This window comes from Camellia sinensis, chromosome 4 (assembly GCF_055761805.1).
Source record: "Camellia sinensis isolate YWXY chromosome 4, ASM5576180v1, whole genome shotgun sequence".
Taxonomy (NCBI): domain Eukaryota; kingdom Viridiplantae; phylum Streptophyta; class Magnoliopsida; order Ericales; family Theaceae; genus Camellia; species Camellia sinensis.
The window spans coordinates 164,419,910-164,564,088 of NC_138964.1; the positions used below are offsets into that span (position 1 = coordinate 164,419,910).

Below are 144,179 nucleotides of genomic sequence, written 5' to 3' on the forward strand. Positions count from 1 at the left end.
CATTAGTCCAATATCCAGATCTGGCAATGTGTGATCAATAAGAGTTTTTAAACTTGGAAATAAAAAAATAAAAACTAATTTTGTTAGATCTAGATCAAGCTTAACAAAAAGAGGTACAACATATTTGATTAACTAAGCTTTTGCTAAATCAAGTACAGGAAGAAGTGTGAGCCCACATTTTATTTATCTTAACAATGAAATCTAGAGCACAAGACAAGCATGCATAGAAGAACACAATTTATTAATTGATGACATATGTGCTTTAGAGTCTGGAATTAATTCTTTGGAACAAAAACACAGCTGATATAATAAATGCCAAAAAATAACATTCAATGATAGTCAATAATTTATTACACTTTTTCAATGAATATAGTGTGAATTGATAACCAAAAAAATAAAATAAAATAATAAAAAGAGTAGAACATAGCAGCAGACCTCATCAAGGATGTCATTCATATATGCAAAAGCTCGAGTAATCAGATTCCCTCAAAAATTAACAATCAAAAGCCTAAGCAGGAAAAAGGCTATACCCAAAAAAAATTCCCAATGAGTCTTCAGATCTCAAATGAATAAAAAATCTTAGATCTGAAACATGTGTTTTTGAATGAAAATCTCATATCTAAATGATATTGTTTTGAATAAAGATTTTTAATGAGGAAAGACTATATATTTTCGAATGAGAAAATTCAAATCTCAAACAAATATTTTTGAATGAGAACTTTCAAATCTTAAACATATATTTTTGAATGAGAAAATCTCAAATCTGAAACATATGTTTTTGAATAAGAAATTTCAAATCTCAAACATATTTTTGAATGAGAAATCTCAGATCTAAAACATATGTTATTAAATAAGAATTTCGATAACATGAAGACATTGGTGCTTCAAACTTCAAATCTTACCTTCTTGAGGGAAAAAAAGAGATGATCTAGTCTCAATAACTGTGGCTAGATTTAGTGTAGCGGTATAAACGATATTGCCTTCAAGGAATAAGAAGAACCCCCAAAACACAAAAATCTAGGGTTTCACCGTTCGAACTCAGATCTCACAACAATCAGAGAGAGAATTTACCGATTGAAATCGCAAGGGGCAAGTCAGGCAAGAGGAGAGTTTATCCAAACCCTAGGAAAAGAATCAACGGAAGGAAGAGCTTGAGAGAGAGAGAGAGAGAGAGAATACGAAACTAAGATTATAGACGGTGGTGCTCACCTTAGTAGATGATGTAGATGGTAGTGGTGGTGGAGAAAGAGAACTTCGAAATTGAAATCACTCTAAGATTGGACCTGAGATAAATCACGAGCTGAAGAAGGTTGAATCTTAATCTCTGAGATTGAAGGGTTTACACACACACACACACGCACACACACACAGAGTGAGTGAGTGAGTGAGTGAGTAAAAGGTTTGAGGGATCGATTTCTTTGAGCAAGTGAGCAAGGGGATCGTAATCTCAGATTCAAAATGAGGGTTTGAAGAAAGAGGGAGGTTCTGATTCTTACAGAGCTAAGAGAGAGAGAGAGAGAGAGTTAGAGTGGGATAACCACTATAACAATTTACACTTTTGGCAACCAAAATTGGCGACTAAAAAGAATTTAGTCACCAAAAGTTAACTTTTTGGCGACTAAAAAATGTATTAGTCGGTGTTTGTTTAGGCTGTATCTACTAAATTTTTTTAGTCGAGATATATTACTTATTGGTGACTAAAAAAAATTTAGTAGCTTAATATGCCACCTTTTGGCGACCAAAAAAATATTAGTCGGCGTAAGTCAAGATTTTAGGCTACTAAATGGGGTTTTAGTTGTTGTATATTAATTATTGCCGACAAAAAAAAGTTTAGTTGCCAAATAAACAGCAATATTTTTACGTTACTTTTTGGCTACCAAAAAATTAGTCGGTAAATGTCCACTTTTGGTGACAAAAACATATTTAGTCATGGTTTACTCAATTTTTTCTGACAAAAAGAAATTAGTCACCAAATTACAAGTTTTGGCGACTAATATTTTAATAGCTAAAATTGAAGAGTTGGCTACAAAATATTTAGTCATTATATATTAGTTTTCGGCTACAAATAGCTAGTTTAGTCGCTAAAGGTATAATTCATTTTAGAGGGAAATGAATTTTAATATTGTCACCATGTTCTATGTTTGGACATCTTATTCTTCTCTTTCTCACAGACAGATTCTCTGTGACCACCAAACCACACCCCACCTGACCTCAGTGCAGACCACCGTCTCTCGCTACCGCCACCACGCTGCAAATCACCACCGGCACTACTGCATTCTCACAAGTTTTCTCTCTCTCTCTCTCTCTCTCTCTCTCTTTCTCTCTCTCGGTCTATCTCTCCCTCTCTCTGTTTCTCGCTCTCTCGCCCTCGGCCTCTCTCTCTCTTTGTCCCCTTTTCTCTATTTCCCCCTTTTTGAATCTTGCTCTAGGGTTTTTATGATTTCTTTAGCTTAATTTCATGTTGATTTCGAAAAATGAGTTTGGTTGAAGTGGTTTGATTTCTAAAATTTTATGGGTTTGATGTCCTAAATGGGTTTGATTTTAGTGGTTCGATACATTTGCCCTTTTTTTTGCTTTCTCTCTCATTAGTTTTAAAGCCCTAATCCATTGTAGGGATTTTAGATTTTATCTATTTTTTAGATGCTCATGGGTTCATGGTTCAACATTTCGTCCACTGAAAACTTTGAAGCTAGCTTGATTATCAGGAAAAGAAATATTTTATTTATATGCTAGGGGGTTGAATCGAATTTCTTCGCAGAATCATTAACTGGGAATGTGTTTGCATGTATATCAAATGCTTTCAATATAGGAATTTTTGAGTCTCTGCAATTTGTATTATTTTTTATCACTTGATTGGTTTTTTCTTTGGTTCTACTCTGCCTTTTTTTGTTCAATTTTGATTTTTTATTGTTTGCTTGTTTTGGCTGTTATCTGAGATAATGTCAAAAGCCTGGTATTTTTGCTTGTTTATTGATTGGAGTCAGCGGGGGACATTTTCTTAGACTCTTGAGGCTTAAATAGTATTTCACCTCAAAGATATCTGACCAAATATGTATTTTTTATTTTCTTGAAAAAATAATTGGAAAACAAATAAATGGACCCAAGGCTGTGATTTGTGTTGTAGCTTCCCAGATTGCTAATCTTGGTGAAAGTGTGATAGGTGCTTCTCTACAAGAGAAAGAAGGATTCCGATGGGTAGGTGACCAACACAAATTATCATTTCAATTCTTTATTTTTTACCGTATGACTAAGAAGTGAAGTTAGTTCTTTATGCCATGTGGCCTAGTATAACACTGGGAAGATTGCTGTTTAGCAACTTAACTCCCTCCCTCTCTCTCTCTCTCTACTATTGTTCTGTTTGGGATTTTAATTCATCGCTGTTGACATCTATTGCTGGTTTGATTTTGCAGCTGAACAATGATGTTGTTAATGTCATCAATATATCTATCGGAAGTATTTTGGCAGTCTTGATGCAGCAAATTGTACTCTAGAACTCCATGCCTTGCTATCATGTGGCTGTTATAGCTGCACTCATCAAAGCCATACATCCTGATTGAAGTAGTGCTATGATAAGATCTACACTCATAACAACCGGTACACTTGCATGTTTTAACTTATTACATGTTATCTATTTTCTAGCTTTCAAGACATCTTTCATGTCTTAATTTTTATAGGTTTTTCTTCTTCTTTTGGCACAACCAGGCTAAATAATAACCAAATGACACTTTTCTTTCTCTCTATTAACCAAATGACACTTCTCCTTCTCTCTATGTTCATTCTAGACAAAGCTGGCCAAAGGATGCAAAAATTCTATCTCATAGTGACGTTCTACTAACCGCCTATGGAGTTTTATCTTCAGAATTTTCAACAGAGGTATCTTGAAGGGTTCTTGTTTGAATTTAATAATAAAAGTAATATGATGGATGGATAATGTTGTTGTTTATGTTAGCATTTCACGCCTAGCTTCCTCGTGAGAAATATGACCTGTTGCAACAGACAACATGTAATTAGCAGACGTAGGTTGAGAGTTAGAGCTGAAAACGCATTAAACTTAGTCAAAAAAGGCGTTCGGGGGAACGAAAATGCAAAACAGCCCCCGACCACTAAATGCATGTCATGGCAAGCTTTCTCGTGACAAACAAGACCTGTTGCAATAGACGGAATGTAATTAGCATGCGTAGGTTGGGAGCTAGAGCCTAAAACACCTTAAACTTAGTCGAAAAAGGGCATTCGGAGGGCGAAAGTGCAAAGCAACCCCCGAACCAATGTATTCATGTCACGGTAAGATTCCTCATGACAAATAAGACATGTGGCAACAGACGGAATGTAAGTAGCACGCGTAGGTTGGGAGTTAGAGTCGAAAACGCTTTAAACTTAGTTGAAAAAGGGCATTTGGAGGGCGAAAATACAAAACAGTCCCCGAACCACTGTATTTATGTCACAGAAAGCTTTCTCATGACAAATAGGACCTGTTGCAATAGATAGAATATAATTAGCAAGCATAAGTTGAGAGTTAGAGCCGAAAACATCTTAAACTTAGTCGAAAAAGGGCGATATGTGACGATTAAATTCTACAACAAATGAAAAGGTTAACGGAGTAAGTGTTAACCTTATCAGTATTGCGAGTTAAATTTTATGATGTAGTTTTGAACTTGGTATGGAATAGGCCACTCAAAATGAAATTACAAGTGTATTTTGCCCTTTATTATGTTATAAGACTCTACATTTCATGAGAAAGCTTCAACCTATTGGGGGTTAAAATAATCATAGGTTCATAGCATTTTCTTATAATTTATGTTAGCATTTTCTTGTCAGTTATGGGTTGATATATGAGCAACAGTTCATCAGATTTATGCTCTATTTTGCTATACGCAGTCCACATGACATCATCACAAATGCATATCCCCCAACAATTTTCTTTAATAGACTTTCACTATAAGTTCATGGTAAAATCTCTTTAATAGACTGAGTCTTATTTCAACTTTCAGAAATGCAAATGCACCTTGTTCATTTGGGATAAAAGGAAAATAAAATACATCAGTTATATGTTCTTGACGATACATATTCTACATGATATGGATGTTGATTATTCGTAGTTACTATTTTTCGAATCTAATTAATGCACTCTTTCACTATATGATGTAAACAAAGATAAGCATCGTAGTAGAGAGTAACATTGATTGATTGACTTGTGTTCTTTTGTGAATGGAGAATTAAATTCAAACTTCAAACAAGTGCACATTCATGATACATATATTTATAAAAAATAATAAATAAATAAAAATCTGACTTTATATATATAGATGATTTTATGTAGGTTGAACCTAACTTAATTGCATGTTAAAAACTTTTTTATATGGCTGATTGAACTGAGATTTTCTAATGGGTGCAAATTTATTTATTTATTTTATTTTTTTGGTAGATGGATTTGGTGTGGACTTGTGGATAATCCATTTTTGTATATGGAGGGCAATTTACACTTTTGTACATTCCTACTAATTTTGTCGTCTAGTACTTTTGTGTGGAGATTACTATTACTCATACAGATAAACAAAGATAAGCATCGTAGTAGAGAGTAATATTGATTGATTAACTTGTGTTCTTTTGTCAATGGAGAATTAAATTCAAACTTCAAACAAGTGCACATTCATGATACATATATTTATAAAAGATAATAAATAAATACAAATCTGACTTTATATATATATATATATATATATGATTTTATGTAGGTTGAACCTAACTTAATTGCATGTTAAAAACTTTTTTATATGGCTGATTGAACTGAGATTTTCTAATGGGTGCAAATTTATTTATTTATTTTATTTTATTAGTAGATGGATTTGGTGTGGACTTGTGGATAATCCATTTTTGTATATGGAGGGCAATTTACAGTTTTGTACATTCCTGCTAATTTTGTCGTCTAGTACTTTTGTGTGGAGATTACTATTACTCATACAGATAGCTTTTGGCATCAAACTAAAACTTACTATCATGGTATATAGATTACACTTTACCGTGGTAAAGATTACAATGGTAATTTGTACCACGCCAAATGACCATTTGGTATGGTAGTAAATATATTTTTTGAATACGGAGGGCTTAATTTTTGTATGCTTCTCTGTTTTGTATAGAATTATTATTCCAGTTTGGACTATAGTTGGTTTGTATGGAATTTGACATTTGAAGTTATTCCTTTTTGGATAGTTAGAAGTGAAATGGATGCAGCTTATGGAATGATTGATAATATACGTATTGTTTTGTTTATCTACATACTACAGATTGCACGGAATAAATACAGGTTTCATAGGTTATGGAGAAATTATAATTTTGAGAGAAAACATACAATCATGTTTTTGGCTTGATATCAATAAGGAAATACATGTTTTGGCGACTAAATAGCTAGTAGCCAAAAAAAAATACAATGAAAAAAGCTTTTGGCGAGTAAAAGTTTAGTAGCCAAAAACCAATAAGATTTTAGGCGACCAAACTGTTTAGTAGCTGATGCACAACCAAAGATTTTTGGCTACTAAAAGTTTAGTAGGGAAAAATGTTAAACTTTAGGTGACTAAAAAATTAGTAGCTAAAACCAATCAAACTTTAGGCGACCACAATATTTAGTAGCTAAAAAAGACAAGTTGGAAAACAAAAATATTTTTGGCGACTAAAAGTTTAGTAGGGAAAAAGTTGAGACTTTAGGCGACTAAAATATTAGTAGCCAAAAATTAATTAGCCTTTAGCCGACTACAATATTTAGTAGCTAAAAACATTTTTGGCTACTAACAGTTTAGTAGCCAAAAACAATTTGACTTTACGCGACTAGTAACTTTAGTAGCTAAAGAAATTAGGATGAAAAAAATATACTTTTGGCGACTAAAAATTTAGTCGCTGAAAAAGTCATTTAATTTTATGTCAATGCTTTTGCCGACTAAAAAAATAGTCTACAATTTACTACTTTTGGCAACTAAATTTGTTTTAGTCGCCAATTACCTTTCCCGACAACTCTTTAGCGACTAAGCAGCCGACCAAAAATTTTAGTCGCTAAAAATCTTCAGCGACTAAAATTTAGTCGCCAAAAGTGCAATTTCTTGTAGTGAACATTGTAAGGCGTTTAAAAACGACTTCTATTAGTAAACGGTACCGTTTTAATTAACACAAAATGCGATGTTTATAAAACGTCGTTAAATATTAGAAGAAGTGGCGTTTAAAAAAATGTCGTTAAATCTTATATTTCTTGTAGTGGTACCAAAATGGATATGAAAAATCATATATACTTTTCATACCTTTCTCATAGTAGTACATAAAGTTATCAAGTGGGTTCTTTTCTAACATTGTCATTTGTATTCATCTTTAACGAGAGGCATATAATTGGTTATTGGTTTAAAATAGACAACTTATTATTTTTAAAGCATGTTATAAATTATAATGAAGATGGGGAAGGTAGTAGTTACCCAACAATATGTGTTCATCTAATAGACAAACAAACCCTCCCTTCATGCCTTAAAAAGATTTGTTGTGAATTCAGTAACTTAAACAACAAAAAATACTCTTAAGCACCAAAATCTCCCAGGCTTGAATCTTTTTGAATTTGAATGTAAACAAACAATTACAATTTCTTGCAAAATCCAATTCAAGGCTCAAAAGGTATACCCCAAACGATAATTTACACCTCAATTCTTCATTTTGTATCCAATTTATTGTAGACAGCTGAGTTATCATTCCATCCACACAATTTGCACACCTAAAAACAGTGAATAGTTTCAAGAAACACTATTGTGTCTAGTTCAATAATCCCACAAACAAGTCCATATACAAGCATGCAAAGTCCATACATAAATCAACAAAAAAAACAAAAATAAAGTAGTAAAGTAATAGAATTGAACAACGAGGAACCAAAACCATCCCTAGTATTTATTCTTTTCACAGATAACCAAAAGATCTCATTTTCTTTCTTTCCATTTTTCATACCCCTCAATAGTTAATGCTTTCTTTTGTCCGGTAGAAACCAAGTGTTCTCTCACCTTTAAGTCAGCATCACAGCTTGAATAGTTTTAACAAATTTTGTAATAACTTTTACATGTTAATCTTGAAAATTGTCAAATTTTTACTTACTTCTCCAATATGAAGAAAACACAACGTAAGAGTATGAAATTCTTCGAGATAAAAGGCAAACATCAAATTCTCCATGAGTCATGGGTGCGTAATCAAAAACCAAAAACAACACCACCTTGCCCCAAAAAATAGGAAGAAGAAAAGGGAAACTAAATTATACCCCTCTCCTGTGTAAATGGTTGAAAAGCTAACAAATTAGCAATTGTCTCGCACATCTCCTCTCAATCATATGCGTTCTCCTAGTCATCAACTACATTAGACACCTTCTCATGCTTGCCTTCTTGCAACCCACCAATATTCGAACCACTTGCTTTTGGTTCAAAGTTTGAGACCATTTGAGTTACTATTTGTTTTCTAGGATTTACAATTTCAATACAGATGCAAATGATGAACTCGGTGAGTCTAGAACACTCCAATGGTCTAGAATGGCAATTGCAACATCTTTTTCCTTCTACGCTGATGACTCCGTCTTTACAAAATCAGGAGACCACACCTCACCACCCCATGAAATCTCCGTCAAGTTGGGCTTTTACAACAACCTTCTTCCATGGATTCCTTTTTAGAGACCCAGATGCCCCTCTGTCCTTAGCCAACCTTGTGCTTCTTGAAGTGTTAGCGCCCAATGGTGTTGTTACTGATACACCACCATTTTGAGGAACCAAAATAACCCTATAGTATACAGATCCTTGATCTAATCTTTTCATAGCGGTTGCAGCACGAGCAAGATCACTAAAAACAACCAATGCGTTCTTGTCATTTAGCCATACTAGTTCACATTCACTACCAAACCTAAGGACTAGTGCACTAATATTAGCATCCCTTGGCAAATCAAAAAGGGCAACAAGCAGCCTGGGATCCAAGTCTATCAAAGGATCAAAAATCGGTGGATGTAGTATATTTTTAGTGATGGAAACTTTAGCACCAAGCACACGAGTTAGGGGTTTAGACTTTAGGGTAACATGAACCACAATGAAATGCGTTGGCTCCAACCTAGTAGTATTAACCAAAAGCTTCTAACTCTCAGCTATCAGCCTCATAGCATCTCTCGTTTCCTTTAACAATGGACAAAATACATGAACGCGAAGACTATTGCTTTACCCCTGCCAAGGACCAAGAATTTACACCTCTCTTTCACAAACAACACCCACTTTGGATCACACCTAAATAGGTTAACTAGAACTTTAGAAATAGCAAAATTTTTACCAAAATAAAATGTATCTAAATTTGGGATAGTGACACAAAAAGCAACTGTAAAAGCCCGTTTTCGCTCCATCTTTTCATATTCATCATCACACATAAGCCTCCTCTGATCAAGTGGAATTTTCTTTCCATTTGTTTCAATAGGTTGAAATCGTACTAACAACTTCTGGATTATAGAAGCTTTAAAACTAGTATCAATGTTAAACCCAACACTGTTGCCTCAAATATCACAAGGAACAGTAGTAATTATTCGGCCACAAGAACATGTTATTGTAACAGGGAACTCACATCTTACATCAGGACATGGAAAAAAAGGATAATAATGAGCTGTACATACATGTCTGCACTCCCTCTTGGGAGTATCACACATCTGCCCAGAAGACGCCTTCAAATTAAAACTTAGTCCACAAGAAAAATCACATGGTGATAGATGACAAGTTCTAGCACATGCATGCATCCCATATTGCCTGGTCTTGCCACAGAGCTTGTTACATCTAATATTTCTTGACCCACAACCACATGTCCACTAATGCATTCTTTCACTATAGGAACTGAACGAGGTGGACATTCTCCAAAATGACAGCTCTAAGAAAATGAATGGCCACAAGGTTGTAAAACTAAGCATGGATACTGACACGAAGGGGGAAGTGTACTATAAAGATGTGGTGGGGGAATTGAATTTCTCTCACAAGAACAGGTCAAGTCGGCGAAGATAGTTTCAAGGCAAGGAGGGCAATGCCCACTGTGACAAAGAGATGGGCAAGAATACTGCCTAGACCTTAGCCCCTTCTCACAGGGCATTGATCACAAGTGTGGGTCCTAATCGCCTAAAAGAGAATTGTTGGAACTAGAAAAAGAGGAACACCTTTCACTACACCAGTGCCTCCCCTAATTCTTCTTCCGCCTACAAGGTTTATTACATGAAAATTTTTCCTCTTCCATCATTGTTTTGTAGCATTCCATAGTTCGATAACTTGATCTGCAACGACATTTTTGGGTGACAAGTACCATACAAGGCGCACAATCCCCAACATGGCATCTCTCTTTGTAGTGATGCACCCCACAAGAGAGGTATTTGCCACATACTTTAGAACATGTCGGTATAGGATCTAAATAACTTTGTCATTCCTCCTGCAAGCAAGTTTTACCACAATAGCATGACTCAATCTTTCTTGGCAACAAGTTGCACTCCCCGCATAGACCTAGATTGCAAATTTCATGGCAACCATGATTTTCACAACTAAGTTTTTTTATGGAAATTGAATTACATGAAAAACACCATCTTTTACACTAACTTTTCCATTGATAACCATCTCTCCACAAAGAACAACCTCAATTTTCTTCATGCAAAAACAACAGGCATTGACCAGAACCTGACAAGCATTATAATGACCCACATGGCAAATCTGTTCACAACGGTGGCGTCAGCACTCTAGAAGTTTCTCACAACATTGACCGCAAGTGAGAACAGATTTCTAATCAAAACATCTTGAAGTAATTATTTTCTTCCCACAGGGGCACAACCATGGTGGAGCAAAAGCTTTACAAAGAGGGCATAGACTAGGGTGGCATTGCAGAACACAAACATGAGGACAAAGATTCTCTCTATTCCTGATAGCACTAAGAATGAAGACGGGTTGCAGCCTATGGCCGAGATGATGATCGATATGCCAAATGGATCGACTTGTCAAGGAGTACGAGGCCCTTATGGCATTGACTGAGCGTTGGGCCGGCTGTTCAGATCGGCACAAGGATATCATAAGCTTGCATTTTGGGGATGCCATAAGTGATTGCTCGGTTGAGGCATTCCACATGATCTAGTGACATAATGGAGAGGAATTTGCTCTAGGCACGCATCAATACAGTTTGGCGGTTTGGCTAATACTGTTTCACAATATTGGCGCATGCATGTGTAAAGAAATGAGAGAGTAGTATAACCACGCGTCCAAGGAAGGATAACAGAGGTAGTGCGCGCACAATGTGGGACTGCATAACCAGCCTAGACAAGGGGTGCGACCATACTCTGAGAAGGGTAAACACACTTTAGCAATTCTCTCTCTCTACCGTGCTTTGTATTCCTTCTTCCCCAAGTGAACTAACTTGATCGTCGGAGAGGTTTTCTGGCAAATCACTTGCCGAGTAACTCATTATTATTTTGTTTGCAGTGAATAGGAATTCATTCGAAGTAAGACGAGCTTGGTAGCAAGGCATATGGAAGGCGACAAATATTTTTTCCCCCGTACAACATGTATATACAAGAATAAAAAAAGATAATAAAAAAGAACCTGATCAATCCTAGAAATGAGGAGGCACGATCAGCAAGAAAAGAAAAGAATAGAATTTGATAACCACTTGTTCCTTTTCTCACTGGTTTGATTTCTCTCTGTGACCCTGTGGCATTTCTTTTCTTTACATTATAGGTTTCTGCTATGCCATCTATATATGTATATTCTCTTCTCTTTTTATTTATTTATATATATTTGGTTTCTCAGAAGAGAGAGAGAAATCGAGAATGCAGAAAGAGAGAGTTCGATTTTGTAGGCTTATTAGATCGTACAGAAAGATGGACTATGAGAGAGGTTCAGTTTGAGGTGAATCAACATATAATTTTTTTTTTATTTTAAAAATTTAAGAATCAAGTTAAATTTTAAAATAGTGTAAACCAAATTGAATCAAATCGTAAAAAATATTTGGTTCAGATTAATTTCACATTTATATAATAAAAAAATTATTATTTAGATTATCAATTCAATAAAATTTCATTTTACTTGTAAAAACATTTCAAAGAATTTGCAATTATATTTTAAAATTTTAAAATATTCTTCAAACTAGTTTAAATGGAATCCACAATAATACAACAAATTCTTTATATTATACACTATTTACTATAAGAATAGGAGTAGTTTTTAATTGTATTATGGGAGATTTAGCCATAAGTCTCTTAGGCCTTTCACTTTGTGTCAAAAGGATAAAATAAATTTCAATACTTGCAAAACTCCCTCATAGCTCTCATTTTTTGTTAAAATGACAAAATTTTACTTTGATTCATAATAAAATGTGGTTGAATCAAAGTAAAATTTTACTCTGAATTAGAGTAAAATTTGTAATTTTACCTGTAAACATATAAAAAAAAAGGGAAACGAACAAAAAACAGGGATTTACAGCAGAATGAGTGAGCGAGAGGGAGAGAGAGAGAGAGAGAGAGAGAGAGAGATCGAATGAGAGAGAAGCAAAGTCAAAAAGAGAGCAAGAACGAACTATCGATTTTCAAATCTGAGGTGATAAATCTCATATTTGAGGTCATCAATCTCATATGAGATAGTGGAAACAAACAGAGATTATGAGAGTGATAAGAAGGACATTTTAAAATACTAAAGACTTTTGAAAATACTTATATAATTCTTGTCCTTTTGACAAGATAATTGCTCTCGAGGGATTTATGGCCAAATTCTCCTATAAATATTGTTCAATCAAAAACGTAGTTTAAATAAACAACAATGATTCATCCCCCCTTTTCCTCCCACCCCCTTTGACCCCCCCTCTCTCATTGGTTACATTTTCTTTTTCTTTTTCTTTTTTTTCCTGCTCCTCCAATCACCCACCGCCACGTGGCAAAGAGGGGGTGAGGGGGTGACCCCCAAAAGGGGGTCCCAAGCATTATTCTTAAATAAAATCAAATAAATAGTACATAAACATGTATATCTTTGTATAGGAGTAATTATCTTGTATTTCTAGAATTTTATGTTAACATTGTGCCCAACTAATAGTAACAAGTTAAGAATTACATAACGCTAAAAACAAAGAAAAATGGTGAAAAAAATAATATGATCTCATTAGATGGGTATATACCCATGTGATTTTTTTGACACATAGAATAATTTCTAATTTGTATAGATATAAAAGATAAAAATATCTTGTGAATAATATAAATAAAAGTTTAATCAATATCAGAAATAATTAACATTTAAAAAAATCAACTAAGAAACATTTACATACACAATAAACGCAAGTAAAAATCCTACCCACTTTAACATTAAATAATTTTAATAATTAATCCTCAAAATTTATATTTATTTTTGCTGTATTTAGTCAGAGAGTTTTGAAGGAGATTAGGAAAGGAAAACCAAAAAGATATATGAAATTAAGTGAAATATAAATATGTTTTATTTACTTACATTTTTCTTTTCATTTTTTAAATTCCTTCCTAAATACTCTAACCAAACACAATATTTGTGAATTTTCAATAATTGTACAATCTCGTTTGGCAACTTGAAATTTTAGTTAAAAAGTCAAAAAATTACTATAAGTTATCCTATCAATTTTTCTGTTTTTCTATACATCATTTTATAAAAAACTACAAAACTACTAACATAGTCTATTTTCAAACCAATGTATTCAAAAGCTATATGAATGCAAAATTTTAATATGAAGAATCCAATTCTCATTCTCATTTTCAACTAGTGAGTATTTGGGAAGTTGTTATTTTAATAGATTATTTTAGTTTTTGGCTATTTTAATAGGCTAAAATTTTTGTGTTTGGAAAAATGATTAGATTTTTTTGTAGTTAGATGTGATGTTTGTGAGAGAAAAAGTAAAATGATTATAAATTTGATATAACATTTTGTTTTATTAAATATTTTAGTCTATTTTTTTTTTTTTGAATTTTAGCCTAAATTAGGTCTCATTTGACAGCTCATTATTTTAGTTTAAAAAAAATCACAAAAAAAAAAAATCAATAACCTATACAAAAAAAATCAAAGATTTATTTTCTCTCTACTTTTTGTAAAAAATCATAAAATAATTCTACATACTAATTGTTTTAATCTCATATTTTAGTCAAAAAATTAAAAAATTATTAGAGCAATCTGCTTCTAAATGAGGCCTTCATAGTTTTTGAATGAAATTATCAACACAAAAATATCAATGAGTACCTTAAAACAATTTTCTTATCACATTGCTTAAATTGACAAAATAAAAAAATATGATTTTAATTTGTTATGATAAAGCAATTTTCCAAATCACTAATTTTAATTAGTAGTGTTGTACAAATTAATTGATATATCAATTAATATTATTATTTTAAAATTATAAATTTCATCTATTACATAAATTAGAAAACTTAAAACTTTTTAAATTATATTATATCCTCTGTTGATAAATTAATTTTAATTAGTAGTGCTGTACAAATTAATTGATATATCAATTAATATTATTATTTTAAAATTATAAATTTCATCTATTACATAAATTAGAAAACTTAAAAATTATAAATTTCATCTATTACATAAATTAGAAAACTTAAAACTTTTTAAATTATATTATATCCTCTGTTGATAAATTAATTTAACTTTATTCAACTTTAATTGTGCCAACCAAAACATTAAATTAATTTTATTAACCTTGCATTAATACATCACATATGCAGGAAGAGTTACATTACTGTAATATATTTACACACACAAACACGACCTTGCTCTTCTTTCGTCTCGGTGACCCACCTTCGATCTGTCAGAAGAATTCGCTCCATTTTCTTTCGATACAACAAAAAAAAGGTACAACGGACCGTTACAATCTTTGTGATTGTAGGGAAAGCTTCAATGGTCTCTTTCTCTTTTGGTTTCTCTCTGGATTTTTGGTGTTGATGTTGTGTGAGAGAGGCAAACGAGCAGTTAACAGATCTAATTTTATTTGTGTTGATTTATTTGTATCTCAGATCGAAATCGTCCGGATCATGGTAAATTGAGCAGACAATAGCCGGAATCTGGCCGGAAGACCGCGATTTTGACCGGAATTTCGGCCGGTACACCGGAGTTTTGGTCGCAAAAGCGTACCTCAGGTGAATCCAATTTGACTTATTTCTCATCTGTAACAGTACACAAATGCATCCTTATTTCTTTTATAGAAACCTATATTTATGTGTATATGTGGCTGATTCGGATTTTTTTTTTCTTTCCTTTTTGTCACCGAAATCTGGGGGTTTTTTTGTGTGTGTCGATTTGTAGATTTGGATATCTGGGCAATTGTTGTTCTTGGAATCGTCACTGTTTAGAAACAGGAACTAATTGAAGATTTGTATCAATTTATTTTGTATTTTGGTTTTTCATGGCCGCTCCCCGGGGACCTAGGCCGGGCAATGCCCCGCCTAATTACAACCCTAGTTCTCTTGCTGATGGCATGCAAAACCTACAAATAAATCGGCCCGTTGGACAGCCACCATCTGTGCCCAATTCCGGTGGCACTAGGCACCGTCCCCCTTATGGACAGCAACCACCACCTTTCTCTTCATTAGCTCCTGGGGCATCACCAATGACCCGTCCTGGGCCACCCCCACCTGGTGTCTTTCCAAGGTCTTCAGTTTCTGCTGGTGGTCCTCCACAAGCAACATTGTCCCCAAATGTAGTGCCTAATAGGCCCCCTGGCCCTCCTCCTGTTAATCAACCCCCTCCGCCTTTTGGAGTAAGGCCTCCGCTTCCTGGTTCCTTGCCCTCTTCCATGAGCAGTTCTAGTGTGCCTTCTTCTGGGCCACCTGGTGTTTTCCCATCTTCAGGACAAGTGGTACCGCCTAGTTCTCGACCTTTTGGATCTTATCCTTTGACAAGAGGACCAGTTATGCCGCCATCAAGCACTACTGGACCCATTAGTAACGGACCTCCTGCATTTGGATCAGGTGCATTGCAAGGTGGACCCCCTTTCCCTTCAGCTGGCAGTTCATCATCATCACCACCACCACCAGCAGCAGCAGTTGGACCTGCACCACCTGCAATGTTGTCTACTGCACCTCATCCGGCTTCAAACATGCTTTCACACCTTGGTAGTCGACCTATTGGTGCACCACCAGGTCATATGCAACCAGCTGCACCATTTTCAGCACCATCACAAGGTGTGCCACCCCCTCCAGGTTCCTCACCATTTTCAGGACCACCTCAAGGTGTGTCTCCACCTTTGGGTTCTACATATGGTGCACAGGCATGGCCAATGCAACCCCACCAGGTGAGCGTTTAAAAGCCTTAATTTTTCTCCTTTTTGAATTACTTATTTGATATGAACTGTTGTACTGAGAATTCTGCTGTGGTTAAGTTGATTGAAAGGGTTTATCCACTGAGCAGTCATTATGTTTTGGAATCAAATATATTTCTTTTGCTGTTTCTCATTCTTCTTGTTTTTATAAATGAATGAATAAAGGATATATGGCTTATTTCTATTATCAATACAGTTCCATTTTGCTGTCTTCCTAAACACATTTGAAGTTCAAATAGGATGGCTATTCCACATCAACCCCGAAAACCTTAGAGGGCCCTGCACTAGTGAGGACTGTTATCATTTTGTTGTTTGTTTTGGTTATGGAAGTTTTGAGTGGGATGATAGAGGGTTTTCAAGTTGGGCATGTGGATGGCTCCCTTTGCAAGTTTTATGTTGATGAAACTATATCATAGTTTGCGGGACAAATGTAGAGTACCTAGGCTCTGCTTGGTTGTGTTTTTGTTTTCTTTGTTTTCATTTTATTTGTGTTTTGAGAAATAAAAACAATGAAAAGTTCAAAGCACCATTGTTTCTGAAGGGATTAATGCTTTCTCTAGTGAGTGAGTTTGTTTTTTTTCTTTGAAAACCCGTAGTTATTAATCCCATATCAGCCAGTGTATTGTTTTTATCATTGGTCCGATGTGTACTAGTACCGATGCATTTTGGCATACCGTTTCAGATTTGTTGCTACACTCTAGTTTAAGCTACTCACACTTCATTTCTTGTCCTTCATACTCTCACAAGAAGAGTGTGAGACTCCAAAAGTCAAGTGTGAATATCATTACCCTAAATATTATATATTGATCTATTATTCTAAATTCACAGGCCTTTAAGAAAAAAGTTAACTCTAAATGTATTAATTATGTAATATGATTTATATACTTGATTAATTCATTCATATCATAACATGCAAGACTTCAAGCCTTTTAGTATTTTTTGTGCAAAACAATAAATTCAGTCATAACCTTTATATAAAGTAATATACAATTCTTAAATATGGTTTAACATCTGAGTAAACAAAGAGTTGTGTGAGAGAGAATCATGCCTAAAGAAACTATCCATCCAGCCTTATTAAAAAATGTCAGAATGATATGAAATTTGCTTTTGATACAATGACTAATGGAGGTGTTCAATTGAACTAATAAATAAAAAATTTCAAAGCATGTTGTACTGGTATGGCCTGGACATAATACTGTAGAATGACGAAATCAGGATGTAACAGTTGGGATTCACTGCAATAACCTGAAAATTCAAGCTAGACGAAACACAGGCTTAATAATACTGTTTTTGGCTGGAACATATACCAGCCCTTACTGTATGTAACTAATTTGATAACCATGGCTCCCTTTGTTGGGCTCTAGGAAGCACGGGTGCGGGTACGAGTGCGGGTACGCCGATACGGCAAAACCCAAAAAAAGTATGATACGGGTATGGCTGCGGTACGCCGATATTTTTTTTTTTATAATTATGGTTAAGGGATCCAACCTACAAATTAAAATTAAATATCAAAACTAAAAAGAGAATTACAAAACTAAAAGACAAATTAATATTAATATATTTCAATTCAACAGCGCCATCACCAAAGGGAAGTTAACTTAATGTTGAAACAGACAGATAACTTAACTTAACTCAAACCAATGGTTATGCATCACAAATTAATGCTCTGTTTTTCAGTTACAAAATCCTCATCACTCCCCCTCAAAATAAACAGCTACCAAAGAGAATTTAAGGTGTCAAGGGATTTTAATTTGTCATCAAGCTTTACAACCAATATCATATTGCATATATATATGACATATATCAGAAAAAAAATTGAGGACAGATCTTAGTTAAACAAATCTGGACAGATTTTAGTTCAAAAATCTGGACATATATCAGAAAATAAATAAATAAATTAGGACAGATTTTAGTTCAAAAATCTGGACATACATCAGAAAAAAAAATAAATAAATAAGGACAGATCTTAGTTCAACAAATCTGGACAGATTTTAGTTCAAAAATCTAGACATACATCAGAAAAAAAAATAAAATAAATAAGGACAGATCTTAGTTCAACAAATCTGGACAGATTTTAGTTAAAAATCTGGACAGATTTTAGTTCAAAAATCTGGACATATATCACACAAAAAAAAAAGAGAGTTCAAGAAAAATGAAGAAGAAGATGAAGGATCAAAGAAAGAGAAAACCAAAGAGAAAAGAAGAATCAATCGTTTGCAGCGAAGAAAGAGCACAAAAATCTGAAAAAAAAAATGAAAGAAAGAGGATAAAGAATCGAAGAAGAAAAGGGGAAAGAATCAAAGATGAACTTACCTCTTCAATCGCATCTTTGAATGAGAGAATCAATCAGCAGCACCTTCAATTAAACCTTTCAATCGCACCTTCGAAGTGTTCTTCAGACTCTCTTGGGAGTATTTTTGGAAGGAGATGATCGAATAGACATGGAACCCTAGCAAGCACCTTCGAAGTTCTTCAGCCTTGGAGTATTTTGGAATGAGATATGGAAGGAGCTGAGACGATCGAATGAATAAAGAACCCTAATTTTATTTGCTTTGATGTTTTATTTATGTTTTATTTATTACAAAAGAACCCCATATTTTTATAATTCTTTAAAATAGACATAAAAAATTGCTCCGGTACCCTTTAATTTATAAAAAATCTCGTTTTTTACCCCGGAGTACCCAAAACGTACCCATGGCGTACCCGTGGCGTACCCATGGCGTACCCGTGGCGTACCCAGCCGTATACCAACCGTATAAAACGTACCCAGTACGTTTTTGGCGTACCCGGTACGCGTGCAGCCGTACCGGTACGCGTACCCGCACCCGGGAAGTACCCGGTACTTGTACGGCAACATTTTTGGAGTACCCGTGCTTCATAGGTTGGGCTGTATTATTTTTGCTTGGTGATGTTGGTTTGATTAACGTTTCTTTTTTTCAGTGTGGGAGTACCAGATTCTGTAGATATTATATGTGGCCTTGTAGTTTTTCCTGTTCACTTTCATTTTGTATCTGGAATCTGAATTTGGTGATTTGTTTAGGTGGCTCCATCTCCACCTATTCCTGGTTCTGCGCAACAGACCAGAATGTTTGGGATGCCACCGCAACCTCCGAATCAATCTATGGCTACTATATCGCCTGCTATGGGTCTCATGGGAACATCAATGGCAGGCCCGTCGAAGATCGATCCCAACCAAATCCCACGCCCCATACCAAATTCCTCAGTGATTATACATGAAACTCGTCAGGGAAACCAGGCCAACCCCCCTCCGGTATTTTTTTTGACTGTTAATCTGAACTGAAAAAGAAGGAATTAATTTGTTTGAATTTGAAATCTGTTACTTTTAGTTATAACTTTGCACCTTTATCTGTTTAAATTTCCTTTTTCTTCATCATTTCCCCCCTCATTTTGTTCTACATTTCCACCATTATCTGTTTAAATTTCCTTTTTCTTCATCATTTCCTCCCTCATTTTGTTCTACATTTCCCCCCCGCAAATTAATGCAACAATGTGATGCACACCGATGATGCCATGGTGAGATATAAACTGCTACATGACTTGATAATATTTATATTCTGATGCACATCATGATGTGATAAACATTTACAATTTTACAGTAATAGATTCTTCACTGTTTTTTCTTTTCTGATTACTTGCTTTTTGATCCTTTTTTTTTATTTTTTTTTATGTTCTTTATTTTGGAAGCCCACTACAAGTGATTATATTGTCAAGGACACTGGCAATTGCAGTCCACGCTACTTGAGGTGTACTATCAATCAGGTAATAATCAAATATCTGATATCCTTGTCCTTACTCTTGTTTTTTTTTTTTTTTTTAATTAATGTGGATAAACTCTTTTCTATTTTTTTTTGGCAGATCCCATGCACTGTTGATCTTTTGACATCTTCCGGAATGCAGTTGGCTTTGATGGTCCAACCCATGGCCCTTCCTCATCCATCTGAGGAACTCATCCAAGTAATGCTTTGATTTATTTTTTGTTTGATCTTCCTATTGATGTTTTCTCATGGTAAATAGATCAATTTGTTTTGTTTATTTTTCTTCTTAGTCCGTCTTTCTTTCTTTCATGTTTGAAAGATCATTGTTTTTTCCTTTGTCAGCCAGTGAATTGTGAAATCAGAAATATTCAGCATGGATGTTCAAGTTACTGCTGCATGCTTATTGTATTTACCGTCCTATTTTGAGAGAGTTCTCTTTTTTCAAGCCTTTTGGCTCATTGGGATACAAGGATTATAAATTGTCATCTATTTGTTGTCATATTTTTGTATGTATTTGGTTCCAGAAAGCAGTACATAGTGGTATGTAGCGCCTAGGTAATAGTATAAGTTAACCTTTGCTACTGCTACAAGGAGATGAGTATAGTATAGGTTCAAGTGTCATGATTGAAGAAGTCAGAAGTTTGAATTTCTTTGTCAGAACTATGACACTGTCTTATTTAATCACATTGTATGTGGAAAATTGATTATAATTGGTTATATTTCTAATTTTCCAATTTTAGTTGGAGCCTGAAATGCAGCAAATGAAATCAAGGTGGGTATTTATTATTAATATTTACTTAGAAGTTAATATAAAATTCAAAATCCTAACAAAATTATTTATTGTTATCATCAGATCACAAATCACTAAAAACTCTAGAATCTAACACTCAAATTGAAACATGTGTCAGTTAGAATTTAGGAGTTTGCAACTGAATATCAAATAATTGAATCCTATGACCTATGAAGCATGGACACGGCAAAATCACCGTGGTGGCAATGTCGGACACGGGGACACGTACGGGACACGCCATTGGCCGTGCCCCTTTAATTTAATTGTTTTTTTTTTGTAGGGGACAAGCCCGAGACACGCGTGTCCAGATCTGGACACGACATGAGACACGGCAAGGAGAGAGAGACAAAGGAGAGAGAGTGTGAAGGAAGAGAGTGAAGAGACAAACCTGTCGTGTGACTGAAGACATCCAATTGATCAATCGAACATCCAGTCGCCGCATCGACATCCAGTCATCGACGATCTGTATCCCTTCGACTTAACGACTTCCACCGTAAGTATCTCTCTCGCTCGCGTCGTCTTCTCTCTCTCGCTTGCATCTCTCATCACTCTCGTGTCTCTCGTGCTCTCTCTCTCTCTCTTGCTCGCGTCTCTGTCTCTCTCGCCGACTCTATCCCTTTCGCCTTCTTTCTTATCTTATATATATATATGTATTAGTATATATAAGATAATATTATTTTATAAGTATAGATAACATATTATATACTATTTACACATATTAATAAAAAAACACATGTATATAAAATAAAATAAAAAATTATCAGGAACACATAATTTAAAAAATATAATAAATAAATAAAATAATTAACGTATATTAAAATAAAAATGTTTATAAAAAAAAAAATTTAGTTGTGTCCCCTGCCGTGTCCGTGTCTGTGTCCTCATTTTTTGAAAATTGTTGTGTCCCGTGTCCGTGCTTCATAGCCTGTGACTTGTTGACCACTACCCTGCTTGAGAATCATTTTTCATCCAGTAAATGTCGCTACTTTAAAAGCCATTAGTCAATAGTAATGCTGCCACTGTGGTTGCTGGGAGTGGTGGACTTGGTAAAGGTGTAATGAGGTGGCCAGCTTTGTTGATAAAAGAAGTTGAACCTGTCAGTTTGGCTCTGGGTTCCATTTGAATGAAGTGGCTGCCATTAGATATGAGCTGGTCCTCTCGTGCATGTCAGCCTCATCTTATATGTTCAAAATTCTGTTTATAATAACTGCATTTGGCGTCCATACATGTGTGCATATGTGTACACTAATTTATCATTATTTATAGATGTATGTGTATGTAGTAGTTGTCACAGCCTATGGAAAGGATTTTTTTTTTTTTTTTTCATTTCTTTCTGCATGCAACCAGCAGAAACTTCTTTTTTGGATTTATTTGTGGTGCGGGGAAGATTTCTATAGAGAGGTTTTAGTGGCTATTTTAAAAACCAAGGGTTTCTGTTTCTTTGCTTATGGTATCTTCAGGTTTTTGTTTCTTTAAATCTCCTCTTGTTAGGGAGATTTAGAGTTGTAATGCCTACTTTTTCTCCTTATGGGAATTACTGGATTTGTTGACAACATAAGGAAGAAGGATTAAGTCTTGTCTTTTCATCTGCACTTATTTCTTTGATTCTTTCATGATTTGATTGTTGTTAGGGTGTTTATTTTTAAGTTGTTCTTTTCCTTTTTCTGAGATAGTAGGATTTGAATCACACATCAGGTATTTTATGGTAATGAGAACATCACCATAGAGCCAAGAAAAATATGGGGTAAACGTGTTTCAATTGATCGTGTTCTTCACCCTTTCTCACCTCATCCCTTTGCTTTTTCTTTTGCGTGTGCTTTTTTTTTTTTTTTTGGGGGGGGGGGGGGGTTTGTATGTTGGTATTTATACTTTTTCTTACCCTTGGGAGTTTCCCTTTCTTTTATGCTGTTGGGAATTTGAGGCTGTGTAGAAAACGACATTGCATGTGTGCGCACAAACACACATGACAACTATAATGAAGTCCTATTACATTTTTTATTTTGTTTTTTAGTTCACGGTGTTAAAAGAATATGTAATTAAGAGTTTTTGTTCCTTTTTTTTTTTGGATAAGTAATCTGTAGTTAAGACATTTCTTTAGTAGTATGTTCCTCGTTGTCATAAAACCTGGTTGCAACATGGTTACTATAATCAAATCTCATGATCATACCACAGTATTGAATGCATCTGCTGGGTGGGTCAGTTCTTGTGTTCAACTTTTAGTATTGGGCAAAAAGGGGCAGGAACTGGGATTTGGTTATTTGATTGATTCTGAAAACCAGTGTTTTAAAAAGCGCGCTTAGGCGCGCGCCTAAGCTCAAGGCGAGGCAAGGCGCAACTTTGCGCCTCAGTCATGGCGAGGCGAGGCGACACAGGGGAAGCGCTGCCTAGGTGATGAGGCGAGTGCCTTATTACGAAGCGCAAGGCGAGCACCTTGTGCGCCTCGGTTTTCTTCCACTCCAACAGGTTCTGCTCTCTTCTCCTCTTCTTCTCTTCTCTGCTTCTTCTCTTCTGCTTCGTCTTCGTCTTTGTCTTCGTCTTCGTCTTCTCTTCTCTTCTCTTCCCTTCTTTCGTTGTCTTCTTCTCGCTTCTGTCTCGCTCTGTCTCTCTCGCCTTCTCTCTCGTGATCTCTCTCTCTCTCTCCTGTCTCGTTCACGATCACTCTCTCTCGCGTTCTCTCTCGCGATGACGATCATCTCTCTCTCTCTCTCTTCTGTCTCTCCCTTTATCTTCTTAATTCATATATATGTATAATATTATATAATATATAATATATAATATACGATATACTTATAATATATAAAATATAATTGATTTATATATATAATATTATACAATACCTATTATATAATATATAATATATTTATAGATAATATGTAAAATAAAATACATTAATTATTTAAAAATAAACACATGTATATAAAATAAAAATATACTTATGTAAAATAAAAATAAACACGTGTATATAAAATAAAATAAAAAAATTAATTAAAACACATTATTTAAAAAATATAATAAATAAATAAAATAATATATATATTAAAAAATTAATTATTTTTTTTCTTCTTATTAAAAAAATTAATAATATACATATTAAATATTTGTTTATGTTGAAAATTGTGCTTTATTAATATTTTGCTTAACTTCTATAACTTGCGTCTCGCTTTGGTGAGGCACGCGCCTCGCCTCGCGTCTCGGGGCTTAGGCTCCAGGTGACCTTGGCACCTCGATGCGCCTAGGGCTTTTTAAAACACTGCTGAAAATGTTATTTTTGTTGTTCTTTCTTTCTTTTTATCTCTCTTTAGTAATAGAAATGGTTGAGATTGGGCAGCGTGTTGGAAAGCATTGCAACTTAATATGAATTTCAGCATTTAAATTTGGATTATTTTTCTACATCTTTTATCTTGCTTTTCTTCTATTCATTTTTATTTTTAATACATTTTGATTTGACCTTTATTAAGCAATACATGTGAACTAAGACGTACAGACACTTCTAAGAAGGTGACGTATCCGTGTCGTGTCCGTGTTGGACAGTGACACTCTTTGGACACTCTTAGGACACGTGTCCAATATTCTTCAAAACGTGTCCTATTTTTTAAAGACCCGAACACTCGTTGGACACTTGGAGGACACACGTATCAATTGCTTAAAACACGTGTCAATCGCTTAAACACATGTCAATCGATTAGGCACATGTGAAAATTATAAGTTTGAACAAAACAACTTAAGATACAATAATAAAACAAAATCCATATAAATTTATAGAAATTAGTGTCATATTGTGTTTTTCATTATCTTTAAATGATATATTTATATACATAACATATAATAAATATATAAAATTATATATTTCATGCGTGTCCTCCACGTGTCGTGTCCTGCATTTTTTGAAAATTAGCGTGTCGGCGTGTCCATGTCGTGTCACGTATCCGTGTTCATGCTTCTTAGCATGTGAATAAAAGACCTTTTAAAGTTCAAATGAAAAATAAAATATATCATTTTGGCTCTACAATATCTCTTAAACATGGCATGTGTTACTCTATAGGTTGTGGATTTTGGCGAAAGCGGTCCTGTTCGATGTTCTCGCTGCAAAGGCTATATAAATCCATTTGTGAAGTTTATTGATCAGGGAAGACGTTTTATCTGTAACTTCTGTGGTGAGTACAAATGATACCTTCTATTTTTTAGCCTGCTTGTCCATGTGGTACTTCATTACAATTTAGTTACTCTTTCGTATACTACATTGTTTTTATTCTTCTTGAGATTCTCTTTGTTAGCGTTAATTTGGTCTGACTGGGGGAATAATAAGCTAAATTCCTTGGTCATTTTACAATGCCAAATGTGTCAGATTTTGGAATTTGATACCTATCATTGAGCAGCTGTATTTATTCTTAGGTGATAAGAATTTTAGTTGTCATTTATTCAATCATTGAAGCAAGGAGATTATGCAGTTATTCATTCCTGTTGTGGGCACTAGTCGAAATGTATTGTCAAATAAATAATATTAGTCCAAGTAACATGTGATTTTTTTTTTAAATTTATTTAATTTTTTTCCTCTGTTGCATTGTGAAATATGTACTGCAACTGTTGAGGTTCTGAATCTGCCATACATGTCATTTGTTTTTCAGGATTTACGGATGAAACTCCCCGTGACTACCACTGCAATTTAGGTCCAGATGGTAGGCGTAGAGATGCTGAGGAAAGGCCCGAGTTATGTAGAGGAACAGTTGAATTTGTTGCTACCAAGGAGTACATGGTTAGTAACATAAGGTTTGCAGGTTATGCATGCAGAGTTTGAGCTCTAATAGTGCTGTTTTGCAAGTTTTTGTCGACCCTTCTTATGAGTGTGAATATAGGTTTCAGTCTAGTTGACTATTTGTCAGACAACTTGGACTGATTCTTTTAGCTTAAATTGCCGTGATATTAGCTGCCTATTTTGTCGCAAATTCATTATATTGATTTTTTGGGAGAGCTGGTGTTACGTCTCTCCCTTTCCTTGCCTTCTTTATGGTACATGATAACTAATTCTTCACAACTTCTCTTATTACCAGGTGCGTGACCCGATGCCTGCTGTGTTTTTCTTTCTTATTGATGTATCCATGAATGCCATACAGACTGGTGCAACTGCAGCAGCTTGCAGTGCAATCAACCAAGTTATTGCGGATCTACCTGTAAGTTATATTTCTTTTGCAGTATGTGGTAACATTTTATTTGCCCACTTGCGTGAGTGCATTGGTCTAATCTCTATTAGATTCAGCTAGCATTTTATATGATCCATGCACCTATTGTGCCCAAAAAAAAAAAAATTGGGAAAGAAAAAAGGAGACCTATGCACTTATTGCCTTTAGGCCTGCAATTTTGTTCTGCTAGAGTTTTTTGAAATTGTTATACGTAGGTCTTTCCCTTTCGTTGGTAATAAAAAAAAAAGTCCTTTTTTTAATTTTTTTTTTTTATAATTAGAATAGTCTCTGATGTAGATTGTCCCAGATTTTTCTTGCCAGCACCTGTTTGCTTGGGTGAATGGTAGTTTTCTGATAAGTCTCTATCTATTACAGAGATCTTCCTTGGCGGAATCCGTCACCTTGGCATCCTTGCATTGTAGATAGGTGATGGTGGAATTTGGTGTGTTTAGATTGTAATTTTATTATATTACTGCTTAGTAAGATTCATACATGTGTCTGCTAGAGTGACTTTCTTATATGTTTTGTTCTCTATTTAATTTTCTTTCCAGTTCTGATCTTTTTTTTTTTTTTTTGTGTGTGTGGTAATTTTATTATATTACTGCTTAGTAAGATTCATACATGTGTCTGCTAGAGTTTGACTTTCTTATATGTTTCGTTCTCTATTTAATTTTCTTTCCAGTTCTGATCCTTTTTTTTTTTTTTTTTTTTTGTGGATAAATTATAATTTTATTAGACCAGAAGCATCAAGAAGATGCTAAAGAATACAAAACTGAAACCCCCCCAAAAGAGAAAACACCCAACCAATCACATCATGTATAAAATCCAAAAAAGAAAACAAATCTGGGTCCACTTGCCCAGAATCTCAGCCACACAAAACTTGAAGAAAACGATTTTCTAGCCAAGACATGGACCAAGTAACTTCCTGAAAAATACGACGATTCCTTTCTAACCAAAGCAACCATATTAAGCGCAAAGGGGCCAAAGCCCAAACCTTCTGTTGCCTCTTCCCAACCCGATTCCCTCCCCAACTCCAGAGAACCTGTGTCACCCCCTTCTGCTGCACCCACAAAACACCAAAAGTAGAAAAAACAAGCGCCCACAAACTAGAAGCCATCGGACAGTGAATAGGAAATTGATCCACCGACTCCGCATCACCACAACACATATCAATAGTAAGAATCCGACCATAAGCCGCTGTCCGCACAAAGAAAGCGACATTGGATGGAACACCTGTAACCCAAATCCAATGCAAGGGAAAACATCCTTCCCCCTCCCTCTTACATGCACCTCATATAAGAAACTCAGTAAATCAACCAACTAACCAATTTCCCAATCCTGAACCTGTCGACGTAAAACAAGATCCCAAACCATCCCACCCCCATTTCTAGTTCTGATCCATTTTTTATTCACTACCAGCACCCTACTGCTGTTATTGAAGAACATTTTACTTATGGATGTGGTGACGATTTCTTGCAGGAGGGTCCTCGGACAATGGTAGGTGTTGCTACATTTGACTCGACAATTCATTTCTACAATCTGAAACGTGCTCTACAGCAGGTCCGTATTCTTCTACAAAAGGTTCATGTGTACCAAATTTTCAGTTCTTCAGTTGGAAACTAGTTACTTTGCTTTATAGCATTTGATTCTTTATTCCTCATCTTCTTCTTTGAATTTTTATTTGCTTATTTGTTTATTTGTCACAAACAAAGATACTTCATTATGGAGAACTGAAAATCACAATGTTATTATTCTTCTATGTCTTAGCTAATCAGCTATTATGTGCATCGATGAAGATGGTTTGTTTGATAACCTCATTAACTGCTTCAATTTAAAACTGTTCATTGGAGCTTCTGTTTAGTGCATTTGATGATGCACAACCCATATGGTTATTACAAGGGTTTCAATTTAAGTTGAATATGTTCACTGTATGCTGAATATGCTCAATGGAAGGTGGTTTTAAATTTTAATTTTAATAGACAAACTTATGTTCCTAATTTGATTTTTGAAGTTCATTACTTAATTTTTCAGTGTTAATAATTCAGTGGTAAATTTTTATAGCATTTGATTTTAAGTTTTATCAGACAACTTCATACTCTTGTGCTTTCAGGAACAATTAGTACTAACACCTGCATGCTTTATTTTCCTCCCTCCCAGCTGCATCTGGGGTGATTTTTTTTTTATATGCAATTTTTGGTCTATTTGATGGTATATATGTTTGATCTTGTTGTCTGTGTGTTGAGGATACTCCTAACCTAACATCAGGTTCATAGTATCTGATGCGACGAGGCTGAGAAAATAAAGTATAAATTATAACAAAAAATTGGCTTGAAGCAAAATTTGTGTGGATGCTTTTTTTTTTTATCTTGAATCTACGTTCACAGCCATTGATGCTCATAGTTCCCGATGTACAAGATGTTTACACTCCTCTCCAAACTGATGTTATTGTTCAACTTTCTGAGGTCAGTTTATTTTCTTTCTTATTATTTTTTTTTTTTTTCTGTTTTTTCTGGTAGTAGAGCAGTTTGCAATTGCATGGAATTAATTTTGAGCAAATTATTTTATAATTGTTATTTTTACTCCTCAAAGGAACTTTTAAGTAATTTGGTTGGTTGTTTTGAGGTTTAGTGCCGTCAACATTTGGTGCTGTTGCTGGAAAATATCCCAACAATGTTCCAGAATAACAGAACTTCTGATTCAGCCTTTGGTGCAGCTGTCAAGGTTTGTTAATTTCTTTATGGTTGACAGTTATATATGACTAATTTGGTATGTGTATGTTGAAATTTGCATCTTTTTGTTACTACTTTAGGCTGCCTTCTTGGCAATGAAGAGTACTGGAGGAAAACTTCTAGTATTTCAGTCAGGCAAGTCCTTGAACTTTTTGTCATCTAACTTTTGCGGGTTTGGCGTAAACAACTATGAAATTGTTAGTCCTATCCGTTTTATGTTGCTAAGTTTTTCTCAAATCATATTTTGCTTCTTTTCTGTTTTCTCTTGTCATTATTAATTTCAAAAAACACTAACCAGGCATATAATTGCAAAGAAATCCTCTACTTTTGATTACTCTATTGATACTAGTTTTTTTTTGTGAATTTAGAAACAGGAATACATGTTTAATCATTTTTATGATGTTAAAGCTATTTGTTGCATTTATGGATTATCTCCTTTATTTTATATATAAGTACTAAAATACTTTTTCTCTACTTGTTAATCATTTTCCTAGTTATTATAATTTTATTAACCAAGCCACCCTCTCCTCACCTAAGCGTTTCCATGCCTCAGTAGGGATACCATCTGGTTTTATAGCCTTGCTTGATTTCATCTTCTTTTGTGCAACTTCTACCTCAAACTTCCTTATTCTACGAAAAAACTTGTGTTCTCTAGTTTCATCAGGGCTATCAGATTTGCTTAATCTCCTCATCCTTCACTAACACTCTAAAATCCTCACTTTTATACAATTAACCTATTAAAGTCTCTTGTTTTTCTTTCTCTAACCTTGGCAAGTTTGTATAAAAAATTTCCTTCTATCTTATTGTTTAATCTACTATAAAGATCTTCATAGGCTTTTCATTTAGCATCTCTAACTGCCCCTTATTTATGAAAATATATTTGAGGTATTTAAAAGTTACACTACAATCCAAATTTCATTTGTTGGGGTTTCTTGGAATTTAATAACCCAAATTATGTCACTAGAAATATGTGCTTTGGGCTTGACATTCATTGAGAGTATGTGTTCTTATGCTCTTAGGTTGAAGCTAGGTAATGGATAAGTTTCTTACATTGCTGATTTCTCTCTTTCTAGATACCTGTTATTGTCAATTTCCATTGTTGTGGTGCTCTTCACTTGGCATGTGAAGCTACTTATCCATTATATTGGTCATTCTCTTTTGTAGTACAATTTGGTTCGCCTATAGTCTAGTACAGATATGTTGACAGAACTGATGGGTCTGAATATGATTTTTGTTCTATGTTGTGTACAGTCTTGCCATCAGTTGGGATTGGAGCCCTTTCTGCTAGAGAGGCCGAAGGAAGAACCAATATCTCTGCCGGGGAGAAGGTTTGCTTATCTGATATATATCTGTTCCTTTCTTCTGTATGTCCTTGGGTGTTTATTGGTGCATTGTCCTTCCTTTTTCAACTTGAGGTGGATGGTGAGCTAGGTGACCACAGGCTTCTTGTGCAAACTCAAGGAGGTGGTCTCCCTTTCTATATTGGTTGAACTTCTGAAGCTCTCCATTACCTGGATATAGCTTATATTAATTAGTACTGAGTATAGGCATCAGATATCTGGGTATTTCTCGCTTTTTCCAAATTATTTCTTTCCTTCTTTTTCTGTGTCTAGAAGAGTGAAGAGAAAAAGGGTGGTAATGGTAATCAATATGGAACTGTTTCTGATTGAAAAATTGCCTCAACCACCAATCTAGGGGAGTTGTTCAACCTTGCAAATTCCAGATGTAGATAATGTAAACCCAGTTGTGTATCATGGATGGTTGCTAGTAGCAAGAATCTGTAGTTATTATGATGAGTTTTCTCTGAATTGAAGATTCGAGTTTAGTATTATGACTATTCTGCTTGCGTTACACTATTTTTGGCGAAATGCAGCTTTAGCAGTTCTTGTTTTTGGTACTTGTGCTTTCTATCAATATGGTCACCTGGCAAGGCTTTTGAGAGAATGCATCAAATCCGATGAACAATTAATCAATACCTTTTTTATTTTATTTTATAATAAATAATTTTGAAATGCGTGGTGAATTGATAGAACCTCTCTTTCCTTGAGAGCTTGTATTGTTTGTCAATAGCTTGGAAATGAGACTCTCTCTCTCTCTCTCTCTCTAAATGACCAGCCTAATTTTTCTCTTTTCTAATTTTCTTATTTTTTCCCTACTATTTTTTTGTAGTACTTGTTGATTTTCATTAATTCATGTACATCTGTATCCTTCAAGATGTAGATTGGAAAATAAAGATAAACTAGTTCAACATAGCTATGAGATTTTGGCTTTATAATATAGTGTATGCGGTATGTGTTATGCTTTTATGCTACATTTGGTTGCTTAGTCGTACCATATTAATATAAATACATGTGACTAAGGGGGAGAATCCTAATTTTTAGTATCTCACATTAGCCATACACGGTCTCTCTCTTCTCTTCCATCATTCTTTTTTTCCATCTCCTTGCTGTAAGTTTAACTATTATGTTTGTTGTTGAATTTTAGGAGGCCCATAAATTACTCCAACCAGCTGACAAAATTTTAAAGACATTGGCTGTTGAACTTGCAGAGTACCAGGTGGAGTTTGACTGATTTGTTTTTTCCTATTCGATATAGTTCTGAAATTTCCCCATGGTGTTTATTGAGACTTATGATGGATCCCTAATTTTTCTGTGATTCAATCTCACTGTTTTCAGGTCTGTGTTGATGTATTTATTACTACCCAATCTTATGTAGACATTGCTTCAATCTCTGTTATCCCGAGAACTACTGGAGGGCAGGTATTCATTATTGACTATTTATTCTTCGAGAGTTTTCATCTTAATTCTGAATTGATAGTCGCAGTTCTGTCCCAAGAATTGTTGATTTGTTGTTGAAAAGCATAATTGTTGCATTTTGATTTCTTTTAAATGATTAGTTTGCAAAGCTGTCTATGTATGCAAATATATGGCATCTAGGTATGTTTGTCTTATATGCTACTCTCATTTGAAAAGAGACTGCAAGTTGGATGTGACTTTCTTATGCGAAAATCTGCAACATACTCCTAAATAGCTTGGTGAAAGTTGCAGTAGCACAGTGTGCAGGATCCATTGATGGTGTTTTTAATTATTTTATTCAAAGTTGCATTTTGAACTGTTCTCTTCTTGACAAACTGATCTTTTAAGTAACAATTTGTTAACTTCAAATGACATCAAGCACAATGTATTAATAATAAGTTATTGGCATTAGCATTTGCCCATGCTCGTTTTAGTTTATTTTTTATATTGCTCCTGTGCTTGTACTTTTATTTTTCCAAAGTTCTGAGGTACTTTCATTAGACACTAGACAGCCACCAAATCCACAGGGTAAATCAGAAAACTTCAAATTTAAACAAAGAACCTACTGTAGGCATGCCTACCTAAAATTCACAAGTTTTCTTAGAAAGAAATGGTGAAATAAGATATTAAGGCCCCATTTGGTGTTGTGGTGAGTTTACATTAGAAGATCTTTACGGTTGCTTGAAGTGGTTCATGGTTTCTTTAGCTGTATCTGTGAAGTACGTTGACTTTTAGTGGTATTGCACAGAAAGTACTCTTCAATGAAGCAGTGATGAGATGCTTTGGCGAGAGAGGAAATCAAGCTCTTCTTGAATTGTGTAACCAAACAGCACATACTTCTTTACTGCAGCCTCTTGTCTGCATAGTTCTTAATTGAAAAGCACCTCACTAAAAGTCATAGTACCACCAACTGGGTCCAAACTCTCTTTGCTAATGATTGTGTTAACAATGTCCTCTAATCTTGTTCTGTTGGAAATCTCTGCAAGCTTGTAATCCTTCCCATGATTTTTGTTTGTCCTTTTCATTCACTCATCCTGCTGTCTAGTTCTTTCAATATGTGAGTGGTAAACTCTGTTCTAATTTTTCTAGCCACGGGAAAATCGGAATCAAGTTCTTTTTGCCTTCTGCTACCTTATTTTTACAGGGGAACATGTTTTCTTTTTTTTTTATTTTTATAAATGTCACGCATTGCAAATGCTCCTCTGGTGAACTACTGGAACCAGACTTAGTTTGACCACGAATTAAGCATCTTTTTTCCCCAAACAAGTGAAATATAATATAATCCATAAACATGATGATGAATTGAACTAGATGCTGCGACGCTAGATGGTAAATCCTCATTAAATTTTCCTTTCATGCATGAATATCTTAAGGTGTGGGTATTTTTTTTGGATAGCTTGATATACACTGTTGGGCCAATTTCGTAACAACTTAAGCCTTTGGGACAATTGGTGATTTAGCATTTTTTTTTTTTTTTTTTTTTGGGGGGGGGGGGGGTTGCATTTGGTCCCCGTTTGCATTATTTATATTTTCGTTTGCATTCTTTCTTCTCTCTTTGCAAAACGGGATTGCATGTGAAGGAGGGTGTTGGATAGCTTGATATAATTTGTTGGTTCCATTTCCTATCAACTTAAGTTTTGGGGACAACAATTGGTGATTTATTTCACCCTTTCTTCCAGGTGTATTATTATTACCCTTTCTCTGCTCTTTCTGATCCTGCAAAACTTTACAATGACCTTCGATGGAACATCACAAGGCCCCAAGGTTTTGAGGCAGTCATGCGTGTAAGATGTAGCCAGGTGAGTTTCTGATAGTACTGCTTTTTTGGCCATTGATCTGTATTATAGTTAAAGTGTACCTCTGGTATATTTTAAAAACACTGCTCTGTACTCTCTGGAAAAAAAATTATATTATTTTTCTTCTTTTTAGGGTATTCAAGTTCAAGAATACTCTGGAAACTTCTGTAAGCGCATTCCGACAGATGTTGACCTACCTGCGGTTAGTACATATTTTATGAAATGCTATCCTCCATTACTGTTTAAGTGGGTGTAAAACCATGGAAATTTTTTGATCTATGCTGAGGATGATAATTTGATTAAAATTTCAGCCATACTCTACATTTTGCTTCGAGATAGTAGTATATTATATACTCTATACAATGCTGTGAGATAGTGAAAATTGATGTGAGCTGGAATGTGAAATTCAGATAAAATGCAGCTGGTTCTTGGCATATGTAACTGCTAATAAGAAGCTGGAGAACTAGGGCCCCGTAGTTGGTTTTGTGAAACGAAGTCCCACATCCCTAAGTACTTAAAGTAATGTTGAGCATATAAGCGTGAGGCACCCTCACCTCAATAGCTAGCTTTGGGGGTTGAGTTCTACCCAAGACCGTGTAACATGGTATCAGTGCCGGAGTACTCAGGGATGGGTAGGGTGCATGTCCTTGGCCTGCACATAGGCTTGAGGGAGGGTGAGAAGTGAAGGCATATAAGCGTGAGGGCACCCTCACCTCAATAGCTAGCATTTGAGGTTGAGTTCTACCTCAATGTCTGGAGGGGTTAATCACACAATAATTGCATCATCTATCTTGACCCTGATATGACAATCCTTGAATGGAAATTTAAATAACCTCCCAGTTTCTAATGGAGACGAGATTGTGGAATGTGCATAGTGGGTTCAATCCTGACTTTAGTGTCTCTCTCCTGTGTTCAATTATCCATGTTAACTTCCTGTGTGTTACATTTAGTTACTACTATACTCTCTCTCCAAAGAATTTTGTAAATGGCTTTAATAGTGCACATCATTTAGGGTAGTGGTGGAAAAATGCATTTCAAGGTGGACAGGATGGGTACTCATTTAGAGTGGCAGTTCAAATAAGGAAAATCTATTGCAAGTATATTACTACCCATGAGGGTATGGCTTGAAGCTATTCTGTAACAATCCTAGTTGAAGTTATTGAAGTACACTGAGAACCTACTACCCTTTAAAGCTCTTTCCACATTTTCTATTTTACCAGACACTTTTCAATGGTGCTGTAAGGCCATATTTGATTCACAGATAAAGGGACGGGATAGGAGTATTTTAAGGGGGATAAAATTATCCCACTTTTGGCTCACATTTTGTGACGTGGAATAATTTATACTGGGGGTCCCTTTCTCCTGCATATGCAGGATTATTTTGAGCCAACGGAGATTGGCAAGTGACAACTTATCCCGGGACAAGACTTTCATTGCAAAAATACTAAAATACCCTCCTCAAGATAAGTTATCCCATTATTTTATCCCCAAACCAAAAAATTCCATTTATTTCTCAGTCACAATTGATGGCTCCCATAATATCCTATCCTATCCTATGTTGAATAGTTATATTTGATTGTGATTGTCTGATCCCATTTTGAAACAAAAGCTCATAATGTTGTTATGGAAGGTCTTAATACTGACCAAAAACTAGCGTGGTCTTGGCATTATTGTTGTCCAAATGTATGGCAATTTAGTCATGTGTCATTAAAAACCTTATAGGACCTAGTACCGACTGATACTTTCATGCTCTTCGGTAAATTTAAAGACTCATATAAGCAGTAATGGGCGGTGTGGATCAATTTCAATGTGGCACCCTTTTTATGAGAAAATACTGTTATCTTGTTTGGTGTCTTTCCTTGGTGTTCATCTTGCTTAAAATTAGTTGGTTTTACTGTTGCTTTTTTCATTACTTTTGTTTATTTTTTTCCTTCAATTGCTGTTGCATAATTGCTGATCCGGATTTAGTTGGTTTTGCTTTATTCACTAGTAAGGAAATTGTTCCCCTCCTAATCAGCTTTGCCCTCATACAGATTGACTCTGACAAAACTTTAATGGTTACTTTGAAACATGATGACAAACTGCAGGATGGCTCAGAATGTGCTTTTCAGGTAAAATTATTTCCATTTATTTACCTATGGCAATCTGTATCCAGCTTTCATATATTCATACCGGCTCTTTTTATTGAACTTCTTGTATTCTTTGTATTGTATGAGAAAATATCAGGTCTCAACTTTAAAATTTTTTTTTTTTTTGTGCATCCAGTGTGCTCTTCTTTACACAACTGTGTATGGTCAGCGAAGAATACGAGTTTCTACCTTATCTTTGCCATGCACAAGTCTGCTAAGTAATCTGTTCCGCTCAGCTGACTTAGACACCCAATTTGCTTGTTTCTTGAAGCAAGGTAGTTGATTATGATATTTATTGCTTCTTTGGCTTCTTTAATTGTGATAACTCTTGTTTAGTTAATGCGTCCAAATTAATTTTTTCTACCCAGACTTATTTAAAATAAGTCACTTTGTTTTCTTAGGTTTTCTGTGGCAATTCTGGGCCAACTATATTTTCTTTTTCCAGTATTAATCTTTTTTTAAGGAAAACAAATACTAATTGTGATATCTTATTTTACCAATCTGTAGTGGCAAGTGAAGTTTCTTCCAGTCCACTTCCACAAGTCAGGGAACAAGTGACAACCCTTTGCATCAACATTCTGCACTCGTATAGGAAATTTTGTGCCACAGTATCATCATCTGGACAACTCATCCTTCCAGAGGCACTGAAACTTCTCCCTTTATACACCCTTGGTATGTTACTTGATGCTTATAAATTATTTTCATCAATTCAGCTTTTGCTTGCCTTGAGTATGGAATTAGTCAAAATGCCCACCCTTTGTCGCAGATAGTTTGATAATTTGGAATATGTATTTACTTTTTTTAAACGTTCTGTTTTCAGCTTTGGTTAAAAGTACAGGTTTACGAACTGATGGGCGAATAGATGATAGATCCTTTTGGATAAGTTATGTTTCTTCTCTTTGTACTTCTATGGCAATCCCACTGGTCTACCCCAGGATGATGGTCATTCATGACCTTAACTCGAAGGTATTAATAGCATTGTATCTGTGTGTCTATGCTCTACTGTTGTTTTTATGTGATCCTAATATTCTTGGTGTTGGTACTGCCAAATTGACAGGATATCAATGAATCTCTTTTACTTCCTTCTATCCCACTTTCCAGTGATCATGTGTGTGATGATGGAGTCTATCTTCTCGAGAATGGGGAGGACTGTTTAGTATATGCTGGGAACTCTGTGGATCCTAATATCATGCAACAATTGTTTGGTATTTCGTCGCTTGATGAAGTTCCAGCTCAGGTAGTCTAATTTTTATTGTGGAGTACAGAATTTGTGTCTAATAAATAGCATCAATTCTTGGTTGGGAACAACATGCATACGAGTTTGAGACCCAATTTTTTTACACCCAAACTTGAATCAATGGTGGGTGATTATTTGTTTAGGATTTGCCACAAGTCAAACCCATATAGGATTGACAAGTAACTTGATGTCCAGAAGATGTATTTAATTTAAATTCTTGTGTTGCTATTTCATCCAAAGAACTTAAAATAGTCTACTTAAGTGTAAAATCTGGTCCCGATTGACCATCCTAATCTTATCCATATGTGTTACAAGCTAGTCATTTTATCTGTAATACCTCAAATTTAGTACCTGCTGCACTGCCAAATGTAACTACCAAAGTCTTGATGCTCACTCAGATTCATTTTTCCTTCTTCATTTCAAATATGTTGTAGTTTCTTCTGTAAATTTGTTTTGCATGGTTGCTTCGTTGATGAAAAATGGAAATTCCTTTTATTAAATTTTGCGCTAGATTTATTCATCTGCTGGGATGCCTGTGATGTTATTTGTCAATTTACAATTTTTTGTTTTTTTTGTTTTTCCCCCCCTTCAGTTTGTACTTCAGCTATATGACAATCCACTGTCAAAGAAGCTAAATGATGTTGTAAATGAGATAAGGCGCCAAAGATGCTCCTACCTGCGGTATGGCTGGTGTCATAGAAAATTGTGGTTTTGTATATTCTTTAAAATATAGTTTTGATTCGGTTTCAGATTGCATGATCTATCTTATTTGACTTAATTGTTTACTAAAATTTGCATTTTCATTTCGTTGCAGCTTAAAATTGTGCAAGAAAGGAGATTCATCAGGTCAGTGCATCAGAACAATCCTTCAAATTAATTTAAGGCTGAATCATATTGATTTCTGGACAACCACTCCCCATATTAAATAAACCATAATTTAATTGACACCAAGTGTCCACTCTACATATGAATGAATCATAACTTAATCGAAAGCAATTGAATTTTTTTTTCTTCAATACCTCTTTTTCTTTTATAAGTGTTTATTGTTTGAAGTGTTGAGGCAATATTTGCAATGATAGGTAGCGGTTTCGATGGTTGCATATCTTTTATTTTTTCCTAGTAAAAGGAGCTGTTCCCCAATGCATCCAAAGGGTTGGTTTGAAGGCAACGTGTCAGCATTGTGTCTGAAACAAAATTAGAGTTATGGAGGCTCTCAAATAATTTGTATTCTTGCTGGAATGTTATTTCTTAATTTTTTTAGTATATATCAATCCTAAGCAACTACTTTGAATTTTCAAAATGTGGTGATCCTCCTTTACATTGACTATGCGCTGCTCATAAAATCATATCAAAGCTCATTTTAATGAAAATCTCAAATACTAAAATCTACAAGCATCCTCTATCAGCTGTTATATTATGCAAATTTTTCTTTTTCTTAAAATAACTTGTTATATGTTTCTTTTTGTTATTACTGTTCTTAAAAAAATAAAAAAAAAATGTTTTTGGCAACATACTACATTTCTGTAACTAGTAATTAGGAAACATTAGATCTGTTACTTTTTCAGAGAAGCTTATTAAATACAATAATTTATTTATTTAGTAGAAGGTTAGTTTGGAGGGGGCATGATGTTTATAATTGTGAACATCTCTGTACCCCATCAAACACCTGCCCTGGCATGTTGGTTGGAACTTATCTGACATGTCAATGGCTACTCTTTAGTTGTCTTGTGCGACCTAGGTGATGCTGCAGCTGGTTTTTGTTGTCAATACCAGTTTAGTGTTTGGAATTGTGTATATTGATGGGGCATGGAAGTTTGATCATTCGAAGAGCACATGTTATACCTGCAAGCCAAAAAAAACTATTTTCACAGTAATGATTTGATTTGTACCTAAGGAGAAAAATGTCAGTGGTAAATGGGTTATTTTCGTTTGATCTGACATCCAAGTACATGTCTGCATGAAGCATTTTATTACTCAATTCAAAATGGCTGTGAAAAAATTCCTTGTAGAGTTTCTGTTTTGCATGCCTTTTACTTGGTTCATGTTTGATTTGTTTGCAGGGATGTTATTCTACTCTTATATGGTAGAAGACAAGACTCCCAATGGTCTCTCATATGTAGAGTTTTTGGTACATATACACCGGCAAATTCAAAGTAAAATGCCTTGATCGATGGTGTCTGTGTATGTGTGTTCAGTTTGATGACAGTTGTGGATAGCCTCTTTTTCTCCGGGGGGACAAACTTGGGATCAAGGCTAAGTTAGAAAATTGTGATTCTGGTATTCCCCATGAGCGGAGTGGAGCGGCCCTGTGAATCAATTTTTTGGATGAGCACAGTTTTGCAATAAGAGGTGGTTTGTTAGATTTAGTGTGCAGCTATAAACTATTTGATAATAAAAATGTAAATCATACTCCTTATATATATATATATATATGTATGTATGATGCCTTTCTAATTATTCTTCTCTTCTCCCTTTTTTGTTTCTTGTTTACCGTAAACCAGGGAAAGGAAGTGTATACACAAGTCTGTTTTTGGTCAATAAGTTTTGTATTTTTATGATGGAATTTTACTCTCTCTCTCTCTCTCTCTCTCTATATATATATATATATATATGTGTGTGTGTGTGTGTGTGTGTGAATTGAATAATTCATAATTTATGAGCAAACCTGAACTTGGATGATACCAACAAACAAATTTTGGAGCGATTCTTAATTGATAAATCTTTTATCTTGTGTTTAAATCGTAAAAATAAAGGTAACATTTTATTGATTTAATTATGTTATTTTGTAAATCTTCTTGTGTAATTGTTATACATGAGAGACTTTTATGTCAGTTTTTAATTTTAACCGTTTGGAAAATGGTTGGCATGGGTAGATTAGAGCTTGCTGATTGTATAATGACCAATTTTTTTTTTGGGAGAAATTACATATAGGAGGGAGTTGGGAAAAAAAAATAACTCACATAAAAGGTGCAAGTGATATTTATACTTCACAGTTTTTCATTTGCATCTTATTACACATTTGCACCCTCATGTGTGGGTAATTTTTTTTCCATTCTTCCACCTCCATATGGTTCTTTCAAATTTTTATTCATTTTATGGCACATTTGTTTGGACAATAAGGATTTGTTTGGAGACTAAATATTTTAGTCAAAATGTCATTATAAATTGTTACATTACAATCTATTTTCTGTATATTTTTTTATAAAAAAAAATTAACATATTATTAAAATAGTATGCTGCCAAACGTGGTCTTAAAGAGTCCTAAAAGCAAAGTGCATGGCCCAAATCAACTGTGTTGAGCTCGATTGTTTCCTTGAAAAACAACACAATTGACAAAGGCATCCTCTTCTCTCTCTAATCAATTCAATTTGAAGACGAAGATGAAGACGATTGAATCATTTGTTAGTCATTGAGAGATGAAACGATTCATTCAGGTTAAAACAATTTTCTTTCTGGAGATAGATAGAGAGTGGTGCTACTTGATACAGCTTTTCGAAGGCTATTATAACTTATTTTAATTTGAGAGTTTATATCAGACTATTTAGTGTACTTTCTATTTATAATTTATTAGGCAAAAATAGTTTAAATAAGTTTAAAAAAAATAATGCTAGGGACCTCAAATAATTTATTAAATGTTTTACCAAACCTGTGTGGGACCCACACACATGTGGGTTTGTGTGGTCCCATACCCATGTGAGAAATTTGATAAAATATTTAATAGATTATTTGGAGTTCATAGTATTTTCTTTAAAAAATTAATTATTTGAAAATTAAGAAAAGAGTTTTTTTAATTTTTACATGTTGATTATCAATTTTTAATTTGAGAAAAATTTCACCAAACCGGACAAGTATATTATATGGGTAAGAAGAATCTATTCTATTTCTATATATGAATGTTTAAAACAGAACAAAATTGTATATATTTTTTAATTTATTCCTTTCTGTTAATTTCTATGACAACTAATGCAGCAGTTTGACATTCACATTGCCTTTTTTTTTTTTTTATTGAGTAATATTAAGGATATTAAATTTTTTATTAAATAAATAATTAAATGTTTCATATGAGTGTGAGATTCACAAAAAAAAAAAAAAAAATAGACCCCACACTCATATGAAATATTTGATCATTTGTTTGATAGAAAATTTAAGACCTATATTATTTTCCTTTTTTCCATGTTTCTTTTTGTTAAAAATCAATTTTTTTTCTTCTATTACAACAGTTGATTTAATATTTTCAATTTTTGAAATCACTAAAATTCATAAAATTCCTGCAAAAATACACAGAAGAGGTTATGTATGATGGGAAAGGCTATAATATACACCTCTTAAAAGTATATATCATATACGCGTTATAATTATAGGGAGAAAAAAAAAATATAATTCTATATTTTTTGAGTCATAATTAAAAAAAAATTAAAAACAAAAATATCATAACTAAATACCTTAAATAATGTCATAATTAAAGAAAATAATTAATCATAATTAAAAAAAAATAACATTACTAAAAATATATAATATGAATATGTATAATAAAAGAATAATGATATATGTATTAATTAATATACTAATAGATGATGTGACATAATTTTAAAAGTTTTGAATATTTATAATTTGTATAATAGGTGGGGTCAATAATAATGACATAATATTAATTGGTATACTAATGTATACATTAATTGGTGCATTTAGCACCAAGGATAATAAAATTTTTCTATATATATATATATATGGGTCCAGTTTGTCTCAAGTTGAGATCAATACTGGACCCGTCCAGTTCGGCCCATAGGGTTCATTTTTTAGGTCCGTTTTGATAATCCGAACCGTCAATGTGTAGAAATTGTCGAGTACTATATGCCTGTAAAAAATCACATTGATCGGATATCAATAGCTATGTGATCAAATTAGTTTTGTATAAAAAAATAGACGGTGAAACAATTAACAGTTGATAAAAAACTATTTTGTTCACATAGCTATCGATATCCGATCAACGTGATTTTTTACAGACATATAATACTCGACGAGTTCTACATATTGAACGGTTCAGATTATCAAAACGAGACCCGTAATGAGCCCTCACGAACCCAACAACACGATCCAGTCCGACCTTGGACTGAACCAAAGCCACTGCCTATATATATGTATATATATATATATATAGGTATATAACAAATGAACGTGTAATTGACGTGGCATTACATCACAATCATAGGTGTAGACAAATGTCACTGCATCACTTCCAACTGTCCAACCAAAACGCAAAGTCATGTGGTGACCCATTTCTTCTTCATCATCATCATCATCATCATCATCATCATCGATTTCATCTTTCTTTACATATTTATACTGTATATTAAGTAAAATGTGATTTTTAACCCTCAAGACTTGTGAGAGTTTTAATTTCTCAATTTAAATTTTTTGATTTTTTAATTTAAAATAATTTTTTTTAGCATTTATTAACTTCTCCCAACTCCCAAGTCTTACCCTCATAATAACACTTTAATGCATTAAGAACAAGCATAAAAAAATTCTTTAAAATCCAACATATATGAATTTCTTAAAAAGTCCCAACATATATGATTATTATCCCTCAGAATAACACTTTAATACATTAAAAACAAGCATAAAAAAAAATTTCTTAAAAAGTCCAACACATATGATTATTATCAAAATATTAAACTTTAATATAATATAATAAAAAAAAGACATTTAATTCCTTAAAAAGTCCAACACATATGATTATTATCAAAATATTAAACTTTAATATAATATAATTAAAAAAAGACATTTAATTCCTTAAAAAGTCCAACACATATGATTATTATCAAAATATTAAACTTTAATATAATATAAAAAAGGAAAAAAAGAAGACATTTATAAAAAAAAAATTTAAAAATCACAATTCATATATATACATATAATTATTATCAAAATATTAAATTTTAATATAATATAATAAAAAAAAGACATTTAATTCTTTAAAAAGTCCAACATATATGATTATTATCAAAATATTAAATTTTAATATAATATAAAAAAAAAAAGACATTTAAAAAAAAATTTAAAAATCACAATTATAGCACGGGTGATATGTTAGTATTTTATATAATATATATGGGGAATACACGTACGTATATGAAAAATATGATCAATAATGATACATCCTACTAATTTAAGAATACTAATGAACCACTAATGAAATAAAAATTCAAAAAAAAAAAAAAAAAAAAAAACTTAAAATCAAAATATCACATCAATCAGTAAGACTAATTGTTTTGAGCTCCTTTAATACTCTCAATTTAAAGCACCCAAACATCTTTCAAATATGATTGTCGGAAGCATAAGCTATCCCTGTCAATCCGGCATTCACTCTCTCCACCCAGACTATCCAACACTAACTTCTTATTATATTACTAAAAAAAAATTAGTAGTATGTGTTGAGGAATGAAATAAACAACAATGATTTATCCCATTAAAAATATCACCACTAATAACACTAATACATTAAAAAAAAATACAACTCTAACTCTAAGACCAAATTATCACATCATTAATGGCGAGAACCACCATCATTTTTCATGAAATAAATAACATTCAATCCTTTGCAACAACAAAAAAAGATTCAATCCCAGATTTGCATACATAAATATACATATATCACGATCACAATTTTGAGATCTCTATGTAATCTCTCTCTCTGTGGGAACTTGTTTTGTCCGTCCAAGACACATTGGCTCAATCGTGGGACAATTCAACTCCGTCTTTGTTGTTCTCTCTCTGTCTTTCTCTCGTATACATTTTAACTCCAACCCAATTCAATCGGCGAATCTGTGTTTCTTTGTTATCTAATCTATGGATTTTCAACTGAGTCCTAGCTCCGTCTCTCCTCAACTCAAGGTAATTTCTTGCTTCTTTTTCAGTGCTCTAATCAAATATTTACATTTCTACCATCATCTCAACTCTTTCTTTTTCTTTCCGTTTTTCTTTTTTGGAATTAGTAATATGTTAACTTGAGCTCAAATGCACCTTTTTTGGGTCAGTATTACATTTGTGTAATTTTATCTGACACGTATGGTTATTTGGATTTGTGCCTTCTTTTTCTGCTTATTCTTTGATTTCTTTGGTTTTTGCAGTTAGTGATTATATTTTGTGTATAGAATAGTTAGTTGCCTTGCCTTTCATTACCCAGATTTCTTTCTAAACTAATAGGATTTGCTCTGAATCAGCTCGACAGTTCTATGTTGTTTCCCCCTCGCCCAGGACCAAAACATGTACAGCCTTGGTGCAGGGGAAATTTCAGCCACAGTTGGAGACCTGCTTCAAGATGCAATACTTATAAGTACCATACTCAATAACTAATTATGTTGTACCAATAAAAGAATGGAAAGCATGGTTTTAAATAACGGTTTCGCGATATGTATTAGTATTGGTGTTGCAGTCATGTATCGGCCAATATCAAACATTATCAACCGATATATTGATGAATAATGATATCAAAAGTCCAAAATCCTGGTACCCAATGATCAATACAATACATAACAGGTGATATTTAAAACCCTGGTGGAAAGTATACAGAAGATTTAAAAAAAAAAAAATTAGAGAAAAATGTTTTCTACAAGGTTAGAAGCAAGATCTGACCTTGGGAGTTGTTAGAATAGTAGAGAGAGTAAAAAAAAAAAAAAAAAAAAAAAAAAAGAGGAAATAATATGTATTGTATTGAATAATTGTATTGAATGAATTGTCCTATACAATAAAAGACATGTATATATAGGCTGAGAAAGGGTATCCTACTAGAAATCTAACTATAAGAAAGAGTATACCTAACTATGACAATATCTAATATATTTAGGAAATCAATATCTAATATATATAGGAATATATACCATATATACGTTAACATTCCCCTCAAACTCAAGGAGGATAAACATCTTGAGTTTGGAGAGAGAAACTAAAATATAAAATAAAACTAAATAAAATAAAAGGCAAATAGATTGCAAAATCCAAACGGGAGTGCAAGGGCGCTTGAAATAGATCATAGGCCAGAACTAAAGCCGGGAGACAGTTTATGGTCGTGTCGGACCATTGTAGGAACTGGCTTAAACTAATGCCAGGACAATTTAAGGTCGTGCCAAACCGATTTAGAAACTGGCTAAAACTAATGCCGAGAGACAGTTTAAGATCATGCCAGACCATTGTAGATATTGGATGTTGAACCAGCAAACGTGGCACACACATAACTTATGACGTGGTGCTGAACGATGATGACAACAGATGACTGAGTGCGTCAGGAGGCGGCTTGGATGGTGCACCAAGGGGCGAGTTTGGTGGTGCGCCAAAGGAAACGGCTTGGATTGTGCGGCAAAAGAGGCAGCTAGGTGGGTTGCATGGTGTATAACCATGTTCACCATGATATAGGTATAATATCTCCCTCAAACTCAAATAGGTTGAAGAAAGAAACCAATTTGAGGTTGAAGCAAAGGGAAAGATAGATGGGAGAAAAAAAAAAGTATTACGAGTAAAAAACAAAAAAACAAAAAAAAAAATATGATCGAAATATTTAGGGTTCATAAACCAGCAGATAGAGGAAGCGATACTGAAAGAAAAACATGACAGCGGTATAGGTTAAGATCTGGTGGGCAGCCAAGGCAAGGCTGCCGCCCGCCGATGAAGCGAAATTACTAGGTTCTTAACCTAGCTCTGATGCCATGTTAGAATAGTAGAGAGAGAAAAAAAAGAAAATAATATTTATTAAATTGAATGATTGTATTGAATGAATTTTCCTATACAATAAAAAATCTGCATATATAGACTAAAAGGGTATCCTACTAGAAAACTAACTATAAGAAAGAGTATCATATAAGATACCTAACTATGGCAATAGCTAATATATCTAGGAAATCAATACCTAATATATGCAGGAATATATACCGTATATACATTAACAGGAGTAATGAAAATTTCCTCCCTCGCTTCCTTGCAAATAGATGTTTCATATTAATAATTTGATTTTTTTTTTTTTTTTTTTCAGACCATTGGTTAGAGGTCTTAACATAGTGAAGCTGTTTGCATTTTCTGTATTTTCAAATCCCATCACCATGATATTTTTTACTCCATTCCCGACTTGCTGATGTGCAGGAGACTTGGCAGCATACAATCCTTCTGTCATTTCAAAGCCTTGGAGTAGTTTTTGGTCGTTTGAGTATTGCTCCCTTATTTGTTTTTGCAACCATTGGCACAGAGAATATCAAATCTGTTGACAGGATACATGAGCTCTTTTCCTTTGTATTTTGGACTCTGACCATCATTCCTTTATTGAAGTATGCCTTAATAGTATTGAGGGCTGATTATGCTGGAGAGGGTAATCATATTTCCTTTTGAACTAAAATATTATATTTTTCTTTTTGCTAAGTGAGCTACAGTATTACGCTAATCAAATGGTGTCTTGAAGCATTATTATCTTTAATGAATTATTGCAGGTGGTATTTTTGCATTATACTCCTTACTTTGTAGGCATGCCAAAGTGGGTCTGCTTCCAAATGATAAAAATACCAATGACATTATGCGCTTTGAGGAGCAAACCCCTTCCAATATTGAGGTGGAATCAAGGGCTAGAAGGGCCATTGAAAAACATAAAAGTAGTCACTATTTGATGTTGGTCGTTGCTCTGTTTGGTTCTTGCATGACAGTTGGTGATGGAATTCTTACACCAGCTTTATCTGGTTTGTTGTTCTGTATCATCTGCTTTATATAGACATTGATAACTTGATTTATTTTTCTTTTTCCATTGTATTACATACTATTTTTTCCAAATTTTGCTGGATTTACTTGTTTCTCTGTCCTTTTATGCTTCAGTACTGTCGGCTTCATCAGGCCTTGGAAGATCATTGGCAGATATTTCATATCAATGTAAGCATTAGTAATAGATGTGGATAAAGAACTACTTTTCTCTCACATAATTAGTGCTATAAATTGTCACCGTAAAGTTGAAATTTTTTTTTTCTTTTTGTGTGTCTGGTTCTTATCAGATTCCTCTTCGGAAAGAACGAGGAACACCTTAGAAAAGGATTTCAAAAAATGTAAGTTCTTTACAATGAAAGTAGATGCCTATGACTAGATATCTTGTCCAGCAGTCTTATTCTTCTTTCATAATTTTAATCTACTGTATTTTTGCCAGTTTTTCCGGACCTTTGAATAACATCATGTGAATGAGTCCCAAGAAAAAATTGGGGCCTTGGTGAGGTTCAACTTTTATTCCATGCATTTTCAGTGAATTTCACTCCTACGCGAAGAATGAGAGATAGTCACAATGAAGTCGACATTTTGCATTGCATTTGGAGATTAGTGTATGAACATGCATTAAAGTCTTATACACTTTATCATCTTTTTCGTCATTAACATATCACGATAAATGATTAGTAGTTTTTTTATGGAATTTTAAAACCATATCTCTTTAAAGCTATTTTTTCCATTTCAATAAATCAAGGCAATTACCCAATATTGTGTCTTTTGGTACTCCAGTGAGTGAAAGTTTATCTATCATTTGGAATGGGCGTTCTTGTTTAAACTGGCTTGCCCCATTGCCTCTATAGTTGCAGTAACAGGAAAACTTTTGGGATTTCAAGGAATAGTGGGATTTTTTTTGTCTTTTACCATTATTTGCAGTGACATATCGACTATTTATGACTAAATTCTACAAAATTACTGTTTTCCTTTACGTACAGCAGAAAATATATTGAAATGATTTCATTTCCGTTGGATGTTAAAGCATGTGGTTCATCCATAATATAGTCGCAGTAACAGGATGAGTCTTGAGATTTCAAGGAACAGTAGGATTTCGTTTTTACCATCAATTGCAGAGACATATTGACTACGCAAGGACTAACTCTATGTTTTCGTTTGCATACAACAGAAAATGTATTGAAATGATTTCATTTCGATGGGATGTACAAGCATGCTTTCATCCATAATAAATACTCTGTTGTAAGAGAATTGAGTTCAAAATAAGGAATCTTTTTCATCTGACAGTGTTCATGCTTGCAGTGATTCAAAGCTACATCATTCAATCTTTTTATTTTTTATGCTAAATGTTTTTGGTGTGTTATCATCAACTTAGCATTCATGACTCTTTATTCTGTTCTGTCAATGGATCTCTGATCTTCAGTAAAGCAACTTTATATCAAAAAATGTGCACAGTGCCTACCCAAATCTTCTGCTCTTAAAACAGAGGACATATGTATTTAAGATGTATTCATCTGTTGGTAGTATTTTCTTATTTTCTAAAAATAGAGCTTCAGAACTGAATAACTTGAAGTTTGAACTCAGTGGATGAATTTCATTTTCTGAGTAACACGGAAGTTTTAACTTGGATTTTATTTCATCATTTTTCTTGTAGATTTTTATTTTAGATTTCTATGACTGATTTTCTATTTCTGACCTGCTCATCCCTTGGAATGCTACTTGTTTCAGATGTACCGGTTCCTGCTGCATGTGTTATATTGATTTGCCTTTTCACTCTGCAACACTATGGGAGCCATAAAATTGGCTTTATGTTTGCTCCAGTTATCATTATATGGCTCTTATTCATCAGTGGAGTGGGTCTATATAATATCTGTCATTATGACCCCCAAATCATCTATGCTATCTCTCCAACATATATGTACAGATTCATGAGAAGAATTAGCCCTGGAAGTTGGGGATTGCTAGGCAGTATTCTCCTTTGTGCAGCAGGTTGGTTAGTATGTAGTAACATTCACGTTCCTTGGTTTAGTTTCTTGTCGTCTCTGATTACGCAGATATTTTGGAAATTTCTGTTTGTTCTGACCAATTCTCATGAAAATGTAATTTTGTAGGATCAGAAGCAATGTTTGCAGATCTAGGTCATTTCTCAAGGAGATCTATCACGGTAATCAAAATGCACATTCATCACCGTCTTTCAATTTCAAGTATGAATTTTCATATGATGTCTTCGCTGCAGGTTAGTTTTGTCTGCCTAATATATCCAGCCCTTGTTTTGTGTTACGCTGGTCAAGCAGCTTTTATCTCCAAGAACTTGGGTGTTTCTAAGGATGTTTTTCATCTCAGTGAATCTGTACCCAATAGTAAGTAGTTTTCTTGCTTTATATTTTATTTTTGGGTGGGTCCCTCATCTTGATGTCATATGGTCATGGGCATGGCAAGTTCAGGATCGATTCGCCACATCTTCAGGGTGTTATCGCTATTTGCCTCAGCTGTAGGAAGCCAAGCAACAATTACTGCCAGTTTCTCCATTATAAACCAGTGCCTGGCACTTGGTTGCTTTCCTAGAGTTAAAGTTATCCATACATCAGATAAGATACATGGGCAAGTATACATTCCAGATGTCAACTGCATATTGATGCTTTTCAGCATAGCAATCACCATTGGTTTCCGTAACATTTCACTGATTGGAAATGCAACAGGTATGTTTGTGTACTGACATATTTTATTTTCATTTCTTGTTTCTTGAAGCACTGAACCACCTTTGAGATTTGACAATTATACTCCACTAGGAACATTCAGGAAGCATGTAATCTATAATATGTAATGAATAAGTTTGTGATGATAAAAGAATAAACTAGACTGAGAACAATGTTAGTGCATGACAAAAATTTAATCAAAAAGCACATTTTGTTGATGCTTCTCAAGCATGGCAAAATAGGGTTGCATGAGAGGGAGGGTATTGGATAGCTTTATATACAAGTTGGGCTCATTTCTTAACTGATTAAGCTTTGGGGATAAATGGTGATCTAACAAATCCAATTGTCAATTTGGCAAAAAAATATTGGTGGAAAGAGAAAAAAAAAAACTGTGAAGGCTGCAAGAATACCTATTTTTACATGAGATATATTAGTCAATCCTGATTATATTTATGGATGAGTTGGTAACTACAAAACCAGAAGTGATGACGTAAAGTAATTAACGGTGAAAAGCAACATTGAATGGTTATGTCTAATAAATACTTTTTGTCTTCTTTGCAGGTTTAGCTATAATTTTTGCAATGCTAGTTACAACTTGTTTCATGTCACTTGTAATTGCGCTGTACTGGGAGAAGAGCTTATTTCTATCCGCGTGCTTTCTAGCGTTCTTTGGCTCAATTGAGATCATATATCTATCAGCTTGTTTGTTAAATTTTCCCAAGGGAGCTTGGTATTTAGTTGTCCATTTGGTGATTTTCATGACAATCATGCTTGCCTGGCACTATGGCACCCTGAAGAAGTATCAATTTGATTTCGAGAACAAGTTATCATTGGATTGGCTCACAGAACTTGGCCCGGGTCTAGGAGTGACCCGGGTACCTGGAATTGGCTTCATCTACACCGACATTGTCACCGGAATCCCAGCTTTCTTCTCCCATTTTATTACGAATCTTCCAGCATTTCATCAGGTGCTGATCTTCGTCACCTTCAAGTCTTTGCCTGTCCCTTACATCCCCACATGCCAGAGGTATCTTATAGGCAGGGTTGGGCCCAAAGAATACAAGGTGTATCGTTGCATTGTAAGGTACGGGTATTGTGATCGTGTAAGGGACACAGATGATTTTGAAAAGCATATTATTTGTTCCATTGGTGAATTCATTTCCAGGGAGGAAAACGATTTTGAAGCCTCGACTTCGCCTGAAGGAAAGATGATCGTTGTTGGAAGCCAAATGGCAGATAGAAATGCTTTGATTCCTCTAGATGGGACTGTAACAAATATGGGTTCTTCTGCAAGCTTGGGAAAGAGTGAGATTCGGACTAGTCCATTGTATGACCACCCATCAGGAAGTGTTTCTATTCCAATCAGGAGGAAAAAAGTTCGATTTGTATTGCCTCCAAATAGTCCTCAAATGAGGCATTCTGTTAGGGAGGAACTCCAAGAATTAGTAGATGCCCGGGAAAGTGGGACTGCGTATTTCTTGGGACAATCACATTTGACAATGCGCCGTGGTTCAAATTTTCTAAAGAAATTCTTGATCATGACTTATGTTTTTCTTGATAAAAACTGTCGAGAGCCCCCTGTGGCATTGAACATCCCTCATGCTGCTCTTGTAGAGGTTGGTATGGTCTACATAATATAAACTATGTACTGGGACATAAATTGTCTTTCTCGCACTTTAGTATTATTGTAACATACTATAATTTTAATGATAAAAGCAAATTCCATATAATGTTGCACAAATGCACCTACTCTTCGACATTTAAAGAAGCTGTGTACCTTCTCTCAATGTTAATGAAGAAAGCCTTTGGGTGGAAGGCATTGAAATATCCCGATAAGGACTAAGGCAAGGGTTATAAACGCACTTACAATCTTTACGCCGGTGATGAATGATGTGGCGGATGACAAAATTACTCAATCTGATTATATTTGTTTCAATCTAATTTTAATTAAAAAGAAAAAGTTTGGGAGAGCATTGATAAAGTAAGTAAAGTATAGAGGTAGATAAGTTAAGACAGTCAAAGTCAGGTAAAATAAGAAATCTTATTGTTAAAATAGTTGAATTTAACGTCAAGAATTCACGTGTAAAATCCAAAAAAAATCCAACCCATTGCCATCCCTATATGGCGGCATGAATTTGATGATAGGCACAATTTTTACTAATTTTTACCCTAGTTGAGTAAATATGTGAATGATTTGATGTTCTTCATTTGAAAATGAAAGTAAATAGAATCCTTCTCTTGATTATAACAAGAAAAACGTAGGAAATTTTAAATGTTTTACCAAATATTCTACTAAATGACTCACATGAATGTAGAACTCACATGACAACTATGTAAATGATTTGATGTTCTTTATGTGAAAATGCAAATAAAAAGTATCCATTCTCTTAATTATAAAACCTAGACTAGATGTAATCCTAAAAACATTATAAAAAAAATATATATATATATATTTACATCCAAGTCAAGCAACCAAACCAAATAAAAAATAAAAAATTAAAAAATTACTGCTAATTCTTAAAAAGGAACCATATATAGAAAGAATTATCCTATTGGACCAATTCTTTCAAAATGATTGAGAACCCAAAATAAGAATTCATTCTATGTATTTTTTTCCAGCTGTGCATAATAATAACTCATAATAAATCTGTGCATAACTCTATAAACCATCACAATAAATGTACATTGATTATTTTGTTTTAAACTATTTTAAAACTTAAAAATGTAGGCAAAATGGAAGGAAAAAGAAAGAAGCCCAAAGTCAACCATTGAAAGAAAAAAGTAAAAATAAAGGGTATACTGTTGTGAGCTATAAGTAATTCAGCAACACAACCATATTGCCTTTACTATCAAAGTCAGATTAGTGCCAACTACAAAATATTGACCAACCATTGTCACTCACTGAGTAAAGATATTGACACCTAAAATTCTACATGCTAAACTATTCTGTCTCACATAGATAGGTAGTTGGGCCTACATCCCATGTGAGAAGGGGAATACTTTTGAAATTCGGATCTTCCAAAATAATTTTTCGTAGAGTAATCTTAACGTAACTTTTTAAATGTTTGCAATTTAATTATATAAAAGTTGAGGGTATAATAGTACAAAAGTAGCGTAAAATTTTATTTTACCCCTAGCATTGTTGGTCACATGAGCAAGGTTATGCCATAAAAATTATTCACTCAAAGTAACCTTCTTAAGCAAATTATTCAAGTATGAGAAAATGTTTTATACACCATTCACTCTTCGTTTTGGCTTTCTACTGTTTCACTCAACACAAGCTGTAGAGTTTGTAACCAAAATAGTTTTCAATTATACGACCGAGAACAGCCCAGTTTCTGTTCTTGTTTTTGAGCAAGAGAAAATCACATCACATTGCAATACAATTAGTTAGAAACCATGCTTTCAGTTTCATTCACAAAACCATCTCCGGTCCATTCTTTGTCAGACTGCAAACCTTTCCTGACAGCTTTCCTCTGTCGAATCGCTTCTTGTTGCCTCCTTACCAAATCTGTGTGGGTTGTGAAATATTCAAGAGAAATCCTGGGAAAAGAAAAGAATACAAATGTTAGATAAACAACAAATCCTTCATTTGGTTAATAATTTCCACATTAAAAAAGTTAATTGTTAAATAAACAAAAATACCCTCTGAAATCTTCTATTGATGAAAAATTCTGCATCTTCATGAAATCCTGCAACTCGGAGCAAAGTTTCTTAACATGACCGTACCCATGCATCATAACGCCCGTGCATACCTACAAACAAAATGACATTATATACTTGCCACATTAATATGTAAAAGATACCATTTCATGGGAACTTAAAAGGCTGCTTTTTCTTGACAAAGATGTCAAGTGTCTTGAGGTACACTATGGAAATTTCAGATATCTTTTGATTGGACTTAATTCTATCTTGATGTCACCGTTGCGGTTTTTCCCCCTCCACCTGCAATGATTACCACAGCCCACCGCAGATGGGGGGGCCTTGAATTTGCTCAGGTAACTGCCGAATTTACCCACGTATTAGTATGACTCATACCACCCACTCAGCTATATGCACAAATGGGTCCTAAATTCTTTTTAAAAATTAAAATAAAACTCTAATTGCTACATCAGACTCATTTTTCTTAACCATAACCATGAAACATGGTTATAAAAACAGAAACTCCTAACAATGTGTTACCTAACTTTTACAACGTAGGAAACAATAGAGAAGAAAGAAAACAAACAGGTGACATTCCCCAAAACCCAAAAGAAAAAAGGAAAAAGGAAAAAAGGGGAAAAAGTGCAATGTACCAGATGGAGAAAGCCTACATCTTGAACAAGAAAACTCTGTTGACCCTAATGCTCTTGGGTCAGACCAACTAAAGCAACCTATCCAACATCCCGTCATACCCAAATTCCAAAAGAGAGAGAGAGTTCTGTTCAATCCTAATCTTTTCCGGTAAAACAAAAAATTCATCAAACCCAAGCGTTGCTTCCCAAGTGAACTATTTCACATGTTCAGAATTGCTAAGACTTGTAAAATAGAACATGGCAGTTTTTGATCAACGCCATAAAACTAAAAGCATTTAACATGGGTTTTGTAAAAGAAACCATTGCAAAAAATATGATACAAGCCCCTATAGAAAGCCAACATTTACCTGCTACAGATGAATAAGATAAGAAAACAATCACAACAATTAATGGAAATGAAACAGCATCACAACTGTCCAACCTGAACTGTATTTGCTCCAAGAAGAATAAATTCAGCAGCATCACCGCCTGTCTCGACACCTCCAATACCAGAAAGGGAATAATCCTTATCTCCGAATTCCGCCTTCATCATTTGCGCAATACTCATCACTTTTGCAAGCGCAATAGGATGGACTGCCTTGCAAGAATAGCCCCCAGGAGTTGAGTATCTGAAATTAACTTTAGTATGTAAATCCTTGTGGGATGAATAAGTCAATGCAAAAAAGTCACATAGGTTGGGCAAAAATGCTAACCCCTCAACACAAGGCTCTGGACGCAAGGTATTGAGGTTGATTCCCATGACACTCATGATTGTGTTTATGGCAGATATCCCCTCGCATCCTGATCTCAGAGCCACCCTAGCTGGCTATAACAAAAGAAGCATTGATACTAGCAGAATAAGAAAAGCAACCTATACATTACTGCGTATTAGTGAGCAATGCACAATGTAAATTGCATTTATCTGAAGGAAAAAAAGAAATTGATCACGCACACACACAGATTGGAAAAAAAAAAAAAAAAAAAACTTTGCTTTACATAATTCATTGATCACCTCTGTTTTGTTTGATGCATTAGAATTAGAAATTCTGTAAGTTACCATGGCTATTGATCAGGAAGCTTCACGACACTTCACAAACCCACGTTTTGGAAAAGAGAAAATCAAACAAAAATGAAAGGAGAGGAGAAAAAGAAACTAGAACACGTAATGATTGGCATTTGGTCAACTAACACAACACATTCTGATAATTCACTCTATTTTCTTTTGGGAACAACACTTTTTAGTCTAAAAGTTGAAAAGTCATTAAAAAAGCCAAAAAGCCAACAAATTATACAAAATAGTCGAAGATTCCATTTTCTCTTTATTTTTTACACATCTTTTCGTAAAAAACTAAAAAGTCATCCCAAACCTACTAATTTTTTTTTTTACCTCATATTTTAGTCAAAAAACCAAAAAGTTACTAAAATAACATGTTCCCAAACGAGACAAATTGCCATCAAGGAATAAATAAAGTTATCAAATAACCAATGAGGAAAAGAAACAAGATAAAAAGCAAACCTGTGTAATGTCAGTAATGTTTGGAGTCATTTTTGCCCAAACAGGGACAGTGGCTTTTGCATTAATCCACCCACAAACTTCCTCTAAAAGTGCACAATCTTGCCCAACTGCAGCGCCCATTTTTCGCTCCGGCATACCATGAGGACATGAGAAATTGATTTCAATAGCATCCTAAACAACAATGTGAAAATCTTACATGAAGAAAGCCACTACGCATATTTATATATATACACACACACACTACAGGAACTTGGCTTCTGAAAAGAGTTACAGGTACTTAGGTAGTGAGAAGCATGAACTTACAATTCCAGTTTGCTCAACTCGGTCAATAAGTTCCTCCCATGCAGCTTTGTCATACTCCTCCATGATAGAAGCAATAAGTACCCTGTCAGGATACTCTTCTTTTAATTGCTTGAATTCTTTAAGCATGGTTTCAAGAGGTCGATCACTTATGAGCTCAATATTTTCCCAACCAATAATTTGTCCTTTGGCTGAGCCATTTGCTCCTGCTCTTAGCCGAGCATATCGAGGAGTAACATTTATAACTTTTGAAGCATCCAATGACACCTACCAATTATTGTTCAAGATTAAGTACTTAACTTTCAATATAGATGAATAATATGAATAATCTTCATTCATGAAATACCACTTTGCCTTCTGGTCAGGAAAACGAAAAAATGAAATGAAACGAGCAGAAGTACCCCTTTGCCTTCATTTTAGTATAGATGAGTTTCTAAACTCTCACAGAAAAACTATATGGAGATGTGAAGTAAGGTTTGCAGGCTATGCTATTTTACACCTATTATGGCAATCATGGATTCCTTAAAAAGATAGAAAAGGACCCTTATCAGTTTCCTTCCATCCAAAAAACTTGTTTTCCAACTCTCCTTAGGAGAACTACAACTAACAAATAATGGGTAGTCAACTTTATCTCAATGGGACACTTACCAATCAGTCCTATTAACTAAACTTATTTACCTACAGGTCCTGATTAATAAATTTATTATTGTAAATTCATTCATAAAAACAAGAGAGACTAATAAATTTATCAATAGGACTTAATGGGTAATAAGTCCTAAAAGTAGGACCTATTGGTAATTTACCATATTATATCAATTACGTACATTTTAAAATATATATATATATATATATATATATATATAACTTTTTTTATTGGCTATATATATATGAAAATTAAAAACCAATATGGCATACAATGGCTGTCCTACCTTGGCCCGACGCGGGCAATGGCCCCGATTCAACTTTTGGCAAAGGAATGTAACGCAAATATTATTTTGCCTATTAAAAATTCGGCAATTCAAGGATAAGTTGCTCCCACTGAATACGTTGGTGCCCCAAGTGGACCTTTTTACCCCTATGGTTATTAGGTTATGGTTTTAAGTTTTAACACTACTTGTGCCCTCCAAGTTTCACTTTTTTCCCATTTCTTTGATATCTATGAAGCACGTATACTTTTAAATGAGAGTTGTATCCGTATCTTACCAATATTAGATACTAATTCTCCTCGGATACATACCCAATACTTCTTAAACATGTCCAATACTTAATATTAATTTTCTAAAATTTTGAGAAGTATCAGATACTTTTCAGACACTCTAGGTCACATATTGTAATCATTTTTGTATAGTATTAGAATATAACTTTGGCCTAATAACCTTGAGATTATGGGTTCAAGTATTGGAACAACTACTTTGTGTACTATGCCAAAGGTTAGGTGTGTACTCAATCTTTTTCCTCCCAAATACACATTAATGTGTACTATTTGAGCATTGCTTTTTATTAGAATATAATGGTTACTATGACTACAAGAATCATTTTTCATTGTATTAGCTAATCTGCACACACACAGTTTACTTAGCAAAATCTAGTTTACAAAAAAATAAAATAAAATAAGAACTCAACAAATGTAAAGCTACATTACCAAGTCAAAATTAAACCAACTACAATAAAATATCTTTTAAACATTACTCTTTTCACTTTTTTAACTGCAAAATTACTAATTAAGCTTGTATACTCTAATTTATCTACCCTTCCTTCTCCCAAGAACATTCATATACAAACCTTCTTTCTTTTTTTCAATGGTTCTTTTTCTTCTTTTTTTTTTTTTTGATAATTTTTTTTTTTTCAATGGTTCTTATTTTAATCTCTAATAATATAATGGACTAAGATAATAGGGAACCCTATTTTGATCCCAATTTTAGGGGCCTAAGGAAGAGGCCTTTCTTGGCCTTGAGCTTGCATACATGTGTGTCATGTTCATATTCATACTTTGTAGAAAGTAAAGATAAAAATATATAATGATTACTAAAATTGAATTTCAACAATTAAATAAGTAAACTTGCATACAATACTTTTTGATATAACACATTAGTGTGAAAGGAAAAGACACACGGAAAAGGGCATAACTTTTTCTACAGGAGGAATTTTAATGCAAGGTTTGCGCCATTGGAAAGCTAACTTCTGGGGCTTCATCCTAGGAAGTGGCCGGCCGGCCACCTGCAGCCAAAATGTCAGGCCGGCCTGTGGCATACGCAATGCAATATGGCTAGAATGATATGCAAACATGCTAATGAAATTTCAGCACTGAAATGTGGGGGAAAACAGCCCCGAAATGAGGCGAAAACACACCCGATGCGTGGAATAGTCCCGAAACACGAATTTTGAGGGCCAATCTAAATAGTTTAGACTTAATATTGAAACGAATTTTGATAAGACTCACTGAAAAACAAAAGGGAAAATTACAAACACCCCCCTTGAGGTTTGGTGAAAATACAGATTCCTCCCTGAGATTTGAGAAATTACATCTTGCCCCCTGAGGTTTATATTTCCATAACAAATTGCCCCATGAGGTTTTTATTTTCATACAGATTCCCCCCTAATTTGTTATGCAAATTTGACCTTCAGGGGGCAATTTGTAATTTCTCAAACCTTAGGGGGGAATCTGTATTTTCACCAAACCTCGAGGGGGGTATTTGTAATTTGCCCAAAACAAAAGTAAACTAACTACTATCTCTTAAACTAATATATAATACAATATTATAGGTTATAATTTTTTTTTTCCCAATGTATCCTGACCTACTCAAATCTTATTTTTAATTTTTGTCGTATGATCGCATTGGACACTAGCTTTTAAACTAACAACTAATTCCTAAGAATAGTTTCTCACCATTTTTGGAACTCATATATAATAAACCAAACCATATTAAGCCTTATGTTCCAATCAAGTAGAGTTGGCTACACGAATTCTTTTTCACCATTGATTCTACTATATCAAGAGCTATATGTTCAGTTAAATAAATAAATTCATATCCTTTTCACTACCGCATATCCAATGTTAGCTTAGGTCTTCCCATCCCCGAACAACTCCATTTATAGTGATCATATCACTCTTCTTTAACATTAACACTCCTTTTGGATTGAGAGGGAGGTGAGAAAAGAAATAATTATGGTTTCTCACCTAGGTGAGAAAAGAAAAGAAAAAAGGATTAGATTTCTCACCATTATGTTTAGATGAATCAAAGAGAAGAGAATGTGATTTTTCACTTATCTTGTATGGATAGAATAAGTAAGAGGAAGGAAAAGGACTTGCTTTGTTTGTATCTCGAGATATAATTTTTGAGAAAAATTTTCAAAATTTTGTTTGGTTCAAATTTTTTGAAAAGATTTTTCGAAATCACTCTCTTTCCTACATGTCAATCAATCACTTTTTCTCTGTCCCCTCTCCTCAATCACTTTTTCTCTCGCACACATTTACTCAATTACAACAAAATATCAAATTATTTCAAACTTCCAAACTCCAAAACTATTTTCAAAATATACAACCAAACAAATCAAAAAAAAAAAATCTAAACTCTCTCCCCAAAATTTTCTTTTTTAAAATTTATCTCAAAACACAAACCTAACACAGTATTTTATTTCATTTTACCAAAATAATATTCTATATTAATAAGCTATGTTTTTCACATTTTAAATAAAGTTCATTAAACTCAATTCTTTTCTCATCAAATCTCACCACTTTTGGTGAGAAACAAAATATAAGTTTAGTGAGAGTCCATTTCTCACAAATTTTCATCATTTCTCACATTACTTAACCATCCAAACAAACAAGTGAAGGGTTCCCAATTTTCACCATTTCTTTTATTTTCTCACCAAACCCCGCCATCCAAACAGATTGTAATTTATTTTGGATATACATAGTGCCTGTTTGGTGCAGCTTAAAAGCTGCTTATTTCAACTTTCAGCTTAATTTAAGCTATTTTGATATGCTTGGTTTAACTTAACAATGCAGCTTATAATTTTTTGTAAGTCAGAAATAACTTATTCTTTGAGGGGCATGAGATGCTTAATTTATAAATCAGAAATCAGCTTATGTTTATTATGTTTATAGTTAACTATAAACTGTTAAGGCATAAACTATATGCACTTTCTCACAGCCCTACCAATCAGGGCCATAATAGCATTTGTTGTATTGATCATGTAAAGATGTGACAAAAATTATGAAAAAAAAGAAAGAATGAAAAAGAGTAAAGCTAAAATGAAAAGGTAAAAAGAATGAAAAGCTCACCGTTTTGGCGATGACAGCACCCCAACCTTCATCGAAGGCCTTCTTCATAACAGTGTAATTGGTCCCGGGAGGACCCGACCCGATGACAAACGGATTCGGCATCCTCAACCCATTAACCGTGACGCTGAGATCAGGGTGAGTTGGAGACTCCGAAGCAAAAACCCTGAAACGGACTCTCTCAGCACACCGTCCAAAACCCAGTGGCCGACATTGGAGCCATGATGCATCTTTACCTCCGATCTGACTAGTAAAGCTCAGTGACGCCATGACTACTACTGACTATGATGGATGATGATGGGTGTGAAGAGAAGTGAAGAGAAGACAAGTTAGGAATGAATGAATATGTGGGGATCTTAAGCTCTGTGTGTGTTGGAGAGGAAGAAAGAAAATGGAAGGGGTGAATGAAGAAGATGATACGTATATAAGTAGACAATTAGGATGATTAGGATTGAATTTTTGGAATCTGAGCGAAATAAAGTCATAGCTTAAGATCGGATCGGATCGGATAAACAGAGAGACACAAAAGAAGAAATTAATTTTGACTCTTTTTGGTGGCCGGCTGTTGAGCATGGGCCGCCGGCCCAGATGGGCGCGGGTCGGCTGTGGTCACAAAATTTCTAATCCGTCGTCTGTTTGTCAGATTGATAGATTGGATAAAATTAATCCGCTTCCGTCTGTTAATCCGGCAGATGTGAATTGAGCAGATTAGCGGTTTAGCGGATAGATGCGAATCTATTTGGCGGTTTAAAATTTTATAAATTTTCAACATAATTCAACTTGTGCACTTTCTCAAAAAAAGAAGAAGAAAGTATTACAGTTAATGACTTAAAAAATATTACAATCACTGCATGCCTCATCTAAAGTAAGAAAATTTGAAACTTTAGAATATCACAATCACTGCATGTCTCATTCACATACTACAATCACAGCATGTCTTATCAACATAAAGTATTACAATCTATGGTTCTTAAAATATAAAAATAATTCAAACTACCAAAACCATAAATGTAGCAGTAGTAGAGATTATATGTCTCTGTATTGTTACATCTATATCTGTTTTTGAAAATAAAAACCAACTAGCATATATCATATTTTTATTTATTATTTTTAGAGATAGATTTAAAAACCAAAAAATATAGATAAATAATACGTTTATTTTTTTCAATTCAAAAAAGATTTCAAGTTGAAAACTTTTTTTAACAGAATATTTAAACTCTTTTTTAATTGAAAACACAAACAGAATATTTAAACAAACTGAAAACACAAAGTTTTATAAATTACTAGGAGTATTCGCGGTTTGGCTGTTCGGTTGCAGCCAAAGGAATCTCAAATCCGCCATCCTTCGGCCAGATTGGCGGATTGAAGAAAATCAATCTACAATCGTCCGCTCGTCATCACGCATCCGTTCAAAATGCAGCGGATCGGCTCGGTCGGTTTTGGCAAATCAGTATATCCGCTGCTCACCCCTATGGCTCGGTATTTTGCATTAGATGGCTGACTTCTCAGCTTGAGTATGTTTTTTCATAAGAAAATTACACCGCTCTTATAGTTTGGGACTTACCTCATACTGGTTTTTAATTTTTTAATTGTTACATATTTAATTGGGCTCTTTTTTTATAAATCCCATTTATAACTGTTTTGTTCCATAAAACCCAAACTATTTCTGAATATTCCATTAGGTCCATTAATTATAAAAGGACGAAATAATCATCTCCGCCTCTCCTGCATGTAACCGATTCCGCAAAACCCATTCCTATTCCAACTATTCAATCCATAAAATTTCCAAAACAAAAACTCAATCCACGAAACGATACTCACATCGCCTCTAGTAACCCTAGATTCACATCGCCTCACCAACGTCCTCTTCGTCCACCGTCGACCATCGACCCCAGATTCCTCTTCGTCTCACCACTACGAAGGTTCACATCGGAAGGAGGGTGCTTCGTTGTTCGAAGATTCCTGTCGTCCCATTGAGTTTATTTCATCCACTGAGTGTGATCCATACCCACCAACCATGACGAACAAAAGTAAGGAATACCATTCCACCTTCTGCTTTTCAATCATAATGTCATCACCGATGTATACATCCACCTTCTAGTTTTCGAATTTGAATTTGTAAACATAGATGTTTTCGGAATTGATTTTTTAAAAATAGATGATGTGAACATTCACATTAGTGTTGATTACTGGCTAAACTTACAGTAGTAGACACTGATGTGAATATTCACAGCAGTGTATAATGATGTGAACATTCACATCAGTGTATAATGATCTGAATGTTCATATTACTGTCACAGTTGATATTGTTCATTTTTGATGTCCATAGAACCCCCAAACTTCACTCAACAATGTGATGGAATGTGATGTAAATATTTACATTGTGACATCAATGTTGGACTTGTTTGTGTTGTTAGGTGTTGTTTGGTGCTGTTGGTTCCCCCTTATGATTTTTAGCAAATTATAACATAATGTGATCACCCATGTAAACATTCACATTGCCCTGTAACTGTTGTAGTTTTCGGAATTTATTTTGCACACATGGATGATGTGAACATTCACATTAGTGTTCATTACTGGGTAAACTTACAGTAGTAGACACTGATGTGAACATTCACATGATGTGAATGTTCACATTAATGTCAGAACCCCCAAACTTCACTCAACACTGTGATGCAATATGATGTAAATATTCACATTGCGACATCAATGTCCAACTTGTTTGTGTTATTGGGTGTAGTTTGGTGCTGTTGGTTCCCCCCTTTGATTTTTAGCAAATTATAACATAATGTGATCACCCATGTAAACATTCACATTGCCCAGTAACTGTTGTCGTTTTCGGAATTTATTTTACAAACATGGATGATGTGAACATTCACATTAATGTTGATTACTGGGTAAATTTACAGTAGTAGACACTGATGTGAACATTCACATCATGTGAATGTTCACATTAATGTCAGAACCCCCAAACTTCACTCAACACTGTGATGGAATATGATGTAAATATTCACATTATGACATCAATATCCAAGTTGTTTGTGTTATTGGATGTTGTTTGGCGCTGTTGGTTCCCCCCTTTGATTTTTAGCAAATTATAATATAATGTGATCACCCATGTAAACATTTACATTGCCCTATAACTGTTGTCATTTTCGGAATTTATTTTACAAACATGGATGATGTGAAAATTCACATTAATGTTGATTACTCGGTAAACTTACAGTAGTATATACTGATGTGAACATTCACATCAGTGTACAATGATGTGAATGTTCAAATTACTGTCAATGCTGGTTGTTGAATGTTGTTTGGTGCTTCTAGTTCCATCCTCTATGTTTCAGCCAATTATATGTGCTTATTTGAACACACAGGTCTTCCCCATAAAGTTGATGGCAAGCGAAAGCGAGGGGAATCCCGTGCCAAAACCAAGCCTGATCAAACAACTGTTCCTGAAGAAGTGAACATGAAAAAAGTTAACTACCAGTCAAATATAACTGGATTGGTCAAACTGTTAAAGGATACAAAATTTAGAAGTGACCAATTGAAGTGCCTTAGAAAAATACCGTTCTGGCCATTATTTGATTGCTTGATCAGTAACGAAATCGACCTCAACCACTGCATCAAATATAATGATGCCATTGTACGTATAGTACAGACATTCAAGCAATCTAGTGGGAGGTTTTACATTGGGGATAAGAACATCCAGATTTTTAGAAGCAACGTATCACTAATTTTTGGGGTGGACTGCGGCACCAAGTCGATGGGCCTCTCTTATGGTGCAAAACCAACAACCAGCATCATACACCGAATGTGCAAGGATGTTAGTCGGTTAAGTGCTGCCAAAATACGAGAAATTCTGAGCGAAGCATTGAAGGGCACAAAAAAACATGATAATGAGGAGGTCGCAAGATTAGTTTGCATGTATGCATGTGTCAAGCTATTCTTTTCTACATCCGGAGAAACAATTGGATGAGCTTTCTACTCATACATGGACCCATTAGACAAGATGATCGAGTATGATTGGGCTGAGAGCATCCGGGCAACCTTGATGGGTTCATTGGGCCAAAACTGTGGAAAACCAGGACGAGTCACCGGATGTGTGATGTTGTTAATGGTAAATCTCATAAAACTTATTCTATGTTTAATATGAACATTTACGGGCTTTGGACACTCTGATGTGAATGTTCACATTTCTCAGCATTGGTGTGGAAGTTGACAACATTGATGTAAACATTCACATTACTGTTTCAGTAATGTACAAACGCACATTAGTAGATGCTGGTGTAAACATTCACATTAACAGATGTGAACATTCACATCAGTAGTACCACTCACTTTAACAGATGTGAATATTCACAACAGTAACATCACTCACCATTAGCAAAATGTGAGCATTCACATCAGTAGTAGCACTGACATTAACAGATGTGAATATTCACATCAGTAGTATCACTCACATTAACAGATGTGAACATTCACATCAGTAACATCACTCACCATTAGCAAATGTGAACATTCACATCAGTAATAGCACTGCCATTAATAGTTGTGAACATTCACATCAGTAATATCACTCACATTAACAGATGTGAACATTCACATCAGTAGTATCACTCAACATTAGCAAATGTGAACATTCACATCAGTAACATGACTCCCCATTAGCAGATGTGAACATTCACATCAGTAACATGACTCCCCATTAGCAGATGTGAACATTCACATCAACAGATGTGAACATTCACATCAGTTTTAATTGATGTAAACATTCACATTACTGCCCCAGTGGTGTAATGTAAACATTCACATTACTGCCCAGTGGTGTAAACATTCACATCAATATTAATTGATGTGAACATTCAAATTACTGATATTTTTTATTTGTTTCAGTACTGGCTGTGTGAGCATACAACAATCTTACAACCCCGCAACTCCAATGCCATTCCGCGATGCGTAAAGTAGGACCTCACAGCCTTGCATAACAACATGAAGTCCATATCTTTGGTTAAGTTGGGTTTAAATGAGGTAGAAGTACAACCAAATATATTGTGCCTATTCACATAGTGAGACAATGAACTATCTAACTAACATACTGTCTCCAAATGCAGGTATATGGCGGCGAGCTAATGGCATCACCAACTGAAGCGAAGATGTACCATCATACAAAATTGAATGTGCAGCCCAAACCTGAGATTTTGTCAAGTGCAGTAGCAATGAAAGATGAAAGCAATGAGGATCAAAGCAAAGACAGTCAACGCAGTGATGACAGGGATGCATTTTCTGTCGATGCAGTGGACCTGAATGATGTTGGACATTATATCAACCCCAGCTGTAGCACCCCCAATGTTGAGAAAGGAATCATCATAGCACAACCAACTGAGCCCGACATTGTGGAAGCACTCACAAAAGAAAACCAAAAAGCTTTGGGCTCTTGTACGGTAATGGGAAGCGAAATACAAACAGTTGGAAGAATCATGGGAGTTGAGGGCAAGGGTGATTGCTGCCCTTGAAGCCAAACTATTTGACCAATCGGGCCTATCCAATGTGGACATGGACATGAAGACTTGTATGGAGTGGAAAGATACAGAAATTCAGCAGCTGACAAAGTTGGTCATCAACTTGGAATGTGAAAAAACAATACTTCAAGACCTTTTTGACGATCAGTCCGTCCACATCATCACTCAAGTTGAAGCACAAAAGGCACATGACAGCCTTAACAAGCATCCCACTGCAGTATTGGAACACATTATCAGCCCCCCATCAAGGGTATAGCTCATAAAGAAGAAGGTAAGGAAAGAACACAGGTTGGACGAGTTTGAATACCCCAACCTGCCTGGTCAGAAGAAAGGGAAAGAGGGAGCCGAACAGCAATCACATACAGTCCAAATAGCACAAGATTTAGACAAGCAACCACCAAAAAAGCAGCCAACAAAGTCCAAGAAGTTAACCTTGAACAACAAACTGAAGGTCTGGGCTAACATGAACAAACTCAACAAGGAAAAAGTCCAAAATTTGCACAAGAACGGTGGTGATGAGTAAGTGATCTTACATATCCCCAACTGTTTTTTTTTTTTTTTTTTTTGATCATGTTTAGTTCACATACATACTTAATAAATTAGATCATTTCATAAATGTGCAATGTTGACATTAACGTTTTCTGTAATCACAATGCACAGGTTGCTAGTGTGGCGAGGGGACTCAAAGACTAAAGATGTGTATTTTGATGACATCATGCACATCATCAAGGAAGAATCAATAACCAACAACGTATGACAACTGTAAATGTGTACAAAACACACACACACACACACACACACACACACACACACATACACACACACAGAGAGTAAAGACACTGCAAATAATGTACTGCCACCCCTCTGGTTCTGCAGGTGATAGATGCTTATGGTAAAATTCTACTTGAACTACAAGGGCTAGTCAACCCAAGTTTGGAAGATTCATCATTCATCTTTACAAACACATGTTTGGTAACCACTAGACTTTAATTTTGATTATGTTTCAATACATGTGAATGTTCTTCTCAGCATTATATGCTTATATTGTTAACTTAAATAATAGGCAGATGTGAATGTTAACAACAACATAAAATGACCTTTGAGAAGATTCACATTGACAAATGTGAACATTAACATCATTCGCATTGAAGATTATATGCTTATTATGTTATTAAACTTAAATGATACACACATGTGAACATTCACATCAGTAGTATCACTCACATTAACAGATGTGAACATTCACATCAGTAACATCACTCACCATTAGCAAATGGGAACATTCACATCAGTAATATCACTGACATTAACAGATGTGAACATTTACATCAGTAGTATCACTCAACATTAGGAAATGTGAACATTCACATCAGTAGTATCACTCACCAATACGAAATGTGAACATTCACATCAGTAGTATCACTCACTATTACGAAATGTGAACATTCACATCAGTAACATGACTCCCCATTAGCAGATGTGAACATTCACATCAGTAACATCAAACATTGATATAAATACTTGGTACATCATTATATACCCTTTGTGTGCAGAAAATCACGCAAGAGTACCCCTCCACAAGACGAATAAACTGATTGATGTACACATCAAGGAGTATCAAGGCTAGAGATTCTTAATCTTCCCAATACACGACAACTTCCACTGGACAATTGTTGTGTACGACGTGAAAGAGAATGTATGGAGGCATTATAACTCACTGCGCCCAAGAGAAAGCATACATGACCCACATATTGACAAATCACAAATACTGGTAAGTGGCTGACAAAAATAATACTTGTCGTGATGTGTAATATTTGAACTTGGACGTATGCCCTATGTTGGTTGGTGCCTAATATGAAATTTCATTGTTGGCAGAGGGACTATATCACAGCTTTAGTGCACAACATTAGACCATCATCACCATTATGGACCAACTTATCAAGCCAAAATACTTCGAAAACAATCATATCAGTGGACATCTGTCCTCAGCAAGCATCAAATTCGTAAGCCTAAAATTGATTTCTACACATGTTCAACAACCATTACCCACTTAAATTTCAAAATCTAACAAGAAGTTTGCATTTTCAGGGTGGATTGCAGGCTTGCAGTTTGTTACATCATGAGGGTGCATGTATATCGTGAAGATATTGTTGCCAGCCTAGATTGCTTTGAATGGTGTCAAATAAGAGACTCATTAGTACACCTTTTTCTGAACCACAGAAAGACAGTGCAATGTGAAAACCTATAGGTGGGGGGTCCACCTATCACTGTTACCCAAATCTGTTATCCACATTTAAGACAATTTAGTGTTAATAGATTTTTCATATTGAAGCAGACTAGTTTAATTGTAAATCAAGTCTATATCACTGCTTGTACAGATATTTTCCAGTCAATATATGTATATGCATTTTCAGGCCTATTTTGCGTTGGTCATGCACATTGAGATTGTATTTTCTTTTTTTTTTTTTTTTGATACACATGACATGATGTGAATGTTCACATCACAGAATGATCGTACACTTTCTTCTGTTTTAAACCATACTACATGGATGTGAATATTGTTTAAAGTGTTCATGTAACATAATATGACAAGTGTGAGTATGATATTTCTTAACACAAGTCAATATTCACATCTAATAATTTGATGATGTGAATATTCACTTCATAACTTCTGATTATGCGAATGGCAACAATGATGTCATGAATATTCACATCTTATGAGTTGATGATGCGAATGGTTACATTGATGTAAACATTCATGTCATCTACTTTGATGCTGTTAACAGTAACAACAATGTGAACATTCCCACCACAGAAATGTTTGAAAGTTCAACAATGTGAACATTCACATAATGTGATTATATTACACAAGTGTGAATGTTAACATCATGCATTCATCCAAAACACAACCAACATAAATGTCAGATTGGTACCTTAAAAAAGTGAAAATAAAACACAAATCAAATACTAATGCATTATTATGTTTGCCAACGCAACGTAATCTTATTGCAACCCAATGTTTGCCAACACAACACAATCTTATTTCAAAAATGAATATAAGAATCCAATGTAAAATACAATGTTGAAATGAAAAAAGGTACATCCTATATCGGCTCCGTGCATGATTTCCGATTATGGCTCCCCAACTTATCACATCTCCCGCACCTTATTTGCTTCAGTTTCTCACCCCTTGATGGGATCCTATTCTTCTTCGGCCTTCCGGGTGGTCTTTTCACAGTTGGCGGGTATATAGTGAAGTCCGTGGGATCAAAAGGCAGCTTCTCCACCGATGGTGTAGGGAACATGGCTCCCAAATAGGCTGCATGATATGTCTCTACATGAAAGTAATGTTCTACACAATCATTGAGATTGTAGCGGCTCTTCTGAATGGCAATAACAGCATGGTCACATGGGAATCCGTTGATTTGCCATTTGAAGCAAGAACATGTACGCCTCGCAACATCAACTGTAACAGATGGTATCGAATGAACTTCAAACACATCCTCGTTGGCTTTGCTAACTTGCCAAGACCTGCTGTCATTGAACGAATCTATAAGCCTTGTTTCGAATGTCGAACAAATAATCTCATTCCATTTGTTTGCTTGGTCACGCCGTGCAGACATTTGCCGCATCAACTGAGTACGAATTGTGTCCACCATTTGAGTGATAGGAAGATTACGTGCTTCTTTAATCCAGTTATTAAATGACTCTGCCGCATTGGATGTCATCTCCCCATAACGCATGCCCCTGCACAATATCACAAACATTGTACAATACGGAATTTAACAGGTCTGATCATTCACGTTGACAGATGTGAACATTCACAGTACTGACATTAGTATACATTGATGTGAACATTCACATCAGGGTATAATAATATGAATGTTCACATCTGCTACCAGTTTATAATAATGTGAATGTTCACATTATATGTTTATTATGTTGTCAACTTAAATGATAGACAGATGTGAATGTTAACAACAACAACAAAATATGACACGTGTCAACATTCAAATCTGTAATACATTGCATGACTATTTGACAAATTAACAAATGTGAACATTCACATCAGTCATCATTAGCAGATGTGAACATTCACATCATTTACATTGAACATGAAACACAATTCGAAGATTGTCATCATTCTAAACTGAAAATTCACATCGCTACCATTCTAAACTTCACAAATGGAACACCTTAGGAAACTATTATTACCTGAAGTATGAATTTGCCCAGTGCTCAGGTGCCAAGTCCTTGAAAAAATTATGAGCTCGTTGTTTACCCTCCTCTTTTAATTTTGCAAACTTTTCATGGAACCCTACCACAGTTGGCTCGTAGGCACAGTCACCCAAACTACTTACTAGGTGATCCCTGAATCCATTATCAATTCCTTTCACCCGGTCTCTTAAATTGCTCTTCAAGTGTTGTAAGCAATAACCGTGATGAGCCGATGGGAACACCTTTGGCAGAGCTTCTAACAGACCAAGATTACGATCCGAAATAAAAGTAATATGGCGCTTCCCATCAACAACCTTCCTAAGTTCATGCAAGAACCACGACCAATTGGCTGTGGTCTCTGAATCAACAATCGCAAATGCAACAGGAAACAGACCTACAACACAACACCAATACACAACTATTTATAATATTCCAAAGTGAATAGAAAACAGTATAAACGAAACAGGTCATGCGAATGTTCATATCTACATTGCCCTATTTACTATTGTTATTTTTGGATTCAGGTTCGTAAACATCAACGATGTGAACATTCACATTAACGACCATTAATAATTCATTGTTGATTGTTGAGTCACTGACAATGTTAACATTCATAGTACTGTTCATTAATGGATCAACTAACATTAGTATACACTAATGTGAACATTCACATCAGTGTGTAATAATGTGAATGTTCACATTACTGTCATTAGCATACACAGATGTGAACATTCACATCAGTGCATACTAATGTTAATTTTCACATTACTTATAATTTACCAATCACTCTTTTGTCCAGACTATGCTGCTCAGAGTGAATATTGGCATGAATAGACAGCTAAAAAAAACTACTAACCATTGTTTCCGTCTTTCGCCATTGCCGCAAGTAGCTGACCTTTGTACTTTCCTTTGAGGAATGTTTCATCCAGGAATAATAAAGGCCGACAAGCATTGAACCCAAAAATACACACAGCGAATGACACAAAGAAGCGACAAAACTGTTGACTACTCACATCATAGACAATATTGACATAACCCCCGGATTGTACCGCATCACGGCATCCGAATACCACCGCAGCTGGTCAAACGATAACGAGTGATCTCCATGAATACCAGCCTTTGCTTTCTCCACACCCAACCATACGACATGGTAACTCACATCTAGCCCATAATCCCTCTTCAAAATAGTCACCACCTTACACGGCCGAGTCAACGGCTTGTCCCTCACAATTTCAGATATGGTACTCGACACCAAATCCGAACTAACTCGCGGATTCTTCGATGTTCGGACATCCGTACCACAAGTATGTACATCACTAAACCTCTTAATGTAGAAAAAATCACTTGCTCGTTGTGCTCTACAATGTATAGCCCACAAGCAGCCCCTCTCCTCCCGCATCGCACACACAGCAGTAACTCTTGTTGTCTCGTTCTTTACGTATGTAAACTTAAACCCACATTGGATGGCATACTTACACAAAACGTTACGAAATTCTTGTGCACCTCCAACAAACCGTTGTCCCACATGCGTAATACCATTTGCCCAAGGGGCTGACAACAACACCTTCTCCTTACGGTGGCAAAATCTCCGTAGTGCATCAATTTCTTCCTCAACCCCCACACGCAGCAATCCCAAACTACTTGACTGACCAATATCACTTTTCAACTCAACCACAACTTCTATATGTTGTACCCCCATTGATTTAGCAAGCAGTAACATGTTCTGAAATTCTTCCTCATTGTCCAAATCACACTTACTAATCCCAGGTAGTTTACAGAACAATAAAATAGAACCAGCAGACAACTCATCTCATTTCTCATACAAACACTCCACCAAACGAGAATAACACATTGCGCGGGCAACATTTATTACAGTTGTACTATAACCATATGTACACACCAACAGCATAAAGGTATCCATCTCCTGTAAAAACACAAAAACACAACAATGAACAGTAATCAAAATCGATATGAAAATTCACATTGTGCAAAAAATAGATGACTACGTGTATAGTTCAAGTGCTAAATCCATAATTCACAATACGAAGATGTGAACATTCACATTGATATTAAGAAGATGTCAACATTAAGCAAACATCAAAGTAAAATGAGAACATCAACAATCTTCACATAATATAAACAAGATGTCAACATTTACATTGACACATACACTCTGAATTATATCACACACACAGAGCCTCATTAAGCAAACATCAATTTAAAATGAGAACATCCACATTCTTCACATATTCCACATTAACAAAATGTGAGCATTCACATTGATATATATACTGATAATCAAATCATCCACAAAGAGCCTCATTATGCATACATCAAAGTAAAATGAGAACTACACATTCTTCACATAATATGAATGAACTCCCCTCCACAGGACCACGTAAAATGCATATAATTGAAAAAACAGAGCATCCAATCCATATAAATCCAAAAACAGAGCATCTGATCCATTATACGAATGAAACCATAAACTGAACATGTATTCATAACCAAATTGATACTAACCTTAATCATGCAATCCTACAATTGTCCAGAAAGTCGAAAAAAACTGATTTGAACTAGTTATAGTCCGAAAAATGTAACAACCGAACACCTTCCTCTTCGTCGTCTTCACGCGCAAACCATAGAACCAGACTACAACAGCAAGAATGAAACCCTAGCACAACCAATCCTTGGAACGAGCATGCAAAACATAAACGTATCTCTCGGAATTGGATTGATGATGAAAAACGTAAAATAGAAACTGCCAAACTGAATCAGCGAAGAAACAGGCACGTAATACGTATTGACACTATACATATATATATATACGGGGGAAAAATAGTCCAAGAAATTATATTAAATTAGAAAAATGGACCTTATGGAATAAAAAGAAAAGTTTATGGGACTAATCAGGTTATAATATTCCTTAGTGGACCTAATGGGTTATAACAACTCTAGAATGGATTTATCAATAAAAATCCCGATTTAATTTTGTTTTAAATAAAGATAATTAAATATACCATTAATTAATTTTAAGGGTAAAGTCGTTAATTTGATAAAATATAAATTAATTTGACAAAAATAAATGTCAAAAAGATATTTTTGAATTTTTGAAAAATATTTCTACTCACCAAAGATAAAATTATGTAAAATTGATAAATTTTTTACACATTAATTTATTTATTTCTTTTACCAAATTAATTTTTATTATATGTTTGGATGCTGATCACGTAATGGGTGGTTATTTTTATTTTCATTAAATTAGTTTTTATTTTTCTAAAAGTCAAATATGACAATAACTTTGATATCATTATTAAACCAATTCAGTAAGTCTTCGTTTGCCATTAGTTTTTTTAGCTGACTTTTTGCGTTGGGACTTTTTTAGCCTCGTTTAGTTTAGTTTTTTTTGATTTTTTTTGGCTTTTGTGAGAGAACAAATGTAATGATTATGATTTAGATGTGATATTTTGTCTTATTGGCTTATGTAACCAATTTTATCTTTTTGAAAATCTAAAAAAATTCAAAACTAAAAACATTTCATATATTAAATATATCGATTACACATTAAAAACCTAAGAACCACCCATTATATGATCATCATCTAAACACATAATAAAAATTAATTTGATAAAATAAATAAATTAATTAATGTGTAAAAGATTTATCAATTTTACATAATTTTATTTTTGGTTGGTAGAAACAATTTTTAAAAATTTAAAAATACTTTTTTGACATTTATTTTTGTCAAATTCGTTTATATTTTATCAAATTGACGATTTTGCTCTTGAAATTGGGCAATGGTATTTTTAATTGTTCTTATTTAAAACAAGATTCAAAATTTAAGGTCAAATATGTCACAATAGAAAAGTCAATGACCAAAATATAACAAGTCCCAAGCTATAGGAACCATTAGTTTAATTTGCCATTCTTTCATTTTATTAGAATAAAAAATAAAATATAGGATTGAGGATTTTTCTTTGATACAAAAATCACGATTTTCATGTATTTTGTATCTATAATTTTTATAATTATTTCTTATTTTGATTTATTATAATTTAATTATGATTGGATTATGATTTATTGGGTGTGTATTATATGTCTTACTTATAATTTTTTATTATGATTTATTATAGTATTAATTATAGGGTAACTGACCCATAAATCCTATAATGTGGAATTAGAAACTGATGAGTCCCATATTTTAATTTGAACACACAGAGGTCCTATTATGTTTTGTTTTACGTTTTCATCCTTACGAAATGGGTTTTTTGTTTTGGGAAATAATGGTTCATTAATTGGGGTAGATGTAACGTTATGAAAAAACGCACTATAGTCTTTTTGTGATTTGGGCTGACCCACATTTAGAATATGGCACACATTTATCCATAACACAGACATTTGTTTAGTTCTCCCTCCCCACATTTGCAGTTGTTGGCGTTCGAAAAACTGAAGAACTGCGAGTGCTTCTAGTAATTAGGGTTTTGAAAGGTAATGTATGAGGGCCTAATCCATCATTGCAAGAATCCACGTTTGGGGAAATTCATCAACCACGCGTAGTGGTTGCTGTGGATGCGATCGGTATTGTGACGGTGTGCGATCGTTTGAATCACGAAATCTGTGGCAGAATAGAAAGAAGGGGGTTGTGATTTGTTGTAAATCGCACAATTATCGCGATTGGATCCCAGATTTGGCGATGTAGATATGAAATTAAAGCGTGGAAGTGTACAACAACCAAATAACCCCTAATTCCAATCCAATGTGTAGCGTCAAATGTAACGCCGTAGTTCAGTAGTGAGGGTTTGGTGTAGTGGGCTACATTGATACATGTATGTGGTATTGCATTCCAGATTTGGCATTTCAAATCCGATGACGACTCCGCGCTGCAGTATGTGTCCACATTTGTCATTTCGATTTTGTGTACAATGTTAGTTTTGAATGTGTTGTCATGCAATATTTTACAGGTATAGTGTCTGATGTGTAAGTGTTGGTAGTGATGGGCTGTTAGAAATGATGATGTGTTGTTGTTTAATATTACAAGAATTTTGCGTGTGGTACTGGTGTTTTGGGTATTGGGTTTTTTCGTTGGTGGTTGTACTGTAAGTGTATGGGGTGTGGGATGTGGTAACATGGAAGGCAGTGTGTGTATGGATTGTCGTCGTGGGCTGGTGGAATTTGTTGAGAGTACAAAGTTTGAGTTTTTTGGGAGCAGGGGTTTGAAGTGGCATATGTGTTGGTGGTGTAGGAGTGTGGTGATATTGGTGTTGTTATGTTAATGCGCGTGGACGTTTCTTTGTTCATATTTATTTGTTATTGTGTGTGTATTGTTGTTTTGATGTATGTGTGAACAACGAAATGTGGTAGTTAGGTGGGTGTGCATGTACACACACGCCATGGTGTCGTGTGGGGGTGTTTCGGTTTGCACCGTATGCGTGTTGACTTTGTTGTCACTATGTAAGTTCATTCTGTGGGATGTTGTGAAGTGAGGTGCGTTACGTTTTTCTAATTTGGGTTGTAATAGTATTGTGGGGTGTCTTGGCGTGGCTGTGATTGAATGTTTGTTGGTGGCATTCGTGAATGAAGGTGGCAATGCATGTGTTGAGGCGTATGATATGTGTTTACGTAATTGTGTTTGTCAATGAAGTTAGATATCACTTCAGAATGTGTAATGTGGACTGAAATATGAATTGATTTTTGTTTGGTTTTGTAATGCAGGAGGTGTGGTCACATCGAGCCGTCGTACACGTTCAAGAGATAGAACCTGCCTCTATGTTGTTCCTGGGTCAAACGTCAAAGAAGATTGGTCCAAGGATTCAAGGGCGCATATTTTTCAAGGAAGTGAAACCAATCAGAAGTGTGCCTGCAGCCGTGGAACCTCGAAAAATGTGATTAAATTATAGGTCCAACATCGCAGGGATCGTGAAAATTGTATCCACGTCAGGATTGACAGAGGCCCACCATGTCCTCCTACGGAGGACCCCATTCTGGTTGATGTTTGAAGCCATTTTGGAGAATGATCTCAAACCGCACGACTTCAGAAAATGTGATGAGTTAGTGTTTACACTAATACAGACGTACGTGCCGGATACTGGTTGTTTTCATGTTGGAAATGGCAAGCTGATGCTGAGGGACAGCGACATCAGACTGATATTTGGCTTACAATGTGGTGGTCAGCCATTACCAATGACTCCCGGGCCTTGGCCACCATCTGACTTCATCCAACGAAGATTTGGGCCAGAGAGTCGTATCAGTTCGAAGCTTGTGAAGACTCTTTTCTGTGACGCAGTAAGAGGCACGTCTGCGAGAGACGTTGAGGATGCCATCAAGTTGATAACATTGTATGTCTGCGTGAAAGTGTTCTTCTCGACATTGGGCGAATCTGTGAGCTAGACATTAATTCGCATTATAGATAAATTGGAGACAATGAAATTGTATGATTGGACGGGTGCAATACGGAGCACGCTGCTAGGATCAGTGAAAGAGTTCCATCGTACACCTGGAAAAGTTACTGGATGCGTCGTCGTACTGCTGGTAAGTGCAACGTTTGGTCATATTTGGGTTTGGTTTTTAATGTGGGTGTAATGTGTTATGAAATGCATGGTCATATTTGTTTTTTTGTTTTTCTGATGCAGTATTTCCTATGTGAACATACGACGTTGGTGGTGGCTGTTTCCCAGATTTCTGAAGTGGAATGTTGGGACATTATTGGCGAGGTTGTGGAGTGTGACGCTAGAAGATGTTGACAAGTTTGAGGTAATCCGCCACTTTTGCGCCTTATGTATGGTGATAGTTTGCGTGGTTTTGTGAATCGTATATGCGTTTGTGTGTAATTATATGGTTGTAGAGTGTATGAGCAGGTGATACCGGGTAGACTGCAAGTGTCAAAGTACGAAAAGGACCAATTGCTGAGTGGAAATAACGTGGTGGACGGTAGTGATGGTGACTTTGTGGATAGGATTGACATGATTGATGACGTACACAGAGATGATAATACAATAGACGCAAAGAAATCCGTTATGAATGTGATTGCCTGGGGAGACCAAACTAGAATGCAGGTGAAGGCAAAGTTGGCAGATGAACTGCCAATGGGTAGATTGAAAAGGGTAGCTGAAATGAGAGAGGGTAGAGTCAGTTTTATGACAAATACTGATGGGCCATTGGTTCCAGCCACCCTTGAGGATGCACACCGAACAATTTTTGTTCCACAGTCGGAGAACAAAAGTAAGGATTTTGTTATTGCGAAGTTGGAGGAGCAGGTTTCAAAACTAACGAGTGCACTTGAGCAGAAAGCCTCGAATATGTTTGTTGGGTTCAACAGTTGTCTAAAGGTGAAAGATGATGAAATAGCATGCATGGCAGGTGTTATTAGTGATCTAAGAAGCACCATAACCGGCCTTGAAAATAAACTTGCATCCTCGGATGCAAGTCCCACTGGAGAAGGTGCACGTAGGCGTGACACCGAGGATGAGACAGACTCATTTGCCTTTGTAGATGAGAAAAAGTAGAGGAGTTGATCCATGATGTTACACAGATGGCTGTGGGTCGGGACAGTGTTGGGACTAGAAGTTGGACAGACATAGCATCGGCAAGTGAGAACGTGTTGCAGGCAGAAACGTTTGCTCCTGATAGTGGGAACCAAAAGGATTTGCAAATGGTAGGGGGGAAAACTGCTGAGGCCCCAGTAGGATCTGCTTTACAAAACTCATTTGTCAAAAAAATCAAAGAGAAGGTGAGGCAAGAAAGGAAGTTGTCGAAATTTGAGTATCCTATGCTTCGGGGGCACCTTCGTCGGGTGGATGGAAGTGAGGGGCAGCGTGTAGTTAGCGAGGGTGGTATTAACTTTAATATTGATTTATGTGAGAAAGTTGAAGTTGTTAATGAGGTTGATGAGCATGATAAGAAGAGGTCGGGGTATGGGCTGAATAACCGGTTTGCAGTATGGAAGTTAGTGAAAGACGATGTGAAACGTAAAATTAGCACAGCGTACGAGCGGGATGGAGACGAGTAAGTCGTGATTTACTATTTTCTTTGTTTTTTTATTATGTTGCTTTGTGTTTATCTCTGTCAAATATGTGTGTTCTTTTTTCAGTGCTGTCATATGGACCAGTGGCAAAAAAGATGTGTTTGTTTACTTTTCTGACATTAAAAATTTAGTCCGCCATTCTATAACTAGGGGAAATGTAAGTGTCTGACAATCACATGAATTCGCTGTGCATACGTTATTTATGTACACTGTGGGATCTTATTTCAAACGCTTGTTGTGTCGCATCTCTTAATGTTGCAGTGTAAAGGTAGTGAATATAGTGTCATTGTGATAATCCTGTTCCATAATATGCTCATTGGTCCTTAATATGAGTATGATTATGTGTTTAATATGATTTTGCGTGCCATTATGTGAAAATATGTGGTTTTGAATTTCTATCTATTCGCCGAGGAATATCTGTTTGATTATCTGTTTTGGAAATCAAATTGAAGGTCCTATCGGCCATCGGAACCGAAATTGGTCGCGCCATTGTGATTGGCATAATTTTTAGAGCCTACGGTGAAATTTAATTGAAGAATTAATTCGAACCAGATTAAATTGATTAAATTAATGAACTAAGTGCCCAAATGTTTTATATTGAAATAATTGTGATTAGTGGGACTTTATGAGAGGCACTATACCCTCAACTCTTCTCCTTTGTTACATTTTGGGCTGATTTCAACTCTAAGAAAAAAGAGAGGGGTCGGATAGAGAGAGAGGGAGAAGCAATTGGAGATTTGAGTGAGGAACTTGAGAAACTTGGAGATTCAACTAGAAATTGTGAAGAATTGAACCTCTAGGTAAGCACTTGACCTTGAATTCATAAGTTTGAAATTGTGATCTTGTAGGTTCAAGGGTTGTTTGTGGTCAAGAGCATGTATTGAGTTGGTTTTGTTGAATTGGAAGATTATATATACATGCATGTATATAATTGTCTTGAATTTGCATAATTGAGCTTGAATTACATGACTCATGTTGAATTTTGGTTGAAATCCATGTATTTGACCATCTTTTCATCATATGGGATGAGAATGAGGGTTATATGTCACATGCATGTACAATCCATGGGAGTAGAAGCTTTAAATGCATGAAGTTGTTATGTTGGTAATGAATTTGGTGGAAAATGAGCCATGCATGGATTTGATTTATGAAATTGGGCTTCAAAATGTTGTAATTTAGTGTTTGTACCATGTTAGTACATATATATATATATATATATATATATGAAGTTTGAATCAAGATCATGCATTTGGAGCCTTTGAAATTGAAGTTGAAGTTCAAGATCACATTCTGGATTTTCCAGAATTTCAATGTCTGCTCAAGCGGGGAAACCGCCGCTCGAGCGTGAAATTCGTGCTCCCAGTATATTTTTGCAAGCATGATGTCCGCTCGAGTAGGGAAGTCCACGCTTAAGCAGGGAGCTATGTAGGATGGACTTCTGCTTGAGCGTCCAAGTTCCACGCTCGAGCGTAAAAATGGCATAACCAGTACTTTTACAGATCTCATGGGTCCGCTCGAGCGGGGAAGTCCACGCTCGAACGAGGACCCTGTTTCTGAAAATTTTGTATGATTGTTCTGTGTTTCGTTTTCCGTTCTCTTTCACTTGTAAGCACTCTTAGGCATGCATTAAGCATTGTAATTGAGTTAAAGAGATAAGAATGAAGTCTAAAGAGGAATATGTGAATTAGAGAACGGATTAAATCGTTTGTGACCCATATGTGTTTTATGATGTGTAGGGTCAAGCTCCAGGGCAAATCCACAAGCCGATCACTGCGAGTAATATCGATATTTTGAAGTTTGTCAATTGTCCAATTGCTTATTTCTTTATAAGTTTGCTAATTTGAATTATGGACAACCGATTGACATGGGCCGAAGGCCGATTGACATGGATTATTGGGCCGAAGGCCGATTGACATGAATGACTGGGTCGAAGGCCGACTGACATAAATGATTGGGCCAAAGGCCGATAGATATAAATGATTGGGCCAAAGGCCGATAGATATAAATGGTTAGGCCAAAGGCCGTCTACTGTAACTGTTTCAATGATTGCTTATGTATCTTCCTCATTTGATATTATTCACTAGGCATTCGCTCACGCTCATTCATGTACATGTAGGTGAGCCAAGGGACGTCCAAAACCAGTCCCGGTGAAATTGTGAGAAACAGTCGAAGTTTTGAAGAGTCAGCCCAAACGTCTCACGCATGAGACTCGTCTTCGCCCTTTTGTTGTCTTGTGTATTTTATCATGTTGGCGAGGAATTTGTATATACCTGTATATAGTTTTGATGGGTTGACTTAGACTTATATGATCCTGTCTGTACAGAACTTATGCTACTGTACTTCTGTTGTGAGTTATTAATGTATATATGTTTGGTTGTTTGGATGTACCATGTAAGCACAGCTCTATGGACAAAGATTTGAATTGCTTCCGTTTGGCCCCTTTACTCTGATGAGTTTTGCTTTATTTGGTTTGAGGCCGTAGGTAATCTCGTGATTACTGGTCGGTTATGGCCTTAACCCATAGGGACGGGTTCGGGTCATGACAGTCATGGTAGTGAATATTTGGACTGAATGTGTAGCTGGTTGTTAACAGGTGGTTGACGTATGCGCAGAGCTTTTGGTGAGTTATAATTCTGGTATTAGCTTTTGGTGAGCTTTTGGTCGACGTATGCGCAGAACTTTTTCAGTGGTATATGCCTGGTATGTGTTTCTTTTGACACGTGAGTTATAATTCTGGTATTAGGGTATGTTGTTGTTGTTTGAAGTTGTGGACATGTCGTGGAACGCAGGATATGGTGGTGAACATGAGTGATACGTCAAGGGATCGATACTTGGAGGCCAACTTCCGCGCATGCGTTGGTTGTAGATACTTATATTTCCCTATATGCCACAAAAGACACTGGACGTTAGTGGTGTACGATACAGAAGATGGGTCGTGGAAACATTACAACCTGCTTATGTCACGCACTAGTTCGGAAGACATACATTACAACGTAGCATCAATTTTGTTATGTTTATCCTAAAACTATTATAGTAATAGCCTAATTTTCTAAATTTTCTGTAGAGTCGTGTTTGCATACGTCAATGGGGAGGCATTGTGTGCGACTTGATTCTTGGTTAATATAATAGAAACGAAATGTGCTGGATTACATTCGGCGAACATGCCTGGTAGCCGGGGACAATGCGATGTTTGTACCGAAGACGGGAACATGGTGCTAGAAGCAGTTACTGATTGTCCACAACAGCAAGCAGATGCGTAAGTAATCTGACTTTTCAAATTTTTTTCCACATTACATTGGATGCTATAGTTGATGACTTGTTTTTGACTGTGTGTTATGTCTATCCATGGCAGACCTGACTGTACAATCATCGTTTGTTACATAATGCGGCAATATGTACACAATGTCGGGATCCATAAGGCAATGGAAGGTACTACTTGCATCAGTGCACGTGTAACTATGGTGGAAGCTTTTGTGAATGACCCACAGAAAGGGCTGGAAGTCATGGGAGGCAAATAATGTGACTGCCGTTGAACCGTTATGTTTTTTTTTTTTTTGTGTTGGAACTTTTTTGTTTTGTATGGACATGGTAATTGTCCTTCAGTTTAGTAAGACAAGCTGTGATGATACATTTGCTTCATATTAAAATTGAACTAGTGGTTTTTTGGGAGTTACCGGTCCCATGTGTCTGGGTTATATGGTCAATTTGCTGTCAACAAAATGCAATTTTTTGGTGATAATGTTTATGCTTATTTGGATATGTTTCTCTTACAAAAAGCTTTGTGAGTGCTTGTTTGCTTGACTGGTTGTTAATCAGACGATGTGTTTTTTGTGATGTAAAAAATGCAGACAATACTTGCCACAGTCCCTGAACTTTATCCAGGTTGACATCCGTAACAAAGGCAGTAGTTTCCGGAGTATGTAATGCGGAATGTGTAAAGTATACTTGTAGTGGAAGTCAGAATTATGAACGCAGTTATAACCTGATTATGACTTTGTTATGAATTAATGCGGTTAGAATGTAATTGGTGTAGGCTTGTGTTTGCAGTTTTATTGATTGTTTCTCGATGCTGGACATGAATGTGGCAAACCCACAAATGCATGTGACTTGTTAACCATGTGCAAGGATACTTTTGTATTAAATCCCCGTAATGAGTCTCATGCCTCCATGTTGCATGGTCCATGTGCGTTTGAATAACATTCCCAGTGTGCTCGAACTTGTAAACATGGTTAGTAACGAAGAAGGTAAATATGAAAATTGAAAATCGCGTTCGTGCATGTCAACGTGTGGGATTATTCCAATTATGGTGGTATAGCAGAAGTCAAATTTGCAATAAGCACATAATGTATTACAAATTCATGAAAAATGTATTCCAACAGAAAACATAATTTTTTTTTTCACGTTAATTTGAAAATGAACTAACTAATATTATTGGTAACAACGGAAATTAAACGAAACCATAATATCCTTGTGGAGTAGGAAATCCAACAAAAAAAACATAACACCAACCATGAATCAAAGTAACCAAATTTAATTTTCAAACAAAATTGAAAACGAACTAACACATAATATTGATGACGACAGAAAATTAAAAAGAAAAAATAACACTTCCCAAATTAGCCAAATTTGTGTTGTACGTAAAATTGAAATAGGACAAGCACATAGGTTTTGCAATGTGGGTAATTAAAAGTGAATGTTAAAAACTAGTGGAAAGGGTTGGTAAACCAACATCAAAACACCACACGTGAAATCGGCCAATCACATTGTAATTTTCATATCAATTTTAAAACAAACTAACACCAATGTTTGTTAAGGACGGAAAGTAAAAGTAAACGTAACGGCATTGTGGTATGAGTAAGTACTAAAACATTGAAATATAACACCAACCATCAATCAAAGTAACCAAATTTATTTTTCACGCCAAATTGAAAACGAACTAACACATATTATTGACGAAACGAGTTTAAATTGAAAAGAAAAAATAACACCAACCATGAATCGAACTAACCAAATTTATTTTGCATGCCAAATTGAAAACGAACTAACAAACGAACTAAAAAGAAATAATAAAAGCCTTGTGGAATGGGTTATTTCGGTGCACAACTTGTGAACCTATAATGGTTCGGTACATGTTTTCCTGTTATGATTTCCCAAACGTTTGCAACGGCTACACTGAATCTGTTGCACTTCTTCACCTTTTGACGGTGTCCTCTTTTTCTTTGGCCTGCCGGGTGGTCGCCGCACAGTCAGAGGTAGAATACCATAATGTCCTGGAATAACCTGTGGTTTCTCAACTGTTGATATCAAAAATATAGCTTCGGAGTATGATGATTGGTAGTTGGTGACGTGGAAATAAGGGTCAACCAATGCATTCAAATCACTGCCGCTGCTGCGGATAGCGACCACTGATCTGCCATTGGAAACATGAGCATGTACGCCTACCAATGTCCACCAGAACAGATGGGTGTGAGTGGACCTCGTACATGTCACTGTTGGACTGACTGACAGTCCATGATCTTCCTTTCTTGTACGCCATCTCTAGTTTGTATTCCATTTTCAGACATATTACACCAGCCCAGGAACTTGAAGCTCCCCTACGGTCGGACATCTAATTCATAATCTGTGTCCTAATTGCGTCAACCATTCGGGTGATTGGTAAATGGCGTGCTTTCTTTATCCAATTGTTAAATGATTCAGCAGCGTTCGAACACATCTCACCATAACGGTTGCCCCTGTAAATTTGTGAGTTTGTTGTCATATGTAATGTTCGATGTAATACGGGGAATAATAAGTCATGAACATGCTGGGGGAAAAATGAAATGAAATGTTTATGCGTTCCATTACCTGAAGTACACGTTGGCCCAGTGGTACGGCTTTAGATCCTGTAAGAAATTGACAGCAATGTGCCTTCCGGACTGTATAAACACCTCTATTTTTTCATTAAAGTCAGCAACGGTTGGTGCGTATGTACATTCCCGCAATTTACTTACCAACCCAATACGGTACAATTTGTTCACATACTTTATCTTGTCCTTCAAATTCCTCTATAATTGTTGCATACAAAAAGCGTGGTGGGCAGACGGGAACACGGTGGGCAAAGATTCGATGATACCGACGTGCCGATCAAAAACAAATGTCAAGTTCCGATCCCCATCAACTACATTAGCCAAATTTTGTAAGAACCAAGCCCAATTCACTGCATTTTCAGAATCAACAATTGTAAATGCGGTGAATAGACCTGAAAAGAAGTTTTAAAAAAGAAAAAAAAAAATTTGATCAATCCCAATAGCTCCACTGTGTGTGTAACACTCCATAACCACAAAGTATGAACCCATCATGACACAACTTTTAGGAACAGCCTATAACGACATTACCATGTCATGCAAAACAAACACAGCTGTGTATAATCAAACACTGCTTTTAGGAACCCACCATAACCATGTCATGCAAAACAAGTATGAAGAACATAACCTTGGTTGCCATCTTTTCCGGTAGCCGCAAGCAGGTTGCCTTTAAATCTACCTTTTAGAAAAGTACCATCGAGAAACAATAACGGACGACAGTGGTTAAACCCATCCATGCATGCTTTGAATGATATGAACAGCCTATTAAAACGACGTGTGTTGTGTTCATCGAAGTCAAGATTAATATAACTTTCGGGGTTGTATTCCATAACGGCGTCGCTGTACCAACGCAACTGGTCAAATGACATGGAATGATCGCCATAAAGTTCTCCTCTGGCCTTTTCAACACCCAACTAAGCTACACGGTAACTAATTTGCAACCCGTATGCTTTTTTGAAATCATATTTGACATCGGTAGGGCGAGTCAATGGATTGTCATGCACACGTTCCGCAATAACATCTACAACAAGCTCGGATCCCATCCTCAGGTTCCTGTCAGTGCGCACAGCAACCCCACATGTGTGGTCGCGACACCACTTCTTCAGATAAAAAAATCCATTCGCATTCAACACCCTCGCATGGATGGACCACAAACACCCCCTTGAGTCGCTAAGCGTGCATTCCGCCTTAATACGAACCAAGTCATTCTTTCAGAACCTAAATGGAAACCCACATTCGATGGCGTATTTGTTGAGTACCTTGCGAAATTCAGCTGGCCCACCCTCGAAACATTGCCCGATATGAGTTATGCCACCTGCGCAATCCGCCGACAATAATACCTTTCCTACGTGTTGGCAAGAATTAGGTAGCAAATCAGCCTCCTCATCAATATTTGTGACCATTTCCCCACCGTCCCCACCTATGTCATCGTGCCCATGTGTTAAACTACGTCCACGTTTGACACCCTAAGATGCACCACAAACTATTATATCGACATCAATGTGATCTAGCTGAAAAGACCTAGCAAGATATAACATGTTTTGGAAGTCTGCCTCGCTCTCCATTTTGAAATTATTGTAACCTGGGATCTTGAATGACAGGGAAACCGAAGTAGGCGTCAGTCCATCGAAACGTTCGCATACATGAGTGGTGAATCTGCTAAACGTTAAATCAGCACACACCACAACAACAACGTTCTTGTTATCGTACGAACACAACAACATTATACAGCCATCCATTCCTACACGGAAACAAGGAAAAAAATAAATTAAACATGCAAATCATGTTCATGAAGTATGTATTAAACGTATAACGTTACAAAGGTTTCCGCCGGCGCGTATCCAACGAATCATTTTGCACCGTTATGTGAATGTCCCAACATGATAATCACACAACCCCACACTACAATTTCAGTAACCCCATTCCCCCACCCCCACAATCAAAAACAAAAGGAAAAAATAACAACCAACAATAAAACGAAATTGAAAAAAATAAGACAATACATTACCGTCGACGAACTCGGAAAATGCTGCACCACGGACTCCAGAACACAACGACGAGCGAATATAAAACTCAACCACACTTAGAACACCTTGTCTCCCCCTCAATAAAAATTCTGATGAACCTTGCAATCCCTACAAATCAGGCAATATATGCTCTTCCATAACGTCCATACACCAACGTAATCCAAGGGATAAATATCAAACCCTCCCAAAAACGTATTCAAATACCAAACATAAAAGGGTACAAACGTCATGCGCAACACAATTTCAAAAAAATAGGACTCCCACGTTTATTATTGTAGAAGGAGGACTTATTGACCTAAAACTTTCCCAAATGGGATTTTCCAATAATTTCCCCTTAATTATACCTTGATTATGATTCATCGTGATTTTAGTAATGACTTATCGTGGGACATGAGATTACTGTTGTGTCTCAATTTGAGGTTTATTATGGGTTTATTTTTATGATTCGAACCGTTTATTTTGTAGGATTCGTTGAATACTTCATGCCTACCAAAAATTATATTAATCAGATATCAAAAATTATGTGATCGGATTGTATATTTTTTATGTTTTTTCTCAAAAGAAAAACTTATTGTTTATTTTTTTTTATGATAAATGTAATTCGATCATATAGTTATTGATATCCAATTAATATGATTTTTAGTAAGTATGAAGTACTCAACGAACCCTACAAAAATGAACGATTTGAATCATAAAAATAAGCTTATAATAAACCTCAAATTGAAACACAACAATTACTGATTCATCATTTATTGTGATATTAATTATGATTCAAAGAAAAATTAATTATTCCTATGTTGTATGTGTTATAACTTTTTTTTAATTATGATAAAAAGTAATTTAATTATGACATTTATAATAATTAATATTATAAATATCATAATTAAAACATGCAGAAAGTTCAGAGGCTATTTTTGTAATGGGCTAGATCCCTAATTTGATTTAGGGCGAATTATACTAATGGTCCTTATAATTTAGAACTTGTATTATTTTAGTTTTTGACTTTTTAATTGTGATATATTTGACCATGAATTTTGAATCTTGTTCCAAATAAGAACAAATGAAGATACAATTGCTCAATTTCAAGGGTAAAGTCGTCAATTTGATAAAATAAATACCAATTTGAAAAAAATAAATGTCAAAAAAATATTTTAAAATTTAAAAAAATTATTTCTACTCACTATAGATAAAATTATGTAAAATTGATAATTTTTTTACACATTTATTTAAGTTTTTTTACCAAATTAATTTTTGTTATGTGTTTGGTTGATGATCATATAATATGCGGTTGTTTTTATTTTCATTAAATTAGTTTATATTTTTCCGAAAGTCAAATATAGCGACAACATTAATATTATTAAACCAATCCATTTAATAAAAAAATTCAAAATTAAAAACATTTCATATATTAAATGTATCGATTACATATTAAAAACCTAACAACCTCCTATTACATGATCATCATCCAAACACATAATAAAATTTAATTTGGTAAAATAAATAAATAAATAAATGTGTAAAAGATTTATTAATTTTACATAATTTTATCTTTGGTGGGCGGAAATAATTTTTTAAAATTTAAAAACATTTTTTTGACATTTATTTTTGTCAAATTAGTTTATATTTTATCAAATTGATGAATTTGCCTTTGAAATTGAGCAATGGTATCTTCAATTGTCCTTATTTAGATTAATATTTAAAATTTGGGATCAAATCTATCTATATATTTGATGATGCAACGTGTTTCAGATGGAACGGGTCGGATTGATCCACGCTTCCCAAATCGGTGCCCGAGGTACCAAGCCCATTGAGAGACCTGCACAAGAGTTCAATGGGAAACGGGGAGTCCCCCAGCGAACCCTCCGACGAGCAAGTTAGAAAGAGAGATGGAAAGTAGAGATAGATTAGTGATAGAAAAGCTTAACCCTTTCCTTGTCTTCGATGCCTGCTTATATCCTCTGCTAATCATTTCGTTATCCTTTCCGACCTGTCACCTTGGCCAAAAGTCTATACTATAGCTTACCTTGTTCATGGTGAGGCCGTTCTATCCTGACGGGGAAGGGTTATCGCAGTAAATGCTGCAGGAAAGCTCATTAATGGCTGATGTGTGGTGCAATAACTTTGCAGGATCTTTGTCTGCTGATGTGGGTGATTTCTCTACTTGCCAAGTGTTTAGATGTCATTGGTGTTTGGTGCAACGCTGGGTTTCACGAGTGTTGGGCTTTAGTATTTAAATCATGTATTGGACCTTAGGTGGTGGGCCATATCCTTTATGGGCTTACCTATGTCAGTAGTCCCCCATTCCCAAGTGCAGCTTTAGTCCAACGAAGGGAATAATGAAGAAAATGAGGGTTTTAAGATACTGGCGGGGCGAAGACCGACCAAGAGGTGGGCCGACGGCAAGGGGTGACCGAGTGGAGGAACCGACCATGAGGAGGGCCGACTGTGAAGGGTGACCTAGTGGAGGGACTGACCGTGAGGAGGGCCAACTGCGAAGGGTGACCGAGTGGAGGGACCGACAGTGAGGAGGGCCGACCGCGAAGGGTGACCGAGTGGAGGGACCGACCGTAAGGGGGCTGACTGCGAAGGGTGACCGAGTAGAGGGAGAGCCGACCGCGAAGGGTGACCACGTGGAGGGAGAAGTGGTGGTGCGCGGGGCTCGAGGAGTGGCAGGACACGTGGTGATTTGAAGTGGAAAAGACATGGTAAGGGAAGGGGGCAGTGGATCGTGGTCGTACACATGGCGGAATCCCGTAATGGGGGAGGTTAGGTGTTGGGCAAGAAACGAAGGGGTAGGTTAACATAGGGCGTTGAAAAAGTAGTTTTGGCAGATTTTTGAAAATTTTCAAACTGGCAAAATTTAATCGTGACCCTTGGAATACAGGCAAGCCTTGGGCTTTTGATGTTATCCGCTTTATCTATCTTTTTGCAAAAAACCAAAGCGTTCCAAAAGTAAACTCGTTTGTTTCCAGTGATACACCTCTACAACATTTTGTGAACTTTCTTGTGCCCGTGTCCGAAGCCATTCGCAGACACACAAGAGAAATGGCCCAAGAGGAAGTAGCAATTGCAAGGCTTGATTTGTTAGGCGATGACGATGAGGTGGAGTTGGCGGAATAGTACCGTACGGAGCGAAGGGAGGAGGTGTAGTTAGTCAAGCAGTGCAGGCTCGTCCTAGGACGATGATTGCGACCACGAAACCTATTAGTCAAGTGGAGCGGGACCACTGGCACACGAAGGTTGATAAATCGACATGTACAACGGAGGAGTTGGAGGAGATGTGCGAGAGGTATCAGATTCCCGCAGAGATAGAGTTGAAATTACCGACGACGAAGGAGAGGCCGTCTGACGTTTGACTGGGGGAGTTTGCCCTCTACGAAGAGGCGCTAAAGGGGGGGTTGAGGTTGCCGCTTCCTCGGATAGTAGTGGACGTGTTGAATCGACTGGAGGTGGTTCCGGGGCAACTGATGCCCAATGCGTGGAAGATTTTATTGGCCTGTGCAAACGCGTGGCCGCGGGCAAACGAGGGGGCTGCAATGACGGTGGATGAGTTTTTTGCAGTTATAAGGCTTCGTGCTAGCAAGAGACTTGGGTCACTTTACAAGCGGCGGCAGGGAAGGGTCTGGTGGCGGGGTTACCGTTGTCAGTGAAAGGGTGGAGGCCACAGTAGTTCTATGTGTCCGCCAACGGGGAAGTAGGAGTGCGCGTGGTGTGGAAGGTGCCAACCAAGTCGGTTGAGCCAAGGTTGGAGGCGGAGGTAGAGGAGAGGATGAAAAAAGTGAAGGCATGGAGAGAGCATGAGGGTGCCAAGTGGGATGACTTTGTTCAGCCCTCAGCCTTGTTTGACTCAAGGCTGGGCCCTCAGCCGACTGATGGAGATCTTGTGCCGGCAGAACTAGAGGCGAGGAGGAAAAGACAAGAGGCGGAGGACAGAACCACCTTTGCCAAGGCCGATCAGTACAAAGAGGCCAAGTTAGGCCGACCGCCCAAACTGATCGTAAGGAAACGAGTCCGACTGCGCCCCAAGCCGCTGAGGGAGAAGGACCTGAGCGATTTTGAGCCACGACTACCTCCAGTGGATCCTCTGAAGGAAAAGCGCAAAAAAGAGGTGAAGGTTGTGTTGAAGAAGAAGAAGAAAGTACAGAAAAGAGAGGAGGGGCCAGCCTTGAAGAGGATGAAGGAAGGGATGGCAGAGGGGACCCCCGAAGTGGAGTTGAAGGGAACAGTGAAGGGGATGAGAATGCCTTGGGCCCCGAAACACAAGTGGAAGGTGGGGCGACTGGCCCTAAGCAGGGGACAGAGCAACAGCCCAACGAGGGTCCTGTACCCCAAGGAAAATGAGAGAAGGCCAGGTTGAAGATTGCCATTTACCACGCTCCAGCAGTGTCTGGGCAACTGGAGGGAGAAGGAGGTGAAGCTAGGACTGCTGCAGATCGGCTCTTGGGAGTAGTGGAGGATGCGGCCGTGCATTCGATGGCAAGTTTCACAGAGGCCGAACTGCTAAGGGGGCTGTGCTCGGCCCAGATGGAAGCGACGGCCTTAACAGGAGCTTTACTGAACAAAGCGGCGCACGCAAAAGGCGAAATCAAGCCACTGGAGGCAAAGTTGGAGGAGGTGAAGGCCCAGCTTGAAAGTTTAAGGAGGGAGACCGGGGGCTGGAGGAAAGCCGCGCGGAGCGCGTGTGTTAGGGGGCCGGAGTATGCCCAGAATGCTAAGAAGATAGAGGTGTTGGCAATGGTGCAGGGCTATTCAGCAGACCGTGCTAATGCTGAGCTACTCACGACCAAGTTAGAGCTGGAGACAGAACGCCGCAGGGTGTTGTCGCTCGAGTTCCAGTTGGCTGGCAAGCAGAAGAAGCTGGAAGAGGCCCAGAAAGCCTGCACCGTCGCCAACGGAAGGTGGGATGAGGCCATGGTCTGCAATGACCATCTACGCGCTCAGTCGATCAAAGAAAAGGAAGAAGCAGATCAGAAGATCGCTGAGTTGAAGAGGGCGCTGGCGAACGAGCGGCCTAGACTGGCGGTCGAGAAGGCAGAGATGGAGAAGGCCCTGGTCAGCGAGAGGGCTAAATCAGTGGCTGAGAAAGCAGGGTTGGAGAAGACCTTGGAAGAGGAGAGGGCCAAGATGGCATCTGAGAGGGCGGCGTACCCCAACCTATGTGTTGCAGCAGTAGAGCAGTTCAAGGGGTCCGTCGATTTCCAGATGGCTATTGATGCCGCTATCGCCAACAACTTGGCGAGAGAAGGGGATAAGGGGGCTGGCCCGTTGGGAGCGACCGTTGGAAGTAGGAGTGAAGAGGAAGTGATCCAGAGCTTCCAGCGGTCGGACTTCTACAAGCATGAGATGGCTGAGTTCTGGGACAGCGGCTGGAAGACGTTTAAGCGTAAAGCAGAAGAGTTGTTCCTAGACTTGGACTTCAGCAATGTGAGAATAGATGAAGACGATGTGGCCCAGACCCCCATAGATGAAGAGGTTGACGAAGAAGACCTGGTCTCGAGCGAGGATGAATGATTGATGTAAAATTTTTGCGTTTTGCGTGTTGTTATTTGTAAATAAAATTTTTGTTTTTGTTTTGTTTTTTGTTTTTGGTCGTGTAATTTCTGTAGTGAATTTATGTGTAAGTTTGTAAATAAAATTATGAGTTGTGCTTTTTCATACTGTTGTCTGTATTACTTGTAGATCTGAAAAGAATGAGAATGGGCATTTAAATAAGGCTTGTGTATAAATCATAGCAAAAGTTGAGAAGTAGGGAGCCAGTCTAACTTGTGAGAAAACCATGACGCAAAAAATGTTAACAATAAAAACGTTGAAATGTAAAGGTCTTAAAGTGTGAAGTTTTAAATCATGTTGTAAGAGTGTTGAAAAATAAAAGATTGGGTTGGGTGACGAGGCATGTGGATTGTAACGGAATTAAAAATGAAAGATAAAAATGTAAAAAATGTTAAGAGACGTAAAAGCATGGACCTGGATTTTAACTATGGCAACTATGCTACAATCATGAAGTTGCAAGAATGGCCTTGGCCGAACTGTTCATTCGTGCTCAGTTTGGCGTGAGCCATAATTAACTAAGTCTGGCTGAGCCCTTTGTGCTCAGTCTGGCTGAGGCTTTATGTAACTCAGTCTGGATGAGCCCTTCGTGCTCAGTCTGGCTGAGGCTTTAAATAACTCAGTCTAGCTGAGCCCTTCGTACTCAGTTTGGCTGAGGCTGCAAGCAGGGGGTTATTGAAATACCACGCAGATAACTGAGATATGAGATCATTTGTCATTTAAAGCGTAGCCCATTGATCACAAATTTACACCATGTGAGAAAATGACAAAAACATCCAAGTGTGCAGACTGTCAAAAAGAACATACAACAATTGATCAATACAAAAATAGGGCTTTATTGAAAATAACGCTTCAAGTGCTCGGCGTTCCATGGATGAGGGAGATCTCGACCTTCCATGTCCTGAAGTCGGTAAGTGCCCGGACGAGGTCAGGCCTTAACAACGTAAGGTCCCTCTCACTTGGCTGCCAGCTTGCCCTCAGCCGGATTTTTGGTGGCAAGAGTTGTTTCGCGCAAAACAAGGTCCTCTACGGCGAACTCCCTCAGTCGGACTTTGCGGTTGTAGTGTGTTCTCATTTTTTGTTGATATGAGGCCCGCCTGACAACAGTGGGCTCTCGGAGCTCTTCAATTAGGTCTAAGTCTGCCCGATGCAGTTCTTCAGTTAGTTCTGGATGCAGGTGCAGAACCCCTTGTGTAAGCAGACCGATTTCCACTGGGATGACCACCTCAGCGCCATATGTTAAGCGAAAGGGGGTCTCCCCCGTGGGGATTCGGGCGATAGTGCGGTAGGCCCATAGTACGTTTGGTAATTCCTCAGCCCAGAGTCCTTTAGCAGCTTCCAACTTAGTTTTGATAATCTTCAGAAGAGGACGGTTGGTAACCTCAACTTGGCCATTGGCTTGGGATGACCTAGGGAAGAGAAACATGGCTGGATTTGAAGTTCCGCACAGAATTTCCTGAACTTGGCATTGTCGAATTGTTTACCGTTGTCGGAAACGATGACTTGAGGGATGCCAAATTGGCACACGATCGACTGCCAAATGAATCTGGTTGTGTTCTGCTCGGTAATTATGGTGAGGGGTTCCGCCTCCACCCATTTAGTGAAGTAGTCGATGGCGACGATTGCGAATTTGGTTTGGCCTTAGCCGGTGGGCAGTGGGCCAACTAAGTCGATCCCCCATTTGGCAAATGGGTAAGGACTGCAAAGTGTGATCAGTTCTGTAGGAGGAGCATGAGAGATGTTGGCACTTATCACATTTAATCACGAATTCAGTGGCATCTTGATTGGGAGTAGGCCAGAAGTAACCCGTGCGAAGTATTTTGTGGGCTAGTGACCTGGCACCCGAATGGTTACCACTAGGGCTGCAAACGAAATGAGCCAAGCCGAGCTTTGCTGAGCTCGAGCTCGGCTCGTTTACTTATTGAGCTCGTTTGTTGAGCTCGAGCTCGGCTTGGCTCGACTCATTAATTTTAATAAAACTCGAGCTCGGCTCGGCTTGATAATTTTTTTTAATATTATTTATATTATTTAAATATAAATATTTAAATAAAAATATTATTTATATTATTTAATATATAAAAAATGTATTTATATTATTATTTTTATATATATTTATATATTTTTAATATATAAATAATATATTTATTATATAATTTAAATAAAGATAAACGAGCCGAGCCTAACGAGCCGAACACATGCGAGCTCGAGCTCGGCTATTCGAGCTCAAGCTCGGCTTGTTTACTAAATGAACCGAGCCGAGCCGAGCCCTTAACGAGCTGAGCCGAGCCGAGCCGAGCTTGTTCACGAACAGCTCGGTTCATTTGCAGCCCTAGTTATCACATACACCCTCGTGGACTTCCCTCATCACGTAGGTCACTTGAGCAGGATTGAGGCATCTCAGGTATGGGCGTGAAAAGCCACGGTTGTACAAGAGGCTGCTAATAAAAATGTAGTTGGACGACCGGGCCCTGACTTTGGCGGCCTGGTGTTTGTCGGCAAGCAATTCCCCATTTGTCAAAAATAGCAGGATATCGGCTGCCCATGGAATAGGTTCATTTTGAAGGAAAGTGGACTTGCTGCTGTTGTGGGGAAATGGCAGTGTGGGCCAGGTATTCAAGGCGGACGCCATGGCTGAGGTCTGACTGGTCGGCAGAAGCTAATTGAGCCATTTTATCTGCCTTGGATTTTTCCGTCCGAGGGATGTGCTTGATGTGGAAAGTGTTGAAGAGGCGAGTAAAGGGGAGTGTCATATCCCTGTAAGCCCGCATTGTGTCTTCCTTGGCATCGAATTCCCCCGTAATTTGTTCGACAATGAGCTGGGAATCGCTGAACACCTGGATATGGCTGACACCAATGTCTCTGGCTAGGCGGAGACCTGCTATCAATGCCTCATATTCAGTCTTATTATTGCTTGCATCGAACAAGAAACAGAGAGCACACTTGAAATAATCACCCTCAAGGGCGGTGAGGATGAGACCAGCCCTACTACCTTCTTTGCGGGATGATCCGTCGACGTTGAGGGTCCAAGAGTGGGGGTCTTCTGCCTCAGTGTGGGATTGCGAGGGCGGGGGGGGGGGGCCGTGGTTGGAGTGGGATTAGTGAATTCCAGAATAAAATCGATAACAGCCTGTCCTTTGATCGCCATTCGAGGTCGGTAGGAGACGTCAAATTGGCTAAGCTCGACTGACCATTGTATAAGTCTGCCAGACAGCTCTGGTTGTTACATTATCTTCTTCAAAGGTTAGTCAGTGAGGACCACTATGGAGTGGGCTTGGAAGTAAGGACGGAGTTGTCTTGAGGCGGTGACCAAGGCCAAGGAAATTTTTTCTAGCAATGGGTAGTTCTGTTCTGCACTCTTGAGAGCCCGGCTAATGTAATAAACTGGGTGCTGTACTGAACCGTCCTCCCTAATGAGGGCCGCACTGACTACGGTGCTCGATACGGCTAAATAGAGAAAAAAATGGCTCACCCGTGAGCGCCTGGAAGAGTAAGGGAGGTTGGCCATGCACTGCTTCAATTGTTGGAAAGCCTCTTCGGATTCGGTCGTCCACTCGAAAGAACTTCGAAGAAGGAGAGGCACTTGTCCGTTGCGCGGGAAATGAAGCGGTTAAGGGCGGTGACTCTGCCAGTAAGCCTCTGAACCTCCTTAATCATTCTGGGTGACTGCATTTTTATCAAGGCCTTGATCTTTTCGGGGTTAGGCTCGATGCCCTGCTGACTGACCATGAAACCCAAGAACTTCCCAGATCCTACACCGAAGGCGCATTTCTCCGAATTGAGCTTCATTTGATACTTTCGTAGGGTGCCGAAGGTCTCTCGCAGGTCGGCCAGATGATCAGAGGAGAGTTTGCTCTTGACTAGCATGTCATCGACGTATACTTCTATGTTCCGGCCTATCTGATGATGAAAGACGACGTTGACCAGCCGTTGGTAAGTTGCTCCGACATTTTTCAACCCAAATGGCATAACACGATAATGGTAGGTTCCCCGGTCGGTGATGAAGGAGGTGTGTTCCTGGTCAGACGGGTGCATCAGAATTTGGTTGTACCTAGAGAAAGCGTCCATGAGGCTGAGCATTTGATGACCGGTCGTGGCGTTAACAAGCAAATCTAGGTGAGGAAGGGGATAGCTATCTTTGGGGCAAGCTCGATTGAGGTCGGAGTAATCGACGCAGAGTCGCCATTTACCATTGTTTTTACGGACCAAGACCACATTCGACAGCCACCTGGGTAATCCACGTTCTTGACAAACTGTGCCTCCAGTAGCTTATCTACCTCAGAGGCAATAAGAGCATTGCGTTCCATGTGGAAGATGCGCTGTTTCTGGCGAAAGGGTCGCAAATGGGGTTCGATACTCAAACGATGAGTGATGAAGGAAGGATCGATACCCAGCATGTCGGAATGGGTCTAGGCAAACACATCATTGTGTTCAGTTAGGAGGGTTGTAAGATCGGCCTTGGCTTGAGGGGATAATTGGCTGCCGATCTTGCCTGTTTTTGTTGGGTTGGTGGGATCGATGAGGACCTCGACAAACTCTTCCACTGGTTCCCCTCTGACCAGCTCGTCTTCGTCTCTGACGTCAAGTCCTTCAATGATCATAGCCTCCTTTAGTTTAACCTCTTTAAGTGAAGCAACGTAAAATTCTCTGGCCACGGTCTACTCTCCCCTCACGTGCCGACCCCAAGGTCGGTGGGGAATTTGACGGCAAGATGGAAAGTGGATGTGACAGCTTGAAAAGTATTTAAGGCGGTGCGACCGAGGATAATGTTGTAAGGGGAGGAACAGTCGACGACGAGGAAAGTGAGCAACTTTGTGGTCTGTTGCGGATATTCTCCGATTGTGATGGAAAGATCGATGGAGCCTATGGAGGTCACCCAATCTCCAGTAAAACCGACCAATGGGGTTTGGAGAGAGGACAGACTTTCTTTTCCGACCTTGAGCTGGCGAAAGGCATTTAGGAAGATGATGTCTGAGGAACTGCCATTGTCGACGAGAACCCGTCTGACTTTGTAATTGGAGAGGAGGGCAGAGATGACAAGGGGGTCGTCATGGGGGTAACGGATGCCTGTGCAGTCGGCCTCCGTAAAGGTGATGGGCTCCATCCACTGTTTGGGCTGTTTGCAAGGGCGGTCCAATGTGGCAACTTTTTTATTTGAGCCCTGCCTTATTTTTCTGAGTTCTGCCCGCTGAGCCGAGCGGGATGGTCCTATACAAGCGAGCACGCCAGCAATAACTCTGATCTCTCCAACAAGGGGGGTAGGGTTGCCTTGTGCCTGAGGTTGTTGTGGAGGCCTATCATGGCCTTGGTTAGGTTGTGTGAGCTGTCGAGGAGGGGTGCGCCGGTGGTTGTTTCGGATAGGCTCAGTCCTTTGCCTTTGCTGAGGGCGGGCTGCCGTGAACCGACTGAGACGTCCCTGACATATCAAGCCCTCGACCTGGTCTTTGAGGTTAATACACTCCTCTGTATTATGGCTGTGGTCCTAATGAAAGTGGCAGTATTTGGACTGGTCTCGCCGGTTGGAAGGAGACCGTGACGGTTAGGGCCATTTTAGGGGATAATCTCGTTGGATCTGGTTCAGGACTTGTTCCATGGGGGAATTGAGGGGTGTGTATCGTTCGAACCGGCCGAATGGTCGGGTTAGCGCCGACCGGTCGGTTTGGGTTGGTCGGTTGGTATACTGAGGTGCTTGGTGAGTGTACTGGGTGTTTCTGGTTTCGAAGTCCTTTCTCTTCTCTCTGGGGGTCGGGTCTTTGGTTGTAGGATCTTGTCGGACGGTTAGGGAATCTTCGGCGTTCATGTATTTTTGGGCTTTGGAAAGTAGGGTTGCCATGGAGGTCGGGGGGTTTTAGAGAGGGAAAAAAGGAAATCAGATGATCGTAGACCGGCCATAAAAGCTGTGAGGATGACCTTGTCGTCGTTTTCTGCTACCTGCAGCGCTTCGGTGTTGAAGCGGGTGACGAAGCTGCGCAGTGACTCCCCTTCAGTCTGACGGATGTTGAGGAGCTGGGTTGCCGGACGCCGCTGGCATTGGGCACCAATGAAATGGCTGAGAAAGGAGTCACTTAGGTGTTGGAAAGTGGAGACAGAGTCTATTGGCAGTTGACTAAACCAGAGTCGAGCCGACCCCTTGAGTGTTACAGGGAAAGCCTGATACATGATCTTGTCAGGGAATGCATGGAGGACCATGAGGGTCCTATAAGTTTCCAAATGGTCGACCGGGTTTGTTGTGCCGTCGAAAGAGTCGAGCGAGGGCATTTTGAACTTAGGAGGTAAGGGTTTGTCCTTGATGGAGGCAACGAACGGTGAGTTGACCGTGGTAGATGGTTTATTCTATATGTTCTGCATGACTCCTTAGAGCTGGAGCTTCATGGCTCGGAGTTCTGCTTCCCAGAAAGGAACGTTGTCACAACCGGAATGCAGCGGAGGCTGGACACTACTGGCCTCTCCCTCGGGGATAGGTGCCTGGATCGATGGATATGGGGCCCGGGGTGGCGGGTTCATATCTGGGAGAGGGGGTCGTAAGCCTTCTGAGTTGGGTGGGTAGGGCTGTTGGATAGGATGGCTCGAGGCTCGTTCTTGATTGAGTGGGATATCTTGAGGTGGAAGAGGAGGGACGAGAAGGTCTCTTTGAAGCAAAGCATTGATCAGGGCTTGGTTCTGCTCTGCTAAGCGGTTGATGCTGTTGGTAAGTTCTGTGAAGTACTGTGGCGGGTTTTTTGGATTGGGAGGGTCGGCTTGGTGGTTGGCAACATTGTGGTGAGAAGCAATGGATCTAGTTGTGACCATCCACATAGGTGGGTGACAGGAAGGGGTTATTGGGAAGGGGTCTCCGGCGACAATGAGCACAACTGGCGCGCGGAGCAAAAGGATTCCCATGGACGGCGCCAATTGATGATACAGGTTGTTCCAGATAGAACAGGTCAGATTGATCCACGCTTCCCAAACCGGTGCCCGAGATACCAAGCCCACAGAGAGACCTACACAAGAGTTCAACGGGGAACGGGGAGTCCCCCAGCGAACCCTCCAACGAGCAAGCTAGAAAGAGAGATGGAAAGTAGAGATAGATTAGTGATAGAAAAGCTTAACCATTGCCTTGTCTTCGATGCTTGCTTATATCCTCTGCTAATCATTTCGTTGTTCTTTCCGACCTGTTACTTTAGCCGAAAGTCTATGCTCTAACTTACCTTGTTCATGGTGAGGTCGTTTTGTCCCGATGGGGAAAGGTTATCGCAATAAATGCTGCAGGAAAGCTCATTAATGGCTGATGTGTGGTGCAATAACTTTGCAGGATCTTTGTCTACTGATGTGGGTGATTCTCTACTTGCCAAGTGTTTAGATGTCATTGGTGTTTGGTGCAACGCTGGGTTTCACGAGTGTTGGGTTTTAGTATTTGAATCATGGATTAGACCTTAGGTGGTGGGCCATATCCTTTATGAGCTTCCCCATGTCAATATTATATAAGGAAAAAAAGGTTTCTAACCTATGAGCCTTGTAGGAACTCCAATATCTCAATCTTAATTTTCTAATTTTTTGATTAAAAAAAAAAAGATCTCAACATTTATTGACTTCTCTCAACCCACAAGCCTTTTTAACTTCTCACATACTTATTGCTACACCATTTTCAACTTCTTCCATATATTATGATTAGTAATGAGATTGTTAATTTATTTTTATAAAAAATCTAAAAATAATAATTTGTATATTAAAAAAATATCTAAAGTAAATAAAAATTCTTATTAAATATATATATATATATATATATTATATAAGTAAAAGGAGGTTTCTAACCACAAGTCTTGTGGGAGTTTCAATATCTCAAATTAAAATTTCTATTTTTTTTTATTTTAAATAATTAAAAAAACCTTCTATAGCTCTCATTCAAGCATTAAATAAATAAATAAAAAAAATAAAATAAATAATATCTCTTTATTTATGACTTTCAAATGGGAACTATATCAAATATATAAAATAAAAAATAGAAAGTATGTGCTGTTTGGTAACACTTACGTTTTCAGTTTTCTGTTTATATTTACAAAAATTTTAAAAACTCAAATAAAAACTTGTTTGGTAAATTTTTGATTTATAAATCAGTGGTCTCAGTTTATAAATTTTGCCAAAAAATGTAAACTCAAAAAATGTGTTTCCGTTTTGAGTTTTGAGTTTTTTTTTTTTACCCCAACACTAGCCACCACCCGCTACCATTTTCCACCACTGTCTTCCGCAACCACCACCCATCACCCACCACCTGCCACCACCACTCACCACCCACCACCTGCCACCACCACTCACCACCCACCTGTCACCACCACCCACCTGCCATCCACCAACTACCATCCACCTGCCACCCACTCGTCATCATCACCCACCCCTCGCCACCACCACCACCACCACCCCCATCACCCACCGACCACCCACCACCCACCTGCCATCCATCCGCCACCCGCCACTACCATCCACCGCCCACCGCCCACCACCACCCGCCACCTACCTGCCACCACCACTCACCACCCACCTGCCACCACCATCCACCACCATCCACCCACCACCACCACCACCCACCTGCCACCCACCCGCCACCACTACCACTACCACTACCACCACCACCACCACCACCACCATCACCCATCACCCACCCGCCACCCACCTGCCACCACCACCACCCACTCGCTACCACCCATCACCCGTCACCGTCATCGTCACCCACCCACCCACTACCCCAGCACTCGCCACCACCCACCACCTACCTGCCACTCACCACCCACCTGCCACCACCACCCGCCACTACCACCACCACCACCACCACCACTCACCACCCACCACCCGCCACCGTCACCCACCCACCCACCATCACCATCCGCCACCACCACCCACCCGCCACCACCCGTTATCCACCACCCACCTGCCACAACCACCACCACCACCACCACCACTCACTCACTACCACCCACCACCCGCCACCATCACCCACCCACCAACCACCACCACCACCCACTCGCTACCACCAACCACCCGCCACCGTCACCCACCCACCACCACCACCCGCTACCCACCACCCTCCGTCACCAATTTCCACTGCCGTCTTCCGCCGCCACTTGCCACCACTTGCCATTTCTCACTTTTTTTTTTATATTTTTAAATTTTTTTAAACATTTTGTCAATTACCAAACACGTTTGTAGTTTATGTTTTTCTAAAAATAAACAAAAAATAAACAAAAATCAGTTTATAAAATTTTTATAAATATAAACTGAAAACATAAACGTTACCAAACAGATACTAATTCATTTCGAAATTTAAATTTGAAAGGCACTAAATATGAAAAACATTTCATTAATTTAAATTTACAATTATAATGATTTATCCAATAATATATAAGTGTTAAATAATGATCTATTCCATGATTTATTTATATATCTATATACTATTATAATTACAAAATATTATCATTTCATTAAGGTTGAAAGTTGTAATTCTTTTTTCTTATTTTTTTTTTATATTTTGTTTAATTTTTTGTTAATACATGTTAGAATATGATTGCTCTATAAATTGATTTTATATTCTTAAAATAGAATTTCAAATTTGGATTCTTACTTAAATTATGTTACTATAATTGGAATGAAATCAATATTCATTTTTTAAATTTTGCGTCCTTTATTAAATTATCAAATAAAATTTCAAATTTAAATTTTTCTTCAAATTATATTACTACAATTAGAATGAGATCAATATTCACATGTGTCATAATATTATTGGTCTAAATATAATTTGTTTTAAATGCATGTGTTTAAATTATTAATCGCTATTAATTTTTTTTCTCTTTTTGTTTTAAATTTTATTAAAAAAAAAATATATATATATATATATATATATCCTTCTAAAATATAAGGACTTGAACAATAATTTTTTATTTTGACAAAAGAACAAAACATAACTTTTTTTAGTACTTACCAAATATGGTGGATTTTGTTAGATTTTTTTATTTATTTATCTCAATTGTCAATTAAAGAAATTAAAATAAATAATAAAGATATCTTTGATTCAAATTGTTAAAAAGTTACTTTTGCTAAAATAAATTAGAAAGAAACGTTATTTTTTTTATTATTAAAAGTGATAGTTCGTTATTTTTTTTTTTATTTAAAAAAAGAAGAAGAGAGGGTTATAAGTGATAATTTATTGTTAATTTAGAATTATTTTCAAATTAAATGAAAATACCGTATTAAATTTTCTTCTTACCTTTTTTTATTCAAATATTTTTATTTTGTAAGAAATTAATTTTTAAATTAAAAAGAATTTCTAAAAAATTATATTTAAATTATTTATGCCATTATAAAGAGTAAATTTTTTTAATAGCAACTTAGTGATAGTTTGGGAAGTGCAAAATAAGTATACTTTTTTACTTTTTATGAAAATATGTACAGAAAAATAGAGATGTGATATGGCTCAAAAAAGATAATTAAATATACTTTTTTACTTTTTACGAAAAATTGTGTAAAAAAGTAGATATGTAATGTGGCCCAAAAAAGATAAAAAAAATAAAGGGCAAATTACCAACACCCCCCTCGAGGTTTGACTAAAATACGGATTCTCCCATGAGGTTTGGGAAATTGCAAATTGCTCGATAAGGTTTATATTGGCATAACAAATGAGGGGCAATTTGTTATCCAAATATAAATCTCAGGGGGCGCAATGTAATTTCTTAAACCTCATGGAGGAATCCGTAGTTTAGTCAAACCTCGAGGAAGGTGTTGGTATTTTTCCAAAAAAGAAAAAGAAAAAGAGAGCTAATATGACACTTCTCAAACAACTCTATATTCGATAATCCCTTTTCAAAATGTGTATTTTTTTAAATATTTCAAGAAAAATATTGAAAATTTTAAATGTATTGCTTTTTCTTTTATTCATTAATATTATATTTTTAATTAATTTTATTTATTATTTTAAAAAATAAGTTAGCAAATAATTTATATATTTAATTTTGTTTTAGTTGCTCAAGTTATTTGGTGTTTCTGCCTAAGTTCATTCAAATTTAATTTGAGTTTTTTAATTTCTATATATATTCTCACTTAATTAAAAACCATATTGTTCAATCTTTACAATTTTATGCCCAACTCAAGTTGTTTAGGTTGAACTTACCTAAGTTTGCAACTTTGAAAGCTACATGATTAAATTATGTGACATATCAAAAAATAATAAATAAATTGTGATAAAATTGTGGGACTTAAATTATAAATTTCAACCTACTTTATTTTCATAATTTGCATATAAAAATTTAACAATTATATTATTTTGTATAAAAATATATTATTAATTTTTTTACATGTTGTGCATAGCACGGGTTACTATTAGTGTGTTACAATTGAAAAGTTAAGAATTAAAATGACACGAGTCTTAAATTATAGAGACGATTAGTATAATTCGTCCTTTGATTTATTTTGTTTTGTTTTGGAGGGAAAAGTTTATGGGTTATTTTGAGAAGTGGATTAAAAACCACTTACCGACTTTTAACACACTTTCTTCTTTCATAAAAAATTAAAAAAATAATCAAAAAATAACTTTTAATCATCTTCATAGAACAACGCACTTATTCTGAAAATGCGTCTTTTATGCTATTTTTGAGCTGTGCCTTATTATTAGGCTTTGATGATTCCACCGATGGGCCGTCACACTATCGCTGCTGGACGGTTCATTCAGATGACGAACTTGAGGGCTTATTGGAGGTATTAGGGTCACAGAAATGACACATTCCTTTAATTTGAAAGTTCTAAAAATGTATTAATGATATAAAAATTTTTAAAAAAAATTAAGATCAAAACATCGCATCATATGAGATCCACTCTAAATCTTTTTTCTAAGGGGCCATATGATAAACAAAGAATTGGTTTAATAAGAATTAAAATGTGTTGGGTCTCACACTTCTTACAATGAAAGTTTATTTAGGATTGTGTTTGGTTTATAAATTTAAAGAGAGATTTGGAAAAAAAAAAGAAAGTGAAATTAAATAAAATGTGAGTATATTTTATTCACATTTATTATCTTTTTTCTTTTCTCTCTTTAAATCTTCTTCCAAATCCTTAAACCAAACCCAACATATTCCAACCCTCCCATGCCCTGCCTGATTTGGATGCGAATGGATTTAACATGCTCTCATTTGTATGGATTTGTGCTGAGAAACAAATTAAAATCTTTTTGTTTTTACTTTTATTTCTTTTAAAAATAAATACATGCATGAATTACACTAATAATTCCTATAATTTGGAATTTGTGTCATTTTAATTCTTAACTTTTCAATTGTGACACATTTGATTTTGAATTTTAAATTTTGTTTCAAATAAGGACAATTGAATATACCATTACTTAATTTCAATGACAAAATCATCAACTTAATAAAATATAAATTAATTTGACAAAAATAAATGTCAAAAAAATATCTTTGAATTTTTAAAAATTATTTCTACTTACTAAAGATAAAATTATGTAAATTTGATAAATCTTTTAGACACTTATTTATTTTACTAAATTAATTTTTTTATTTTCATTAAATTGTTTCTATTTTTTTAAAAGTCAAATATGACAATAAGTTTGATATAATTATTAAATCAATCCAAAATTAAAAACATTTCATATATTAAGGGTTATTTTGAAAAGTTGGTTAAAAATTAACTTTTTTGATATTTTTTTTTAAAACGTGGAAAAAAAAATAGAGAGATGATGTGACATAAAATAGGCTAAAAGCTTTTAGCCATGTTCTCAAAATAGCCCTAAATATACTGATTACACATTAAAATCCTAATAACCACTCATTATATGATCATCATCCAAACATATAATAAAAATTAATTTGACAAAAAAAAAATAGATGTCTAAAAGATTTATCAATTTTACATACTCCCTCTATCCCAAAATAATAGTCCCTTTTAGAAAATTTAACTTTTTTTGATAATACAATTATTGCACTTTAAAAAAATTAATTTTTCAAAATTACCCTTTGATAGTACATTTTTTGGAGAATATCAATTATCATAATTGTACTTTTTGTGTTGTTAATGAATTTAAAAGAAAGGCAAAATAGGAAATTTATATTATTTTAGTCATTGATTTTTGAAAATGGATTAATATTTTGAGATAATGAAAAATAGAATAATGGACTAATATTTTGGGACAGAGAGATTTTATCTTTGGTGGATAGAAATAATTTTTAAAAATTTAAAAATATTTTTTTGACATTTGTTTTTGTCAAATTAGTTTATATTTTATCAAATTGACGATTTGGCCATTGAAATTAAGTAATGGTACAAAATTCCAAATTTAAGATCAAATGTGTCATAATTGAAAAGTTAAGAATTAAAATGACAGGAGTTCCAAACTATAGGGTCTGTTAGTGTAATTCGCCCTAACTATATTTTACTCTTTTTAACACATTTTATTATTCTTAACACGTTAGGGCATCTACAACGGTATATCAATTCTTTCACTAAATTTGAGTAAAAATTTGAGAAAAAACTCTTTTTGATATCAAATGTTCCAACGGAGGGTTTTGCGGTTTTGTGATAACCCAACCCGTATTATGCTTAATTATACACGTGTTTATGTGTTTAATATGAATTTGCAAGTTAAGTATGTGAAATATGTGATTTTGGATTTTATATCTGTTGAATGTAGGAAAATTTGTTGCAATTAGAACTTTGAACTGAAAATTGAAAGTCATAGAGGCACGATAAACCAAAACTGACTTCATATCTGTGATTAGCATGATTTTTAGAGCCTTCGATGGAATTTTGTAAAATTACGATTCGTAATATTTTAATTAGCCTATATTATATTTATACTTCTCTAGTTCTTGAGTGGATGATTTTTGGTTGTGAAAGCTTTGCTAAAGAAGGAGTTAGAGAGAGAAAAAAATGAGAAGCAAGAGATTTGGTGGAGATTCAAGGGGCAAACCCTAGATTGAGCTAAGGTATGGAAATTTACTTGGAATTCTTGTATATAACTCATCTATTGCTTGAAAACATATAGAGATTTGAAGATTTGAAACCCTTTTGAGTTAGGGTTTTGGGTTATGTGTTTATTTGAGCTAAACTAAGAAATTTGAAATTGAATGTTTTGATTTTTCATGATTAGAGTTCAATCTTGTGAATAATGTATGAAACAAACCCTAGATAATTCATGAAAACAAGATTTGTTGAAAGATTGCTCATGTATCATGTATTTTGAATTTGTGTATGTAATGTATGAAATTGTGAAAAGATGAGACCATGAAATTATTCTTGATGCAAGATTGATATGTTTAATGAGGGATTACACTTGTATCATGCTTAGCTATCATGTTTTTGAGTTGTTTTTACATGAATTTGGGCTTGGAAATGAGTTTAGGAAGTTTGCATCTTTGAACTATTTTCGGACTGTTTGATTTTGCCCAAACCGCACGAGCAGAACATGAAGAAAAAAAGAGGTTTTCATTCTGCCCTTTGGGCGCTCGAGCGGCCGGTTTTTCCACTCGAGCGGATTTAGGCCGCACGAACGGTCAAAGTGGGTGCACGTGCGGCCGGCCCTGTTTCAGCTTATACCTAATAACTTCAAATAGGCATATCTCCGTTATCTGGACTCCGTTTTAGACGATTCGTGAGCCTAAATTCAAGCCCCGGAAGTCTAGTTTCCAATGGTGGTGGTCTAACATCCAAATTCTAAGTAAACAAATAGATATGCTCAAATTAGTGAAGGCTGTTCATTTTCTTTTAACTGTTTCATGCCATTTTCTACCCTAACTTAGTTCCCTTTCGCTTCTTGCTATTTTCTTGAACCTTAAATATGTAAACATGATATTTTCAATGGAAAACATATGTGATTGTTGTAGGAGACATTAAGTTAAGTCATGAACATTTATGGCCGTTTAAAATACATCTGTGGCACAAGCTTTGTACGTGAATCACATGTAGAGAAATTTAGCATTAAACACTTGAGAGGAATTAAAGAATAGGGAATGATTGAACGGATATGTAATGAATAAATCGATTGAAATTGAAAGTAATGTGTTTTGAAATGTTATGCTTGGTTATGTTTCTACAGGTTGAGTCGTTAAGGAGTGTCATTCGACCAAGCATTGTGAGTAATTTTCTTTGTAACAGTATTTTCATATGAAATACTCTAGAATTGTGAAGGTTATGCTTTGTATAACTTATGTGTCTTGACGAGCGTTTCCGAAATGATAAAATATGCTTGAAATCTTCAGAGTAATCATGCTATGGCAAGTTTTCAAAAGAATGTTTGGATAAGAATGAATGAGTCTCCTTTTGAGCGACGATTATGATAAATTGGGAAAATGTGCTTTGACCCTTAGTAACTGTTATTGGTCTATGGTCCGTTGGACGTTTTGTATAAGCTGATGATTCACTATAAACATTCAGTATGATGTCAATCTTTGACGATTGTCCTGTATGGTAATTCAGCAATTAATTAAAGCCTAAATCACGGTGAGCAATTTTTATAGTATTGTACATATATGTTCTTCGTTGTGCACTTGAGCCATGAATGGTAAATTGTGCCAATGTTGTGTTTTGTTATATGTTGGACCTGAGGCCGTTTTGATATAAGATTGGGCCCGAGGCCGTTTTGATATATGATTGGGCCCGAGGCTGTTTTGTTATATGTTGGGCCTAAGGCCGTTTTGATATATGATTGGGCCCGAGGCCGTTTTGATAAATGATTGGGCCCGAGGCCGTTTTGTTATATGTTGGGCCTGAGGCCGTTTTGATATATGATTGGACCTGAGGCCGTTTTGATACATGATTGGGCCCGAGACCGTTTTGTTATATGTTGGGCCTGAGGCCATTTTGATATATGATTGGGCCCGAGGCCGTTTTGTTATATGTTGGGCCTGATGCCGTTTTGATATATGATCGGGCCCGAGGCCGTTTTGATATATTGGACCCGAGGTCGTTTTGTTATGTGTTGGGCCTGAGGCCGTTTTGTTATAAGTTGGGCCCGAGGCCGTTCTGTAAATGTGATTAAAAGAAAAGTATGAACTTCGTTATTTCGTAAGCTATGGAAGGATCAATGAATGGTATTTGATACTATGTGCTTTCGAAACGATTTTTTAATATGCCAAAATCTTTATAGGGATTAAATGAAACATAAGGCTCATATATTTAACCCCTTATATGGAGATTACTCATTGGGCTTCCAGCTCACTCCGTTTATTTGTATGTATGTAGGTGAGCATCAGGGAGTTCCACATTAGAGACCTCATCGAAGTCAGCCTTTTATAAAGCCACCCAAGTTACACCCCTACATCGGGGCTCTAGTGGTGTTTTGGCCAAGCTTGAGAAGCTTGGGTTTTGTATAGTCTATGATGTTATAAGTTTTGCTTCTGGGTTATCTATATATAATGTATGTGAATAAGTATTATGGCATATGTCATGAAGTGTGATGTGAGATTTAATATGTATGTTTCTGATCATGGCATGTATGTACAGCTCAATGAACTCTTTCTCATTATATGCTTCCGTTATGGCCCTATTAACATAAATATTTTGTTTGTTCGGTTGAGGCCTTCGATAACCCACGGATTACTGACCGGTTATGACCCAAACTTTTAGGGGCGGGTTCGGGTCATGACAGGTTTTGTCAAACCACCGGGCAGACGTCCGACCGGTTGACCGGGCAGTGCAAAATTTTCACAATTTTTCTTCTTGAGGTGGTCATCCGGGGGGTACGACCTGGCAATCGGTCGGCCAATGTAATTTTATCACAAACTTTTGCCTTGAGGTGGTCATCTGGGAGGACACTTGGGGGGTGAAAATCCAACGACAATGAACAGTAATTTGATAAAAGACATATTGGTCTTCAGTTTGATTAAAGAAAAGTGAAATCTTAGATTTGATGTCAATTTGATGAAACTGTTGGAGCTGAAAAAGGAACCATTTTTCATCAAATTTAAATTTGATGATAAATTTTATACACGATTGGAGATGATCTTAGTGATGAGTAGTAACGGAATTTTTTTTAACATATTAGTGGTGGTGGTGGTGTGAAAATTCATTTTTTATGAGTTATATTTAGAAAGTAAAATTTTATTGTTCAATATTCAAATACAATAAAATTTAGTATGTTAACAAAATTTAGCGTTTGATTTAGTTTTAAAATTATTATTTGAGTGTAGAATTATATTTTGAGTTTGTGAGTTTTGGAATTATGATTTGAAAAGAGAAAATTTGTTTGATTATGAGATTTGAATTGAATTTTAAATTGAGTTTTGATTTTTTGAAATGAGTTTTAAAATAAGAAAAGTTGTTTGATTACGAGTTTTGAAAAGAGTTTTCAAAACTTAATTCAAAAATTTATAACTCATAACCAAACACACAACTCAAAACTCAATTAAATGTTCTATTCAAAACTCATAATCAAACTCTTTTTAAAATTCAATTCAAAAAAATAATTATTGAAAAAAATAATTTTTTATTTGAAAAATTAAAAAAAATTCTGAAAATATTTTTTTTATTTAAAACATTTAAAAATATATATTATTTTTTGTTAAAAAAAATATTCAGCTAGTACTTTAAAATTACTTTTGATTGTATATTTAGTTATATTTTTTTTAATTGTTTTGTTTATTTTTTTTTTAGAAATTATTGTGACAAATTAAATTTTTTTGGTTAATTTTAAATAAATGGCCAAATAATTTGTCTTTTTGGTCTAACAAAAATAATTTCTATATTTAAAACATATCAAAAACAAATATATATATATATATATATATATATATATATATATATATATTTCAAATAATAGGTGCCAATTGCACCAAAAAAAAAAAAAAAAAACTTTGTTCCGGTCAACTTGACGTCCGAGAGGATGTCTGGGCGGATGACCGTGTACACCCAAAAATTCAAAAAATGTCCGGAAAGATGTCTGGGCGGATGGCTGGGTAGACCAAAAATTCAAAAACTCTCTGATTTACTAAACATGTTTTCAAAATGTGTTTTGAAATGTGATTTGGAATCATATTTTGAAAATTCTAATCAAACAGAGAGTTGAAATATGATGATGGAATCATGGTTTGAGAGGCAAACCAAACATTAGTATGTTAATGTTAACATTTCATTGTTGTCATATATTTCTATTTTAAGATTTCTAATGCTAATGATAATAATGATAATGGAAATTGTAGTGATGGAATTTCGTTTTCTAAATGTTAAATCCAAAGTAAAATTTTACTTTTAATATTTTCAGTGATGATTGTAACATTAATAATGAGTGTGGTGTTGAGTGGTGATAATGGTGAAAATTTTATTTTTAAATGCTAAATTTGGACAATAAAAATTCACTATCATTAACATTAGTTTGTATAGTAAAATTTTATTATGCATTTCTTTTTTTATAATTTTATAAGCATGAATCTTATTGGATATATCTTATAATAAGAACATTTCAAAATTTTTAATTTTATTAATTTTATAAAAAATTAATAACTACATTAAAAATTATAAAATTTTAAAATTTAATAAATGAACATAAAATAATGAGTATTTGTTGTGCGTTTCGTCCTGGATGCTATAAATGAAATTTGTCGATCCTTCTAACAATAATGGAGTTGTCACCAAATTGCCCAAAAAATAAACAAAAATACTAGAAGTCCCAAATATTCTACCAAAAATTTTATCAAATGTCTCGCATGGGTGTGGAACCCACACAATAGCATTACTCAAAAATAAAAGGATTAAATATATAAATGGCCATTAAATTATGTGTAGGAAAATGATTGATTACAGAAGCCGGACCACCTCCCAAATAACTGCCATCACCCTCGTCAACCAATGTATTTATAATTATAATTAATTTATAAATGAATTCAATAAAAGAACAAAATTTATACAAAATAAACAATTTATATAAACTAAAATAACCAAAATATGAAAACAAATTTATAATTAAATTTATAACTATCATATTAAATGTTACAAATAATTATTTAAAAAAAGTTTAAAAAATTATTATAAACAAAAAAAAATATTTTTAAATTTTTAATTAGAAATTAATTTTACTGAAAAATATATATTTATATTTTTAAATATAAGTATAGACATTAGTGCTCCAATATATATATATATATATATATATTTTTTGTGTATAATTTTTAATATATTTATAAATTAATTATAATTATTTTACTTGAATTTTGATTGACTTGACAATCGAATATAATTCTTAATCCAGTCTCTTTTTCAATTAGTTCAATGATCTAAATTTTAAATCATTAATCAAAATAGCAATCACTAGTGGGGATGCTTTCAAGCGTAGCATGGCCAAACAAAAGCCAAAGACCAGGAAGCTAATAGACAAATGCATGATGTTCTCATTTGTGTCATCGGCATAATTTAGAGGGTATTATTAATGTGTAATTTAATGTTGTGTTTGTTTGAAAAATTTGATGAAAGAAATAAAAAGAATAAAGAAATGTAATTTCACTTTATGTTTGATTATAGGGTAAATTACAAACACACTTCCCGAGATTTACTTAAATTACAAACTACCCTTTGTGGTTCTAAAAATTACATTATGTCTCCTAAGGTTTCTAATTTCATAACAAATAAATCTTTTTATCAATAAATCATCAAGTTAATTAACAGTTTTTAATAATGTTAAAATTTTATTTTAATTAATAATTCAGATAATTTTATTATTATATAGGTGAACAGTTAGAAATTACATTTTTTCAATTAATTCTGTTAAATAAAAAATTCTGACAATGAGGTATTTGTAAATTTTCAAACCACAGGAGGCAATTCGTATTTTAAACAAACCTCAAGGGATGTATTTGTATTTTACCCTTGATTATAATAAAAACATAGGGGAATGGAAAGTGAGAGGGAAATGCAATCTTACATTTTGTCTGTTGGATTCACTTAGGTTATTTTTTTCTCTATTTCTCAACTCAACCAAATATATTGTGAAATTCAAATCCTATTAATTCTTTCTTATTTTCTTTTTATTTCCTTTTCTATTTTCCTCATAAAATCTTCCGATCAAATACAGTCTAAGAAGGTTGCTTTGGAGGGTTTACCATTTTTTTTGGGAATGAATAACTTCAATTGCTCAAAATTGAAATCAAGGCACCTTACAAGGGTCATAAGATGCTAGGAAACCCAATCCAACAGTAAGGAATGATGAAGACATGCTCGAGCAATTCAATTGGCGGCTCCATTAGCTACTCTAGGACATCAATTAAAAGACAAATCACATCATCGAGACATCATTTGAATGTCACCTATACTGGCACTCAACTTCCACGAAAGGGCGCCTTCAGATACACAAAGGTGAATTACATTCTTGCTATCTCATTCAATCTCCACATGAGCAAGGTTGAGAGAAAGAGCCATTGCACAAGCTTGACAAACCGCAATGGTTATGCAATGGCTTCACCTCGAGTCACCAAACTCAATATAATTCTAAAGGCCATGTGTCAGTAAAAATTATGTTGGGCCTGGATCGACAACAACCAAGCAATAACCTTAAACTAGACAATAAAACAAGAACAATCAAGCAATTGTTGAAGTGGTTCAAATGCCTCAAAAGAATGAAGACTTTTTTGGATCAATTGATGGTAACAGTTACAAAGAAAACAAAGTAAACAAAAAGTAATTCCAAGATGAAATTACTGAAGTTCACAACAGTTTACAAGGATTTGAATTGTGGAAGAAACTGCTCCTAAACTAAGAAAGCTACTCCTAGATTATGCTAAGTTTAAAACTAAGTTGCTTGTGTTGTTGATGATGTTCTCTCCCTTAGCAAATTTCTGACCTTTATACTTTTTCTTTCCCATGCCCTCATGATCTCCTTAATCTGCAACTGCTGCTGTGTAACTGCTGTAATTGCTTCCTAGCTTCTAGGCCTTCTAATCACATTAAATCTTCACTTCTATCTGTTGAGATCCTTCCTCTTTAAGTTGCCACACACCTCTCAGTCTTTTGGACCTTCCATCGATAGAGAAAGAAACTCCTACCTTGCACTTTCCTCTTTCTGCAAGTCACCCACTAAGCCCATAACTTATTCAGTAACTGCTCTATCACCAGCGTTGTTTAATGCATATTTATCAATCTCTCTCATATCGCTTACCCTCTTTCACAACTGTTGAACCCTCATTTGATTTTGCTATATGTTGTATCCCAACTGATCCATCTATCGACAGGAACCAACAAAAATGGCTGCAAACAATGCCCTCATTGTTTAAGTTGAATAAATATCAAGTGCTTTCAACTTAAACAAACCTGCTTCTTTTGGACCAAAAAAAAAAAAAAAGACTTGCTCTGCCTTTATATGAAATGTATTGGCACTTAACAACTTCCTTTGAAAGTCTCCCACATGGTCGGATAGTATCTCTTAAGATATTTCCTACTTATATTTCTCTTATGTGGCTGCCCCTCCACAGATTTCAATTCATATGCACTTCCTTTAAGGACCTTATTGTGACAACCCTCACCTCTGATTAATGCTAAACTGTAACTGAGAATGATAAGTAACTGATTTGGCTGAAATTTTGAATTAATTGCAAGAGTATATCGCTTTACTTGCATTTCTATCTGTTTGTCATTTGATTGATCTGTTCATGTTTTAAGTTTCGAACTGTAAATTGAAGGCCTTATCGGCAGCCGAATCTGAAATTGATTGATATTTTATGCTAATTAGAATTTATGTGATTTTATGATAGATTTAATTGAAATGCGATTTGCCATGATTAAATTAGATTAAATAAAGCTAAATTACATTAGTTCAAGTTTATTTCAATATTGCCATTAAGTGGGCACTTTAGGCCATTAATTGATTTTTCCTATGTCACTTTGTTGCACCATCTCACCCATTTCCTCTAGAGACCAATTCAAGAGAGAAAGAGGGAGAGTAGAAGAAAATTTAGTTCATCAAGAATTTAGCTTGGAGACTTAGAAGATTTGGAGGATAATTGCGAATTGAGCTTCCATACCTTGATATTCATGACCTAAGGTAGGAAATCATCTTCTTGATTGTGAATTCTAGTTGTATCTTGCATGGTTCATGAGTCATCAGTGATCTAAGTCAAGAATTGGTTTAAGGAGTTGATTTGAGTAGCTAATTCATGCATGCATGTACATGTTCTTAGGATTTGAGGTTGTTTTCATAAAAAGCCCCACATGCATGTCCATTTTCTAGTTGTAGTTCATGAATTCATCATGATTTTGGAGGGATTGACTCATTTGATCATGTGTTAGAAGCTTTGAACTCAATTGAATACATGCATGTTAAATGTACATCTTGTTCTTGAAGTTTATTTGAAATTTGTGTTTAATTGACTTACCTTTGGACTTTGATTTTTTAAATTGATCTTCAAGACATGTTATATTATGGGTTTTAAAGTGTTTTCCAGAAAATTGGCCCGAAAGGATCAAATTTTGAGGCTTTTAAGTTACGTTTTGTGCTTGGGGATGAATCTAGAAATTCTAAATTTTGGACCCACGCTCGAGCGTAGGACTTCACGCTCGAGCGTACACTCTGAGTCATGCACCTCCGCTCAAGCATGGAAAGTCATGCTCGAGCGTAAAATGCATATGCCCAGAAGTTCATGTGTTTTATAGTCCCTTCGAGCGAGAAAGTTCACGCTCGAGCGAGGACTTGAGTCTCACGCTCGAGCGGGGGTCGAGCGTCCGTCGAGCGTGAATTGCATGCATCCAGTACTTTTCATGAAGTTTGCAGTCCGCTTGAGCGTAGGAAGTCACGCTCGAACGGAGATCATTTGTCTGCATGTCCGCTCGAGTGTAGAAAGCCACGCTCGAGCGTGGACCCCTATTTCAGCAAATTTTGAAAAGTATTTTAAAGTGCATCCTTGCATCCTCTTTCCATCCTAGGCATTTCTAGGCCATGTTTAAGGCATCTTAATGAGGATATTGATGTAGAACCACACTGAGTCAAGATAGGGACTAAGTTGTTAATTCCCGAGTATGTAACTTAGTGTGTGTTCGTTCTGTAATTGTGTAGGGTTGGCACTCGAGGACGCCCACTAGCTGCTTATAGCCCAGAGCTCTATGAGTAACAATGTTGTAAAGATATGTTCGATTATGATTATTTTCTAAATGATCAACTGTTCTGCTTACTGAAACGTTATTGTTTAATAAATGAATGTTTGTCCTATTTGTAAACTGTATCTGTGGCATCTATAGCAATTCACTATTACTGTACTGTTACTGCTATTATCACAGAGATCTCTGTCGGTTCCCATGTTTGGAACTACTACTGTTTACTATTGTGATGGCCATCAATTGACTGTTCGGTCTGTTAAGACCTACTGTACTGTTTTGCTATGGGATGCACCATATATAACTGTTATGGTTTCTAAGTGACTGATATGACTGTTTAATTACTAAAAGGACATTCATTCTTAACCTCTTTACATAATTGTTATTCACTGGGATTTAGCTCACTGTTTATATATATATATATATATGTAGGTGTCCAGGCACCGGACCGGAGCTAGGAGCGTCGGGTTAGCTCTTGTTTTGTCAAGCCAACCTTTGTACCTCGCCTCGAGGTTCCAAGTCCGTTCAAGCTACGACTGTTTTGGGGTGTTCAGATTCACCCTTCTGTTTCTATTTTGTAATAAATGTTATAGACTCCTACTGTACAGTTATGGCATAAGGATTGAATCCCTAACTTGTATGTATGTATATCTGGTATGAAATGTGTTTTGGTTACGAATGTTACTTGTTCATAAAAGTCTTTTTGCATTCAGACTGTCACAGCTTATTGGACACCTTTTATTTACTGTTTTGACTTCCGCTAGCCCTTTTACTCTGTATTACTGTTATTACTGTTAAGCAGGCCTTTGGTAATCACGGATTACTGGCTGGTTACGATGCTAAACCCATAGGGACGGGTCTGGGTTGTGACAGAGTGGTATCAGAGTGATATCAAACCATGAGTTATACCATACACACGTGTCCAAATGAGCTATAAGATGTCCTAGAAAAGTAATTAGGGCATTGCATGAGCATGAGAAAGTATGCGTGGCCATGACATGAAGATATGTGCTAATGTGCTAATGTGTTTAAGTATGTTACTACCTATGTTTATTATTACCATATTGCCTATAGTGAAATGGACAATGCATGAAATGCTGATGAATCCGAATCATCTGAGGCAAGGATGGCAAGATTAGAAAGAACGGTTGAACTGTTGACTGAGGCCTTGAGGCTACAACAGAACTAACAGCCCCCACCTCCTCTAGTTCAATCGGAGCAAAATGTTAATGAGGATATAATTGCTTTGACACAGAAGTTCAGTAAAATGAAATCACCATCCTTTCGGGGAGGCCTAGAACTGTTAAAGGCCGAAGCATGGGTTCTAGAAGTAGAGAAATTATTTGAAGTGTTTCCGTGTTCTGAAGCACACAAGGTATTGCTGGCTACCTTTACTTTACAAGAAAAGGCCAGAAGATGGTGGATTCTTATTCGTGACACCAATACTGCTTTGACTTGGGCTCAATTTAAAGAAGCCTTCTTTGAAAAATACTTTCCTCAGTGTGTCAGGGATCGCAAGGTGACTGAGTTTGAACAGTTGAAACAAGGTACTATGTCAGTGACAAAGTATGAATCAAAGTTTATTGAACTCGCCAGATACGCGCCACACATGGTGGACACTAATTACAAAAAGGCCAGGAAGTTTGAAGGCGGCCTTAATGTAGAGATACTTGACAGAATCAATGTACTGAAGTTACTGAAATATGTGGATGTTCTTGACCGGGCGATAATAGCTGAGTCGAACATCGAGGCATTAAAACAGACCGAAACACCAGCAACTGAATGGCGTGGTAAGAGACGGGGTTTTAAGTTTAATAAAGGCTGAAGCAGTCCATTAAACAAAAAGCAAAATACAGGGTCAACAACCAGTTCTAGCTAGGGAAACAATTCCATACCACCCTGCTCTAAATGTGGGAAAAGGCATAAGGGGGTTTGCTATAAAATCTCTGGTGCTTGTTATAGGTGTGGCAAAGTGGGTCACATGGTTAAAGATTGCCCTTCCACTTCTCAAGGCAATAGTAGAGTTGCAGCTAGCGCAGCAGCATCAACTGTTGCACCGAAACCCAATCCCAAAGCTACCGGAAAGGAGCCTCTAAGGCAAGGCCGAGTGTTCTCACTTGTATCGGGAGATGTGCAGAATACTGAGACCGTTGTGGCAGGTATACTTTCAATCTGTACTCAAAATGCTTATGTTCTGATTGATTCGGGGTCTACACATTCATATGTCTCGCATGCTTTTTTGTGAAAACTAAATAGACCACTAGAACCCATGAATTATTTGTTAGCTGTATCTTCACCTGTTGGGGGATCCATGACTTGTGCTTACATGTACCCTGCATGTGAAATTATTGTTAGGGATGTGCATTTGTATATTGATTTACTGCCTTTGAATATCGATCATTTCGATGTGATATTGAGAATGGACTGGTTAACAAAATATCATGCTACCATAGACTGTGTGACAAAACAAGTTGTTTTCCGTCCACCTGGATTGCTTGAATTTGCATTTAACGGAGTTGGTGTAGTGCCTCCCCTATATCTGATTTCGTTTATAAAAGCTTTTAAACTAATTAAGAAGGGATGTAAAGGGTATCTTTGTTGTATATTGACTGTACCTATTGATGCTAAAGCTAATGTGGACAGTATTTCCATAGTCAGAGAATTCCCAGATGTTTTTTCAGATGATTTGCTAGGGGATTTGATTGACAGGGACATTGAGTTCACCATTGATGTGATTCCGGGTACACAGCCAGTTTCCAAAGCTCCGTACAGAATGACACCTACCGAACTGAAAGAATTGAAAATTCAGCTGCAAGAACTGTTGGATAAGAAGTTCATCAGGCCTAGTACTTCGCCATGAGGCGCTCCAGTTTTGTTTGTGAAAAAGAAAGACGGCTCATTGAGACTCTGCATTGACTACCGTGAACTAAACAAGGTAACAGTGAAAAACAAGTACCCACTGCCACGTATTGATGATTTATTTGACCAGTTACAAGGGGCTTAGGTCTTTTCAAAAATTGACCTGAGATCCGGATACCACCAGTTGAAAGTCAAACCAGAGGACATTGAAAAGACTGCCTTTCGAACGAGGTATGGACATTACGAATTCTTTGTTATGCCTTTCGAAGTTACTAATGCGCCTACTGCATTTATGGACCTTATGAATAGAATTTTCAAACCATTCCTCGATGAATTTGTAGTTGTTTTCATAGATGACATTTTGATTTATTCCAAAAGCACGGAAGAGCATGAACATCATTTGAGCATTGCCTTACAGACCTTAAGAGAACGGAAACTGTATGCAAAACTAACGAAGTGTGAATTTTGGCTAGACAATGTAATGTTTTTGGGACATGTGATCAGTAAGGATGGCATTTTAGTTGAGCCACAGAAGATTGAAGCAGTAGTGAATTGGCCCAGTCCGTCTAATGTTACTGAAGTCCGAAGTTTCTTAGGCTTAGCCTGATACTATAGAAGATTTATGAAGAACTTCTCCAAAATTTCCCTATCGTTGATTCAGTTGACTCAAAAAGGTATATCATTTGACTGGACTGACCAGAGAGAATCAGCTTTTCAAGAGTTAGAGACTCGACTTGTGACTGCACCGATTGTTACCCTACCCTTAGGTACAGATGGATTTACCATATTTAGTAATGCTTCTTATAAGGGTTTGGGATGTGTATTGATGCAGAATGGTAAAGTTATTGCATATGCTTCCCGACAACTGAGACCGCATGAAAAGAACTACCTGACCCATGACTTAGAACCTGCCGCAGTAGTATTTGCATTGAAAATCTGGCGTCACTACCTTTATGGGGCAACGTGTGAAGTGTATACAGATCACAAAAGCTTGAAATATTTCTTCACATAGAAAAAATTGAACATGAGGCAGCGGAGATGGTTAGAACTGATAAAAGATTACGACTTGTAAATTTTGTACCATCTGGGGAAAACTAACACCGTTGCCGATGCACTAAGTCGGAAATCAGTTTGAAATTTAGCCTATTTACTCACCGGGCAGAAAAAATTGCTACGCGACCTTGAAAAATTTCAAGTTGAGATTGTTTTGCGTGAACAAGGTGGAACCTTAGCCGCTATTTCTACTCAACAACACTGATTGAGGAGATTAAAGAGAAGCAGCAACAGGATGACTTTTTGAAAAGGTCATTGATGAACGGGAGTCCAAACCGAGGCCGGACTTTAAATTTGAGAACAATGTGTTGAAATTCCAGGGAAGGTTGTGTGTACCAAATGATTCTGAACTGAAAAGACGAATCCTGCAAGAGGGCCACAATTCGAAACTGTCTATCCATCTAGGAAATTCGAAAATGTACCAAGACTTGAAACTGAATTTCTGGTGGCCGGGAATGAAGAAAGAGATTGCTAACTTTGTATCGAAATGTCTTCATTGCCAACAAGTTAAAGTAGAACATCAACGACCCGCAGGCTTACTACAACCCTTACCAATACTAGAGTGAAAATGGGAACATATCACTATGGATTTCATTGTTGATTTACCTCGCTCCAGTAAAGGTATGGACTCAATTTGGGTTATTGTTGATAGATTGACTAAATCTGCTCACTTCTTACCTGTCAAAACAATTTACAATGCGGACAAATTTGCTATAATTTATATTGATGAGATTGTTAGATTGCATGGAGTGCCTGTGTCCATTGTTTCTGATAGGGACTCGAAGTTTACATCGAGATTTTGGCAAAGCCTATAGATAGCATTGGGTACTGAACTGAGACTGAGTAGTGCATACCATCCTCAGACAGATGGCCAGTCAGAAAGAACCATCCAGACTCTGGAAGATTTACTGCGAATATGTGTCCTTGATTTCCAAGGAAATTGGGAAAGCCATTTACCTTTAGCCGAATTTGCCTACAACAATAGCTTTCACTCGCGCATTGGTATGGCGCCTTTCGAGGCTTTGTATGACAGAAAATGTCGATCTCCTATTTGCTGGGCAGAAGTTGGAGATGGGCCTTTGCTTGGGCCCGAAATTGTACATAAGACTACCGAAAAAGTGAAACTGATTCAACAGAGACTGAAAACCGCACAAAGCCGACAGAAAAGTTATGCGGATGTCCGAAGGCGAGACAGGGAATATGAAGTAGGTGATCATGTTTTTGTTAAAGTAATACCAATGAAAGGCCAGACCCATTTTGGGATTAAGGGTAAGATATCGCCGAGATATGTCGGGCCGTATGAAATCATTAAAAAGATTAATCCGGTGGCGTATCAAGTAGCGTTTCCTCCTGAAATGGAGCATATGCATAATGTCTTCCATATTTCAATGTTGAGGGATTATCTTCGGGATCCCTTCCATATAATCGAGCCTACCCGTGTAGTGTTAAGTGATGACTACACTTATGAAGAACGACCTATTCAGGTTATAAACCGACGAATCAAAAAGTTGAGGAATAAAGAAATTCCGTTAGTAAAAGTGGACTGGCAAAACCATGGTGGTGTCTATGCCACTTGGGAAAGGGAAGACGATATGATGAGGAGATATTCTGAATTATTCCCACTGAATCCGGTATTCTTTCAAAATGAAGGTAATTCGAGTTTGGAGGACCAAACTCTTTTAAGGAGGGAAGACTGTGACAACCCTCACCTCTGATTAATGCTAAACTGTAACTGAGAATGATAAGTAACTAAGTTGACTGAAATTCTGAATTGATTGCAAGAGTATATTGCTTTACTTGCATTTCTATCTGTTTGCCATTTGATCGATCTGTTCATGTTTTAAGTTTCGAACTGCAAATTGAAGGCTTTATCAGTGGCCGAATCTGAAATTGATTGGTATTTTATGCTAATTAGAATTTATGTGATTTTATGGTAGATTTAATTGAAATGCGATTTGGCATGATTAAATTAGATTAAATAAAGCTAAATTACATTAGTTCAAGTTTATTTCAATATTGCCATTAAGTGGGCACTTTAGGCCATTAATTGATTTTTCCTATGTCACTTTGTTGCACCATCTCACCCATTTCCTCTAGAGACCAATTCGAGAGAGAAAGAGGGAGAGTAGAAGAAAATTTAGTTCATCAAGAATTTAGCTTGGAGACTTAGAAGATTTGGAGGATAATTGCGAATTGAGCTTCCATACCTTGATATTCAAGACCTAAGGTAGGAAATCATCTTCTTGATTGTGAATTCTAGTTGTATCTTGCATGGTTCATGAGTCATCAGTGATCTAAGTCAAGAATTGGTTTAAGGAGTTGATTTGAGTAGCTAATTCATGCATGCATGTACATGTTCTTAGGATTTGAGGTTGTTTTCATAAAAAGCCCCACATGCATGTCCATTTTCTAGTTGTAGTTCATGAATTCATCATGATTTTGGAGGGATTGACTCATTTGATCATGTGTTAGAAGCTTTGAACTCAATTGAATACATGCATGTTAAATGTACATCTTGTTCTTGAAGTTTATTTGAAATTTGTGTTTAATTGACTTACCTTTGGGCTTTGATTTTTCAAATTGATCTTCAAGACATGTTATATTATGGGTTTTAAAGTGTTTTCCAGAAAATCGGCCCGAAAGGATCGAATTTTGAGGCTTTTAAGTTGAGTTTTGTGCTTGGGGATGAATATGAAAATTCCAGATTTTGGACCCACGCTCGAGCGTAGGACTTCACGCTCGAGCATACACTCTGAGTCATGCACCTCCGCTCAAGCGTGGAAAGTCATGCTCGAGCGTGAAATGCATATGGCCAGAAGTTCATGTGTTTTACAGTCCGCTCAAGTGAGAAAGTTCACGCTCGAGCGAGGACCTGAGTCTCACGCTCGAGCGGGGGTCGAGCGTCCATCGAGCGTGAATTGCATGCATCCAGTACTTTTCATGAAGTTTGCAGTCCGCTTGAGCGTAGGAAATCACGCTCGAGCAGAGCTCCTTTGTTTGCTTGTCCGCTCAAGCGTAGAAAGCCACGCTCGAGCGTAGACCCCTGTTTCAGCAAATTTTGAAAAGTGTTTTAAAGTGCATCCTTGCATCCTCTTTCCATCCTAGGCATTCCTAGGCCATATTTAAGGCATCTTAATGAGGATATTGATGTAGAACCACACTGAGTCAAGATAGAGACTAAGTTGTTGATTCCCGAGTGTGTAACTTAGTGTGTGTTTGTTCTGTAACTGTGTAGGGTTGGCACCCGAGGACGCCCACTAGCTTCTTATAGCCTAGAGCTCTATGAGTAACAATGTTGTAAAGATATGTTCGATTATGATTATTTTCTGAATGATCAACTGTTCTGCTTACTGAAACGTTATTGTTTAATGAATGAATATTTGTCCTATTTGTAAACTGTATCCGTGGCATCTATAGCAATTCACTGTTACTGTACTGTTACTGCTATTGTCACAGAGATCTCTGTCGATTCCCATGTTTGGAACTACTACTGTTTGCTGTTATGATGGCCATCAACTGACTGTTCAGTTTGTTAAGACCTACTATACTATTTTGCTATGGGATGCACCACATATAACTGTTATGGTTTCTAAGTGACTGATATGACTGTTTAATTACTGAAAGGACATTCATTCTTAACCTCTTTACATAACTGTTATTCACTGGGCTTTAGCTCACTATTTATATATATATATGTAGGTGTCCAGGCACCGGACCGGAGCTAGGAGCGTCGGGTTAGCTCTTGTTTTGTCAAGCCAACCTTTGTGCCTCGCCTCGAGGTTCCAAGTTCGTTCAAGCTACGACTATTTTGGGGTGTTCGGATTCACTCTTCTCTTTCTGTTTTGTAATAAATGTTATAGACTCCTACTGTACAGTTATGGCATAGGGGTTGAATCACTAACTTGTATGTATGTGTATCTGGTATGCAAATGTGTTTTGGTTACGAATGTGACTTGTTCATAAAAGTCTTTTTGCATTCAGACTGTCACAGCTCATTGGACACATTTTATTTACTGTTTTGGCTTCCGCCAGCCCCTTTACTCTGTATTACTGTCATTACTGTTAAGCAGGCCTTTGGTAATCACGGATTACTGGCCGGTTACGATGCTACACCCATAGGGGCGGGTCTGGGTCGTGACACTTATGGATCCTAAAAGGGCCTTCCCAATTTGGTGACCACTTGCCAAACTCAGAATCTTTTATTCCCAATGGCAAGGTAGTCTTCCACACTAAATCACATTCCCCACAAAGTTTTAACTTCACATTCTTGTTATAAACTCTCTCAACCTTCTTTTTCTGAGCCATCATAAAATCAAAGGTATCAATCCTTTTGCACTTTACATCTTGCAACTCCATAAACATGGCCTCTATATACTCATTGATAGGAATATCATAATGCTTAGCCACTTTACTAGACTTTACTGTCACCTCTAAGGGTAGAACTGTAGTATGATCATAAACTAACTCATACGGAGATGCTTGAATACTATCCCTTTTTGAATTCCTGTAGGCCCACAAAACCTCAGATAATAACTCATGTCAATCCCTTAGATTGCCTTCTATCACTTTACTTAGTGTCACTTTGATTGGTTTGTTTAATGACTCTGCTTGCCCAATTTCTTGGGCATAATATGGAGATAAGTTTAACATTAGAATGCCATACTCTTTGGCAAATCCCATTACTTCATCAACATTGAACACTGCCCCTTGATCGACAGTAATTGTTTCTGGCAAACCAAACCTATGCACTATGTGCTTCTTAATAAAATTAACTACATAAGATTGATTCACTACTTTTAATTGGACTGCCTCTACCCACTTAGTAAAATAATATGTAGCCATTAGTATGAATGCATGTTGTTTTGAGGATGGAAGAAATATCTGGCTAATCAGATCTATTGCCCAACCTCTAAACGGCCAAGGTTTGACAATTGAATGCAAGTCCGTAGCTAGCACTTTTTGCACACTACCATACTTTTGGAACTACTGGCACTCTTTGCTTATAGAGGGCCAAAAATACCCATGCCTTTTGATCAACCACCTCATCTACTCACAAAAATGCCCTCATGGACTTCTGCCATGATTTACATCTGTTCTAACCCTCCAACACATAACAATGTCAACCCATCTTGGGTTCTTCTGAACAAGTCATCTCCTATAATGACATAATTCATAGCTTGATATTTTATCCTTCTATCTACTTTTGCTTATGGGTCACTCAAATAATTGATCAAAGGTGACCTCCAATCATCCTTTAACACTTCCAAAGCCAATATTGACAAGCCTTGCAATTGTCAACACCTAACACAAGGCATTGTCCTCTTCTGAATCCTAACTATCCTTTCCTGGAAACCCTCTGGAATTCTCAAACCAGAGGCTGCCTAGGCCATCTTGTTGGCCTTCTTATTCTCAAGCTTGAACATGTGTTTAAACTCTACTGTCTCAATGCTACAACACTTGTTCTAAATTCTCTCAAAGCACTGCACTATTGCACTTATATTGACCTAACACCTGCCTTATCACCAACTGAGAATCCCCAAACACTTTCAAATGTGGAATTCTTAGACTCCTTGCCAACTCCAAGCCAATAATCAAGGCTTCATACTCTGCCTAATTATTTGACAGTATTTGGGTTTCATCCAATTGGAATGAGGATTGAAATACCTATCCATGGGATGAAACTAACACCACCCCAGCACCAACACCCTCTTCAGTTTTTGAACCATCAAACATCAATTTTCATGACTTTTTTTCAACTGAGAACACCTTATACAAATCTACCTTGACAAGGTTACATGGATACTCAGCTAAAAAATCTGCTAGTGCCTGGCCTCTCACAGATTTTTGAGGTACATACCTAAAGCAATACTCAATTAAGGCCAATAACCATTTTCCCTACCTTTCTCTCAAAACTGGCCTAGACAACATGTATTTTATTACATTAGTCTAAGTAATCACATTAACCTTTGTAGTTAGCATGTAATGCCTCAGTTTGATGGCTACAAAATACAAGGCCAAACACAACTTTCAACAGAACTATACCTAGTCTCTGCCTCATTCAATTTCTTACTTAGGTAATACACAGCTTGCTCACAACCCTCCTTGTTATCCTGAGCCAATGAGTACCCAATTAACTGTTCTCCTGCTGAAATATACAGCTTTAAAGGTTTCCCTTTAAAGGATGGCATCAGGACTAGAGGTTTAGATAAGTAATCCTTGATTACATCAAATGCCCTTTGATGTTCATTTTCCCATCTAAAATCTTTAACAGACCTTAACTTTAACAAAAAAGAAAAAGCCAAAGTTTTTCCTGCTAAATTGGCAATGAATCTCCTTAAAAAATTTATTCACCTAAGGAAACTCTATAACTCCTTCTTGTTAGATAGGGGTTGGGATGTTTTAATAGCTTTAGCCTTATTTGTGTCCACTTTTATCCCCTTTTGAAGGACCAAAAAACCCCAAAAATTACTTGCATACACCCTAAAAACACACTTCAAGGAGTTCATCTTTAGCTGGTATTTCCTCATCCTTTGGAACACCTGTCGAAGGTGGTCCAAATGCTCATCAAATTCATCAAACTTAATGGCCACATCATCAATATATACCTCCAAAAATTTCCCAATTAGATCATGAAATATAAAATTTATAGCCCTCTGATAGGCGGCCCCTACATTCTTAAGCCCAAAAGGCATCACTACCCATTCAAAGGTTCCTGAAGCCCTTGGGCACCTAAATGTAGTCTTATGAACATCATCTGGTCTAAGAAAGATCTTGATTATACCCAGCATGGCCATCCATGAATGATAAGATTTTATGCTTTGCAGCTGAATCTATTAACAAGTCTGCAACTGGCATGGGATACTCATCTTTAGGTGTGGCAATATTCAAGTTCTTAAAATCAATACACACTCTAATTTTGTCATTCTTCTTAAGAACTGGAACTATATTTGACAGTCATTCCTCATACTTGGCTATTCTAGTAAAACCAGCTTTTAGAAGTCTCTTAATTTCATCCTTCACCATAAGAGTAACCTCATTTGTCATTCTCCTAAGAGGTTGTTTATGTGGCACATAGTTTGACTTTATTGGAAGTTTATGCTCAACCAAGGACCTATCTAATCCTGGCATCTCATCATAACTCCAAGCAAAACAATCAGAGCAATCTGAAATCAAGCCAACCAGCTGATTTTACATTCATTAGATAATAAAGCATTTACATAAATAGGCCTCATCTCCAAGATTAAACTCCTCTAAAGGGTTCTACACATCAGCTTTGAGATCATCAAGCTTTGCAAGAGCTACTTTTAGATTTTCATACATCACCTCTTTATAGTCTAGAGGGCTATCATCTTCTACATATTCTGCCCAAAAATAGTGGGGCAACATACCACCTAACCTTCTCTCTAAAAGTACTTTTAATTACATTAGAATTAGATGCACTCTCACTCTTCTTCATTTTCATTGGTAATGTCTTCAATTAGCGCCTTATCTACAAGCTTGGTCTGCAAGACACTTGGCCAAGCCACTTCTTGGCTCATCTGTCAAAACCCTTCCTCAACAAACTTTTGGAATTGACCATAGGTTGGTCCAATCCTCCTTGATTTTAACTCTTTATTTTCTAGCACAACAGGGTTGAACTCTTGAGCATATATCATAGCCTCTACATTGTGGATATCAGCCTTGAATGGATTACCTCTGCCCAGAAAACCTCCATGCCTTGCCTTTTCTGGCCTTCTATTGTTAAGAAAAGTGAAGCCTGACGAAGGGAAGAAGGCACACAACCATTGGAATCAATCCAATCCCTTCTAAGTAGCAAGTTGTAATTTAAGGTGGAGTCAATCACAAAAAATGTTACTCTCATAACTCTGGCTCCCACTTGTAATTGCAAGACAGTTACTTCCCTTATGTTAGATGACCCTCTTGAAAAATCACTCATGGATACGTCATAAGGGATTAAGTCATCAACTATTTTTCCAATCACACTCAAAATCCTGGTGGGCAGAATGTTCACAATGGCTCCATTATCAATCAACACCTTAGTTAGAAGACAACCATTCAGGTGAGCACTCACATACAAAGGCCCCAAGTGCCTTATCACTTCTGGTTTGGGTGACTGGAGTACCACATTCTCACTATTACTGGTTTTAACTACCTGAATAGACTTGCCAGCCCCTCTAGACTCACTTACCTCTGTCACCATTACAACAAGCTCTGACAGATCTTCTACATCACTTTCTAGTTGTTCTAGCTGCCCAGGTTTTGCCTCAAACCTCTTTGGTAAATCCAAAATCATGTTATAATTAGGGTTTGCAGGTAGAGAACCAAACCTGGTTGTATCCAATCTTTCCCCAAAGTCCCCAGAACTTTGAAACTTTGTATCTTTCTTACTATTAATAGGAACCTCCTCTGACCGTCCTGCTATCACTGTATTCTCATCAATCATCACCTCATCTTCCCCACTCTCCTCATCAGAAATGAGTGCTTTAGATATTTCCTCTAACTATCTCTTGAGGAGAATCTTTTTAGATATTTTATCCACCACCTTCTCTATCTTACTTGACTCACCCATTTCTTCCTTCTCTTTCTCTCTTACCCAAATCAAATTGTTTTGATCATCTCTCTTTGGATTATCACCCTCTTTTGTTGAGAACATAACGTGAAACTTTCTCTGCTCTCTTCTCACTTGAGTCCTAGTTGGACCCTTAGGCTTTCACCCTGACAAAGGAAACTTTGGATGTATCACACCCTACCAACCAACATTGTTAGGCACTGGTGGCTTCACCATCCTTAGTTGCACTGGGGGATAAGTGTAACAACCCTCATACTGTTTACCGATTAATGACTGATTGGTTACCGATAACCATTGATTACCGTTAAACTGAACTGATTATGACTGATAATTGAACTGATTCAAGTACTGAACTGACTGACTGGAATCTGGAAGTAATTGACTGACTGTATCTGTTTAAATGCATAGTAATTGCATTCTATCTGTTGATTGATTATTTGATCTGTTCGTGTTTTATGTTTAAACTGCTAATTGAAGGCCTTATCGGCGGCCGAATCCGGAATTAATTGATATTTTATGGCCATTGTAATTTATGTGAAATTATGGTATGGTTATCCGAAAACTGATTAGGTATGATTAAATTAGATTAATTTTGGCAAATGCTCAAAGTTTGACTTATTTACCAAAGAGCCATCTAGTGGGCCACTACCTAGGCATATTGAGCTACACCACACTTGAATCAAAACACTTCCTCAGCCTTGTTTGAGCACTCAGTCGAATTTAGAGAGAGAGAAAGTGAGAGATTGGAGTTCACTTGTAGAATTGCTTGGAAATTGAAGGATTTAGAGCATAAGATTGCATAGTTGAACCTCTAGACTTGCAGTCAAGGAACCTAGGTATGAATTCCATCCTTTTGACTTGTCTTTAAGTTGATTCATGCATGGTTCATGTCTAATTGTAAAGCTAAGCCTAGAATTGGTCCATTGTTGTTGATTTGAAGCTCAATCTTTGCATGCATGTTAGTATTGTTGGTTTTTGAGTTGTTTTCATGGCAAAATGTCACATGCATGTTCACAATTATGTTTAAGTCCATGATGTCATCATGTTTTGGAAAGTTTTGGCTCATAAGAGCATGGAATTGAAGCTTTGAAACGATTTGAATGCATGCATGTTTGCATGTTTATATTGTTCTCGAAATTGGTTTGAACTTGGGTTTTAATTAAACACCCTTGGGCTTTGATTTCGCAAATCGAGCTTTGAATCATGTTTAACTATGTGTTTACAAATGTTTTCTGGAAATTCAGCCCAAGAGGTCGAGTTTTGAGTTGTTTAAACTTGGTTTTGAGCTTGGAGGTGCAATCTGGAATTTCCAGATTTCGCACTTCCGCTCGAGCGGGGGAAGTGCCGCTCGAGCGTGGAATCCGAGCATCCAGTATCTCTGCACTATTTTACAGTCCGCTCGAGCGGAGGTTTGGGCGCTCGAGCGGAGTCATGTCGCAAGCTCGAGCGGGCGTCGAGCGGAGATTTCACCCATCTAGTACTTTTACAGTACGCTCGAGCGGGAAAGTTTACGCTCGAGCGTGTACCTTTGTTGCATGTTCACTCGAGCGGGGAAACCTACGCTCGAGCGGGACTCCGTTTTCTAATAATGCTTTTAAATGTGCATCTTTGCATCCTCATCCCATTCTAGGCATTCTTAGGCCTAGTTTAAGACATCTTGTTGAGGATATAGATGTAGAACACATCGAGGCAACTTAGGGATTAAGTTATTATCTTTCCCAGCTGTGTAGCTTAGTGTGTTCAATCTGTTAACTGTGTAGGGTTGGCGACTGGGGAGACACGCTCTAGCATATTGTAGCCCGAACTCTGTGAGTAACGATTGCGTAAAGATATGTTCACAAATGATTATTTTCTGAACAACTGAACTGTACTGTTTCTGAACTGATTACTGTTAACTGAATGAATGTATGTCCTATATTCTGAACTGTATTGTGGCATCCTTAGCACCTACTGTTACTGTTACTGTTATAGAGATCTCTGTCGGTTCCCTTGTTGGAACCACTACTGTCTACTGACTGATGGCCATCATTACTGTTCGGTCTTCTAGACCTACTGTTTACTGTTATGCTAACGGATGTACCACATATGACTGTTTACTGTACTAAACAACTGAATGACTGATTGAAATGAACTGTTTTCATACTGTAAGGACATTCATTCTTAACCCCTTTACGCTTTATGTTATTCACTAGGCTTTAGCTCACTGCTCATATATATATGTAGGTGTACAGGCACCGGATTGAAGCTAGAGGCGTCAGGGTTACTCCAATTTTGTCAAGCCAGCCTATGTGCCTCACTGCGAGGTTCCGAGCCTAACCGTTAAGGCTTAGGGGTGTTTTAGATTTTCCCCTTTTGTACTGTCTTACTGTTCTGTATAGACTGAATGTTTATCGTACTGTTATCTAGGGTTGAGTCCCTAGTCTGAATGATTGTAACTATTGTGCATACCGTTCTGTACTGTTTACGTCTAAATGTATGGAAAGTCTTTTTGCATACAGACTGTCACAGCTCATTGGGCATTGTTTATTTACTGTTTTGGCTTCCACCAGGCCATGTACTCTGTTTTACTGTACTACTGTTCTGCAGGCCTTCGGTAATCTCGAATTACTGGCCGGTTACGGTGCTAAACCCATAGGGTCGGGTTTGGGTCGTGACAATAAGCTTGTGGAAACCTCACCCCTTGACCATGAAACTGCCCTAGCTTGAAAAACCTCTGCCACTGGCCAATAAATGACCTTTGAAAAGGTCTTGGCACAAATGCTGGTCTCTAATCATGACTAGGGCTACTAGATGGCCTTTGATCTTTCAACTGCCTTACTTTAACCCTGATCCCTTCTGCACCATGAAGAGAAGGATACACAAGTTTCCACCTGAACAAAAATGGACCATCCTCCTCACCATATGACCTGTTGACAGGCCCAAAGATCCTAGGGTCCTACCCATGAAACAACAATTTGTCTCCATTGAAAATCTAAAGGTCACCTCCACCTGAAACATTAAACCTTAAGCCATGATCTTTCACAGTCTCCTTCAACTTGTCAGCCAAAATTGCTTGTAATTTTTCCTTTTCAGTCCCACATCTTGAGCACATAAACTTATCATTATCTATTACTTTCTTTTCTTTTTCTAGTTTCTCCTTGTGAATCCTCTCCAAGTCAGACAACAAAATAGTTGGGTTTGGTGCTTTCCTTTCAATACTAGCTGACACCATATAGATTGGTGCCATTTCTAGAAAGGGATTGTTGTCCATTGCCATAACTCCTTTCTCCTTCTATGCATATTTTAGCAGTCCCTTCTGTATCAAGTCCTGTGCACAATTTCTAAAAGTTACACAATTGTTGGTAGAATGTTTAAAAGTATTATGTCATTTACAATATTCTTTTCCCACTCTGTCTTGTTCTTTTGGAATTACATGTCCACAGGATAATGTTAAAAATTTATTAGCCAATAACTCATCAAAAATGGCATCAACTTTAGACAAATCAAAAGAATACTGCCTAAATGTAGGGTTTGTATTACTTTGAATGCCTGAGTTGCTGTCATGTTCACTGGTTTGTCCATTTTCCTCAAAGTCCCACAAACCATTGGTGTTTTGCCAACTACTTGAGCTACGTTAACATCAACTTCTACTTCTACATTAACCTCTTGGAAATAAGTCCTATAGGAATTTGCATTCCTATGCCTTTCCTCTCTAAATCTTGAATCATATCTTGTTGCCCTAAATGACAACTCAAACAAATCTCTAAACTTTATCCCCTTCTTTCTCAATTCAAACTCTAACCCATTATGGGTCATTCTCACAATCTCAACTTCAGGCACATATATTCGACACCTATTTTTTGTCCTTTTAAATCTGTTAATAAACTGCTCTACACTCTCAGAAAATTTTTGCCTCATTTCAAACAGATCAACCAGGGTTACCTCAGGCTTAGTCCTATAGAACTAGGCATGAAACTAGTTTTCCATCTCTACCGAAGTATGGATTGAATTAGCAGGCAAGTTAATGAACCATGTAAAAGCAGTTCTAGACAAGGAATATGGAAACAACCTCATTTTAAGTATGTCATTATTTCCTACCTCTCCACGCTGTAAAATAAACCTCCCTATGTGTTCAATTGTTGATTGATTTTCCTCACCATGAAATAAAGAAAACTCAAGCACTCTATAGTTTCTAAGAAAAGGTTCCTCATCTACCCATTGTGGGTATGGATTCCTAAATCTAGGCCTTTCAGGCCTTATTATCCCTGGACCATAAAGGTCTTGAACAATTTAAATAATTTGGTCCCTTGGATCAACATGCTTAAAAGCATTTTGCCCCTTGTACCCATAGTTGTTTTCATAAAGCTCATGCTTGTCGACATGTAAAGGGGGTGTTAGACCTCTTGGCCTTGGGCCATTACCAAATGGTTTATGATACAAGTTAGGTCTATGCATCTCAGGATATGCACCCATATTCCCAAAATTATCAATTCTTTGATTTCCATAACCCACATTTCGAACAACATTTTGATTCTCAAACCCTTGAATGTAATTTTCAAAATCCACATTGTTTTTTGGCCTTATGTTAGGGTAACCATTAACGTAACGTCCCCAAAATAATTACAATAATCTATCCACAATATCAATAACTGACAACAACAATAAAGTAATTATCTCCCATTAAATCCAATTGAGTTTACAAAAGTGTGACATATGCAATTATACATTCATAAGCCTATTCCTAAATCTATAGCATATATCACAGCATGAGATAAGAGCTGAAAATAAAATAAATAATAAATGCCCTAAAGGCTTACAACTTTCCAAGACAATGCTTTGTTACAACAAAAGTGAAGTTTAAGTCCAATACACATAAAGCCCTTGGCTTATACAAAAATAAATATAACAAAATGAAGCGCTTGCTCCAAGTCCTCCTAAGCTATTGTCTTGGCGGAGGCATATTATCAGCACCTGAAATGTTTATTACACATAAGGTGAGCCAAAGCCCAGTAGAAATAATCTAACACAGTATATGAATCTTAACAAAGCTATAAGGTGAAGGCACATGCGATGCTCGTGCCAAAACATTTTTATGTCTCTTTCCAAAAAAACATGCAATGCCAAGTGAATATCTCGATTCATAAATTGTTTCCCCTTCAATAGAAAATAGGGCAATGAATCACACGCTGGGAATTTCAAAACAATTACAACCTTTCCCGAAAATTTTGTCCAGAGGAAACCGTAAATCGGGACCCATGTAAACATAGGCTATACAAGCACTACTATTGCCATTTCACGAAAATTTCATCCGCGAAATCGGCACCCATGTATATCCGCGATTTTCGGGACTTGCACATTAGACACTCAAGCCAACTTAGTTCAACAATACAATTCCTGTTTCCCAATTTCACAATTTTTCTCAAAACGATAAACATTTTCAATGTATAAATATGAGATAATGCTCAATGCAAATAAATGAGAAAATAGTTTCAATTCTCGTAATTCACATACGATTTCTATAACACTCATAGATATTCTCCACCGATAGCCCAAAACAGATAGTTTTAAACAGATAATTTATATTCCATAAAGATACACTTTTCAAATTTCAAGAGGCGAGTGATAATACATATCCAACTCTACCATCCTCATCAATACCAATCCAATTTCATAATTTCAACATCAATTTCACTATTTATGCAAAACCAACGTTTGAGGCTTTTAGGACAAAATTCTTACTCTTTTCAAAATCAACCCCAAGTATCAAAATCAACCATTTCCACCCAATTCAACTTTGTTTTCAACATCAAATCATTTCCAAGAACCTATTTGAAAAACCCCTCTTTTGACTTCTATCCAAAACCCTAGACTTGTTCCAAATATTTTAAATTCGCAATATGGTTTAGAAATGACAAATAACTAAGTTAAAGCTTATAAAAAGTGTGGAAAGTATCCCTACCTCAAGTTAGAAGACAAGCATGAGCAAGGTTGAAACTTCAATGGAGTTGAAAATGAACTTTGCTCCGATCTAATAGAAGCTCTATGTGAGCTTTACCTTTTTAACAAAGAGACTAGGGTGTAGAGATCAATGGATGATGGTGTATTTGAGGGTTGAAGATGAGTTTTAAAGAGAGAGTGACAGATATTAGGGTTTTGAAATGTTTAGAGAGAGAGAGAGAGATAAAAATGTGACTCAAAATGGGCTGTTTACGAACTAATATACGCACAGTTCGCTCGATCCCAAGATGTGTCACTCGAGCAACTAAACACAATAAGTTGTTCTGCTTGAGCGCAAGAAGTGTCGCTCGAGCGCAGAATACAAACTCCTAGTAGTTTTACAGACAAAGGTCGTTGCTCGAGCACAAGAATGCAAACTCTTAGTATTTTTGCAGACCTGCAAAAATACTGAATGCCCACAAAGACCGCTCGAGCGTAAGAAGCTTCACTCAAGCGAAGGGACAAAAATCTGGGTAACAAAAGTTTGAAAAACAAGCTACCAACCTATTCCAAACGCAAACAACACAACTCAATAGCCAAACTCAAAGAGGTATAAGAAGAAACAAGACATGAATAACTATAAAAGACAACGAAACCCGGATTCAAAACATATAATGGGCCGGGTCTAAACCAGAAACGCTATAATTAAATTCTGTATTAAACAAATTTCGATTTTCTACACATTCTTGGCCATACAGTGGGTTAGAAAAAACATTTAACCTAGGTTACCCCCCAAGCCAGTTTCCTTGAATTTTAACAACTGGGATTTGAAATACCTCATGCATTCTTTCCTCAATAGTCGAGTCCCTGTAAAAGGACATTGACTCACCAACAGACTGATGTGGCTAGGGATGTAAGAAAAATCGAAAAAATTGACCAAACCGATTGAACCGAACCAAACAAACTATATTTAGTCTATTTTTTAACAAGAATCGGTATGTGCGTGTAGACACCCCATTTTTTACCGACCTTGAGACTCAAACGTCACCAGTTGAGCGCTTGGTGATAGTGCATAATGTGCTCGTTCAGAAGTTTCAGAGTCTTAGCCGTGAGCCCTGCCTCCGGATTTCCGAACCCTCTTCTGTGCCTTGCCTCGGTTTGCGAACCAGACTCGGTTTTCTCTGTTTCCTTTCCTGAGGGGAGGGAGAGGTCCCGTAGACCATCTCTCAGTGGCCGTGGGCTACATTTTGTGGCTGTAGGCCATTTTGCCCATTTCGGAGCCCGGTTCCCGATTTTTTGGAGCCGTTGGCTGTGTGCCTTGGTTCGGGACCGCTTAACTACCTCCATTTGCTTCGATTTTTGGCATACTTCTTATTTGCTCCCTTTTGAGGGAAATTGAGGTCTGAGAGACCCACTTCGTGATCGAATGCCACTTTTGGTGCTTAACAGGCAGTTTTCGGGGCCCTAAACTGCGCATTCTGGCCCCCGAACATTCGTTTTGCATCGGTTTTCGTTCATTTTTGGCAGGTACCTCTGTTTCATCACCAGGAAGGCCGTAGAAGGGTGGGAGGCCAGAAATTGTTTCAGTAACCAGTTATATTCCTTCGGCGCCCTCCGACGCCCGTTTTTCTCACTTCCAAGCCAATGTTGACACCCTAGGGCCACTTTCTTGCACCCAAAACCACATATTTGTGATGTACACACCTGGGAGGCCACCAATATCATATGGCCGGCCACTAATGTTGCTTGACCCTTTCGAACCCCTCCTAAAAGTGGGTTGTTCTCTCTCCTGGGTCACTTTCTCCAGTTTTTGACCACATGGTTGTGTTGTGCACACTTGGGAGGCTACTAATATCATATGGTCGGCTACTAATTCTCATTGACCTTTTTGACCCTTGGCCGGCCGGCCACCTGCAACTTGGAAAACTGGCCGGCCATGATCCTCAGAGTTGGTACATTACAAATATGTATTCATTTTCCCCGGATTTGGTATCCAGGAGGGGGTTGCCATTTTGGAGGAAAACTTGGTTGGTTTTCCCCCCACTTTTTCCCTCCTTTTCTCCCCCTCTTTGGTCGATATAACTGGCCTCCAGCATTGGTCTTGAGGGTTGGAAAAATTACCTAAAAGCCTTGTATACACATCTCCCTCCATCTCTCTCTTTCAAGCTCAAACAACCAAGTTCTACCCCTTTTTCTTCATCACTACCTAGCATCACCTCCACTACTCCATTTCCAGCAGCTTGGGGAGCTTTCCAGCAGCTAGGAGGCATCACTTCTAAAGCCAAGAGGCAACCAAGGGTTGGTCTTCAAGGGTAAATATCAATTCCCTTTTTTTGAGCTTAATTTTGCAACATTTTTCTAGCTATTTTGCTTGCTGTTTTGAGCTCTGACCAAAACTAAAAGTACCATTTATTTGAGCTCTATTTCATGTTTCATTAAGCGAATTTTATCATTTGAGGTACCCATCTTGCACTTCCTTCTTTATCCCTCCTTTAGGCCCTAATCTTGCATGTTATTTTTGGCCTATGTGTAATCTGTTTTGGGGCATGTCATAAACTGTAAGTGAGCTTATTTTGAGCCCTTACTCAACATTGAAGAAGGGCTCATCACTGTTTGGGACCTCCATGTGCCACTTGTCATTATACCCCTCTTTGGTCCCCATTTTTGCATGATTTGTTAGCCTATTGTGCTTCTGTTTATGGGCTCTTTTCAGAACTGAAAATAGTCTTATTTTGACCCATTATTCATGTTTCATTAAGGGTCTTTCATGGTTTGAGGCATATTTTATATACTTTGTGTTATATCTCTCTTTTTGGCCTCATTTTGGACATATTTTCATACTGTTTTGGGTCCGGCCATCAACTGTAAAATGCATTATTTTTGACCCCTCTTCAACATTGTTGAAGGGCCCATTTGTGTTTAAGGCCAGCAACCACTACTTGCTTCTTCGGCCACCTTTTGGCCCATTTCTTGCATGAGAGTTTAGCCATACCTGTGCTGGTTTTTGTGGTTTTCCATGAACTGTAAAAGATCATGTTTTGGGCCCCTCTTCAACTTTGTTGAAGGGCCCTAATCTGTTTGGGGTCATCAGCTGTGAGTTGCTTCTTTATCTCACATTTAGGGCCATTTTTGCATGCTAGTTTAGTCCCATTTGTGCTTACTGTTTGGCCATGCTTTGAACTGTAAAAATGCTTATTTTGGGGTTGCCTTGCTTATTTCTTTTCATTCCATGTACCAATTATGCATGCTTTGTATAGCTGCGAGCCATTTCATGTACCTAGTTTTGCATTTCGGGAGAAATTCCATGCATCGGGTGTCATTTCGCCTTGTTTCGGGGCTGTTTTGCCCCTCATTTTGCTACTGATTTTTGCATGTTTGTATATCATATTCCATGTCTTTGTCGTGTCTCATTAGAGTGGTATTTCGGTGCCTGAGGGTCGGTCCTCGGTTTGCGTGCACGCGTGCACGAATTTCGAGTTGTCTTGTTTTCATCTGATGGCCTCCTATGTGAGTGTGGATGAGGCTCTCTCATGTTGGTGTAAGCCCATTATTGTATTGCGTATGCCATTTCATCCATAGCATTGTGTATGCTCGGTTGTGTATTACCTCGTGCAGCTTGTATGGCATTCCATAACATTGTGTATGTTAGGATTATATCTTAGTTGCATTTCATGCATGTCATGCATATTGCATCGTTTTCGGGATAAGAGTTAGCCCGGGCACGGGAAACGAGGTGCATTTCGTACTCCGAGTGACGGAACGTGTCTTAATTCCCTAGTCACCGACACTCCGGATTGTCCATGATGGAGTTAGGTTTTAGTTATGTTTTCACGTGCATTCATCTTATATTGAATTGTGCATTTCGACCCCTCGGCCATCATGCATCGACATGCGTGATTGGTGGCACGAGGATCGAGGCATGCATACATCTGTGAAAATACATTGCTATGCCCCTTTCCTGTTCTCTGTTACAGCAAATCAAGAATCAGCGGTCTTCCGAGGCTTGGCACGCATTTCAAGAATAGGTGCAAACAGAGGCTAATTGGGGCATCGTCATGGATTTCCGCGCAAAGGCAACCCGAACATGCATCATTCATCACCCGGAGCGGAATCAAGGCAGTCCCTGGCTTGCATGCCAGTTTTCATAGCTTTCTTAGTTAATTTGTTAATTAATTAGGAATTTGTACATTATTTGGACTGTAATATTTGGACTGTACTATTCTTTCATTTGGGACTGTATTATTTATTCGGACCCTCTGCGCGAGGGCAATGTTGTAATAAGTGTGCGTGAGTGTGATGTATGTCTTCCAACCCCACGTCTTTCTTCCCTTTTATTTACCTGCTTATGATGGTTAAATTAGGGCATATTTCAATTAGCATACAGCATGACAGCATGTTTACATTCATTCATCTGTTTTGCATGCACCGGGCTCAGCGCATTATACTAACTGCATTTGTATTTCAATTCCAAGTTGAATACATGTTAGCTGTAGCATTCCATATGCCATGTTTAGAATAGCCAAGCCTGCTATAGTTTACATTTTTGCATGTGTTGCATTAGGCATTTCTGTATACTTAGGATCATGCATGGATTTCTAATTAGCTTCTTTTTTGGCTTGGAGTACTCAGCGAGTTTTTATGCTTTAGCATCCTTGCATGCGTGTGAGTGACTGCCATGAATAACATGCTTACCATGAGGCTATATGCTTATATGATATAACTGCCTGAATGCCTGTGGGTGAAGGTTGGGTTATCTGGATCGGAACAAATCATTGACTGTGAGTTTTAAGCCCACTAGATAGTGGCAAAACCATCTTTTCTAAGCCCACCTGAGGGCGGCAAAATCTGCATTTTAAGCCTACTTGCGAGTAGCAAACCATCTTTCAAAAAACAAACATGAAATGTTTCATTCCAATTCAAGCGATCCAGTCTATACTTGTATACTGTGCGCATCACATAGTAACCTAGGTTAATAACCGGAATAAGAACACACAATATTTTCAAGACTTGATATCATGGTTAGTAGAGGCCGATCTTTGATCGGGCGAGTGGGGGTGCTCACGAAGTGACCTTCCCCAATCGTACCCAAATTCCCGAGCCGAGGCAACTTTGGTGATGACGGACACGTGGCCTTAGGCAAACGAGTCAGGGTTTCCTAAATTTCCCCCAAAATAAAATATTTAGGTGGCGACTCTGTATCTGGCAAAACAGTCCATGTTTGGCACTTCTTTCAAAAAAATCTGTTTTCTCAAAACGATTTGCCAGATTTGGACTCTTTGGTTCAGACTTAGAACCGTGACAATTTGAGAGTCCTGAGCTGTAGTGACCCCAAATGAACGGAACGGGAGCTCGTTCCTCCTGGGGCGTTCGGGGACGTCTACAGTTTCTGGCGACTCTGCTGGGGATTTAGAGAACTTGACTCGAACTCATGATATCTGTTTTTGACTACACTTGTGCGTTTCTTTGCATTGCATTTGCATTGGTGCGCCTAGGACACTGTGTTTGCCATCTGCTATTCCTGAACGGTTTGCCGGAGGCTTGTCTTGTCAAGACATGACCATAAGGCTGACCGGTTGTGGGCTCTGCCAGTATGGGAACACAAACCCCGGTTTTATCGGTGCACCCTTTTTGACCATTCGACCTAATGCATATTCAGATCCATAGTGACCATTCCAAACCAGGACAAGTTGCTTACCCGACATAGGTTGTTTGAAACCGCTGTGTGCGTAGTGAAACCCTAGTTCCTGACAAAATAGGACAGGGAAACCCTACCCCAACATAGGGGTGTTTTGGCTCTCACTTATCTGCTATGTGCTTTAGAGTGCGCCTCTACAGGAATGTATGTATCAGTTTGCAAGTCTGGGCATCAGGCCTGCGGGCATTACTATCAGTATTTGGGAGTCAGCTTTACCTGTGGGTATCAGACTCAGATTTGGGGCAGAATTCAGTAGAGAGTACACTCACTCAGCTTTGCTCATGTGGGTTATCGTGAAATCAGGCTGAGGTGCTGTCTGTTTTCTCTTTTGCTAGGGTAGTCTTGGAACCATAGCTTCAGAAGGCTCCGATATCCCCCGAGGTTCATCGAACTTGTGCTGATAGACTTTGTCAGGTCAGAGATTCAGTTCAAGGGCAATCAGTGTTCCTTTGCCAGAGGCAGGGTAAAAGGGCTAGTCGGGCACAAATCACCAGTTCAGCAGTTACCAGATCAGTGGCCCTTATCCACCCCACCAGTGAACAGTCAGGCTGAGGTCTCAGTTTCTACTGCAGGGATAGATACCAGTCAGTCAAATGGATCAGCAGAACACGTCAGGGATGGAGGCAATGATGCGCCAGATGCAAGAAAGCATGAAACTCATGCAGCAAGATGATGTCTGTCAAGCAGAATTCTCCAAGCAGCAAGCTGCAATCATGGCTCAGCAGGCTGAGCTCATCACCAAGCTGCAACAGCAAAGCGGCACGTCCGCTTCACAACAAGTTCCTCCCCTAGCAGGAGCTCCAACACTTGGGGAGACGCCAAATGTCCAGGAAGGTACGGACATTCCGGTAGGGCCGGCTCCGCCCCCAATTTTACCCCAACTATCCAAAACACCTACCAATCTACCGGACTCTCCCTTCGAGTTCGAGGTCGACCCCACAGCGTTGAAGTTGAGCAAGCTTGAAAGGTTGTTCAAGAAATCCCAGGGGGTAAAGTCCATCTCGAACATTGAGGACGGGTACACCGACGCAGCTGTAACTCTGCCGGACAGGTTCAAGATGCCTCACATCGACCGTTTTGACGGGTCAGGGGATCCCATGGTCCACCTGAGTTTGTTTTCAGATATTCTGCGCCCGATGGGCTTGACAAGATTACAGAAGCTCTCCCTTTTTGGCAGGACCCTGTCGGGTATTGCGGTCATCTGGTATGCCAAATTGGAGGATTCAGTGAAACGAAGCTGGGAGGAGATGGCCGAGGCCTTCGTCGCACAATATTCATACAATACCCAAATCGAGATTACGACCCGTGATCTTGAGACAACAAGGCAAGAGCCTAAGGAGAGTTTTTCTGATTTCGTAGCCCGCTGGAGGGCCAAGGCTTCAATGATGACCCTTAGGCCCACTGACAAAGATCAAATTCGGATGATTGTGCGCAATCTCCAGCCCAAGCTAATGCAGAAAATGATCGTGCTCCCCTTCCCTACCTTTCCGGACTTGTATGAGATGGGAGTACAGATCGAGGATGCTATGAAGCAGGGCCTCATTGATCAGGAGAAGGAGCAGCCTAGGAGGGCATTTACCCGCAGTTCGAATGCGACCACCAGCGGTGATGCAGCTGCAAGATTTTCCGAAGTGGGCATGGTCGCCACTACCACACCAAGAGCAGCCACCCCCTTTGTTGATGCATCCACTTCAAACCCCCGAACTTCAGACTATCTACCCCGAGGCAAGAGGGTTTTCACCCCACTCTATATGTCTTTGTTTAAAGCCCTGGGGGTCCTACTCAGGAAAGGACATCTGAAACCGTTAAAGCAACGGCCCCTACCTGATCCTCTCCCTCCAAAACATGACCCGACTAAGTACTGTGCTTTTCATCAACAAACCGGTCATGACACCGACAGTTGTGTCCATCTCCGCCACGAGATACAAAATTTGATTGACAATGGGGTCATCCCCGCACCAGGTCCTGCAAAGTCTATCGGCACTTGATCAGCAAATTTGTGGGGGGATAATGTGATCTGATCAGAGGTTGAACCAGCTGCGGGTGGCGCTCGATTAACCCCAGACGTAGGAATGGCATGCACTGTTTTGAGCACATTTACGAATGTTGTTAATTTGTACTGTCTGACTTGGGTATTGGGTCAGTCTTGTCATTTTGTATTGAGTCAGTCTTTTCATACTGAGTCAATCGGGTCTGTCTTGTTGTATCGAGTCAGTCCTGTTTTGTCGGAGTTTGGTGATTTCGGGGGTGTTACCTCGGACATCACTTACTTGTTTTGAGCTTGTCTTTTTTGGCTTTCTTTTGAGTCTGTTCCTGCCGGGGAGCCAGTTGTGTCAACAGATTTGAATGAAACAACTGTGGTTTTTCATGCTTTTGTGCTTGCTTCTACCTTGTGCCAGTTGTGCCAGAAATTTTGAATGAAACGGTAATACTTTTCGCCTACTCTTCTGCACCCCAAAATCATTGCATTGACCTAAGTTTTTCAAAACTTTTTGAACACTGCGGTAAAAACAAAGAGGAAGGAATTCCTCGGGTTTTGCAAAACTTGATCAATTGAGAGAAAGAGAGGCGTGCTAAGCCCCTTAATGAATGAAATCATGCTTGTTAGCGTGAGTACTGAGAAGGACCCTGGCTTGATCCAGACTGGTTTCACACTATCTTCAGCGCGAGCGATTTGTCGCTTTCTTAAAAATTTTCAAACACAAAATGTTTTGCGCGATCCTGCGAAGACCTGTGTGGAATCGCTCTTGAGATTGTGCAGCTTAGGATCGCTCTCAGCCTCGAGACTTGAGCCCTTGTTTTCAAACCTTGGACTTAAATTCAGAATGTTCAATGGCCAACCACAATGTGGGGCATGTGTGGCCAGATTCAAAGCAGCCCTCGAACAAGGGGCAAGAAAGTCAGGTCAAGAAGATCAGATCTCATCAGAAGAAGCTTACGAAGCTAGAACAACAGCCATTCTCCTGGATTCAGATAACTTCAGGATCTCAAAACCATTGGACATGGACAAAGCTACACTTTTACCCTTGAGAGGCTCGCTGGGCCGAAAACCCGGAAGGGCGACCCAGGCAAAAGTTAGAGCAAGAAAAGAAGAAAAAGAACAGAAAAGAACAAAAGAACAAAAAAGAAAGATGCAAAGAAAAGAACAAAAAAAAAAAGAAAATCGAAAAAGAATGAAAAGAACACAAAAATTGAAAAGAAGAAAAACATAGCTCGCAAGGTCGAAAACCCGCGACAGGCGCCTTGGCAAAAGTTAGAGCCTGAAAAGGAGAGGTTAATACCCGAGTGTACCTTAACCCCGAACTACGTAAGGCTTGATTCCCATCTTTGGGATACGTAGGCAACTTCATTCTGAAGTCCAGCCGTAAAACACTTCAAATTCGATTATGTCCATGCGATGGTTTCGGTCATCTTTGTCTTCTCTGTATCTGAGAGTCTGGTTGCGTTCGTCGCTCTGAGGACTGCCCACAAAGCGCTACGGTGCCATCCAAACAAAGGGCAACTTTCCGTTGCCACTCGATGCGCTGCAAGGCCATTCAGACGAGGGGCAGCTTCCCGTCGCCATTCAATGCGCTGTGGCGCCATTCAAACAAGGGGCAACTTTCCGTTGCCATTCAATGCGCCGCGGTGCCGTTCAAACAAGGGGCAACTTTCCGTTGCCATGCAGTTCCCCTCAAGCAAAGGGCAATTTTCCTTCGAATCCGAGGTTGTGCATCTCGAGAGTAGGTTCCGTACTCGTTGAGCAGTGGTCATTTGCAAAAATAGTTTTTGAGAATTTTTATTAAGGTTGACTAATCTTCTCGAAAAGTATTCCATTTTTAAAATTGGACCATTTCTTGGACCCAAAAGAGGAAAATTTTCAGTGCTCACAGCCTAACTTGCATGATTTTAAATCAGAAAATCGAACAAGCGCGTTAATCTAACTCTCATTTTGGTCAAAATTTTTTAGGAGAAAACTAAAACAAAAATGGTCAAAATGATGAACTAGGGGCACAATTGAGTCAGGTGTTCTGTCTTTTCCCCTTTGTCAAAATACTTGCCGGAAAGGGCACTCTACTTGTCGGAAAGGGCACCGTATTCGCCAGAAAAGGGCACAACAAAGGGCAGAAAGCTCTCACGTCCTCCAACCAATGAGGTATCAAGCCAAGTGCAAAGCACGAACTAGAATGGGGCAAGATATTCCACTCCATCGTCTGGATAGATCTTATCACGTCCAAACTCCCCAACAAAGCATCATCAACTGATGTTAGCTGCAGATTTGCTACACACCCAGTTGTAGCGCAACCCTTCCGTGGGAGGAATTCACTAGCTGTGAGCGGAAGAAAGAGAATCTAGCAGAATGCTAGGGGCGCGAGCCCACAATTTGCTGTTTATCCATCAACCACCCAGGGGAGGGATGAAAAATGAGAGAATGAAGAATAGAAAGATGTGCGATGAGAGGAAAAGTGAGAAGAGGGCTTTTTCAGAAAAACAGAGCTTGAGGGCCAAGTGATGTGGGAACCACAAATGAGAAAGGGTGGGAAACACTACCCGGTGAAACAGGCTCCATGTGCACGTCTGAGTGTTGTGTCTTTTGTTTTATTTCGATTCTTGTTTTGAGTCGTTTCGAGTGTTACTCGATGTGTCTAGGTTGTGTGCCTTTTATTTCCTTGTTGAGTCGTTTTGCTATGTTCAGTTGTAGGCTCAATACCTGGTCGAAAACTCATCTCTCAATTTCAAAAATAAAATCGTTTTGTGCTCCGAGTGCCGTGCCGTTCTCCACATCTGTGCAAAACGAGATTTGTTCTTTCGAAAACTGCAGGCTTTAACCCAGGTCATGTGAGAACAGTGAAATCAGGGCCTATCTGAAGCTATATAGGTTCTGGACTGCAAAGCAAAAGAAAAGAGGGAAAATCGAAGCATTTGAGTGTGTTTCACCTTCAGCAAATTCCGTGATTGTACTCCGGATGTACCTCCTTAGGCCTTGTCACTACTCCGAAGTATGAGTGTATCTCGACCCCAAGCTTAAGCCTGCTTCAAGTCAGAATGGCAATTAAAGCAGCAACAGATGTTATCTCTCTCTAATATGAATAGGGTGTGCCCGTTTTTGAGCTGAATGTGTTGCAAAGCCCTCCGAAAGGTAAATTGGAGGTCGTGTTTTTATCTGGTCTCGTTAAGGCTTGTATTCCCTTATTCGGCATTTTGTTTCAAATATGCGTTGTCACGCACATTCCACTTGCATTGTTATGCATCCTTCCACCTGCATTATTATGCACTTCTCATGCTTGCATTGTGATGCACGTTCCAATTGCATTGTTATGCACCCACTTCACTAGCATTGTTATACCCATTCATTGCATTGATTATGCACATCTATCTCGCATTGTTATGCTCATTACTTGTTTTTTTTTATGCACCAATTCACTTGCAATTATCATTCTTTCTCCTCGCGCGTGCGACGGGTTAGACCCTCTTCGGTTAAAAGCATTCGGAATACGTTCCAATGCTTACACCATTCTGAAACGCCGGGATACGTCCCTATGTTTCTCCCCCTTCGGTTAAAAGCGTTCAGAATACGTTCCAATGCTCACACCATTCTGAAACACCGGGATACGTCCCTATGTTTTTCCCGCTTCGGTTAAAAGCGTTCGAAATATGTTCCAATGCTCACACCATTCTGAAACACCGGGATACGTCCCTATGTTTCTCCTCCTTCGGTTAAAAGCGTTCGGAATACGTTCCAATGCTCACACCATTCTGAAACACCGGGATACGTCCCTATGTTTCTCCCCCTTCGGTTAAAAGTGTTCGGAATACGTTCCACTGCTTACACCATTCTGAAACACCGGGATATGTCCCTATGTTTCTCCCTCTTCGGTTAAAAGCGTTTGGAATACGTTCCAATGCTTACACCATTCTGAAACACCGGGATACGTCCCTATGTTTCTCCCTCTTCGGTTAAAAGCGTTCGGAATACGTTCCAATGCTCACACCATTCTGAAACACCGGGATACGTCCCTATGTTTCTCCCGCTTCGGTTAAAAGCATTCGGAATACGTTCCAATGCTCACACCATTCTGAAACACCGGGATGCGTCCCTATGTTTCTCCTCCTTCGGTTAAAAGCGTTCGGAATACGTTCCACTGCTTACACCATTCTGAAACACCGAGATACGTCCCTATATTTCTCCCCCTTCGGTTAAAAGTGTTCGGAATACGTTCCACTGCTTACACCATTCTGAAACACCGGGATACGTCCCTATGTTTCTCCCTCTTCGGTTAAAAGCGTTCGGAATACGTTCCAATACTTACACCATTCTGAAACACCGGGATACGTCCC

At 37.1% G+C, this 144,179-nt stretch overlaps 3 protein-coding genes and 1 pseudogene across 9 annotated transcripts; 2 read left to right on the forward strand and 2 right to left on the reverse strand.

The window, feature by feature from the left end:
* Positions 1 to 8,473: 8,473 nt before the first annotated feature.
* On the reverse strand, positions 8,474 to 11,126 carry LOC114282986 (NF-X1-type zinc finger protein NFXL1 pseudogene; annotated as a pseudogene).
* A 3,572-nt stretch (positions 11,127 to 14,698) lies between these two features.
* On the forward strand, positions 14,699 to 39,331 carry LOC114283008 (protein transport protein SEC24 C). Of its 4 annotated transcripts, none has more exons than XM_028225796.2 (26): positions 14,699 to 14,864; positions 15,026 to 15,148; positions 15,315 to 16,302; positions 19,370 to 19,600; positions 20,035 to 20,109; positions 20,206 to 20,304; positions 24,938 to 25,049; positions 25,521 to 25,648; positions 25,944 to 26,063; positions 27,552 to 27,632; positions 28,457 to 28,534; positions 28,701 to 28,793; positions 28,882 to 28,936; positions 30,053 to 30,129; positions 31,286 to 31,357; positions 31,477 to 31,560; positions 33,276 to 33,395; positions 33,526 to 33,594; positions 35,426 to 35,503; positions 35,658 to 35,796; positions 36,029 to 36,193; positions 36,342 to 36,487; positions 36,579 to 36,758; positions 37,351 to 37,439; positions 37,573 to 37,604; positions 38,819 to 39,331. In XM_028225796.2, the coding sequence occupies exons 3-26, from the start codon at positions 15,415 to 15,417 to the stop codon at positions 38,923 to 38,925; spliced, it is 3,318 nt and encodes a 1,105-aa protein (XP_028081597.2). In that variant the 5' UTR covers positions 14,699 to 14,864; positions 15,026 to 15,148; positions 15,315 to 15,414; the 3' UTR covers positions 38,926 to 39,331. The 4 variants fall into 4 exon arrangements, with proteins under 4 accessions (XP_028081597.2, XP_028081600.2, XP_082722916.1 ...); XM_028225799.2 differs by having other exon boundaries at positions 14,734 to 14,864; positions 15,980 to 16,302; XM_082866790.1 differs by having other exon boundaries at positions 14,741 to 14,912; positions 15,980 to 16,302.
* Positions 39,332 to 43,095: 3,764 nt separating this feature from the next.
* Positions 43,096 to 50,916, forward strand: LOC114283007 (putative potassium transporter 9). 4 transcript variants are annotated; one of them, XM_028225794.2, is made up of 10 exons: positions 43,096 to 43,652; positions 45,891 to 46,113; positions 46,232 to 46,474; positions 46,608 to 46,661; positions 46,781 to 46,831; positions 48,222 to 48,482; positions 48,605 to 48,657; positions 48,730 to 48,853; positions 48,938 to 49,192; positions 49,751 to 50,916. In XM_028225794.2, exons 1-10 carry the CDS (start codon positions 43,608 to 43,610, stop codon positions 50,827 to 50,829), a joined length of 2,388 nt encoding a protein of 795 aa, XP_028081595.2. In that variant the 5' UTR covers positions 43,096 to 43,607; the 3' UTR covers positions 50,830 to 50,916. The 4 variants fall into 4 exon arrangements, with proteins under 4 accessions (XP_028081595.2, XP_082722917.1, XP_082722919.1 ...); XM_082866791.1 differs by having other exon boundaries at positions 48,730 to 48,852; positions 48,931 to 49,192; XM_082866793.1 differs by lacking the exon at positions 46,781 to 46,831 and having other exon boundaries at positions 43,334 to 43,652.
* A 1,447-nt stretch (positions 50,917 to 52,363) lies between these two features.
* PYD1 (pyrimidine 1) lies at positions 52,364 to 60,262 on the reverse strand. Its single transcript, XM_028225792.2, has 7 exons — positions 59,565 to 60,262; positions 55,283 to 55,546; positions 54,980 to 55,150; positions 54,177 to 54,289; positions 53,906 to 54,092; positions 52,835 to 52,944; positions 52,364 to 52,732 (listed from the first exon to the last, which is right to left on the reverse strand). The coding sequence occupies exons 1-7, from the start codon at positions 59,829 to 59,831 to the stop codon at positions 52,576 to 52,578; spliced, it is 1,269 nt and encodes a 422-aa protein (XP_028081593.2). The 5' UTR covers positions 59,832 to 60,262; the 3' UTR covers positions 52,364 to 52,575.
* Positions 60,263 to 144,179: the final 83,917 nt, after the last annotated feature.

Coding starts and splice junctions, on each gene's coding strand:
- LOC114283008 (XM_028225796.2), top strand. CDS start 15,415: ATGGCCGCTCCCCGGGGACCTAGGCCGGGCAATGCCCCGCCTAATTAC. Junction 25,050..25,520: donor TTTTATCTGTAACTTCTGTG/GTGAGTACAAAT, acceptor TTTGTTTTTCAG/GATTTACGGATGAAACTCCC. Junction 33,396..33,525: donor TGCGTGTAAGATGTAGCCAG/GTGAGTTTCTGA, acceptor TCTTCTTTTTAG/GGTATTCAAGTTCAAGAATA.
- LOC114283007 (XM_082866791.1), top strand. CDS start 43,608: ATGGATTTTCAACTGAGTCCTAGCTCCGTCTCTCCTCAACTCAAG. Junction 46,475..46,607: donor TCTTACACCAGCTTTATCTG/GTTTGTTGTTCT, acceptor TTTATGCTTCAG/TACTGTCGGCTTCATCAGGC. Junction 48,483..48,604: donor TATTCTCCTTTGTGCAGCAG/GTTGGTTAGTAT, acceptor GTAATTTTGTAG/GATCAGAAGCAATGTTTGCA.
- PYD1 (XM_028225792.2), bottom strand. CDS start 59,831: ATGGCGTCACTGAGCTTTACTAGTCAGATCGGAGGTAAAGATGCATCA. Junction 54,290..54,979: donor ACATTACTGACATTACACAG/GTTTGCTTTTTA, acceptor CTTTTGTTATAG/CCAGCTAGGGTGGCTCTGAG. Junction 52,945..53,905: donor TTGGAGCAAATACAGTTCAG/GTTGGACAGTTG, acceptor TTTTGTTTGTAG/GTATGCACGGGCGTTATGAT.